This window comes from Felis catus, chromosome A2, assembly GCF_018350175.1.
Source record: "Felis catus isolate Fca126 chromosome A2, F.catus_Fca126_mat1.0, whole genome shotgun sequence".
NCBI classification, from domain to species: domain Eukaryota; kingdom Metazoa; phylum Chordata; class Mammalia; order Carnivora; family Felidae; genus Felis; species Felis catus.
The window spans coordinates 103,497,153-103,641,331 of NC_058369.1; positions in this window are offsets into that span (position 1 = coordinate 103,497,153).

Consider the following 144,179-nt stretch of genomic DNA (forward strand, 5'->3'; position numbering starts at 1 on the left):
ACCTTAATCCCTATAATCTGGTATATGAGTACATATACATAAAATAAGTGCTTAAACAGGTTACTATCCCATTTTAAATTTTTCCAAGTTTTAGGTGGAGGATATAGAGGAAGTTTCCACTTTAAAGTACACTCCAATTTTAAAATTAAAAATATATATATATACTCCATTTTGCTTTCATACAGTGCCAGCTTAACATATGACTATTTTCACCTCTCTATAAGCCTGATCTTTTCCATGTCTATATTCTGAACACTTTATCAAAAAATATTAACTGTCCTTTGTGACACATACTTTCCAGGAACTGTGCCCATTTTGCAGAAAAATTGTTTTCATCACCTCAAGAATGAGTACGTAGTCAGGATACAAAGGCAAGTTCGCAACAAATGATGCCTATCAAAGGGCTTTCCTGTTTAGGGTTGACCACAATTAATAATAGTTTTCCAGTTCCATAATGCTCAAGATAAATATGACTAAAGTGAAAAGGGTTCCCTGGAAAAGACAAGTAAAAGGTATATTGGTTGAGTGGAATGTTAATATATTAATGAAATTGATGACATTAGTGATTTATTTCATTGACAGAATTTAGAATGAGATTCATTTATCATTATCCCACAGTCATTCATCAGCAGAATATTGCCCCAAGCATTTAGCCTCCTGTTAGCAATTTAAGTTTTCTTTGTAGTAATTATACTGGAGAAGAATACGCTGTTTGTGGTCCACTTGATTATAAATAAAATATAAACAAAATTAATATTTTATGGAAAATAATATTTATATTCTTCAAGTGATAATTCTATTACTTTGTTTTACATATTTTATATTGCTCTATCTTCTCTCCTACCAAAATTACCTAGTTTGAAAAGACATTTAATTTTAATTTTACAGTAATACTCTCCTCTTCAAAAGGAAGCATGATAACAAAATCCCTAGTAAAAATGGATGAATTTTAGATAATGTCTACTTGATATGTAAGATATCAAAGACTTCATCGGATAACATCAATAAATCGCCAGCATATGCAGCATGCGAGCACTCACACACACGCACGCACAAGAGTAATTAGATACCGGGCAAGTACAACCACAGTTTAGCCTGGAAACTGCTCTGCCTCTCCAAAGTTAAAGCCCTAAAAGACCCATTTTGGAGCTGGAATGGTTCAGTGAGACTGTCTCACAACAGAGACAGATTAGAATTTAAGAATCATAGGAAAAGCAGCCTTTTGACAACTAGCCAGAATTCATGATGTTTAGATCAAGTCCGGAAAACATGGCACCTGAAGATTGTAGTTCGTAGGTTAAATCTAGTACTCGTATTTTCTTATTCTCTAATTTGTTCAAGCTAGGAATAAAGGTGACTATTCCCTCTTCATCATTGAAGGAAGATTTCCTCAGCAGATTCCTGAGCTGTCTCTCAGCGACTTAGCTTGTCTAAATCCCTTTTCCAACTGTTAGTAATTAACAAAGAATACATACAGGATAATTTATTGTAGTAGACGTTTTTAAGTGAGATCTTTCTCAAACTTAGACATAACAAAGTATTAAACTTTGTGGAAATGAATGCAATTCAATTATTTTAAAAATGGAAAGATGCTAACCTATGGATATGTGTAATATACTGTAGCATCCTACCGTAAAGAGTTAAAATGGGGAAGGGGGATAGCGGTATAAGGTTAGGGATAGATTGAAAATCCAGGATATGTCAAAAAACCTTCACAGAACACATGAATTTCAAGCCGGATTTTTTTAAATGAGTAGGAGCGCACAAGATAGTAAAGGTTGGGTTGATGATATCCTAGGAATATGGAATACAGGTTTTGAGATGACATGGGGAACAGTGAAAAGTTCAATGGAAAGACAATATGGGATGCATAATGGAGGGTACACGGATAGATGGGAGTGTAATATAGAGTGCCTAGAGGGTACATTAGTAAGGAATATAGGGTGCATGATGGAGGAGGTCACATGGGTGGACTGGAAGAGAAGGCAGTGTTCATACAGGCAAAACTGTGAAGAGAAGTTGTGGCACAAACACGAAGACCTTGTCGATGCTACTATGGAGCTTTTATTTTATCCTTTAGTGAATGGAAGAGTCTTATATGAGACAAGTAGTTACCAAATGTGCAAATTATGGAAAACTCATCCTAACAGCTACATGAAGAATAACTAGGAAATCAGTGGTGGTTAGGCCATCAAAACAGTTGAGGCAAAACTTTTAGACTTCTCACAAGCTTCAAGACTCAAAGAAAAAAATCCCTGATTACAGAATTTTAGGCATTAGGACTTGAAAAAGTATTATGTGACTCATATTTTATCAGGTCATTTTAGATCACAACTTATAAACTTATTGCTAGATAGTAAATTAACCAGAAAATAACAATGGTAAGGTCGAAATACACCTACTAACCAAAAACATGTTAACTTCTCACCTCATGAGTTTGGCACCAGAATAATGAACACATGCTTCAACAAAGCCAACATATTTTTAAAATATGTGGGTTTTTTTAATGATACTAGGTTTAAGGCATTATGTTAGATGCTAAGACTAAGTTAGATGCAGGGGCAGCGGTGGGAATGGAATAAGGATCATGAGGTAAAAATGGTTAAAAAAAAAAAGGGGGGGGCTGTTAGCAGACATAATAAGTTTCATGGCTTTTCTTACCATTTTAAAATACCTTAGTGTAGTTTGGATGAAGAAATAGTTTTAGAACCCAAGCATCCTTAATCTTAGTGACAAAAGGCCTCTGTGAGATGAGAATGAAAGGAACCCGAAAACATTTTTGTGCTGATCTACTTGACCTGAATGCTGTATGTCTTACTGAATGATTAGATCAGTTCCTGGTGCTACTGGAGTTTAAAATAATGGCTGAGAAAATTAGAATGGGTCTTAAATTTACTGATAATTTTGGCAAATGTTGAAATCTGGTCCATGTGCAGCTTAGCCCATTATGCTTCAGTGGTTTTTAATGTACTATGTACTTTTAAGATTTTTTTCCCCAGATAGAAATTGTCTGCCTTACCTTCAGTGAAATTGTATCCTCAATGAAAGATCAGATTAACTGGAATAAGCGCAATGCTTATAAATTTGGATTAAGAGAACACAGCTGAAAGGATGCTTAAAATGTATCTTTAAACCTAAGTGCAGAATTTCCATACATACCTTGAAATACTTATTGCAGTATTAAATGTGCTCAGTAAGCTAAGTAATGTGTTAGATAATTAATAAACATTTAACAGCACTGATTTTTATAGCCTGCTTTATTGAACTTCTTATCAGTATTGAGCAGATGGGTCATAACTATGAAAAATTATATTTTAAACATGATTACTATATGTGGATTATATTTGAAAAATACTGTTCAGTGAAGCATTTACAAATGTAATTTAATGCACAGAGCAAGACCCCAAAGTTAAGGTACTTTTCCAACATTATATACAAAAGTACTAAACTAATGTATAAAGAACATTATGCAATTGTTTGAAAATAATTTGAAATAAAAAAATGATCTCCTATGTGAAAGCATAAAGTTGTATGTACAATGTCAACAAGGAGTAAACAATTTGATCGATTTTTGTTTTTGCTTAGCATACAATATATCCATTCTCATTATCCTTTATAATCATACTTGATATATCAACAATGATGTTTGAAATTTTACATAACTACTGTAAAATTTGTATAACTAAGATAATAATCTTTCTGAATGATAGCCACTGTCGAATAAGTCTTAAATTGCAAGGAAACACACATAACACACACAAATATGCACACAGACATGCATGTATGCGCCCACATCAAACGTTCATTGAAACCTGTCACAGAACTGAGAAAATGAGAAAAATCTAAAAATTTTGTATGTCTCCCTAAATTATTTTATTTTAAATAATATTTGCATATTTCAGCCATTGGTTTATTATGACACAAATGTGTTTTTTTAATAAAGAAATAAAGTATAGGTAATGTTTTTTTAGAAAGTATACTAAGACCAAAACAAGTTGTAATTGAATCTGTCTCAATTTTCAAGAGAGGTAAGCAGCCTCTAGGATGATTTAAAACTTTGTGCTGTCCCTGCTTACAGTGCCCCAGGTTAGTTAATATAACCAATAGCACATGGCAGAAGTGATAGCATGTCACTTTTGAGATTTGATTATAAAAAGACTGTGGCTTGCAACTGAGAATCTCTCTCTCTTTCTCTCATCATTCACTCTGAGAGAAGCCAGACTGCATGCCAAGAAACTCTAAAAAAGACCACTGTAGCAAGGACTTTAAGTCTTTGGCTAATACCCGGCAAAAAACAAAAACAAAAACAAAAACAAAAACAAAAAAACAAAACCTGAGGCCTGGAAATAACCATGAGAGAGAATTGGGAAATGGATCAAGTCTTCAGATAAAATGGTAGCCACATCTTTGAAACTTTGAGTCAAAACCACTCTCCTAGATTTCTGATTCGTGGAAACTATGAGATAATAAATATTTATTATTTTAAGTTGCTGACTTTTGGGGTTATTTGTCAGCAATTGATAAATACACCAAATGACATATTTAGCCACTAATACCTAAGAGACATAATGCTTGATAAAAGAATAGATAGCATGTGAGTGTTTATTGCATGTACAATCCGGGTTTAAAAATTAAGATATATACAAATAACAGGAGCTAATATAGAAAAAAATGTACAAATGTGTATGAAGATAATGACACTAAGGAAATGACATTGAAACACAGGCAATAGAATCATTTGTTGAGGGCCTACATGAAGTCTTACAGAAAAGCTGCAAGTATATTGATGTGTAAATGATGACATGATTTGGACAGTTTGAAGCACTCCAGATTGAAGACAGAGTTGTACAAAGACATGAAAGTGAGAAAGGACAGAAAGTGCATAGGAAATAACAACAAACCTAGTTGAGCTAAATACTTAGTATTTACATGCATATAGACATAATTATATCATGTATGTAATAAACTAGAGAAATGACATTTATCTTTGAGACAGAATAGGCTAATATTCTATATCTAGTTTAAATTATGTATTTTTAAGGTCTCAAAATATTTTTAAGCTTTGATTTATGCTTTTGTAAAGTGAAAATCGTATTACCACAAATCTACCTGTTCTGACTTCTAGTGTAACTCTTTATACTAAAACAAATCTACCTTCTTGGTCTGACTTCAGACTTAGAATGGATTAGCAACAGAACAAATTCTTCCAATTCTCATCCGAATCTATTGTTCATTATGAGTTTGTTTTTACAAAAGATTTTGATGTGCTAACTTAATAGAGGAAAGAACTGTAACATTGCCAGTTGAATAAAACATTTCTATATAAAAAGGGGTTAGTCAAGGACCCAAGAAGGAATGCTTTTTGCAGGATTATTGAATTATAAAGTAACTTCATTCATAAATTCAGTCCTGTTTCCATGCTGTTAGTCACTGTGATACATACATGACTTTGCAAATGCATGTGTACTTTAATTAGGATGACCTTGCAATGCTGTATCACTGATCTATTAACAACAATTAATTGAATATATGCAAAAAGCCCTGTGTTTCAGAAAGTAAGATAAAACTGCTATAATCTATATCTCAGTGAGTTTATATTTTACCTCAGTCATGGATATCAAGTCATGTCTAGCATTCCAACTCTGATAAATTGGTGGTAACCACCTGGATATCTGTGTTGAAGAAAAGCTTAAGGTAATATCTGGGTTTAGAGGGAAATGGTGCCATGATCAGTTTGGAATGTCTTCCATGAGAAAAAGAGAGGAAAGAGATGGCACTTGAGCACTCTGTTGACTATATCTGTACCTATAGAAGAGGTTAAACACATAGACATAAAAGAAAACACAGGTGATAATGCTAGCCCCAATGTGATACACTTAATAACTGCTACTGGAAATTTTTTACGTTGAAAATATTACAATTTGATAATTAGGGAAAGCTAAGGAAGACAGCCCAAATCTAGCCTTACAGAATAAGTTATATATTATTAGATAAAGCTTTAAAAATGAGAAGCCCTACCCTTTCAATATAAATACAATGTTATATCATTCAACATTTTTTTCTCACTCAACTCGGTTCTTCTATATTATTTTCTTGAACTGTCTCAGGATTTTATGAGGATCAGAGATCAACCTATCTGTAAGTGCTATATATAGTCAATGCTATTTTGAGTTTAGTAATAACACATTCAGTATTATCTAAAGATGAGACAAACTAAGCATATCATCGGTTAGTAATGCATTCCTCTTCAAGAAAAGGATAACTGAAAAACAGTAAGTTGAACAAAGACGGTTACTTTTCTCACAAATGAAGAAATTCAGGAATAAATTCTGACATTTCTTTGGCTTCTCAGTGATGACATAGTTGTCCCATCTATTTCTACATCCATGATTCACAAAAATCATGTTAGCATCTCACCTCACACATATTGACTTATTATTGCAATACTTTTTTTTTTTACCTTGGAACACCAAGTCCAAGCTCAAGGTCAGAGAAGAATGAAAGAGGAAAGAAAAATCTATACATACCTGACTTATTTCAATAGGACATCAGGTGGAGTGCCTGGGTGGCTCAGTCAGTTAAGCATCTGACTCTTGAACTTGGCTCAGGTCATAATCTCCTGGTTTGTGAGTTCAAGCCCTGCATGGGGCTCTGCACTGATAGACAGAGTCTGCTTTGGATTCTCTGTCTCCCTCTCTCTCTGCCCCTCCCCTACCTGCTCTCCCTCCCTCTCAAAAATATATAAATAAACATTTTTTAAAAAATAAGACATCAGGTTACACCACAGGTGTCATTGTCCAGAAGTTCTTCCTTTATTACTGTAAGGAAGCCATCATCCAACACTTAAGTCTAGGCATCTAGCTACTTCAAACAAAGTCAGCACATAGTAAAGAAAAAGGGAGAAATGTGTAATGTATAAACACTTAACAACACCTGTTTCACTGATGTTACATAAAATGGTAGCCTTAAGCCTCCATGATTTATTTTCAAGAAGCACTTAATCAATGATGTTACACATAATCATTGTAAAGAGAATTATTGTTCATTCAACAATCATTTATAGATTACCCACAATGTGACAAGCACTTTCTCAAGTTCTCAGGATATGAAAATTCTGAGGCTTACTTTAGACAGTTTTTCAAAAACCAGATACATTAGACTTGACATTTTAAAAAACCTTTGCAAACAAAAGCACCGAGTCCCTCACATCTATAATAATAATTAAAATGTCAATATATAAAAACAACTGTATCCTGATACTCAAGGAAAAAAAAAAAAAGAAATAGCATTAACAATAGGATCTAACCACCAAATAAATCTAACAAAAGATAGCCAAGACCTTTGTAATGAAACAAAACAAAACATTCATGAAAGAAATTAAATAAGACAGAGTAACTCTATGTTCACAAATAAGAAAATTCAGAAACTTAGAGATTTTACTTATATTTGGTTTGATGTATAAGTGTAATTCAATTCCAATGAAAGCCCAACATACTCTTTTTGGGTATTTATCCACTACTATTAACATTTATATTAAAATGCAAAGTATCTAGAATAGTCAAGACAATGATGAGTAAGAAAAAGTTCAGGACTCACCCTATTTGATCTCAAGACTTATTATAAATGTAGAAAAAATAACAAAGTACGGGATTGGCACAAAAATATATAAATAGATGAAAGGAACATAATGGGAAGGTCAGAAATAGACACACAAATGGTGTTTGTAATATTTGACTACACTATTATGGAACAAAAGAAGCAGTCCCCCAAAATATACATTGTTTGGGGCACCTGAGTGGCTCAGTCAGTTAAGCATCCGACTTCGGCTCAGGTCATGATCTCAAGGTGCATGAGTTTCAGCACCACATTGGGGTCTGTGCTGACTGCTCAGAGCCTGGGGCCTACTTCAGATTCTGTGTCTCCTTCTCTCTCTTCCCCTTCCCCACTCGTGCTTTGTCTCTCAGAAATGAATAAACATTAATTTTTTTTTAAATACACCTTCTTTGATTCAATTTATATAACGTTCAAAATAAGGCAAAACTAATCTATAGGCTAGGAATTAACATAGTAGGTATTTTTGGAAGGGGTAAGGATAATAATTGGGAGAAGACAGAAGAGGACTTTGGAGGTCCCTGAATCTGGGTGCTGGGGTGTTCATTTTATGGAAATTCATTACACTTAAAATTTGGGCATTTTATTTATGTTTATTATAGTTTAATACAAGATTATATAAGGGACACCTGGATAGCTCAGTTGGTTAAGTGTTCTACTCAAGATTTAGGCTCAGGTCATGATCTCATGGTTTGTGGGACTGAGCCCTGCATCCAGCTTTGGATTCTCTCTCTGCCCATCCCGTTCCTGTCCTCCTTCCCTCTCTCTCTCTCTCAAAATAAATAAAATAAATTAAAAAATTAAAAATTACATAAAAATCAATAGTTATTATACTAGCAATAACCAATACAAATATTGCTTTATTCATTTGTAATTTGTAATTCAATAAAATTTGTATTTTATTGAACTGTAAACTGAACAGAACTGGTTCGATTTACAAAATTAAAAAAACTATAGAATACATAAAAATAAATGTAAGATAAGATGTGAAAAATCATTATAGGTTATCAAATATATGACAAAGAAGTTTGAATAAATGAAATATGTACCCTGCTCACAAATGAGAAGACACAGTATCATAAATGTTGAAACCTCAAGTTAATATACAAATTCAATGGAATAAAATTCCACTATCATTTATCATGTAATTTCTCAAATTGACTCCTAAAAACAATAAAGTTCAAAATAGCCAAGCTAAATCTGAAAAATAAAATAAAATAACATGTATTAATTAACTGTAAAAGTCTTAAATTAGCTCAAAGACAGACAAACAGATCAAAGAACAGCAGAGTGCATATAAATATACACATATGGAGGAGTTAAGATGGTGGAGCAGTAAGGAGACCCTGAACTTGTCTAGTCCCTGAAATGCAGCTAGATCAGCACCAACCCATTTTGAACACCTAAGAAATTGACCTGAGAATTAACACAATAATCTGCATAACCTGAGCCACAGAACTTGGCAGGTACGCAGTGTGGAGAGGTGAACTGGTGGAGAGAAAAGCCACAGAGGGTAGGGAACTGTTTTTGTGGAGAGAGGACAGAGAAAGAAAAGGGGGTGGGGGAGTGTGGCTCATCAGGATCATGCAAGAAAAGCAATCCCCCAAAAGTAGGTGGAAAGAGAGAGAGTGAAGACACTTGCAGGGGAATGAACAAGAAATCTTTTCCCCAAAACCATTGACAGGAAGAAAGACAAGGATTTCAATACCACCAGGATTCTATAAATAGTGGAGTGTAGAGTCTGAATTTCTCAAGCTCAGTGCCTGGCGGTGCTCTAGTGAGGAAGTAGGGCGAATCCCCAGGAAGAGGCAGCGGGGTCTGAGGGGTCCATGTGCCACACAGGGAAAAGCAGTTCCCCTACTTAGAGTACATTAAGTAGAGGCCATATACTATTGAAAGATAGGATAAAATAGGCAGAAAAGGAAAGGTTAGGACCTGAGGTCCCTGGGTGGGGAAAAACACATATTTTGGAATAGTGCTTGAAGTGTTTGACTACAGCAAAACCCCTCCAGGCATAAGGTCCCTTTTAAGAATCAACTGATGAATGGATAAAGAAATTGTGGTTTATATACACAATGGAATACTACGTGGCAATGAGAAAAAATGAAATATGGCCTTTTGTAGCAACGTGGATGGAACTGGAGAGTGTGATGCTAAGTGAAATAAGCCATACAGAGAAAGACAGATACCATACGGTTTCACTCTTATGTGGATCCTGAGAAACTTAACAGGAACCCATGGGGGAGGGGAAGGAAAAAAAAAAAAAAAGAGGTTAGAGTGGGAGAGAGCCAAAGCATAAGAGACTGTTAAAAACTGAGAACAAACTGAGGGTTGATGGGGGGTGGGAGGGAGGAGAGGGTGGGTGATGGGTATTGAGGAGGGCACCTTTTGGGATGAGCACTGGGTGTTGTATGGAAACCAATTTGACAATAAATTTCATATAAAAAAATAAATAAATAAATGTTACAAAAATTAAAAAAAAAAAAAAGAATGCAACAGACACCACTTACTTCCCCTTAGGTTCTTAGGAATTCTTAGGAATTCTTAGGAATTTTACAATAAAAATACCTAACTAAACCATCAAAGTTATGTTATATGTGGTATAGTATGACCAGTCAGAATCCTCACACAATGGAGTTGAGCCAGTCAGGAATGAACAACCCCAGCACCTAGAGTTGTTCAACCAGTAAGGGTGAAACCTGAGAAGGAATGAGGTGCTGACCAGAGCCTTATAAAACAAAGACCTTTGCCTATAGTCATGGTCATACACTTTCAAATGTCCCTTCTCTGTAAATAGAGCTTTCATACTCTTCTTAACTTTTGCCTATTGCTCATTTTGTGTCCACCCCCTTCATTCTTCAAAGTGGTGAGAAAAAGAGACCTGAGTATTGTGGTAAAAAAGGTCTTGCAACAGCCATACAGACTCACAAAAGGCAAAGGTCCCAGTGGAACCTGGAGAGCAGTCACATTTGCTGGTATTGGGACAGAGATGTAGAGTGAAGTAAAATCTGGCACCAGCTGTGTGTTGTGATTTGCCACAATCTCTGAACCTCTGCTTAATCACATGAACGTTTTCTGGGGCAAGCTGACACCTGGCCATTCCTCAGTTAGACCTTCCCCCAGAGAGTCAGTGCAGATGTAAGCTGCAGGGGTCTCTGAAGTGAGAGGTTTTGTAACACAATCCCACCAGAGATAAAACTCTGAAGGGAGGTGCCTCCTGGAAGGCGGGCAGCTTAGACATGGACAGGATAGAGGCAGGAAGTGGACAGAGGCCAGAGACAAAGGAGGGGCACTTGACTGTGAGTTGCTGAGAGTGTAAAGTTCCTGTGCCAGAGACTGGGGAGCTGAATGAAGCTATTTCCTTGCGCACACGCATGCCCACTACACTGATCCACTTCAGTAAGCTAAGTAGTGCCACCTAGTAGAGAATAGAGTTGTTACAGTAAGCCCCACCCAACTCTGCCCTCCAAACACATCCTCTAGAAGACCAGCACAATCATTTCACCTGCTTGTATATAGAATAGAGAGTGCTTCATAGTTTCAATTTTATGGGAAACTGGATATAACTTCATTTGGGTTTCATTTTGTGTACTGGTTCATTTATTCATTTTCTTTGCTTCTATTTTTCCTTAAACTGTTTTCTTTTTACTTTCTTTCTTTTCTTCCTCTTTCTTGGACATAGAAAGAGAAAAATTTATTTTTCTTTTCTTTTTTTTTCCAAATGTTTATTTCCTTTCCTTTTTAAATTTTGTTCTATTTTATTCTATATACTTTTTAATTTTTAAATTTTTTCTTACCTTTTTTTTTCCTTTTCTTACCCTTTTTTCTCTATTTTATCAAGATTCTTTCAACAGGCAGAACAAAACACACCTAGGATCTAGCTTCCTTTATTTTATTACTTTTGTTTTTAAGTTTAAAAATTTTTGTGTTTATTAATTTTTTTCTTCCTCCAAAATGACTAAACTAAGGAATTTACCCCAAAAGAAATAACAAGAAGAAATGACAGCCAGGGGCTTAATCAACACAGATAGAAGCAATGTCTGAACTAGAATTTAGAGCCATGATAATAAGAATACTACCTGGGGTCGAAAAAAGCATAGAATTCCTTTCTGTGAAGATACAGCAATAAAATCTAGTCAGGATGAAATTACTATATACTAAAAATACTGTAAGTGGTTCAATCTCAAATGGATGCCACAACAGCAAAGATGGACACAACAAAGCAGCAAATCAGTGATTTATAAGACAAAATTATGGAAATTAATGAGGCAGAGAAAAAGGGAAACAAAAGCAAAAGATCATGATACAAGACTTAGAGAACTCAGTGACTTATTAAAAAGAAATAACATCTGAATAATAGGAGAACTGGAAGATAAAGAAAGAGAAAAAGGGGCAGAAGGCTTGTGTGAGCAAATTATAGCAGAAAAATTTTCTAATCTGGGGAAAGAAACAGACATCAAAATCCAAGAAGCACAGAGAACTCCCATTAGATTCAACAAAACTGACCATCAACAATGCATATCATAGTCAAATCACAAAATACACAAACAAGGAAAGAATTATAAAAGCAGAAAGGGGAAAAAAGTCCTTAACCTATAAAGAAGACAGATCAGGTTCACCACAGACCTCTACACAGAAATTTGGCAGGCCATAAAGGAGTGGCAGGATATATTCAATATACTGAATCAGAAAAATATACACCCAAGAATTCTTTATCCAGCAAGACTGTCATTAAAATAGGAGAGAAAAGAGTTTCCCAGAAAAACAAAAACTAAAGGAGTTCATAACCACTAAACCAGTCATGCAAGAAATTTTAAGGGGAACTTTTTGACTGGAGAAAGATGAAACAAAACAAAAAAGACCAAAAGCAACAAAGACCAGAAATGACCTGAGAATATCACCAGAAACACCAACTCTACAGGCAACATAATGGTACTAAATTCATATCTTTCAGTACTCAATCTAAATGTCAACAGACTAAACACTCCAAACAAAAGACATAGGGTATCAGAATGGATAAGAAAAAAAGGCCCATCTATATGCTGTTTACAGGGGACTCATTTGAGACCTAAAGACACCTGAAGATTGAAAGTAAAGGCACGGAGAACCATCTACCATGCTAATGGTCATCAAAAGAAAGTGGGAGTAGCCATACTTCTACCAGACAAACTAGATTTTAAAATAAAGACTGTAACAAGAGATGAAGAAGGGCATTACATCATAATTAAGGGGTCTATCCACTAAGAAGATCTAACAATTGTATGTATCCATGCCCCAAATATGAGAACACCCTGATATATAAATCAATTAATTACAAACATAAAGAAACTCATTGATAATAATATCATAGTAGTAGGGGACTTCAACACCTCACAGCAATGGACAGATCATCTAAGCAGAAAATCAACATGGAAACAGTGGCTTTGAATGACACCAGACCAGATGGACTTAACAGATATATTCAGAACATTCCATCCTAAAGCAGCAGAATACACATTCTTATCAAGTGCACGTGGAACATTCTCTAGAATAGATCACATACTGGGTCACAAATAGGTACAGCCTTCAATAGGTACAAAAAGACAGAGATCATACCTTTTATATTTTCTGACCAAAAAGCTATGAAACTCGAAATTAACCACAAGAAAAAATTTGGAAAGACCATGAATACTTGGAGATCAAAGAACATCCTGCTAAAGAATGAATGGGGTGGGGGGGGGGGGCGCTTGGGTGGTTCAGTTAGTTGAGCGTCTGACTTCAGCTCAGGTCATAATCTCATAGTTCATGGGTTCAAGCCCCATGTCAGGTTCTGTGCTGACAGCTCAGAGCTTGGAGCCCACTTCAGATTCTGTGTCTCCCACTATCTCTGCTCCTCCCCCATTTGTGCTCTCTCTGTTTCTCAAAAATAAACATTAAAGAAAAAAAAAAGAATGAATGGGTTAACCAATAAATTAAAGAGGAAATTAAAAAGGACATGGAAGTCAAGTAAAAAGGACATGGAAGTCAATTAAAAAGTACATGGAAGTACAGCCCCAAATCTCTGGGATACAGCAAAGGCAGTCTTAAGACGGAAGTATGTAGCAATCCAGGCCTTCCTAAAGAAGGAAATAAGGTCCCAAATAGACAACCGAATCTTACACCTAAAAGAGCTGAAAATAGAACTGCAATGAAAGCCCAAAACCAGCAGAAAAAGGATAATTATTAGTAAGGACTAGAGCAGAAGTCAATGATATCGGTATAAAAAAACAAAACAAAACAAAACAGTAGAACAGATAAATGAAACCAGGAGCTAGTTCTTTGAAAGAATTAACAAAATTGATAAACCCCTACCCATACTGGTTAAAAGAAAAAGGAAAGGACCCAAATAAATAAAATCAAGAATGGAAGAGGAGAGGTCACAACCAATGCTGCAGAAATACAAACAATAATAAGAGAATACTATGAGCAAGTATATGCCAATACAATGGGCAATCTGGAAGAAATGGACAAATTCCTAGAAACATATAAACTACCAAAACTGAAACAGGAAGAAATAGAAAATTTGAACAGACCCATAATCAGTAAATAAATCAAATTAGTAATCAAAATCTCCCAAAAAACAAGAGTCCAGGGCCACACAGCTTTCCAGGATAATTCTACGAAACATTTAAAGAATAGTTAACACCTCTTATTTTGAAGCTGTTCCAAAATACAGAAATAGAAGGAAAACTTCCACACTCATTCTATGAGTCAGCATTAACTTGATTCCAAGACCAAAGACCCCACTAAAAAGGAGAACTACAGGGGCGCCTGGGTGGCGCAGTCGGTTAAGCGTCCGACTTCAGCCAGGTCACAATCTCGCGGTCCGTGAGTTCAAGCCCCGCATCGGGCTCTGGGCTGATGGCTCGGAGCCTGGAGCCTGTTTCCGATGCTGTGTCTCCCTCTCTCTCTGCCCCTCCCCCGTTCATGCTCTGTCTCTCTCTGTCCCAAAAATAAATAAAACGTTGGGAAAAAAAAAAGGAGAACTACAGACAAACTTCCTAGTAAATATGGATGCCAAAATTCTCAGCAATATACTAGCAAACCATATCCCACAATATGTTAAAAGAATTATTCACCATTATCAAGTGGGATTTATTCCCAGGATGCAGGGTTGGTTCAACATCCACAAATCAATCCATGTTTGGGTTTTGGGTTTTCATGATAAAAACCCTCAAGAAAGTAGCGATAGAGGGATCATTCCTCAAGATCATAAAGACCATATATGAAAGGCCCACTGTTAATATCATCCTCAATGGGGAAAAACTCAGAGCTTTCCCGCTAAGGTCAGAAACACAAAAGAATATCTACTCTCACCACTGTGATTCAACATAGTGTTGGAAGTCCTACCCTCAGCAGTCAGACCAAAAAAGAAACAGAAGGAATCCGAACAGGCAAGGAAGATGTCAATCTTTCACTCTTCACAAATGACATGATAGATACTCTATGTGGAAAACCTGAAAGATTCCACCAAAAAACTGCTAGAAGTGATCCATGAATTCAACAAAATCACAGGATATAAAATCAATGTACAGAAATTGGTTGCATTTCTATACACCAATAATGAAGCAGCAGAAAGAGAAATCAAGAAATCGATCCCATTTACAAATGCACCAAGAAATATAAAATACCTACGAATAAATTTAACCAAAGAAGTGAAAAATCTATACACTGAAAACTATAGAAAGCTTATGAAGAAATTGGAGAATACACAAAGAAATGGAAAACCATTCCATGCTATGGATTGGAAGGACAAGTATTGTTAAAATGTTGATACCACCCAAAGCAATCTACATATTCAATGCAATCCCTATCAAAATAACACCAGCATTCTTCAAAGAGCTAGAATAAACAATCCTAAAATTTGTATGGAACCAGAAAAGACCCCAAATAGCCAAAGCAATCCTGAAATAGAAAACCAAACCTGGAGGCATCACAATCCTGGACTTCAAACTGTATTACAAAGCTATAATCATCAAAACAGAATGGTGTTGGCACAAAAACAGACCTATAGAATAATAGAACAGAATAGAGAACCCAGAAATGGATCCACAAACGTATGGACAACTCATCTTCGACAAAGCAGGAAAGAATATCCAATGGAAAAAGACAGTCTCTTCAGCAAATGGTGCTGGGAAAACTGGACAGCAACATGCAAAAGAATGAAATTAGACCACTTTCTTACACCATACACAAAAGTATACTCAAAATGGATGAAAGACCTAAACATAAGACAGGAAGCCACCAAAATCCTTGAGAAGAAAACTGGCAAAAAACTCTTTGACCTCAGCCGCAGCAACTTCTTACTTGACATGTTTTCAGAGGTAAGGGAAACAAAAGCAAAAATGAAGTAATGGACCTCATCAAAATAAAAGCTTCTGCACAGTGAAGGAAACAATCAGCAAAACTAAAAGGCAACTGACGAAAAGGACAAGATATTTGTAAATGACATATCATTTAAAGGGTTAGTATCCAAAATCTATAAAGAACTTATCAAACTCAACACCCAAAAAACAAATAATCCAGTGAAGAAATAAGCAAATGATACAAATAGACATTTTTCCAAAGAAGACATCAAAATGGCTAACAGACACATGAAAAAAAAAATGCTCAACATCACTCATCATTGGGGGAATACAAATTAAAATCACAATGACATTTCACCTCACAACTCTCTGAATGGCTAAAATAAACAACTCAGGCAACAACAGATGTTGGTGACGATGCCAATGGATGTCAGCAGAGAAAGAACTCTTTGGCACTGCTGGTGGGAATGCAAACTGGTGCAGCCACCTGGAAAACAGTATGGAGGTTCCTCAAGAAATTAAAAGTAGAACTACCCCAATGACCCAGCAATTGTTCTACTAGGTATTTATCCAAAGGATACAGGAATCCTGATTTGAAGGGGCACATGCACCCCAATGTTTATAGCAGCACTATCAACAATAGCCAAAGTAGGGAAAAAACACAAATATCCATTGACTAATGAATGGATAAAGAAGAAGCAGTATGTATATATATATATATATATATATATATATATATATATATATACATATATATACACACACACACATACATACACAATGGAATGTTAATTGGAGGTCATAAAGAATGAAATCTTGCTGTTTTCAGCAACATGGATGGAACTAGAGTGTATTATGCTAGATGAAATTAGTCAGAGAAAGACAAGTATCATATGACTTCACTCATATATGGAATTTAAGGTACAAAACAGATGAACAAAGGGAAGGGAAGCAAGTACAGGGAGATAAAGAGTAAGAGACTCTTAAATACAGAGAACAAACTGAGGGTTGCTGGTGGGGTGTTGGGTGGGGAGATGGGCTAAATGGGAGATGGGCATTAAGGAGGACACTTGTTGGGATGAATGCTGGGTGTTATATGTATGTGATGAATCACTAAATTCTATTCCTGAAATCGTTATTAAACTGTTAACTAACTTGGATTTAAATTTTAAAAAATAAAAATAAATAAACATACATATATGAAAACTGTCTAGCAAAAATAAACCAGTTAGTATCTGATGTGGTAATAATTGACTTTTGATGTGATGTGATCCTAGTTAAAAAAAATTTCAAAAATATAACTGCCTATCTTGTTCTAATAAAAACTCCAATTAAAAATTAAACTTTATAACTATTAGAAGGAAAATATAAAATAATAAGTGACCTTTATGAAAGGGAAGTAATTCTTAGACAAATCTCTCAAAGCATAAGTCAATGAAAGTAATAAATTTAAACATAGCAAAATCTAAATATTCTATTTAATAAAAAAATCATAAAGAAAATAACTGGGAGAAAACAAGTGACTAAAAAAATAAGTAAATAACATATAAAGAACTTCTATAAATAAATAATAAACAAATTATAATAAAGCAATCAAAAAGGACCTATCAGCCTATGAAGACAGTTCACAGAACAGTAAATATATTTCTATTTTGACAAGATTATTTTGGTTTTGTTGATAATAAGTTATAGGCAAATCAGGCAGAAACTGGGAAAATAAATAGAAGTTTACTGCAATAATCCAGGCTAGAGACATTAGTGGTACAGGGTAGGACAGTAGTGGTGGAAATTCTGATTAATAATCATATTCTATATATATTTTGCTGATGGTGCCCATAGGATTTGCTGATGAATTACATACAGAATGTGAAAAAAGAAAGTGTCATGGATGAGTGCAAGGTTGCCAGCCTAAGTGGAAATATAAAGTTGTCATTCCCTGAGGTGGGAAGACTACATGAGAAAAAAGTTTTTGAAGAAACACCAAGAATTCCATTTTGAATCTATTAAATTTGAGATGCCTATGAAATATCTAAGTGGAAATGTCTAGTAGGCAGCTAATGTATGCGCCTGAATTTCAGGAGAGATTTTAGGATCAATAAATCTGCAAGTCTTCAGGGTCCATAGGTGGTTCAAGCCAAGAGAATAGCTAGAATTATGAAGAGTGAGGACAGAGAGGGGAGAGGTCCAAGGATTGAATCCTGAAGCACTGTAAAAATAAAAAGTTGAGGAGAAGTCAAGGAAAAGAGCCTTAAAGTAGGAAAAAGGAAGAGAAGTAAATAAAGCAATCTAAGAGGAAGAGTGGGATTGAATATATGTCAAAGGTTGCCATTGGTTCAAATAAGGCAAGAACTGAGAATTTGCTCTCTAGAGCTAGCAAATACGACTTGAAGATTTGTAGAGTGGTGAAGATTTGTGGAGTGGTGAAGATTTAAGACAGATTAAGAGTAAAGAAAAACACAATTGTAGAAAATTCTTACCAGGAATTTTGTTGGAAATATAACATTATCAGGAGGGAGAATTAGGATTAAAATGGTTTGCTGATTGTTTGTACTTTTTCTTTTAGGTGGTAGTAATAACAATACAGGCATATCCTGAAGGATGTTTTCACAGCAGAATAATGGATTACAGGGACAGTGAAGAGAGGACAGACTGGTATACAAAGAAAATATCTGTGAACTCAAATTGAGTAAGCGATGATATCTTTAAATTAAAACCTTTCATACATCAATAAAAAAAAGGTGAGTATCTAAATAGAAAAATGAGCAAAGGAAACAAATATTCAACTCATAAATCAGAAAGGCAAATATTTACTAAAAGATTTTCATACTTTGTAGTAGAAATTAAAATTAACATTTTATTTTAGAGATAACATAATAACTATAATACGTAAGCATCTTTCATCTTTCAAATTGAGAGGGGGAAAAATCAGAATAACCTATTTGTTAAGATCATTTGTCAGTATTTTCTAAACTGAAAATACACAATCCCACATCTATGAATTTACTCTAAAAGAAAACTTGGAAAATTTTTAAAAGATTAATTTCCAGAAATGTTCCAGCAATACTGAAAAACTGAGACCCCAAATATCCATCAATTAAAGGCGTGATCACATAAATTATGACACAATTCTAATATGGAATAAAAATCATTAAGAATTACTGTATTAATACCCATGTAGATAAAAAAATTATAACAATATATTAAGTAGTTGACAGTAGAATATTACCTTATTTTCTAAAACAATAAGTAAGCAGAGAAAAAAGTAAAGTGATACTCCAAAATACAACTTTTTATTACATAATTACAGATGTTTTTCACCATAAACATATTCTATATTTATATACCCTTAGTTTTGAAATAGAGAATAAAATATTTTAGTATTAAAATTATATAAGAAATGAAAAAATTCCCTAACAACTTTCTATTTTAAAAAAGTATCTTAAAAGCAAAATAGGATATATACTATCAGAGGCTTGACTTTTAAATTCATTATGATGGAAATCATCAAAAAGAACTGGTCCTTGGAATTTGCTTCAATTCTTTCACTGATAAGAACATATCAACCACCTCCATCACAGGGAATAACACCATTACTTTTCTTCAGAAGCCAGTCTATCTCATGAAAAATCCAATTTCTCTTCATTACTCGCATCTGAACAAGATGTCTATTTAGTCAATTTTCCAGACCAAGAAAAACAAGAGTTCCATAGTTCACTCTAAATCTCAAAAACCCCAAACAATTATATCAAATAGATGAGGCCCCAAATTGAGACTTTTCAGGGAGTAGTAAGAGCCATTTTGCCTCGAAGGTTCCTCTGCTTTTAGAACTAAATGATGCAAACTTCCATAAAACTCTTTGTCACTGGAGATTTGTGAGAATCAGTCAGTCTCCCTTGGGGCTGATGATTGCTCAGTGTTTTCTGTATCATGGTGCCAGACTTTATTGTTGCACTTTTTGTTATTTTTATCCTCTATGACTAAACTGAAGCTTTGAAAATTGAGCCATTCAGTTTCCATTGCCTAAGGATAAGAAACAGCTAATGATTACAGAAAGGGAAATGGCAGTAGTCATTTCCACCACCAAAGAAGCCCTTAAAAAGCCTGAGATGACAAGTGACCATTGATCTTCATTGGGATACTCGATTCTCGCTTTATATGACAGATATATTTGCCCTCCTTTTTGATATTTATGCAGAAATCTTAATTATTACAAGAGTTTAAGAGAGCCATGATTTCTCTTGAGGACATTTAGAGGATTGCTTTAAGGCAAAAATAACTATGTTGTTTAATGCTTAAAATGTCTTTGAGTGGTACTACTCTCAAAAAGTTTGAATTCGAATTCTGATTTTTAATTGCTTAAGGGGCACATTATTTCACTAATATCAATCTCCCTCACAGCTGAAAACAAAATATAAATTGGTTGTAACTGCTATGTTTAACAAATTTAAATAACAAACAACTCTGCTTTTCTTTACATATTTTTATTTTATTTTATTTTATGTTTATTTTATTTTTGAGAGAGACAGAGAGAGAGCAAGTGAAGGAGGGGCAGAGAGAGACAGACAGACACAGAATCTGAAGCACGCTCTAGGCTCTGAGCTGTCAGCACAGAGCCTGAGGACATGGGGCTCAAAATCACAAACCATGAGATCATGACCTGAGCTGAAGTCAGACTGACTGAGCCACCAAGGCACCCCTTTTAATTTTATTATTTTATTTTATTTTATTATTTTATTTTTATGTTTATTTTATTTTTGAGAGAGAGAAAGTGGGGGAGATGCAGAGAGGGAGACACAGAATCTGAAGCAATCTACATATTTTTGAAAAATCACTCATTTTTAAAGCAAAATTATAAAAGCAAAGGGAAATATAACTACTATTTATAGATACCTCAAAAACATTAGCCATTTTGTGTTTTACATGTATTTTGAGCACATTACACACACACACACACACACACACAAATAGATGATAGGTAGATGATTGATAGATTAGATAGATACATAGATAGATATAGATAGATATGTTGGTCACAAGAACAGTAGCATAATCTGGACTCTGATTCCCATTACCTAAATCTGTAAATATCCTTGCTTATTTTCATAAACCTGGTTTCTAAAACTTCTCTCAATTCTGGGAGAAAATTCCACAAATTTTTCTAACCAATTCTTTCTTTTTAACTTCATATAAACAGTTATTTTCTGTTGCTTACAACCCAAAATCTTACTGATATAATTCAACTGAAAACCTCAGTAAAACTGGCATATAGCAAACAGTTTAGTGATGGTAGTTATTTTATTATATTTATCACTATTTGGGGGGAGGATTTTTTTATCACAAAGAATTTGTAAATGCTGGAGTCATTTAAATGTATTCTTCACATATTCCTCAGGAAGAGCATTCCTATGTACAAACCACATCACTAAGCACATAGAATAAAACATGTCTGTCATGTTTAGCATTTTGTCCCAAGGGGTTAGCATTGTGATTTGTACATAGGGGTGCTCAATAAATATTTGTGTATGGATCAATTAATAAATGCCTGCCTGAATTAATGAATAAGTGAATGGATGTGTAAGGAAGCTCTTATTTTTCATGTACTCTGCTCTGGTCTTTCTAAGGATTATGTGCAGAGCATTGTACTAAATGCAAACAAAAACTGAATGAGGAAGATGTTATTTGAGCGCCATTTTCAATCAAGAAAATTGAGTCACAGACAGATTAAGAAAATTTCCCTAAATCACCCAGTTAACATATGACAGTTTTCATTAGAACTCAGGCAGCCTTATTCTAATACCTTCTCTGACAACATACTGTATGTACTTCTCATTGGAGTTTCTTAATTGGAGAAAGGAACACAAAGAAGAAAGAGAAAAAAGAAGCCAAGAATGTAGAGAAGAAGAAATGACTACATTACTAACAGACCACCTTTAAAAATCCCTATTATTTTCACTCATTTAAAAACATTCTTACTTGGCCCCCCCACACACAAAAAAATGTTATGGTGAAATAATTATACATTTAAACATAAATTCTGCAAACCAGCATTGTTCTGTCATGTATTGGTAATAAATCATATCAAAATCAGTGCTCATCTAAAACTAAAAGGAAACATCCACTTTATCACTATTATTTTTTGCTGTTTTTAAACCACATGTATTTTCAAACCACAGGCAATGTCATAGTTCCTCACATAAAACTTATGATTTAATAGGAGAAATGTGCCTGTTCATGTTTCACTCACCCTCAAAGGCAAGAAACATCATTTGCAATGCTTAAAAAATATTATATATGAAAGTATAATTTAAACATTTCAAGGTAGGATCCATAGTAATTCTAGCAAGCAAAAGGCTGCAAGTCAGAAGTGATTGATGATAAAGTCCATGGGGGCAGCTGATAAACAGTGAAACTAAGATCACCACGAAACATTTCACGAGCAGAGAACATTAGCAGTCCAACAAGACTATCTTTTGGTAGTGAGCTAAAGAGGCCCAAGCACAGTTGGAAGTGCTGGAAAAATTGCTTTAAGGCTCCATTTACTCATGCAGAACTAATGATGCATGAGAAAAAATGAGTCCCAAGTTTAAGTAATTTTGGGTAATGGAGCAAAACATATTCCCTCACTGAAGATCCACATGGCACATTAGCATTTTGAAGATACTGATAAGTCATATAGTAAAGGCAGTGATTCAATTTTGTTTATTCCATGACTTTACATTTTTACTTAACCACAAGCCTCACCATTTTTATATAAACATTTAAGCTTTCAATAGTACTAATGTTCCTTGGAAACACAACAAAAATAATTCTTTAAGAATTACTGAAGCACACTGATATTCTATGTGATGTAGGATACAAAGAAAAAGATGGTAGTAGTAGCAGTTAGTTCCTAAACTTTTCAAACTCCCCATAAAACTTGCAAAATAACAAAGCAAAACAAAACAAAATGCAACATTTACCGAAAAACAAACTGAAAAGGTATCCTCATGAACTATAATAGGTAAGTGGATATGTTCTTACTATAAATAGTTTTAATACAAATGGTGTCAGCATAAAAACAGAAAAAATGGAAAAATATCTTAGAAGTATCAGGTCATATTTTGATCACTTCACAAAAACAAAATAAAAAAAAAAGAGGGATTTCTAGAGCAACAAAGCTAAAAATGTGACACTGATTCACACCTACTCCTGAAACTAGAAAAGAATTACCATCAAATCTTACACAATATTATTATAAGAAAAAAGAGAAAACAGTAAGAAATTAGATCTCTACACAAAACTAATCAACAATTTAATAATGTATATTTCAAAACTGGCCAAAAGAAATTGAAAAATGAAAAAACCTAAGAAAGAATCACAGAAATCACTATAAGAAAATTGAAGCAAATGTGTAAAATATTTGAAAAGAGAGGTTATGAAACTGAGAAAAAAATATTTTAAAATTAAAGAAAGTTATTTCAGAAATGAAGTGTAAACAAAATTAAGTAGGAGAGCAAATAAGTTCAGTGGGGAAGTTCCTTAGGAAAAGTAAACAGGAAGGATAAAATTTTTCAAAATTTAAAAGCAATGAAGACTTTAAAAAAAAGAACCTTCAGCAAATGTGATAGAGAACATAGGCAAAGAAGATCAAATATACATATAATAGGAGTTTCTTAAGAAGTACAAGTTAATGGAACAAGTACAAAAAGTATGATTAAAGAAAGCTTACTAAAGAAAAAAGAAATTTTAACCTATATATTGAAAGAACAAACTGCATACCTGAAGAAATCAAATCTAGATGAAAAAATCAAATCTAGATGATCAAAACTAAGAAAATTTAGCAGAATTATTGAACTTTAATGTAAAAAAAAAGACAAAAAAGAAAAAACTAGACAAAAAGAACAACTTGTGGGTAATGAAAGAATAAACAGATTATTAGAATTTTTTTGTTTTTCTTTTTGTTTTAACAGCAACAGTATAATTGAAAGTTACTAGAATAATGTGTTTAAGTTACTCAAGGAAAGAAAGAGTAAGCAAAAGTATTTATATCCAATTAAGGAGACTAAAAAACTGAAGACATACTACTCTCAATATGGAAGAACCCTAGAAATGTTTTGTTAATCTATTTCAGAGGATTCTAGTAGAGAATGAGATTCATATATGAAGCTTCCCAATGTCAGAGAGACACTGGCTTAAGGACTGGTGATGATTCATTACACACACACACACACACACACACACCACACACACACACATATAATATTCATTATTATGTTATTTTGCATATATACAATTTACTGCAGAAGTAAAATAAGTGATGAATAAAAGGAAGCTACTATAGAATGTAATGGCTCTATGCTCTAATTAATTTGAAAAGTGAGACAAAAAGGTGAGAGCATATGAAAGTAGGATAAATTTATTGATTTAACTACAATTACAAGCATATTGCTTAAAATGAGATGATGAGGAAATATCAGTGGGGAAGACATGGTTACTATCTAATTTCAATATTCATAAAGCAAAACTCTTCTTGCTAAGGAAAAGGGTGGGACTCAGGCTATTATATAAACATTAGAACAGTAGTAAATAACATAAAAATAAGATGAATCTTTTTTTTAATATGCATAAAATTTGAAAAGATAAAGTCAAGTGGAAAGCACAGGAATATAAGTTAGACTTATTAGAAGATATTTTGATTTTCAAGTTTGACTTTGGGAACATGCATTTTACATAATTTAAAATTCAATGGCCTAAAATTATAAATGAAATAAAACTAAATTATGCATGTATCCAATTGGTGACATAGCTACACAAAAACCATTTATTTCAACTTACTTTATTATACTGTAATTTGATTATACAAATCTAATGAAATGGAAACCTGTGGACAAAAAAATAATCTTACTTTGCAAAACTACATTCAGTAGTAATAATATTTTTTGCTACCTTTTTATTTTGTTTTACCCTGAGTCTTTTTTTGTGTGAGTATATATGATATAGCAAATAAATACTTAAATTGAAAATCCCTTTACAACTGGGTTTTTCAGCTTGGAAGAAGGATGAGATCTGAGATGTGTGACATTAGAATAAAACTCCTTATTACTGAATTTGATTATAGAATGTCAATATGAACCATATTATGTTATACCTTTTAAAACTACTTATACACCCTCAATGTCTTTCTTTCTGGGGAAGCTGTTAAAACAATGTACCGATGTAGTTCAGATTTTTTTTTTGATAAGAGAAAACAAAGAAGGCATTAGAATTATTATGGTCATAACAAAAGCATTCAGGATCAGGAGACAAACAAAACAGGCTCTTACTATAGGCTATGCTAAATTGAAAGAAACCGGGGGCGGGAGGAGCCATGATGACTAAACAGCAGGGAAGTTTTTTGTGTGTCTTGTGTCCATGAAATACAGCCAGACCAACACTAAACCATCCTACACATCTAGAAAACTGATTGCAGGATTAATACAACAATCTGCACAACTTGAACCACAGAATTCAGTAGGTACTTGGCGTGGAGAGGTGAACTTGGGGAGAGAGAAGCCGGCGGCGGGCAGGGAGCCGCTTTTGCAGGTGGAGAGAGGATGGAAACGAGGGGGTGGGAATATGGGAAAAGCAGCCCTCCCCAAAAGCAGCTGCAGAGAAAGTGGAAAATTGGAAACAGCCGCAGGGACAAAACTAAAAAGGGAGAAAGGAGAAAGGATAGGTTTTAAATTCCATTAAGACTAAACAAGGGGAGCACAAAGGCTGCAATTCCACAGCTCGATACCTGGCAGTGCTCTGGTGGGAAGGCTGAATCCCCAGGAACAGAGTGGGGTCCTGGATGTTCTCTGGCCACACAGGGAAATGCAGTTCCACTGCTGGAAGGACATTTGGTAGAGACTGTTGAAGCCACCTGGTCCCAGTAGATCCCAGAAAACGACCTGGTCCTGGAACAAGGTCCTTAAGGGTGAAGCCTGGTGCCAGATGTGTGTTGTGATTTTCCATAATCCCTGAAAAGCTGCCACTACACTATCTCGCAGACTTTTTCTGGGACTGGCTGGCACCTGGCTGCAGTCTCGGGGCACCAGCAGCAGCAGCGTGCAGCAAGTTTTTCTGGGTGCAGCCGACATTCAGCCATTGCTCATTTGGCCATTGCTTGGTGAGACCCTTCTGCAAAGGGGCGTGACAGGTCAAAGCCTCAGTCCTCCAGGAGTAAGAGACCGGGGAAAACAGCCGCATCTGAGACAAAACTCAGTAGAGAGGTACTGCCTAGGGCCTGGTCACAGAGAGTGAAAAAGCGGGGAGTGGACGGAAGCTGAAGAGAGAGGCGGGGTGCGTGACTGCTGATCTGGGAGAAAAGGCTGGGTCGCTGGGTGGTGCCATTTTTATCAATCCTGCGCATGCGCATATGCACCTATGAGCTCGGCAACAATCCACCCTGGCTAGCACTGCAGATAGCAGCGCCATCTAGTGGAGAGCGGCGCTGTTACACTGAGCCCCGCCCAACTGGGCCAAATTCGCTCTTCAAAGACACAAGTCTCACCACCGGCTTAGTTGATGGACTGTAAAGAGCTATATAGACTGACTTCTAGGGGAAAACGAAACAATTTCAGTCCTACTTCAATCTCTTAGCAGGTTCATCTATTCAATTTTCTTTCTTTCTTTCTCTTTTTTATTTTTCTCTTTTACAATTCTTTTCTTTTTCTTGAATACAGAAAAAAATTCATTTTTATTTTCAATTTTTATTAAAAATATTTTCTTTAATTTTTATTCCTATATTTTTTACTTTTCTGTAATTTTTTTCAAATTCTATTTTACTTCGATCATTTTATTTTAGTCTAATTGAGTGTATTCACCTTTTCAAATTTTAAATTTCCTTTTTTCATTCTTTTTCTTTCTCTTTTTTGTTTCTTTTCTCTTTCTTGAATGCAGAAAGAGAAAAACTTCATTTTTACTTTTAATTTCTATTAAAAATATTTTTATTTGATTTTTTTCTACTATATTCTTTACTGTTATGTATAGTTTTCATATTCTACTTTACACCCATCATCTCATTTTAGTCTACTTCAGTGTATTAATTTTTTCAAATTTTCAAATGATTTCCTTTTATTCCACCCCCCCCCTTTTTTTCTCTAATCTGTCAAACCACTTTCAACACCCAGACCAAAACACACCTAGGATCTAGCATCATCTATTCGATTTGTGTGTGTGTGTGTATTTAATTTTTAATAATAATATCTTTAATTTTAATTTTTTTTAATTTCAATTTTTCTACCTCATTAATTCCTTTTCTCCCTTCAAAATGACAAAACGATAATAAAAATACTAGCTGGAGTTGAAAATAGATTAGAATCCCTTTCTGCGGATAAAAAGTAAAAAATAGCCAGAATGAAATTAAAAGTGCTATAACAGAACTGCAATCACGGATGGATGCAGTGGCGGAAAGGATGGATGAGGCAGAACAGAGAAGGGGACTATTATGCTAATTGTCTACCAAAGAAAGCCGGAGTAGCCATACTTATATCAGACAATCTAGACTGAAAAATAAAGAGTGTATCAAGAGATGCAGAGGGCATTATATCATAATCAAGGGGTCTGTCCACCAAGAAGACCTAACAATTATAAACATTTATGCTCCAAATGTGAGAGGACCCAAATATATAAATCAATTAATCACAAACAAAAAGAAATTCATTGATAGTAATACCATAATAGTAGGAGACTTCAACACCCCACTCACAGCAATGGACAATCATCTAATCCAAAAATCAACAAGGAAACAATGGCTTTGAATGACACACTGGACCAGATTCACTTAAAAGATACATTTAGAACATTTCATCCTAAAGCAGAATATACATTCTTCTCCAGTGCACATGGAACGTTCTCCAGAATAGACCATATACTGAGACACAAATCAGCCCTAAGTAAGTACAAAAAGATCGAGATCATACCGTGCATATTTTCAGACCACAACACTATGAAACTTGAAATTAACCACAAGAAAAAAATTGGAAAGATAACAAATACTTGGAAACTGAAGAACATCCTACTAAAGAATGAATGGGCTAAACAAGCAGTTAAAGAGGAAATTAAAAATTATATGGAAGTCAATGAAAATGATAACACCACAACCCAAAACCTCTGGGATGCAGCAAAAGCGGTCATAAGAAGCAAGTATATAGCAATCCAGGTCTTCTTAAAGAAGGAAGAAAGATCTCAGATACACAACCTAACCTTACGCCTTAAGGAGTTGGATAAAGAACAGCAAATAAAACCCAAAACCAGCAGAAGACAGGAAATAATAAAATTTGAACAGAAATTAATTTATCAAAACCTAAAAAACAGTAGAACAGATCAATGAAACCAGATGCTGATTCTTTGAAAGAATTAACAAAATTGATAAACCACTAGCCAGTTTGATCAATAAGAAAAAGGAAGGGACCTAAATAAATAAAAGCAAGAATGAAAGAGGAGAGATCACAACCAATACAACAGAAATAAAAACAATAAGATGAGAATATTATGAGAATAAAATGGGTAATCTGGAAGAAATGAAAAAATTCCTAGAAACATATACACTACCAAAACTGAAACAGGAAGAAATGGAAAATTTGAACAGACCCATAACCAGTAAGGAAATCGAATTAGTAATCAAAAATCTGACAAAAAACAAGAGTCCAGGGCCAGATGGATTTCCAGGGGAATTCTACCAAACATTTAAGGAAGAGTTAACACCTATTCTCTTGAAACTGTTCCAAAAAATAGAAATGGAAGGAAAACTTCGAAACTCTTTCTAGGAAACCAGCATTACCTTGATTCCAAAACCAGACAGAGACCCCACTAAAAACGAGAACTATAGACCAATTTCCATGATGAACAAGGATGCAAAAATGCTCAACAAGATATTAGCCAACCGGATCCAATAATACATTAAAAGAATTATTCACCACGCCCAAGTGGGATTTATACCTGGGATGCAGGACTGGTTCAATAGCTGCAAAACAATTATGGTGATTCATCATATCAATAAAAGAAAGGACAAGAACCATATGATCCTGTCAATAGATGCAGAGAAAACATTTGACAAAATACAGCATCCTTTCTTGATAAAAACCCTTAAGAAAGTAGGGATGAAAGGAGCATACCTCGAGATCATAAAAGCCATATATGAATGACCCAATGCTAATATCATCCTCAATGGGGAAAAACTGAGAGCTTTTCCCCTAAGGTCAGGAACAAGACAGGGATGTCTAATCTTGCCACTGTTATGCAACAGCATTGGAAGTCTTAGCCTCTGTAATCAGACAACACAAAGAAATAAAAGACATCCAAGTCGGCCAGGAGGAGGTCAAACTTTCACTCTTCGCAGAAGACATGATGCTCTATATGGAAAACCCTAAGATTCCACCAAAAAACTGCTAGAATTGACTTATGAATTCAGCAAAGTTGCAGGATATAAAATCAATGCACAGAAATCAGTTGCATTCCTATACACCAACAATGAAGCGACAGAAAGAGAAATCAAGGAATTGATCCCATTTACAGTTGCACAAAAAAACCATAAAATACCTAGGGATAAATCTAACCAAAGAGGTGACAAATCTATACACTGAAAACTATAGAAAGCTTATGAAAGAAATTGAAGGAGACAAAAAAAAATGGAAAAAGATTCCATGCTCCTGGATAGGAAGAACAAATATTGTTAAAATGTCGATACTACCCAAAGTATGGAAAGAGCCCAAATGTCCATCGATGGATGAATGTATAAAGAAGAAGTGGTATGTATATACAATGGAGTATTACTCGGCAATCAAAGAGAATGAAATCTTGCCATTTACCACTACATAGGTGGAACTGGAGGATATTATGCTAAGTGAAATTAGTCAGAGAAAGACAAATATCATATGACTTCACTCATATGAGGACTTTAAGATCAAAACAGATGAACATAAGGGAAGGGAAACAAAAAACTATAGAAACAGGGAGGGGGACAAAACAGAAGAGACTCATAAATATGGAGAACAAACTGAGGGTTACAGGAGGGGTTTTGGGAGAGGAGTGGGCTAAATGGTTAAGGGGCACTAAGGAATCTACTCCTGAAATCATTGTTGCACTATATGCTAACTAATTTGGAGGTAAATTTTAAAAAATTAAAAATAAAACAAGTTAAAATAAAAAAAAGTAAATTGAAAGAAACCAAGTATGTGTAATTCCATAGTTCATAATGATGCTAAAAAGTAAAACAAAACAAAACAAAACAAAACAAAACAAAACATCCATATAAGTAATTTGGATGATGCTGGGGAATCAACTTACTACTTTGGAAATCAGTAAACATATTTTATCTTTGCTGTGTGAATTGTCCTTCAGGCTTAACAAAGAGTAAATGATGAAAAAAATTTTATGGAAAAATTCAGCCAATAAATGAATAAGAATGAAAGAGTCTCACCATTATGGAACACTTAATGAATTATTGGACCTAAGAAATTATCATCAAGAGTTTTTAATGTCATGAAAAAAGATATAGATATTACATACCTCCTCATGACATAGTCTTATCTAAAATTGGCTTTTACCTAAATTTTATCAATCTTTAGATCTAACTGACAGTTTACAGGAAATTCATGGAACAAAGAAAAAAGTGTAAGAATAACACGTGAATGAAAATTATGAAACTTCATGGTGTAGGAAGCTGTACAGAAAAAAATATCCTGGTGTATTTTACAATAGCAACAAACAAGGATGTAGGGAAGAAAGTTGATAGAGGGGTAATTATGGATTGAAAGGGTCTTAGAAAATATAGCAACCTAATCACGTCTTAATTTTTCTTTTAAATCCTGAATCATATAATTAACTTTTCTTTTTAAGTAGGCTTCATGACCATCACAGAGCCTAATGGGGAGCTTGAATTCACAACTCTGAGATCAAGACCTGAGCTAAGATTAAGAGTTCAACACTTACCCAACTAAGCCACCCAGACACTCCTCATATAATCAAATTTTTAAAAAGAGGGGGAGTGAGAGGGAGGAAGATCGTAATACAATTAGAGATTTTTGAACATTTTGTAGACATTGCATATTTAAAAATTATAACTAGGTGCAAAAATGATAACACCATCATGGTAAAAACTTATCTTAAACATAAGTACAGATGATGAAGTTTTCTTTAAAATATTCTGAGTAGTGTAATTATAGATAAGGAATTATGAGTAGAGGATTATAGATGAAACAAATTTGGTTGATTAATGACAGATCATTTATAAAATTAGGTGAGAGGTACATGGAGATATGTCATATTATTAATGCTACTTTTGTATATGTTTGAATTTTTTCATGATAAAATATTTAAAAGAAAAATACATGTTTATATTTATATGTATAGTTTTAATGTTTAAGTTATGTATAATGTTTTTATACGTGCACATATATTTAAAAGAAAATTATATATGTCTATATATATAATGTTTTAAATAACAAATATAATTTTCTGTGAAATATTTTATTGTAGACATGTATGCAATTTAGTTGTATATGATTTATTTATAATTTGGCTTTCTCTTTAGATCATATGTATCATTTATTAATATATCTGGATGGAATCCACAGGCATGATTTCTTTTCTTCATATGAATAAATCACCTTTTTAAAGCAAACTTTCAAAGTCAAACATGATACTAGGAATTAGAAACACGGGTAGAATGAGCTAAGTGCACTTTTTTTAGAGTCACTAATTAAAAGGTGAACTTCCATGCCTTCCTGAACTGAAATGTGTACCCATCCCTGCACACTTAGGCTTATAATTTCTATAACAAAAGCATCACTGATAAACAGTTAATGCTGCACAGATGCACACATATTATTTGAAAAAAAAAACACATGAAGTATGATTTTTTTTAAATAAAGTGATTTTAAAAGAAGGTATTTTTAAAAATAGCCCCTATGTGCTTCGACTTGTTTCCTATGAATTAACACACTACATAGGTAGCATTTCAAATAGTTCTAGGGGTGATGAGCTGGATAGAAAAATGCATAGATTTTGGAGTCAGATAAACAGGTTAAATATTGTGTCTGCCACATACCAGCTGTGCAAACTTAGAAAGGTTATTTAATTTCTCTGAATCTCAATTTCCTCTTCATACAAAGTGAAAAGAATATTATATATAACACCTGGCACATAGTAAATACTCACTAAGTAGTTAGTAGTAGTGTATTTCTGAAATAACTCTTCAATTTCCTGTAGAAGGATCTCAAAATGAATTTTTTACTATTAAAAAAATGATTTCTATTTATAGTCATTTGAGTGCATGTTATCTTAAAACCATTTATAGAGAAAATGAATTAACTCACTCAATATATGAATAAAAATGGGCTTATACGTTCATTTTTCACCTCTGGAAACTTCCATTCACATCTTTCCTTTGGTCTTGAGTGAAAATGAATTTAATGGTCTGCCTCATCAATAGCCCCATTATCACAAAGCTGCCATGCAAGTCAGTATAATTTAGTACAATTGTCATTCTGTTAGTCTCTGCTCAAAATTAAGCCAGGATCAAAAATAGCAAATTGTCTTAATTTTTCCTAGCACACTGATAGAACTGTATCCATAAGTCCTGCTGCCTATATTATTTTAGCTCTAAGTAATGTCATGAAGATATTTTATTCATGACTTACATGTTCCAGAGCTATGGCTTTCAAGTTTGTCTAAAATCATGATCAACTTCAACTTTTTAAGAAATATTGATGCTCAGCAATCCTGATTTGTTGATTGTGGGTAGGAGTCAGGAGTTGGTATTAAAAAGTCAAGTAAATACCCAGGTGATTTTCTTTAGTAGGAAAGCTTAGTCTCTTGCTACTCAAAGTTGGTTCATGGACCAGAAGCTTTGGCATTATCTGGGAATTTGCTAGAAATGCAGAAACAGGTCCTGTACTGGTCCTGAACAGAGCTTGCATTTGACAAGATCCCCATGTGAATCACATGGACATTATAGTTTGCCAAGTACTATCCAAAGTTTACCTTGAATTCACTGAATTTTCAATTAAGCTACAATTTAGACCTCTACACATAGTTGCCTAATTAAACTTTTGAATTACATTAGTAGAAAATGTACAAAAAGTGAAGTAGAGATAGTATTCATCCACTTATAAATTATCTTAAACTTGAAAAAAGAATATTTGGGTGTCTTGAGATAAGGAAACTCACAGCATTTTTAAGCATCATCATCATCATCATCATCATCATCATCAATGGCTGTTGTAACTTTCCACTGGAGTACACTGAATCATATCTTAGATTATAATTGAGTATTTATATTAAGAGCAAGTAACATTTCAGAATTATTTTAGATTCAAGTAGTTAATATTCTGTTCCTAAAAGAATATGCATCTGTATCTATATACCCATACGTACATATAGTATTCATTTTATGTTCTTAAGAGGCTGTATAGAAATTAACATAAATCCATACACTTTTGAATCACTGATTATATTCCCTGAGAATAAACAACATAGGTTTTTAAAAATCCTGAGTGGAGTTATGCAATATGAGTATTTAGTCCAAAATTTCTTCTTTCATTCTTTTCATTCAAAGAGTAATGTTTTATTTTTTATGTATTTTTTAAATTTATTTTTTTTTTAAGATTGAGAGAGAGAGAGCACCTGTGCAAGCAAGGGAGGGGAAGAGGAAGAGAGAATCTTAAGGTGGCTCCACACTCAGCATGGAGCCCAATGTGGGGCTCAATCTCATGATGATGAGATCATGACCTAAGCCAAAATCAAGAGGTGGATTCTTGGAGCACCTGAGTGGTTCAGTTGATTAAGCTACCAGCCATTGATTTCAGTTCAGGTCATGATCTCACAGTTCTTGAGTGGAGCCTGCTTGGGATCCTCTCTCTCTCTCTCTCTCTCTCTCTCTCTGCTTATAATTTCTCTCTCTCTCTCTCTCTCTCTGCTTATAATTTCTCTCTCTCTCTCTCTCTCTCTCTGCTTATAATTTCTCTCTCTCTCTCTCTCTCTCTCAAAAAAAAAGGAAAAAAGAGTTGGACACTTAATCAACTGAGCCACCTAGGTGCCCCAACAGAGTAATCTTTTAAAACAAATCTGATCACAAAAGTCCCCTGCATAAAGTTCTCCAAAAGCATTCCATCCCATTAAAAATAAAACAACAGCAAAACCCCAGCTTCTTAGTCTGGCCTAGAAAGTCCATCTTTTTTCCTAGGTCACACCAGACTCACTTCCTACATGGAACCTTTGGACCAAATCTTCACTCTGCTGCTAGGCTCAGCCCTCTGGCTTTTGTAAGCTGGGCTCCTGCTTGTTATTAAATCTCAGAGAGGTCTGCTCTAAACGCCCAGCCCCAAATAGCTACCTAGCCACCTCCTATAGAGCACCCTCTATAACACTTTTCAATCTATTTTCTTGTGTATTAATTAATTTATTTTTATTATCCACTATACCACTTAAGGATATAAGACTCATGAAATAAGGGATACTGCCTGTTTTCACTATAACAAGAAATATTTTTTAATGGCATTATAAGATAATAAATCCCATGGAGCAGTGGAGTTGTCAGTCAGGAAATGCTGGGTGAGAGTGTGTGACATTTTAATATTTAATATGAAAATATCCTACTTATTAAGCATCTATGATACCAGGCTCTGCACTAGGATTATATACACCATCTCTAGTCCTTACAGTCGTACTCATAGATGGATTTGTCATCATTTTACAATAGATGAATTTGTGACTCCTGAAGATTATAAAATTTATTGACGTTCCCTCTACTAGTAACATTGGAACCAGGATTTGAACAAAGGATAATCTAGACTCAAAATATCCAACCCCATAATTCCTCCCATTAGAAAATTTGATGGTCCAGCGGTACCTGGGTGACTCAGTGGGTTGAGTGTCCACTTTTGATTTCTGCTCAGGTCATGATCTCATGATTGTGAGATCAAGCTCCATCTTAAGCTCTGTGCTGAGCGTGAAGCCTTGCTTGGAATTCTCTCTGCCCCTCCTCTGCTTGTGCTCTTTCTCTCTCTCAAAATAAAAACTAAACATAAAAAAAAGGTTGATGGTCCATGTAAAGTAATCAAACAATTTTAGGATACCTCCTAAGAATTAGGTACTTATAAATATAATATTTTGCCTTTAAAATTAGTTCTATGTTATCATAATTCTACACTTTACATCAGGGGATAATATGAGATGTACTTATATGTGTATGAAGCTTGAGATACAAAAAACATTTGCTTATGTAGATTAAAATATAGATATGATACATATCAGGAATTAATTAGAACTTTCCACCATTAATTCCCTCCCTGCAAATACCTTCATCACCAGACTGAGATAATCTTTGTCATAATTCTCTACTGGAAATTTAATCTTTTTTCATCCTTTCCATACTGTATTCTTTGAAAGAAAGTCACTATATAGATCTTACATTCTCCACTTAAGGAGTAGGGAATTATATCTCTGCCACTTTGAAGGAAGATTATTTACATAAACTATGTGGAATTCTTATAATAGGGAGATATTTTATTCTCTCTCATATATTTGTATAAATAATCATTTACATAAATATGGAGGCATACTAAAGTTATTTAAATTTTTGGTAAAATTGCTCCGACTTCAACCATTGGGAGCTTAATTCAGTTAGCCTTAAGACACTTTGACATATTTCCATAATTGTGTGTTGTTATTGTGTTATTGTTGCTTCTGTTTTTGAGCAGTTCTTTTCTTTCTGGTACTACAGGAAGTTCCAGGCTCATCTTGTACATTTCTTGCCACAGTCTTAAATTCAGCCATTTATCCAAGAATCTGTTTTCTTTTATTGGAGAACAGTATCAGAAATCAAGAACTGGGCTCTAGATGTGCTGATTGCTACTAAAGTGATTTTAGGCTCTCTCTGGGGCGCCTGGGTGGCGCAGTCGGTTAAGCGTCCGACTTCAGCCAGGTCACGATCTCGCGGTCCGTGAGTTCGAGCCCCGCATCGGGCTCTGTGCTGACGGCTGGAGCCTGGAGCCTGTTTCTGATTCTGTGTCTCCCTCTCTCTCTGCCCCTCCCCCGTTCATGCTCTGTCTCTCTCTGTCCCAAAAATAAATAAACGTTGAAAAAAAAATTTTTAAAAATAAAGTGATTTTAGGCTCTCTCAGCTAAAGAAGAAAGAAAATATATGTGTTTATACTTACCTATATTTAAACATATCTATAAATATTTCTGAATGTAACCATCTATATCTGTATGAAGCTAAACTTGAGTGTATACCTACATTTCCGGCTCTAATCCATGATCAGGTGGATCATTCTAGACTCCTGAAAACTCTCACTCCTATAGTAAAAACAAAAACAAAAAAACAAAACAAAACAACTGGCTTACAACTCTCATTTACTTGACTGTACAATTAACAGAGTTACTAACCTATACTCCCATGAGAAATGACTTCCTCAACTAATGTACCTTGGTTATCTACAGGGTATTTTTAACCTTTAGTCTTACATATTTCCTTATTTCCAAAGTCACTAAGGCCAGTACTTTCTCCCCACACACACTCTTAAATGAGGTTTTGTACACTTGCAATAGAGTAAAATTGCTTTGTCACACTCTGCACTCCATTCTGGGAACCCCCAGCCTCCCAAATCTACATACATTAAAGTTCACTTTCTGCACTGTAAAGTTCAATGGGTTTTGAAAACACCCATTGTTTCTATTTGAATATCGCATCGAACATCAGATATTATAATGAAGAGTTTCACCACTCTCTACTTAGGAAATAATGAATCCAAAACAAAATAAAAATTTTAAGTAAAACAAAAAGCAATTTGCATATCTGGAGAGATTGCAGAGATGAGTGCCACCATCAAGACTTGAACGATACAAGGGTGTTGCTTGGCTGGATCCAGCAGATCCAATAAGGCCCAAAGTGTCACTGGCAAAGAGAGGTGCTATTTGGAGGCTTTGGCAGGCTCCTCCAGGGAATCACATTACAGATTAAGTATTCTGAAGCAAAGCCCTACCATCTTCTGTGAATAACTGTCCTTCCTTTGACAAATACCTTTTGGCTTGTTATTAGGCCTTTCTTGAAACTTAATGCTTAACCATAGGCCATCAAGTTACCATGTGACCTGAACTGTCTATCATGAATTGAGTGTTATCTGTTCCCCTAAGCTATAAATAAATCTAGGCAGGCACACCAGCAATTTCCAGAAGTTATATATATGAGAGTAGGCTTGGGTAGGTCCTGAAGTCCCAAATAAGTTACTTGGTGAAGTGTCCAAATATCTATGGTCCCCACTCTTGCTATATTACCTTCTGTCTCACACAGCCTACACTTGGTCTCATGGGGAGTTCCCTATAATCAGTTGACAGAAGAAAAGAAAACTTGGTTTCCTGATGGTTTAGGTGTACAGGCACCACCTGGAAGTGAACAACTCCAGCACTATAATCCTTCTTTGGGACAGCCCTGAAGAACAGTGGTAAAGGGAAATACTCTAGTAGGCAGAACCTTGTGCAGTGCACCTGGTTTTTCAATTAATCATTTTTACTGTTTAAGGGGCATTACAGAGAACCCTAAATCCATAAAAAAATATATATTTCTTAAAAGAAAAAGATTAATCATTCTTCAAAAAGTCCTTAAATTTTACACACTCAGTTATTAGATGTGAGAATATTTTGTACTACATTATTAGATTGAGTTTGGAAAAGAAAAATCAAACTCAAAAGGTCAAAATATAATTGTTTAAAAAAATGTTCAACCAGAGATTTTCCGTGAACATAGTCAAGGTAACACCAACGTAGAATGTATTTTTGTATCTTTTTTCCTAATAGCCAGTTACATAAACCTTAGGGGGCAAGTAATCTTTCCTAATGATAGTAATCACAATAGAGCTTAAAGTGGCTGAAAGCCAAGACCATGTCAAAGAAATGGAAAGGTAAATAAGGGAGGAAGCAGAGGAGGAGAAACATAATTAAAAAAGAGAAAGTATGCATCCATCCCAATGCTACAGGCGTGGAATGAGAACAAGTATACCAAATTTAAGACTGTTACCATGAAATTTGCATTCTAGCTTTTACTTTCTTTCTTTTTTTTAAGAGTGAAGAGTGTTAGATGCCCTGGTGTGTTGTGAGAGAAAATAGAGATATTTCATTGCTAATTACCCCTTTTAACAGTCCAAGCACATTTGATAGCAGTATGATGAAGTAATTCAGTTGTCTATACCTATTTTTGCATTTTGCCAATGGTTGGCATAATGTTTTAATCAACTGTAAGGTAAACACTTGCACAGCCACAGGGAGAAAATCAATTGCATCCTTGCCATAGGCCTGAACAAAGTAACATCCTTTTCAGTATTGGAAAGTCAACCTGGTGCAATGTAATAACAATATTATTCTATAGTTTTTGAAGATCTTCCACATAAATCATCTCATTTACTACTTATAGTAATTATTCAAAGAGAAATCATTGATATAGTAAATAATTTGCTCAATTCACAATTTGTATGAAATGGGGCCTTATCAGTATCCTGAAAGAAAATTCTCTTACTGTTGCATCATCAAGAAATCCTAGAAGAAAAGCACACCTGAAAATTAGAGAGCCAATAGACCCTTCCTCCCCTTTTGTGTGACATAAAAGGTCATTGACTTAATCAGACTAGGAGTCTCCTAGGAAGAAGAGTGACTATTTTCCATATTTTCTGATGTTTATAAACCTCCTTCCTAGTCAAGGCTAGATACATTTTTTAAAATATTACATTCTAACAAAGAAGAGGGATATCTTGCATATACCTGGGAGTATTTTTTTTCTTTTCTTTGTTTTTAGAAAAAAAAATAACTTGCTAAATTTCAGGATACCCAAATGCTGTTTTGATAAAATTATATTTATGTTGAGTCCTAGAAAGAAACAATACCCATATGAAAGACCACAAGATTTTTTTTTTTGATGACTTGTAAAGTTTTGAGGGAGGGCAAATTAAAAACTCAAACTATATATAAGGATTACTATAAGATACATAGAGATATGAATTCTGCTTCATTTATATAGGTAGCTGATGTATAGGAAATTAACTTGACTCTGTGGTAGCTTCCAAGTTTAAGTACCACATAATTCACTGTGGAACATTACTGTCATGGAATGGAAAGGCTCATGGAACAGAAAGACTGAATGAAAGCACTCAGAAAACAGACTATTAAATCAACTTAAGAAGCAAGAGTAAAGCTTGAATAAGTTAACACACTTAGGATAAGGTATAGGTGGATGGAAAACCACACTGTCTGAATCCTGGGTACCCAATGTTCATTTATATCCCAGCTCTGGATCAGATGAGCCATTCCCACTAATAGCATAATATTTTAATTACATTTATTACATGCTACCCATATTATAGGTATTTATATTAATTATGTGTATTGTATATAACCATATATATTTTAGCTGGGAGGACCAGGGCTGTGATTGAACAAAGAAATTCACAGACAGAACGTCTCCTGGGCCAATGATATACACTTGCTACAGCAGAGAGACACGGGGACAAGGTTGCTGGGCCAAGAGCTGTAGCTTGCCAAACAGCCATGGGTTTTATTTGTATATAAATATAAAATACTATATTTATATTTATTACTTCATGAGCCTTGAACATATTTACTTCCTTCCATTCCTTTCTCCTATTTTAACATACCATATCATGTATTTATACCTAACAAATTTTATGAATCCATCCCATTTTTTTCTAAAGCAGAATTGAATATTCAGAAATAATAAAGAAATTCACATTGCAATAACCCCCGACTTATCACTTTGAACAACCCCTACAATGCATTTCTTTATGCAAACTTTGTCCACTTTTCATTTCCAAAGGTGCCTACCACAACAGCAATGAACTAGCCTATTCCACAAAAGAAGGATTTTCTTATATCTTATATAGTGATCATGGTATCATTTGGAGAATGTATACTAAAAAAATATGAGTAGAATGTGAAAGATATATTGTGTATTAGAAAATAAATTATAAGACTAGTTTTAAAGGAGTGTGTATTCTATCACAGTAGCCAATATTTTTTAGTTACCAAAATCATGTTAATTCATTAAAATAAAAAAGGTCACTAAATTTTGAATAACAACATAATGCTGTACAGAATTTCACAGTTTAGTGATGAACTTGCCGTCCAAGACAATCTTATATTCACATTGGTATCTGAGTACGTGCATACCAGAGATGCTCTATTTTACGTTATGGAGTTATCTGTTACTCTTTTTAACAAGGCATTCCTGGTAGAATTTTATATTTCTTCCATTCTGAGAGAATTTATGTAATCAGATACTAATAAAGTACATCTTAGTACATCTTAAGAAAGGGAAAAGTAAACTACAATCATAGTACTATATAGTTTATGATTTCCATCAGTCAGTGAGATATGTGAAAAAAATGATGTAAATTTTAATCAGTAGCAGTTATTCTTCAGACTTTAAATTACATTAAGTATTGAGTATTAATTTCTTAGGCTGGTTAGGATATATTAACAGTGTGCTGAAGTATTTAATAACCTGACTTCTTTAACTTAACTCGCCATCGGTAGTAAATCATTAGACAACAGGACCCGTTGGCACCACTATATACTAATGCGCTTGCAATGCTACGTGTGTGTGTGTGTGTGCGTGTATCTAAACATGTAGATAAGTGTTTATATTTAGTAACGAACATTCTTTCTCAGTGCTTCATAATAGTATTTTCCCATACAGCACAAGTCCTCTGATTTTTGTTGCCTCTCACTAGCAAGCCAACAACCTTGTAAAATCTGTGTTGTCATCAACCATGACCACTGTCAGCTGTACCATCTTGTCTACGTTAGAAGTTCTTGAGGCCTAAAAATACATGCTGCCAGAGCACTTGTCCAAAGCTTTATTTGGAATATGCATAATTAGTTTGGAGAAAGAGGAAAAATTATATTTGTTCCATCTAAGCTAGAATCACATATGTATTTTATGGCTTAGCTTCTGTTTGGGGAGTTTGACTTGTGTGTACGAACGTATGTCTCTCAAAGGGACCATACACCAATTTATTTTTATTTTCTTTAAGGTTTTTTTCAAGACATATATAAAATGGGATTTCTTCTGTGCACGCTCCCAGGATCACCATGTCAGACAGCCCTCATCACACCTAATTTTCATCCTTGAATTCCCTTATCCTCAATTTCAAAAGAAACTTTTCATCCTTTCCAAATTATAATGATTAAAGAATTACTGCGATAGAACTAGGCTTAAATATTTACTTATATGTAATCTGGTTTCTTAGAAACCATCATTTTATAAATAAATTTTATTCTCCACTCTCAGTAGTATTCAGTTTCCTTTCTTGACTATTTTCCCCCTCCTGCCCAAAATGCTCCATATCCCTTTCACTAAATATAGAGGGCAGATTCATCTTAACTGGAAGCTTTCAACCATAAACTTTAATAGCACTTTAAAGAGCCTCAAAATGAAATTTCTCCTTTAATTAAGAAGATGCTACTTTGTACATCATAATTGAAATACATCAAAAAGTTCCTTGTTAAAGCTGAAGATATATTATAAAGCTATTCTATATAGCACGGCTGCTGGGCTTTTCTAATTGGAAGAATGACAGATCAAATCCCGGAGAAAGTTATGTCATTTGGAATGCTAGAGATGAAGCAGTTTATTTAAATTACATACTCAAAACAATTAGGAAAAGATGTCAAACCACATTATTTTGCTTTGTTTTGTTAAAATGAAACCCAAACTACAATCGAACATCAACAATGCATCATTTGCCTTTATGAGTATGTGTATATGAGTACATGTACATAGAGAAATTTAATTTTTCAAACTTAATGTCACAAGTTTATGTGCCTTCAAACTCAGCAATCTGGAAATGTTCCTGGAAGAAAGAATGAACTTTTAGAAATGAATCAAATTTTATCCTTGCAGATTGACTTGAGGGACTTAGGTCAAATAAGTTTAGAAAACATTGTTTTTATTAGAGTTCCAAGTTATCAATAGTCTAATTTTCATAAATTTCTCAACTATGAGTTTCCTTATTTTATTGATTGAAAAGTGTTTTCTAAAACCAAAATATTTATTTCTGCTTGTATTTAGTACAAGTTATTTGTGCATATTCCGCAGCATCCAGAGCAAACCTATGTCTGTGTTCAATTCTCTTAACCACACTCTGAAGCTACTATTTTCAAACTTCTTCTTTTCAAATGTTTCATTTAAAACATATCATTAACCCCACTAATCCCTAGAGTGCCACCTCACAGAGATTTTACCTAACTTCTACCACTAAGTATATGAACTCATCTCCTAAACTTCCCACATCCTTGAGTCCTCCACCTCCTCCAAAGACCACTCCCTCCATGGACCTTCCTCAGAATCTGAGTCTATTAATGATCCCTTCTTTTCTGTCCTCAATTGTCTTTTCTGTTCATTACTGTCTTCTGTGTGTTCACCTGCCCCCTCTCAACTGCATCTGCCTAGTGGCATTTTAAACATGTCCAATCTTTTGTCCATTTTCCAAGAAAAGGAAAAAAAGGGGGCAAATGACGAGTTTCCTTCTATCTAATGTTCCCATCTCAATCAATGATTACCGTATTTATTTTTCTCATTCTTTGTAATCATACTTGTAAAAAGAATTGCCTTTTTAGACAGCTATTCACTAAGAAAGACAGATTTTCTTAATTTGCTTGCGTAGTACTTACTCTCCAAGTCACTTCAGTTTGGTTACTGCTACAACCCCATCAAGTCCAGTTAACACATGCCAATCCTTACTTTCTGCACGTGCTCTCTCAGTGTTATTTGTTACTGTTCATTTGTTCATTAGATCACTCATCATTACTTACTGATTTCTGAAGGGTACAGTCTATGTGCCAGACATTAAATTAGCTATAGGGGACACTGTAGTAAACAAAAGTTACAAACACCATAAGTCATTGGAGGGTGGGCAGGAGACAGACAATGAAAATGCTAAATAAGTAATAACATACCATATGGAAGTAAAATAAAGCAGAGAAGTTGCCTTGGGTGAGTTTGAGTGAGAAATTCAAATTTAAACAATGATTAAAAAGGTTTCAATGGAAATGTGATGAACTTAGCAATGGAGTGAGCATGTTGGTAAATGAAAGAAGGCTTTTCCATGAGGGAGAGCAGCACTTTTCATGCCTGACATCAGGAAGGATAGAACATTCTATCTTTTTGTACTGACACACATTCCTGGTTCTTCTAACTCCTGCCATTTCTCTTTTTGCTTATAGGCTTCTCTCCTCTACCTGGACTTTAAATGTTGGAACGCCTTTAAAATTACACTCGCATTTTTTTCTTCTCTTTTTCAACTTATTCTATCTGAAACTATGGTGTCAATGATCACCAACATGGATATCTAGTTAAAACCTATGCTTTGAGTTTATGACTTGCATGTCAAACTGCCAACTTAACATTGAGCTTTGAATGTCTCAGATATCTTATACTCACTATGTCCAAAAATGTACTAGTGATTTTTTACAAGAACTACGATCTTCCTTCTACAGTTCTTTACCTTAGTGAATGACACTATCTTTCTTTAAGTTTCTCCAGCCAAAAACTTGGCAGTCATCATCAATAACTCATTCTTTTATCATACTATAGTCCATCAATCATCAGATTCTTTCAGTTTAATATACTTAATACATCTCTATTCAATTTAATTCTCTCCATCTACATTTTCTCCTTTCAAGTGCAGGAACCATCATCTTTCACCTCGAATACTGACACATTCTTTAAACAGTTCCCACCTTTGAAAAGATCTTCATATTGCAGACGGGTTAATCACATACTTCATCCAACTGCTTAAAACACTCAGTAGCTCTTCGTGCTCTTATGACAAAACCGATGATGCTTAATATGGGACACAAAGCATCACAGTCTGATCCAAATAACCTTGCTGGTCCCATTAACCACCATTTCCTTTTCCTTGTTCTGTGTTCCTGACAAACTGACCCTTTAGTTCCTCAAATATGGTGTGCTCTTATTATAGGGATTTTGTGGGTGCTCTGTTATTCCTTAGATTGGAACTTTATCCTCATCCTCTTCAATAACTTAATCCATTTTTTTTCCAAGTTGTATTGAAATTCCAGTTAGGGGGCGCCTGGGTGGCACAGTCGGTTAAGCGTCCGACTTCAGCCAGGTCACGATCTCGCGGTCGGGGAGTTCGAGCCCCGCGTCGGGCTCTGGGCTGATGGCTCAGAGCCTGGAGCCTGTTTCCGATTCTGTGTCTCCCTCTCTCTCTGCCCCTCCCCCGTTCATGCTCTGTCTCTCTCTGTCCCAAAAATAAATAAACGTTGAAAAAAAAAATTAAAAAAAAAAAATTCCAGTTAGTAAACATATAGTGTAACATTAGTTTCATATGTTGAATTTAGTGATTCATCACTTACATAAAACGCCCAGTGCTCATCACAGTGCCCTCCTTAATACCCTTCACTCATTTAAACTGTCCCCCTGCCCACTTCCCCTCTAGTAACCATCATCTACTTAATCCATTTTTATCCTTCACACCCTATTTCAAAGCTTAATTCTCCACATTAGCCAATATCCACCAGAATACCTTGGATTCTATTTTAGATGCTTCTGCAGACCATATACTTTTCTTTTACACATTTCATCATAGTTGTTATTTTTCAGGTTGTGTGCTACAGTTTGATGCGGGTCTATCTTCTCAACTCAGCTTAGACTATTTTAATTTTGTTTTACTGCTATGCCCCTAAAACCTAAGCATTGCCTAGCACTGAGTACATGTTCATATATTTGTTGGATAACTAAAGGTATGAAAGAGTAAATGAGCAAATGCATGTAAAATGTCATTTGCCTTTGCCACAAGACAGTTTTTGGCAGTGGTAGATTGTATTTTTTGTTTTGTCACTTGTTAAACATATTCCTTTATGATGGTTACATAACCTCACTAAATCTTAGTTTGGTCTTCTATAATTTGAGGATAATTATAGTATGTGCCTCATGGGTTAAAATGAAAGTCATGCATCCTTATAAAGGACATAGCGTAGTACCTTGCAAATAGTAAGTGCTCAATAAATAATAGCTTCTGGTATTTTTTATATTGTCTAAATTGCTTACACCAAAAGCCCTAACTCCAAAAACTCCACTTTTTTTCCCCTCAATTAACTCAGCAGTTAATTTTTTTTATAAAAAGGATAATTCCCTGGATATTGGGGTAATGTTTGAACTGCAATCATTATATTGAGCTGTCATAGGTGTAAGTTTTCATTTTAAAGTTTTAATTACTTCTTATACATGTGGGGTGAAGAGGTCTCTCCAGTTCCTACAGTTTATCCTTTGCAGATTTTTTTTTTTGCTCTAGGGGAAGAAATCAATTAATTAATGACTCCAGAAATGCAATCAGCTTTTAGCAGAACCTTGACTGAGAAACACTCATCTGAAATAAATGAGAAAGAGAAAGAGGAAATATGGTGCCAGTAAAGATAATGCTGTCTTCTTCACCAAAGATCTCCCTAGAATATCAAAGGAAATAAAACAAAATGAAAACTCTTATCATTTACAGAAATAGAACACACATACAGTCTTAAATAACATTATAAAAGAAAGAGCTGCTAAATAAATAATAGTACTGTTGCATGCAGACAGCTGGTGAGAATGAAAACTGGTAAATAACCGTGTTATGCTCTGAGGCAAAAGTTAAATATTCATTTTGAATGATAAGAAGAGAATACATGGGATATAGGCAAGACCATTTCTTGATCAAGTCTGTCCCAAAGAAGAAGCAAAGATAAAGGCATAAAGATTCACAAGAAGTTACATACTTTTGTATGGCCTCCAGGAAGCCATTTCTCAGGAAAGAGAGAAAGACAAACATTCTGCACTATGAGTAACACTATAGCTGACAATTTCTATTGGTTGAGAGAATAAAACATTAGAGAAATGTATGCTATAAAGAAGTTTATTGTAAACCAGGAAGCTGCTAGCTTCCATGCTTCTGGCATGGAAATCATCTGTGTCTATAAAATCATGGTAGCATTCTTCAAAGAGCTTGTCCAATAAGAACTCAACTCATTTCACAGTAAGTGTTAAGCAAACGAGAATTAGTATGAGCTTTATATAAAAGTACTATAAGGAAAAATGGGGAGTGGAAGAAAAAATAGGCAAAAAGCAGTGGCAGATTAAAAATATTCTCTAGAAAATTTGCCATGGATCAGATAAAAATTGTGATCAATACTAATTCAAAATATATCATAGACCTAAATATCTCTGGGGCATAGTGAAGCATGTCTCTCTCAAGGTCCCTGGATAGACAGAACTGCCCCCAGACCATGGCTGAGTAGGGCTAGAGCTGAATCACAGGCCACTACAGAGTCCACAGACATGACAGAGGTCTGTGGGCCTGCTACTTAAGGCATGGACAGGTATAACTCTTCCCAGGTCCCAGTGCAGATTGTGCTAGAGGCAGAACCCAGGGCAAACAGACAATAGTTGACTCTATAAGGAGGCAGAACTCTACCCAATTCTGTGGTGGGACCATGTCACCTGTGCAGAGACCTACCTTCTCAAACAGCCCTCTTTGTTTTGGGCTCCAATGGAGTTTTAAAAGCTCGTGTCTAGATCCGAAGCTCCCACAAAGGCACTTTTGTCTGTGGATGGCTGCCAAATTACTGTTGCTTTGAGGGAATACAAGCAGGAGACCTTCTATCATGCCATCTTGTGGCATCACACTTCATTAAAATAAAACCATATGCTCTGCAAAGTCACTATTAAGAAAATAAAAAGAGAAGCCATAGTCTGTCAGAAAATATTTGCTATCTAAAATATAATATTTGATACACAGAGTATATAAAGAGCTTTTAAAACTTAACAAGAAAGTAACCCAATTAAAAAATGGATAAAAGACCTGACGCACCTGGGTGGCTCAGTCAGTTGAGCAACCGACTTTAGCTCAGCTCATGATCTCATGGTTCGTGAGTTCGAGCCCCACATTAGACTCACTGCTGTCAGCCTGTCAAAGCAGAGCCTGCTTCAGATCCTCTGTTCCCCTCTCTTTGCCCCTCTCCACTTACACTCTCCCAAAACATAAATATTTTTTTAAACATGAATAAACATTTTTTTAAATGAATAAAAAATCTGAACTGACAGCTCACCAGAGAAGATATATAGATGGCAAATGAGTCTACGAAGTGATGTTCAACATCATATGTCATTAGGGAATTACAAGTTAAAACAATAAGAAATCACTCCCCACTTATCAGAATGATTAAAATCCAAAACACTAACAACACTAAGTGTGGGAAAAGATGTATGTCAGTAGGCACTCTTGTTCATTGGTGGTGCAAATGCACAATAATTACAGCCATTTTGGAAGACAGCTTAGTAGTTTCTTTCAAAGCTAAACACAGTCCTATTATACAGTTCAACAAGTGTACAACTAGTTATTCATCCAAATTAACTGTAAACAGGTCTATACAAAAATGTGCACAAAAATTGTTACAGCCACATATTAATAAGTTGTCCCAAATTGGAAGTAACCAAGATGTCCTTCAATAGATAAATGGATAAACAAACTTTGATACATCCATAAAATGGAATACTATTTTGAAAAAATATATATATATAAGTTATCAAACCATAAAAAGATATGGAGGAACTTTAAATGTGTATTGATATGTGAAAGAAACCAGTGAGAAAGGCTACACGCTACATGATTTCATGCTATTTGGCACTCTAAAATTATAGAGAGTAAGAAGCGTGGTATTCATCAGTACATTGGAAGAAAGAGTAAAGGAGGGAAAATGGGTGGTGCACAGGAATATTTAAGTGCAATGAAACTGTGCTCTATAATTATGAATTGGTGTATACAAGACATTTTTCATTTTGCAAAACTGATAGACCTGTACAGTATAAAGAGTGAGGCCTAATTTCAACTGTAGACTTTAATTAATAATAATGAATCAATATTTTTCATCAGTTTTAACAATTACCACACCAATACAAAATGTTGATAATAGGGGAAACTATGTGTTAGGAGACATAGGTATATGAGAACTTTCTATACTTTCTACCCAATTTTTCTGAAAATATAAAACTTTTCTTTAAAAAACGAACTTAGGGGCCCATGGGTGGCTCAGTCGGTTAAGTGTTAGACTTCAGCTCAGGTCATGATCTCGTAGTTCATGGGTTCAGGCCTCACGTCGGGCTCTGCGCTGACAGGTCAGAGCCTGAAGCCTGCTTCGTGTTCTCTGTCTCCTTCTCTCTGTTCCTCCCCTGCTCACGCTCCGTCTCTCTCTCTCTCAAAAATAAAGATTATAAAGATAAATAAAATAAAATAAAATAAAGTTAAAAGCGGGTAATAATACATTATGACTAACTGGAATTTATCCCAGGTTTAAAGTAGGGGCTTTTTAAACAAAACAAAACAAAATCAATATAACACCATATTACACTAAAAAAAATACATAAAACAGAAAAACACATGATCATCTCAATGGAAGCATAAAAACTCATTACACAAAATTCAACATCAGTTACTCAATTAAAAAAAAATAGTAAACTAGGAACAATTCCTCAACCTGATAAAGAATATTAATGAAAAAAGAGCTAGTATTATAATAAATGTTAAAAGACTGAATAATTTCCTATTAAAATCAGAACTAAGACAACAGTATCTACTCTTACTACTTCTATTCAACATTGTAGGACAGGTTCCAGACAGAAAAAATAAGGCAAGAAAGAAAAAGAATATTATTCAAACTGAAAAGAAAGATGCCAACACTTTATTCCCAGAAGATATGATTGTATGCAGAAAATAAAATGGATTCTACAAAATAGTGAAATAAGTGGATTTAGCAAGTATCAAGATGCAAAAATCAATGCAAAGCACAATTTTTATTTTTATAGACTAGCAAGAAACACAGAAAATTGAAATAAAAGAATTATAAAATCACAAAGTATGAAAAGTTGGTAATAATTTGACAGAAGATGTGCAAGATCTTTACATTGAAAACTACAAAACAGTTCAAAGAAAAACTAAAGAAGACTCAAATAAGTGGAGAATATACCATATTTATGGGTCAGAATATTTAATGTTTATTAAGGTGCTAATGCTTCTCAAATAATCGAAAGAGTCAATGGAATCTCAAAAAAAAATCTTAGAAAACTGATGTATTGAAATTGATAAACTGGGCCTATAATTCATATGGAAATGTAAATAACCTACAACTAATGTAAAAAAAGAAGAACAAAGTTGGAGGATTAATTCTTTCAAGACTTGTTATAAAGCCACACAAATCAAAACATAGAGCGTAAATATAAAGATAGACAATTAGACCAATTGAATAGCATAAAGATATCAGAACTAAATCCTCACATAAATGAACTTATTTTCAACAAAGATTCCAAGGCATTTAGGTGGAGAAAAGATAGTCTTTTTACAAATGGTATTGGGAAAAAATGGGTATTTTATTTAAAGAAAAGAAATTTGGTTCATACCTTGCACCATACATAAAGATTAAGTCAAAATAGATAATAGAATTACGTGTAAAACCTAAAACTCTAAAATTTCTAGAAGGAAACACAGTATCAAAACTTTGTCAATTGGGGCACCTGGGTGGCTCAGTAGGTTGAGCATCCGACTTCAGCTCAGGTCATGATCTCACAGTCTGAGTTTGAGCCCCGCGTCGGGCTCTGTGCTGACAGCTCAGAGCCTGGAGCCTGCTTTGGATTCTGTGTCTCCCTCTCTCTCTGCTCCTCCCCCGCTTGCGATCTGTCTCTGTCTCAAAAATAAAAACATTAAAATTTTTTTTTTTAAAACTCTGTCAACTTATCCTAGAGAAAGATTACATTTAGATAAAACATTAAAAATATGATATGTCAAAGAAAAATTGGTAAGTTAGACTTTAGCACAACCAAGCACATGACCATACCAAGTGTTGGTAAGAATGCAGAGTATTGGGAACTCTCATACTCTGCTTGTGGAAATCTTAATTTGTGTAGTCCCTATGGAAAACAACTTGACAGCTTAAGGGTTAAGCATAGACCTACCACATAATCCAGTCATTCAAATCCCAGGTATTTACACAAGAGAAACATAACATATGTCTATACAAATAGTTTTATGCAAATTATCATAGAACTTTATTTGTAAGAACTACAAACTGGAAACAATGTAAATATCCATTAATAAATGAATGGATAAACACATTGTGGTATAACCATATAATGAATATGAAGTGTCTGTTTAAAGAATGAAATATTGAGAGTTGTAATAATATGGATAAATATCAAAGTACCGACACTGAGTCAAGGGCACAGACAAAACATAGATACACTTGGTAATTTGATATATATGCAATCCCATAAATTGCATACTAATCTATAGTAACAAAAAGCCGAAGACTGATTGCCTATGGTGAGGGGAGATTTTGAGGGATGTGAAGGGAGGGGATATTAAAGGAGCAAGAGAAAATTCCTTGCAGCGATAAATAATTTCATTATCTTGATTATGATAACAGGTTCACAAATATATGCATACATCAAAATCAAAATCAAATTATACACCTCAACTAAGTGTAGTTAATTGATGATTGTACCTTAATAAAGTCTTTTTTAACGATAGATAATTTAGATGGCAATCAGAATTTAACTGATTAAATTTAATCAGCTATCCCTTCTCCCAGTGTAAGGAGTAAAACTGACAATAAATATAAAGAGATAAATATGAGGTCCTTCCTTTAGATCTAAACTCAGTTTGCACAAGTGCCGAGTGTTGAAGACTGTTTGAAAACTAGTTCTAAAAAGGTAGTTACTTGGTTTCTATCAATTGCCCTTGATAGTTAATGAAATTCCCTTCAACTCTTCTCTTACTAACAACGTATTTTTAGGTAAAGAATATATATTGAATGTTAACAAATATCCTTTCATCATCTTTTAGGATAATCAACTACAATATATTTATTCAGCAAATCATATTAATGATTTCCAAATGTTTAAAAAGTATGATTTTTTTTTGAGAGAAAGAGACAGGAAAGAAAGAATAAATTGTTTATAGTGGACACTATAGAGAAGTAAAATTGGATGAATCTAGGCAAGATAGATTTACTTTCCTCTGTATTCTCCTCTGAATGTTTTGAATGTGCATAAATAACCAATAAAAACTAAATAATTAATAGGGAAAATTGACACAACCCAAATGTTTAGAGTAGTCAAAAGGCTAAGGAAAATGTCACTAAATTATCCTATTCCTCACCCTCTTTACCAACAAAATGAGGATTAATAATTATATCTACTTTACAGGTGATTATAGTATTAAATGATTTAATGCATGCAAAATATTTGGAATAGGGCCTGGCATATAGTAATCATCACTAACTCTTCATAGCTAATAGTTAAGTGGTGTACCCACTTATCAGGTTTTAAGAACATGGCATTTTTTATTCAGTGTTTCTCTGTTTATTTTCTCTCTCTCTCTCTCTCTCTCTCTCTCTCTCTCTCTCTCTCTCCTCTCCTCTCCCCTCCCCTCCCCTCCCCTTTTCTCCCTTACATACACGCATACATATACACACACACACACACATACACAAACACACACCACAAACCCAAGCAATAGAGATTTGACCATTACCATTTCTGAGCCTGGAGTCTGCTTCACATTCTGTGTCTCCCTATCTCTCTCTGCTCCTCCCCTGCTCATGCTCTTTCTCTGTCTCAAAAATAAATAAACATTTAAAAAAGTCACTATTTAAGCATATATATATATATATATATATATATATATATATATATATATATGTAATTTTAAAGCCTAACCAAAACTCTTAACATATTTTCCATCATAATTAAGTAAAAAAGAATCAAATCTGAGTATTTATAAATTAGTGAAAATGGACACCATACACATAAAATTTTATGTAATGGTGGAGCTAAAGAGAGACAAAGAGAGAGACAGAGGCAGAGGGACACACATAGAGAGAATTAAAAAAAATGAGCTCAAAATGTTAGCAACTGACGAAACTAGAAATCAGAACAAGCAAATAAACGACATGCAAAGCCAGATGATGAAATAATAAAGGTAAAGAGAATCCACATTTATATTTGTTAATATTAAAAAATTATTTTGGAAGTACAGGCTTCCAGTTATGGAATGAATAAGTCACAGGGATGCAAGATATAGCATTGGAAGGACAGCTGATGTTATTGTAACAGTCTTCTGTGGTGAGAAATGGTAGCTACACTTACGGTGAGCACAGCATAATGTATGGAATTGTTGAATCACTATGTTGTTCACCTAAATCTAATGTAAAACATTGTGTGTTTAACTATATTTATAAAATAAAATAATTTTTTTTTTACTTTTAGCAAAAAAATCTTAAAATACATTTATGGACAATAATATATAATTGATAAATGATTACAAAATCCAATAAAAAGGTTAAAATAAAATTAGAATGGATTTTAAAAATAAAGACTTTTTTTAATTATGAAAGAATATAGCCCAGGATGCCTGGGTGGCACAGTTGATTGAGTGTCTGACTCTTGATTTTGGCTCAGGTCATGATCCCAGGGTCATGGGATCAATCCCCACATTGGGCTTCATGCTGAGCATGGAGCCTGCTCAAGATTCTCTCTCCCTCTCCCTCTCCCTCTCCCTCTCCCTCTCCCTCTCCCTCTGCCCCTTTCCCCTGATCACCCTCTTTCTCTCTCTCTCTCTCCTCTCTGTATCTCAAATTTAACAAAAAAAATGTTTTTAAAGAATATAGCTCATTCTGCTAATAACTGTTTTAATGTTAATCAATCATACATAATAAAAAATTGTGTATCACAGAAAGAATGAAATAAATGACCTACTAGATAGTTACAAATCAATTTCTCCTGAAGGAATTTCAGTAATAAAAAATGTCTTATAGTTTTAAGTATGCAAGCCAAAATGATAAGCTGGCTCATGAAAAGTAGGAAAACAGAAATGGCATTGTCCTTCAATATAAAACAAATACCAAAAAATAGCATGAATCTGTAATTATGCTGATTATATTCTATATCCAAACTGAAATTATACTTAGGTCCATGAATAAAAAGTTAGTAAGAAATCTTTAGAATTGTTTTAAGTTGTAAAACAAGAGACAATATAATAGAAAATAAAACTATTTCAGTAATGAAACATAAACACTACAAATCCAGATTTGCCAAAGTAGCATTAAGAGGTAAATTTTTAGCCTTAAAATGTACTTACTAAGAAAAAGGAAACAAAAGACTGAAAAATAAATTTCTTATTCAAAGATTAGAAAAGAAAAGAAAAAAAGAACATACCTGAGAAAGATGGAATAAAGAGATATTCATTAATTAATGTTGCAGAAGGCAATGAAGAAAACAGAGCCAATACAAATAATCAATAAAGTAAAAGCTGAATTTTGAAAATAATGAAAATTGATGAAAAATTAAAGATCTGAAAATCAATTTCACCAAGGTGAACTAATTAACATTTATATAATACTTAACCCCAACAATAGCAGAACACAAATTGTCCAAGTGTATGTAGTTTTCACCAAATTAAACCATATGCTTGGCCATAAGTAAAACCTAAAAAATGCAAAAGAATTGCAATTATATAAAGTCTGCATTCAAATCATAATGTAATCAAGGTATAAATCAATAATAAAATTCCCATTTAGAAAAATTCCCAAATATTTTTAAGTTAAATATATATTTTTATGTTTATTTATTTATCTTAAGAAAGAGAGAGGGAGCATGATTGCACAAGCAGAGGAGAGGCAGAGAGAGGGAGAGAGAGAATCCTAAGCAGTCTCTGTGCTGTCAGTGCAGAGCCCCACGTGAAGCTCAATCCCATGAACCATGAGATTATGACCTGAGCTGAGATCAAGAGTTGGATGCTTAATTGACTGAGCCACACAGGCACCCCAAGTTAAATATACTTTTAAATACCCATTGATCAAAGAAGAAATATGAAGAAAAATTAAGAATAAGAAGACAACATATCAAAATTTGTATAATGTAACTAATACAGTATTTAGAGGGAAGTTTAGAGCATTAAGAGAAAATATTTAAAAAGAAGAAAGGTCCTAGATGAATTATTAAACTTCCCTTAATAAGTTAGATAAACTCAAAGAATAGGACATAAATACAATAGCATAAATCAATGAAATTAGCAACAGAGTGACTGGAAAAAAACCATTAAAAGTAAATCCTGGTTCTTTGAAAATATTCATAAAATGGAGAAAACCCTAGCCCGAGTTATCAAAACAAAATTACAAATATCAATAACGAAACAGAAGAGGTCAATAAAGACTACAGATTTTGAAAGGCTAATAAATGAAAAAAGAAGAAATCTATGACCATAAATATGTTAAGTTAGAGGAATGGACAATTCCCTTAAAGATACAATAAAAGTAACTGAAACATTTTGATAGTCCAGATATTCCTAAATCTGCTGAAATCATGGATTTAGAGGTTATAACCTCCTAAGAAAGAAAATTTCAGGTCCAGATGGCTTCCTAGTAATTTCTATCAAAACTTAAGAAAGAAATAATGCTAATACTATACACTATCATCCAGAATTTAGAAAAGAAGGAAGCTAGGGCACCTGTGTGGCTTAATTGGTTGACCATCCAACTTCAGCTCAGGTCATGATCTCACGGTTCGTGGGTTCAAGCCCCTCACTGGGCTCTGTGCTGACAGCTCAGAGCCTGCAGCGTGCTTTGGATTCTGTGTCTCTCTCTCTCCCTCTCTCTCTGCCCTTACCCCCACTTGCGCTCCATCTCTCTCTCTCAAAAATAAATAAACACTAAAAAAAATTTTAAAAAAAAGAGAAGGAAGCACTTCACATATTTTTAAAAATCACTTTTTAAATTAGTATACACTAAAATAGACTTTTTTGTTTACATATTATGAATGATAACACATTTTATCTCTGTAACTCCCACTACAATCAGGATACATAAGAGTTTCATTACCCCACCATGAAAAAACTCTATTGTGCTGTCTTTGTAATAACACTCTATCCCATGCCTAAATTCTCTGTAACAACTGCTCTGCCATTATTGTATTTTTGCCTTTTAGCAAATGTCATATAAATTGAATCATAATCTATATAAACGTTTGAGACTCAGTTATTTCACTCAACATAATGACTAATCCAAGTTGTTGGGTGCTTCAATAGTTTGTTCCTCTTTATTGATGAAAAGTATTCCATTGTATGGATTTAGTAGGATTCCTTTTTATGGATTCACCATTGTTTCGTTATCCATTCATCTGATGACAATTCTGTGTATTTTTAGTTCGGGATGATTATAAAGAGAGCTGATATAATAAACATTTTTGTACAGGTTTTTATATGAACATGAGTTGTTGATTCCCTAAGGCAGGATTTTTCAACATTGGTAGTATTGACATTTGAAGTTGTGCAATTCTTTGTTGAGGCTGTCCAGTGCATTGTGGGATGGTAAGACACCTTGGCCTTCACCCTCTAGATGGCAGTAGTGCTCTCCTCCCTGCCTGTTGTAGAAACCAAAAATGTCTCCAGACATTAAGAAATGTTTGCCTTCTCACGCTCTTCTGAGGACTACTGTTTTAAGTAGAATATCTACAAGTGAAATTGCTGAGTCATATGGTAAGTGTATGTTTAATTTCATGAGAAATTGACAATAGTTTTCCATAATAACTGCTCCATTTTATATTCTTACCAGCAATGTATAGGTAGGTGGTCTAGTTTCTTTGAATCCTTGCCAGATTTGGTGTTGTCACTATTTTTTATTTTATTCATTTATAATAAATATTTAGTGGTATCTCATTGTGGTGTAAATTTCATTTCCCTAAAGTCTAATGATGTTGACCATCTTATGTGTTTATATGCCATGCATATATCCTCTTTGATAAAATGGATATTCAAAATTTTTTCTCATTTTTAAGTTGGTTTCTTTACTTTCTTACTATTGAGTTTTGAGGATTCTTATATTCTGTACATAAGCCCTTGTTACATATGACATATGAGATTTTCATCTATTTTCTCTCATATTATAACTTGTCTTTCCATTTTTTTAACAGACTCTTACAGAGTACCTTTTTGACATATATATATATATATATATATATATATATATATATATATTCATTCTCCAAAACTGAGAAAGAAAAAAACCTAACTGGATAACAAGCAAGTATACAAGGAATTGTAACATAGTTATTTCACTAACATTAGACAAAAAAGAAAATTGAAGTTTTAAAAAAAAGTCAATATCTTAAAAAATTATGATAAAATATGAAATACAAATTGAGTTGTATGTTTATATTAAGTTAAACTGCTTCTGTCAAAAAACTGAACATTTTATAATAAAATATTAGTAATGGTTATCTATTTCAATTGGGTGATTGACACTTATTTTTATAATGTTTGTTTTTAAATTTTTATTTTGTCTAAAGTCAGACCAAACTTTTAAAAATTTTTCTTGTGAGTGAAAAGGTATGGCATTTATCTTTCTTACTCTGACTTATCTCACTTAGCATAATACCCCATAGGTCCATCCATGTTGTAGCAAATAGCATGATGTTTTAAAACAATTTTTGTGCATGAGAATTTCAGAAATTTACTGTAGAGGAACTTAAGTTCACTGAACACAGGAATTCAGTCAGACTCATTGTTTAAACATTGGTGCATAGAAAAATGCCCTGCACTTGGATGGAGCTTGATGAATGTTTATGGAATTAAATAAGATTTTTATCTCATATGTTTTCATCAGATTTTGTTTCCTATGCAACAACATTTAAGTTTTAATATCAATTAATTTTAATATGACTATCTTACTCATCAATCACTATAGCCTAAAATGCAAGGAGCATACTCTATATAGATACTTTGTACCTCCAATAAACAGAGGTATGTCATTTATTATAGGTGATCAAAACTACTTAGAATCAGTTTTAAAATATCTGTTTTAAAACCTAATTAAATAATAAAATGATTTTAAAGTTTCCATTGTACTAAAAAAAGTGATACTATTTTATTTGTTTTTAATTTATTTTCAGTCATTTTAAAGTGCCAAAGAAACATTTTTGCTGTTTGGTCATAGCTCAAATTCTACTACACAAAAAGAGTATTTTGTAACCTGTGAAACAGAATCAACCTTTGGAATCATCTATTCTTATGACCATGTGACTGTACAGTCTAATGGCTGCTTGCCTCCTTTGACAGAGAACTCTGTCTCACTGTCCTCTCTAAGTCAGCAATAAATTAAAAGAAAAGATAGGAAGGTTAGAGGGAGTAATTGGTGAATACGCAATGTTGCTATTGCCCTCTCTAACAACAGGAAAGCTACTTAACTCAAATTTGTCATAGTGCTATTAAACCATGGTGCATTCATTATTCTTCACAACAACAAAATCCCCTTGTAATCAGGTTAGAGTTGAGAGAATGTGGATGAGTTCTAAACGTGAGGCTTTTTTAATGTGGTAGACTTGGCAAGGCTTACTATGCATGCCATCACCAGATGTTGTCAGCATATAAAAATATTTTTCTTTTTTTTTTGTCTAATTTATCAGTTCACTCTTTTCTAATTAATTCACATTTACAGCATCTGACTGATCACAGGAGATATTTCTAATTTATTCATCCTACTCATAGAGACAAGTATTTTCAGTTGGGAAGGAAGGAAGGAAGGAAGGAAGGAAGGAAGGAAGGAAGGAAGGAAGGGAGGGAGGGAGGGAGGGAGGGAGGGAGGAAGGGAGGGAGGGAGGAATGGAGGAGGAAAACAAGGGAATTTTTTTTCGACAATCAAAATGGACCCAATTCCATCATTTTACAACTACATGAAATGGCCCTCTTCAAGATCATTAATGCCCCTAATGTTGCTAAATCCAATGTAAGTTCACTAGCCACAATCTTATTGACTTCTCAGTAGTGTTTTCTACACATCTTCTTTTTTAAACATTCTTTCTTCTTGGTTTCAATGAACACTATCTTGCCACTACTGGCCTTACTACATGTTCCTTCCCCAGATGTTTTGGAGTTTCTTTTTTTCTTCTCCTTGTCTATTCCTTAAATATTGTCTTTCAAATGGTTCTCCTATTCGCCATCTTCCCTTTGAACTCTGGTGAATAGTGGTGAGTAGTCTTATCCTCCTCTCTCATGGACTCTTAACTACTTATACACAAATGATTCTGGAATCTACATTTACACGTAAAGGGGTAAAAGGCATGCATGCACATCACTCAACCAGAAGACAAGCCCAACCAATCAGAATGGACACTCAGCATAAACAACAGGTAAGGATGAACAATTGAAAACTGACAAGTAGCTCTGCCTGAAGGCCAAAAGTTTCTTCCAAGCTCAGGTCTCATAATTCAATTGTGTACCTCTCAACAATAGAACTTTCAAAAAAAATATTAGTTACCTACTGCTGTGTAAAAAGCCACTCCATGATTTAGTGGCTTAAAACAACATTTATGAATCTATGGGTAATTATGTATATCCAGACCAGGCCCAGCTTATCACAAGTGGACTCCTTCATGGGTGAGTGATTAGCTGGTCAGCGATCTGGGATCTGGCTGGTCTTGGATGGCCTCAGATAAAATAAATCAAGTTGACTCTACTTGTCAACCTCTAGCAGGCTAACACAAGCTTATTGTGATGATGGTGGGGGGAATCCAAGCAAGGAAGTAGAATGTACAAACATATTTGAAGTCTCTGGTTTAGTCAGTTTGGCCACTATTCCAAAGTAAGTCACACCAAGCCCAAAGGCAATATGGGAGGATCCTCTAAAAGCCATAATTGGAAACACTAACACAATCTACTCACCCAACTCAACATGTCAAAATCATGAATTTTCTGCTTCTTCTCTCTTCCTCCAATGTAGGCCTTCTTTGTTATTGTCCAGCTGGCTTACTGTCACCTAGTTAGTCATGCCATTCTTTACTTTTCCATTTGTCCCAGCTACTTATATTTAACAAATCACAAATTCTATTGATTCTATCTGATAAATATCTATTGGATTCATCAAGTTTCTTCCATCTCCACTGCCACTATTGTGACATCTCTACCATATTTTACCTCAGTTACTAAAACAGTTTTCTACCTGGCCACATCATCCTCAGACTTAATCCCTGATATCCACAATCCATACAGAAACCACACAGATTTTTATGAAATACAAATATGATCAGGAGATGTAAGTGCTTTAAGTAAGCAGTTTCTTGTTGCTCTTAGCTTAAACTTCAACTTCTTAAATGACTTGTAAGAACTCTCATGATCTGGTGCTTACATTCTCAGTTTTGTTTCTAGCTATTCCTCTTCTCAAATTCTGTGATCCATCTATAATGAATTACTTTCTTTTTTTTAACGTTTATTTATTTTTGAGACAGAGAGAGACAGAGCATGAACAGGGGAGGGGCAGAGAGAGAGGCAGACACAGAATCTGAAAGAGGCTCCAGGCTCTGAGCTGTCAGCACAGAGCCCGACGCGGGGCTCGAACTCACGGACTGTGAGATCATGACGTGAGCCGGTGGGACGCTTAACCGACCAAGCCACCCAGGCGCCCCTATAATGAATTACTTTCAATTGCCTGGATATATCACACACTTATTTCCACAAATACTCTTTTTGGCTAGAACACACTCTTACATGACTGATGAGGAAAAGAGAACATTAGTTATATTTTGCATGTACAGCTAAGAAGTTAATCTAGGATTTGAAATTTCCTGAATGTAAATAAGAAGTACAATAATATTATAAATAGATAATTAATGGTGTTCCACAAAAGTTGCCACATAACAACTTAACTAAAAATAAGTTACATAAAACAATTACAATTTATTATGCTAACACATTCATTGGTTCAGGTATTTGGTCAGGGTACCATAGAGATGGCTTATTTCAACTCTGGTAACTCAGCTGGGAAGATTCAAATGAAAGGGGGTTAACTGAATGGTTGGAGCCTAGAATCACCTACAGGATTCTTTTCTCATGTAGTCTGGAACTTGGGACAGAATGAAATAAAGGCTGGATTTAGTTGTGACCGTTGATCAGAGTACATCTTTAAGATTCTCAATGTGGCTTAGTCTTCTCACACCACACCAGCTGGATTTTGAGAGGACACATCCTAAAGAGTTTCCAGAAAGTAATTATTCCCAAAAAGACAAATAGAAGATGCATGGCCTTTTCTGACCAAACCTCAAAAGTCATGAAGTGTGACTTTCACTGTATTTATTACATTGTTCTAAAAAGTCACAAGCCCATACAGATTCATAGGGAGAGACAAATACTTCAAGTACCACTGGGAGTGAAGCCAAAAAATTTGTTATAATTTTTAAAAACTGCAACAGTTAGTTTATTAGAATTCAAAAAATAAGAACTGTATTTCTTGCCAGATGCCACTAAAGACAGAGAGAAAAAAAGAGAATAAGAAGAAATTAAAATTTACAAAGTCCATTCAAATGTTTTTACTGAGTGCTTACAATAGGCCAGGGATTTTGTATGCCAATCACTACTACTCTGTCAAAGCTTCAGTTTTGTATCTTCATTTCTCTCAGAAAGCTATCTGTCATCATCACCCCCCAAATCTAGGTAAGTGGTCTTGCCTTTGTGTTTCCATTAGTATCCAATTCTAGACCCTACTTTCTGCAGTGATGAAGTCTATCTCTTCCACAATTCAATTCCCTTAGCTATAGAGATGAAGATCACGCTATTTCTAGAAGAACCAGGATTAAAACTCAGACCTTGGTGGTATTTCCACCTTTATTTATTGCTTTCTATAGCTAAATATCAATAAACATGTTGAATTTTGACTTCACAGTATTTTAAATCACTTATTAAAAAGTGCCAGGTATCATCAGAGGTACTGGAGAGCAAGATGTAAAGGAAGTATGGCCATGCCACTCACAGCTTATGGACAGCCTAAAATTATTGATTAAGTATAGGTGACCCAAGCCTTGGTCACATAATAAATACTCTCCCCATCCATAAGCAAAGAAAATATCATGAGGACCATAAAAATGTTTCCACCACTGGGATGCCTAAGGAAAGCTGTTATAAAAAAAAAAAAAAAAGCTAAAAATCCAGTGTCCAAAACACTATATTCTTAAAAAAAATTTTTCAATGTTTATTCATTTTTGAGGGAGAGAGAAACCGAGTGCAAGCAGAGGAGGGACATAGAGAAAGGGAGACACAGAATCCGAAGCAGGCTCCAGGCTCCCAGCTGTCAGCACCAGAGCCGTCGCGGAGCTCAAACCCCACAAGATCATGACCTGAGCTGAAGCTGGATGCTTTACTGACTGAACCACCCAGGAGCCCCTCAAAACACTATATTCTTGATGAAGAAGGATACTTACAATTCCATTTTCTAGTCTCCTGTGGATTAAGCCATACTTATTTCTCCAATTTGAAAATATTATTTTTTTCTTACTTTTATATATTGCAAAGCATCCTGTTTAAATCTGTACCTTTTTCCTAAAGCACCAAAATACTAAATCTCGAGAGGTGATTCAAAAAAGCCTGAAAATGATTATTTTAGCAAATAATCAGGGTATCTCTGTTCCTCTCAAGCATAAATGTTAAAATATAATTTATATTTTACTCCATCATTACAAGTGTTATCAACTTCTCTATGAATACCATGTGATTTACTCAATCTAATATGAATTTATATTATTTTCACACAAATGATATATAAATCAACATATGACAAGTCAATCAGCTAGTTTTCTCAAAGCAAAAAAATAAAATAAAATAAAAGGAATATGAGTGATCTCACATTTCCTTTTGATAAAGAAAATATTTAAAATATTCTGCGGCGTATTCAGGTGTCGAGTCGTCCATTATGTCATAGCACATTACATCCAATGATGATGACAACAACAACAACAAAAGTTAGCAGAGAAACATACATAGAAATATGGAACTCTGAGAAAAATGAATTTAAATCTGTTTGGGGGGAAGTCATACAGAAAGGAGAAAAAAACATGCTGCTTTCACCACTGATTTTAAGCAGCTGCTGCCTGAGTGATTACAGCATAGCCATTTCTTGAACTGCTGATGAAAATTTCCATATGCAAATTGGGTGGTTGCAAATTCTTTCATTACTTTTACTGTTATTTTGTCACTTCAAGCTCACGTTTTCTGATTATCTGCCCTATGAGTTTAGCCAAAGGATTAAGTTTTATGGGAGGTAAAGTTCAGAAACAAAGAGGTCAAGGATTTACTGAGTGATAATGAAAGGCAAGAAGAGCTCCCTCCTCAACTGGGCTCAAGACAACTTCAAAGAAACAGAAAGGAGGGAGGAAGGTCTGCACCCAGAAGCCTGTTAGGTTTCACTAAAATAACTATGCCTATTAATATCTTGAAAATGTACCAAGTTGTGATGTTAATAAACCCCTAATTTGGTTCTATATTTTCTTCAGAAATGCAAAAATGCTTTATTTGAAAGACAGAGACCATTAAACTTTATGAAAGAATGAAAAACAACTCAAGAGAACTTAAGGAAAACTGAGCCTTTTTCTACTCTCATTTTCATCCATTATTTCTTGGATTCATTCATTCATTCATTCATTCATTCAGACATGATTTATTTTAGGAAAAAGAAGCATGATAGGCACTCATTAATTAGTTATTAAACTAATAAATTAGTGAGAGATAAATGCTTCAATGATACAGCTCTAGGGGGTCATTTCTTAAGCCTCTTTGAAGCCATAAAATATCTTTAATAAAATGATTCTGTTAAATCCAATATATGAAAATCCAAATCTTAATAAGGATAAATTAATGATGACTATTTGCATTAGAAAAGAATTAATTGTACAAAATGATTCACTATAGAAATCATTTAACAGTGGACTGCTGTTCTATGCTGAAATAATAAGAATTTATACAAAAATGAAAAAAATATAATCTTTCTTTGTGGTGAAGTTCCCCTAGCCTTTCTCTCAGAAGACCTATCTTGTTAAATTAATACTTAACTGGAGTGGGCAATGAATATTATCCACTCATGCCAGCCTATTTGAGTAACTGTTTCAAAGGGTTCATCTTCTGAGGCCTTTGCTTTGTGGCATGAGATATGTATGACTGAAGGCAGAGCTGGATTACTTAAAACAATAGAAGAGATTAGAGAGGCTTTGGGAGATAATATAGAAGATGAAAGAGAGTGAAGACTGGAGAGGAAATGGTGAAAAGAGAACCAAATGTCCACAATGGTATTTAATGAAATGAAGTGGGTGGCCTATCATGACTTCTAGGTCTTGTTTGTGGGGAGGTTAAAATTCTGAGATATGCAACTAAGATCTGAGTCTGCACTCAAAGTGGATATAGGTGAGAACAGAGTACTCCCAAGAGAACTCAATGTAAAATGCAAAAATAAAGCATAATTTAGACTCTAATCAATTCATGAAATATTATTAAATACCTACTAATGGCAGACAGAGGAAGTTTCCACATAGGTAAATAGAATAACATCCTTGCCTTGTAGGAATGACAGGCATAAACATAATCATAAACTGACCTAGTTTTGATGATGCACAATGATACACAAAGTTCTGGGAAAGCTGCTTTGTTAGAACCAACTCAAAGTTACTAAGAAAATTAGGAAAACATCATTGAAGAGGTAACACCACAGGCAGTTAGTTAGGTTTTAACAGAATGTCTGGAGGCCAACAAAGAGGACATCATGGCCAGCTACCAAGAAAGTCAGAGGCCTATCTTGGCAAAGTTCTAGAACAAAGCCATGAGAAGCCAGATAAAACCAGACAGGCTCAAGATGGCTGACAAAGTAGAAACCACTGACCAAAGAAGGAAGAAACAATGAGAAATCCTGCTTCCAAAAACCCCACCTCTTTAGCTCACCTGCTCTCACATCTTGATAGAGTACTTTCACTTTAATAAAATCTCCTGCCCTGTCGCTCATCTGCTGTTTTGTGTCTGTCCTTGAATTCTTTCCCCTGAAGGGACCAAGGGCCTTCAGCTACATCTTTGGTCTGGGCTGGGTTGAGACCTCAGGGACCAGGGTCTCCCCAGTTCAGCCAGCAACAGTAACGTTAAGTTCAGCCTTAGTAAGAGAGGTGTAAAGCAAACACATTTAAGAAACAGAGAACAGGAAAAGATTTCAAGAAGTGAGAAAGACATACAGTAAAGAATGAGGGCATGGGAGACTTCATAGAGTTAGAGAATGACAAGTGGTTTACAAGCTTGAAGCACAGGATACAAGCATCAAAATGTGAGGAGATGAGATCAAGTCACATAGGAAAAGAGTAAGGCAAGTCTTATGCAATGTGCTAGGAAATCTGAATTTCAGTTCTTGGTGAAAAGGCACAGTATTAGAATAACATGGGTTCTGGGTCATGGGCTACACCCAGGACTGCATGCAGGGGAGAGAGTCTTAACAAATGCCCCACACAATAAAAAAATGGAGAAGAAAGAAGGGTCTGTTTCTTCCCACATTTAAAACTCAGTGGTTTCAACTGAATTTAAGTTTCTTTCTTGGATTTGGAAGAGTTGTTTGTTATTCACCAAACAGAATCCACATAAATCATATCCACATAATCAGAACTCCACATATAGATTCTTTTGGGGAGCAATAATTACTGTCCCCTTCAAGGTCCTTTGAGAAGGACTGAGAATCAAACTGACATGAGACAGATTAACAGAAGAAAATCCAATTTAATAGCATAAATATGGGGATCCATATAAACATGGCAATTCCAGAGGCAGTCAGGCAAAATGAGGTATTTATTTCATTCTGAACTAAGAAGGGAGTAGGGACCTGGCACTTCAGAATAAAGGAATGCAATTTACAGGAAGATGAAAAAATAATAATAAATGTGTGACAAATGTTTGCTGGTCTATTCAGAAACAATGGGACAGAGAAGACTTCAATCAAAGTGGCCTTGCTAGGTCCCTCCCCATCTGCCATACTTGGTTCATATCATGCTATAGTTATTTATGGTGATAGCTCTTTTCCCAAAGCAGGTCCTCTATCTATCTTTTAGGCAGTTGTGGGGGAAGTAGAGATCTTTTCCTGAGTCTGCTGGGTTTTTATTGCTTTTTACCTCAAAATAATCTTCATGTCAATGTGGTCCATCTTGAGATGACCTGCCTTTGGCCTTCAACAGTATCTCCATACATTTCCACAGCACGATGGGTGTGTTAGTAAAGGAAAAGAGTATGGCAGTTCAGAGTATAGGGTATTGTGTTCTGCTGAACAGAAAGTGACTCTGAGGTACCTGAATGCAGCTTTTTCATTACTTCTTTGCAAAATCATTTAGTTTGCTTATTTTTATCTTCAGAGACCTAGTTTAGAATATTTATTTTTAGATTTTTTTTTCTTAATGATCAGGCACAGTTAAATTATTCTGACACTTGTTAAAACAGTAATGACGGCTTTATTCAAGATTACTGCAATAGAAATATTGTGTTAGGAAAGAGAGATCAGGCTCAACTCCAACTACAACAAAGACAAGTGGGAATTGATAGCCAAGGAGCAGAGTAAGGGGTCAGTCAACAGAAAATGACTAAAAGGAGACATGAAGGATAGGGATATTCATGCTAATGTAACCTATCAGGACTCTTGCTAAACACAGGCCAAAAACTTTTCTCTAAACTAACTTAACAAAATTCTAGCTAAACAAAGACCTGGCAAAGATAGGGTGGACATTGAAGGCCAAGGTCAAGGCCCAGTTGGGAAGAGGACTCAGAAGAACCTGACCATAGTTTGGTCAAGGAGAGAGTCTTTGTCAGTATACTCTTAAAATAAGATTGATTGGGGTGAGCTAGAGCAAACTTTGCTCTTCCTATCTACAGAGATAGATAAGACACTCCAAATAAAGTGAGATGGAATTCATAACTCTACTAACGTGCATGTTGCCACTAGAGATTGAAAAGCTTCTATACATAACACATCTTTGCTCTCCTTTGTGTACTATTTGTGATCAAGCAAAGAAAGCATAGGACACTTCAACATTTATGCTAAAATTATATAAACATTTTTCCTTTTCTTCTATAAAGGTTTTTTTCCCTGCTTTTTGTTATTTCTAAATGTCATTTTCCAGTTAACGTGAAGAAATACTTTATGCAAAAAAATATAAAGACAGTTCTTTTTAAGTACTTATTTAGTTTCTTTGCATCTTTGGTGATCCACTCAAGTTCAACTTATTAATACTTGCATCCTACAGGGAATACACTTTTTTTTTCTTCTGGAGTTGATAGACCACTTTGAAGAAAAAATATATATATGATAAATTCTAAAGGCAGAAATTTATCAGGCTAATACTCTCTGCTTATAACACAAATTTAAACAAAACCCACAAAACAGGCAAACAGCAGTGACAGAGTCCATATTTATGTTGTTAGATATGATTTGTATATTTCTTCACCTCTGAAAAATTTTGATCTTTATCCTTAAATTTATCTGAACATCTTTTTCCAGATTAACTCTTAAATGACTTTAAATCAATCCCAGAGAGCTGTACTGAACAAATAATTAATAGAAAGCACAATCAGGGGCACAGAGACTTCTGAGCTACTCTTAATATAAAAACAGTCTTTTATGTAAATATGAAGTTGCAAAAATTTTCATTTAATTTATTTAATTTACTTTATTTTATTTTATTTTACTATTTTATTTTATTTTATTTTATTTTATTTTATTTTATTTTATTTTATTTTATTTTATTTTATTAATTTTGAGAGAGAGATAGAGCACAATGAAGGGGCAGAAAGAGAGGGAGAATCCCAAGCCGGCTCCGTGCTGTCAGTGCAGAGCTGATGTGGGGCTCAAAGTCATGAAACATGAGATCATGATCAAGCCAAAATCAAGAGTTGGACACTTTCACAACTGAGCCACCCATGTATCCCCCATTCCCCAAAAACATTTCACATGTAATGAAAGATTATTTTAATATATTGGAACAAAAATATTAAGTTATCAATAAATATCAAACATGGTCAAAATGTTTTATATTTTGCATGTTGCAATTGAGAGAAAATGAATAATAAACTAGGCATCCAGCTTAATAATTTAAAGAGTTATAATAATCTAAAGAAAGGAAGTTTATAATAAGGAATAATTAAGCCTCCCTGTGACGTCTTCATATTACATCAAATAGAAGATCTTGCCTTATGGTATTATTTATCAAAGTAATACAATTCTGGACAAAATTCTGACACAATGATTACAGCTTTCATTGAAAAGACCAAAATCCTATTATTTTAAATATACTCTCTCTCTTTAGTTTCCATGATGTAATATTCTCCTCATTTTTCTCCTCCATCTAGAGGCTTATTTTTATTCTCCTTTACCAAATTATCTTCTTTGATCTTAAATATTGGAATTCCTCAAGTACATATTCTAGGCTCTTTCAAGACTCAATATTCAGTTAATAGAAAATATCCTCTAAGTCATGTTTCAATATTTTTCTAAAAACCCATGAATTGCTATTGCATTCTTCAGGGAGACCACTTCCATGTGCCCCACTATATTCCACAATATCTCCACAAGGATATCACATAGTCCTCATAATTCAATGGCTCTGAAATTGAATTTATCTCTTCTCCAACAGGTGTTTGAATATGGTTCCTTATCTCTACAGAGTTTACCAAAAGCTCTGCAGTTTCACAAAAGATTCCATGTCACTCTGGTTGCCTCCTTCTCATTTAACTCTGTTAGAAAATTCATCATCAAATCACTCGGTTTTAACTTCTGAATATATTTTTATTTTATCCAATTCTTTTCCTTTCCTCCACCAATTTAGAACTTTCACCTGGACTCTGCCATTGCTTTTGATTGACTTATCCCTGTCAGTTTTTATAATTCTTCATGCTACAGCCCAGAGTGAGACCAGACTCCTCTAATACTGTCACAGTGCTTTTAGGAGAAATACTAAAGTTCTTAACTTAGTCAGTATGGTTCTTGTGGTCCACTTCCAGCCACTCTCTACTATTTTGTCTCAAACTCTATCTAGCCCATGCTTTCTGTTGTAGTCACTCAAGCCTGCAGTCAGTGCTTTGAGCAACCCAAATCCTGTTGAATTGCATGGCCCCCTCCTCAGTTAGGTTTCCTTCTGAGTAAGTTTTTATAGGTTTGGGTTTCACATTTAGGTCTATAATCCATTTTGAAGTTATTTTTAAAAGTGCTAATTTTACCAAAAGGATAGAGAAAAAGATCTTCCCAATAGATAACTAGTAAAAACATGAACTGAGTGTTAGTAAAGAGGAAACAGACTTAATAAACATATTAAAAGATATTCAGTCTAGGGGCACTGGGTGGCTTAGTTGGTTAAGCATCTGACTCTTGATTTCAACTCATGTCATGATCCCAGGATCATGGATTTGAGCCCCGCATTGGGCTCCACAGTGGGCATGGAGCCTGCTTAAGATTCTCTCTCTTCCTATGCCCCTCTCCCCAACTTGCACTCTTTCTCTGAAATTAAAAAAAAAAATTAAGATATTCATCTAATAAAACAACTTATATGAATACATAAATACATACATACAAGGATATAATACTTTTTACCTATGAGATTATTATTGTCAGGAAAATCAGAAAATCTAATGTTGATGGACAATATGATGAACGTGCCACTCTAATACTACTATTATTTGGAAAATCATTTTTTACTATCAAAATTCATAAAATACACATTCCCTTTCATTCAGCAATTCCAATTCTGGAAATCCTTCTTGAATGATCTATATATTGAAATAGGTATAGGCCTGGGTTTATTTTTCAAACTGGCATTTAAAATAACAAATTTTGAAATAATTTAGATACTCAATAATGGGCAAGTAACTTATTAAATTATCACATAACCTAAAAAAGAAGTAATTTATTATGACATATTCATACAATATATATATATATATATCAAAAATAAATAAAAATTTAGTCTTTATATTTAAGAAATAGTTTGAAGGAATTCCTACATTTAATCTAAATGCAAAAGCAGAATGGAAAAGGGCTTAAATCATATGATTTAAGCCATCCTCAGTAAAATCACACTACCACCCCTCTAATTATCTTTATCACACATATTCCTTAAGTAGCCAAAATTGTTAGTGTTTGCATTTGGTTAGAAATTAGACGTAGTTTTTTTTTTATTTCTTTAACTTTTTATTTATATTTGAGAGACAGGGAGAGACAGAGTGTGCATGGGGTAGGGGCAGAGAGAGAGGGAGACACAGAATCCAAAGCAGGCTCCAAGCTCTGAGCTGTCAGCACAGAGCCCGACATGGGGCTCGAATGCACGAACCGCATCACGAGATCATGACCTGAGTTGCAGTCAGCTGTTTAACCGACTGAGCCATCCAGGTGCCCCAGATGTGGTTTTATTTTTATTTATACAAATTCCAAAGAGAATGAGAGGCAGTCGCTCTACTTCTCATAGAAAACAATATATTCTGGATCATCATATACTTAATTTAGTATGTGGCAAGTTTTTCTTAGATTCCATCCATGTGGTCTTTCAGTTACCAAAAACATAAGAGGGCTTTGTTTAGTTGATATCAATTAGAAAGTGGTCCCACATGATAAAATAATGTTTAATTTCAATTTAATAGTGAAAGATGTAGACACATGTACCATTATTTATAGATAATAATATAAATAACTAAAATGCACAGAGGCTATTGTGCTAAGTTCTTTACATACAATTCTTCATTGATTATCTTCCCACAGCCGTAGAGATAGATATTATTATAATTCCCTGAGAATCCAATGAGAATAGTAAGCCATAGAGAAATAAAGTAACTTATACAAGGTCACTAAACTGTTGACTAAAATAAATATCCATGATAAACTGAAGCTATTCAGCTTTCAGAACTCAAACTTCTATAAACTTTCTAGTTTATATTTCTTCATAAATGATGTCCTAACAGTCATCAACATCTCCTTTAAACAGATGAATATTCTCAGATTTATTCCTGCATTGAGTGCCAAAACTGGAACTGCCAACAGATTTCCTGACTCTTGGTCCCGTACTTTACTCACTATGCTCTGACGAGCTATATAAACTCTCTTGCAGACTAAGATGAATCCTGTTATGTTGCACAGCTGGTACTCAAAAATGTCACTGTTGATTAGATATTTTTAGTCATTTAATTTTGCTCTATAAGCTAGAATTCAGTTCTCCTTCATGACTGACACATATTGTTTCTGTCTTTTTCTTCTGTCCACATTTTTCTTTAGGGTATTCATTATAAGAACATGACATGTTATTTTTAATAATACATAACCTGTGGGAGGAAAGCAATGAGAATAAAGGTAGAGTCCTATCCATGAAAAATACTGCTTTAGTTAACTTATCCTAAATTAATTTTGTAAAATGTTTGTCATAGGATTAAAATAAAACAAAACCTTAAATCTGAAGACTAAGTGGTACTGTAGAATAAAAGTATTATGACTTAATAGATCCATATAAGAGAATGTGAAGAAATTCTAAAATCTTACAAGAGAATATTCTGTTTTTTACAGAAACACCTGGGCACTTACTATGTGTCAAAGTCATAGGTGAGAATTCCACCTGTGGGAATATATGATGCTTTGGGTAAAAAGAGGAAACAATTTGGATTTTTTTCTCTTCAGAAAACAGAATTATGTAATCCTTTACTCACAAATTAGAACCTGTTTTATCTTCAAACCATAGTTTTATATGTGTGTATGAAACAATTTGGAGTTTTGTATAAATTACTAAAAAGAAAATACCTGTAATTTCTATTTCATAATCCTAAATTCAATATGCATCATATTGTAAAATAGGATACTTTTATGTAGACATGACTAAAGATGTTGAAATAAACTAAACAACATTGTCATTATCTTGTTCTAAATCTCAATTTTTTATATAACATATGTTTCAAATGAATTGTTTGGTAGAAAATAATTAATAATAACCTGCAAATTTTCATAAGATATTTATAACTGCCAGATGCTACTCTTGGCTAATCATTTTCATATAAAACCTTAAATTATTTTGAAGATTATAAAAAATAGTTAACAAATCAAAAAAAAACCCCACAAATCTTGAGGGGTGCCTGGATGGCTCAGTCAGTTAAGTGTCCAACTGCAGCTCAGGTCATGATCTCACAGTTTGTGAGCTCGAGCTCCATGTTGGACTCTGTCCTGACAGCTCAGAACCTGGAATCTGCTCTGGATTATGTGTGTCTCTCTTTGCCCCTCCTTCACTCATGCTCTGTTTCTCTCTCTCTCTCTCTCTCTCTCTCTCTCTCACTTTTTCTCTCTCTCTCTCTCTCTCAAGAATAAATGAATATTAAAAAAAAATACAAACCCTGAATATGAAAAACATAACTTCGTATCAGAATAAAATGACTTTATATACTATCATAGACATATATATATATATATATATATATATATATATATATCTGTTTATTTTTTTAAGATTTTATTTTCAAGTAATCTCTACACCCAATGTGGGGTTCAAACTGACAACCCCAAAATCAAGAGTCTCACAGTCCTCTGACTGAGCCAGCCAGGCACCCCTATTTCTGTAAATAACATACATATACATAATTATCCATTTTATGATACATGGCAGACACAGAACTAGGGTTTACATTTATTTTCTATTTTAATTTTCACAATATCACAAAAACCCTGTGAGCTAAGAAATATTAATTCCCATATTTTACAAATGTGTATATGGAATTATTGATTTTTAAAAGGGAAGATAAGAGGTCCTCCCCATTAAAATGGGTCTGCAGAGCCACACAGCCTGAATTCAAATGATGGTTCTGGTCATTACTAGCTGGAGGACTTTAGGCAAATTCCTTCATTACTTTAACCATCACTTTCTTCATCTAAAATTGAAATAGTTATGTGACAGTTAAATACTTCAATGAATTAAAAATGTTTACATGTAGCACAGTAAAGTTTCCATAACTATCAATAAATATCATGCTATCTATTTTGTTCTGTAATATTACCTCTTTATATGTGAATATATATAAAATGATCGCTTTTTCCTTTTTACAAGAGATTTGTAGCATTTTGCTTTTATTTTGCCAATCCCCTTTTGCTGTTGTTGTTGTTGTGATATTTTAAGAACATTTTGATAACTGAAATCTTAACTTAGAAAGGCCTGGGTATCTATAGATTGGACCCATCTATCACCTTTCTTTAGTTCAGATCACAAATTACTTGAAACACTTTATACTGATATACTGAGCTGGCAAAATGGAAAAAAATTCTTATTATGCTTTATGAAATAAAAGGAAGCTTCGTTGCATCTTTCTACTTTTTAAAAAATACAGTCTGTAATTCTTGATTTTCGTCTGATACTTCTATCTTCAGGATAATCGTGAGCAAAAAGTAAGTGACCATGTTCATTTCGGCTGGTGCACTTACAGTGCAGAGCGGGTGAACGGCCTGGGGTTCTATGTTCTAACTTTTCTCAGTGAAGTGTTTCAATTTTGTTTTCATGTATATCTAGTAGGTACCTTTTCACAGAGAGCAATGGCTCTTCTACTTCTCACCCCTACCAAAAATCACCTACATCCAATTAAGTATGTGCGCAGCCCATCCTTTTAAATCATACTGAAACCAGGCTAGATCCCATGGCCATTTCTCTTTAACACAAGTAATTATATACTTCCATTGTCCTCTGAGTAGTGTGGGACCTGGGGCAGTTCAGTGTAGAAATGAGCCTCATTAATCCCATTTTTGCAGTTGGGTCCAAAAACTGTGAGATGGCAACATTTTTCCCCCCACTGTTAACTAAAGCAAATGCTACAGAGACTGATCTATTTTGCCATTTAAGAGATCTACTATTGCCAAAATAAATGAATTAGAGACACATTCATCAATTGTATTCAGCACCACCACCTAATCCTGCTCCAGACCACAGTCAAATGAATTCATTTTCCTTCTGGCTGGGTAGCAGAACAATCTTCAAAAATTAGGAGTATTGCTACTCCTTGTATTAGTCTTATTCCACACTCCACTAAAAATTAAGTGCTTAAGAATAAGGCCCTCTGAACTACTCTTGCCAGAGAAATGTTTAATGATGTTACATAGCCAGTGTTAAATTTGATTCAATTTATCTCACTGCATTTTATATATTAGTATTGGCCAGTACAAATATATAAGCCACATATGATATCTTACATTTCCTAGAGACCACATTAAAAAAAAAGTAAAAGGAAAGTGGTGAAATTAATTTTAATGATCATTGTTATTTAACCTAATATATCCAAAGTATTAATATTTCAACGTGTAATCAGTAAAAAGAACGTTAAGAACATATTTTACATTCCTTTTTCATTATTAGGTCTTTGAAATCTGATGTTTATTTTTCACTTATAGCACCTCTCAATTCAGACCATATTTCAAATATTAAAAAGCCACATGTAGCCAGTGGTTGTTATGTTAGACAATACATATTTCTATATTTATATCTGTATCTATATCTATGTATCTCAACTTAAATCCTCTCTGGAACAGGATAAGACAAATATTTACAGTAAAAAGAAAAAAAATAGCTAACATTTTTTGGGCAGGTAATAGTTTGCTAAAAACTTTAATATGCATACTTATATTTGACTTGCAAATTAGCACCATTGTTTTTCTGCTGCAACATAGCAATTCCTAAGGTAGAATGTGTGATATATGTGTAAGAGAAAATTAAAGTTTACTTAGAGCTAAACCTGACAGTAGCTATTTCTACAACTGAAGGTGAGTTACATAATACATAATTTATAGAAATGGAAAGTAAATAAATCTTTACACCAGCCTCATCCCTTAGAAAGACTTGTGAGAGAGACCTAAAAATGAAATTTGAGTAGATGTTTGGCCTTGTCCAGCAGAGCATAGAAAGGGATTCTGGGTTGTGTGTACCGACCCAAGCTAACTCTGGAGACCTAAGTTGGAGAGGAAAGGCGTAGTCTACATCAGAACAAGTGTTGTTAGTATGCTTGCTTAGGGGTGAGTATGAGGACACTGTCATTGCTCAGTAGAAGGGGCAAGGGCTATAGTCATGGCCAGAGGCAAAGCTGACTTTGGCAAAAATATTTGAGGGGAATCTCAGAACTACGCCTCTTAGCCTTCTGTTCCTTGCCTTGTTAATAAAAATAACTTCTCTCACAATTTTTCTTAAGAAATAAGTCCTTATTTGTTTCATTTTTCATTTAATCCTCACTTCATATTAAAATGTCTCTGGGGGCGCCCGGGTGGCGCAGTCGGTTAAGTGTCCGACTTCAGACAGATCACGATCTCGCGGTCCGGGAGTTCGAGCCCCGCATCGGGCTCTGGGCTGATGGCTCAGAGCCTGGAGCCTGTTTCCGATTCTGTGTCTCCCCCTCTCTCTCTGCCCCTCCCCCGTTCATGCTCTGTCTCTCTCTGTCTCAAAAATAAATAAATGTTGAAAAAAAATTAAAAAAAATAAAATGTCTCTGTTTACTACTTGCTACATGTCTTTCCCTCACCCATTTCTGGTCTTGTTTTTGAAGCTTTTTCTTTAGTCAAAGAGCACTGTGGTATTAATAGGCTTCATCAAAATGCCCACCAAATGAGTGCATTATTAAAAGTATAATCTATTGTATGAATTGCTCTAAGTTTTATTTGAAGTTCTTTTAAGGACCCAACCTCAGAGCAATTCTCTATCTAGACACAAATAAAATATTTTCATAAAAAAAGCAATAAGAGTATTGTTGCTATCACCTTGTAACTTTTTACTAAGGATGAGGCTGGAGGGAGAAACTCAACTCTGGGACTATTGTCTCATAAAAGCCTCACTGATACCTCTTACTTTGTTCGTTCCCTTTATTTATTTGTAATTCTGGCCCTTAGTTACAGAGAAGCAATGGTAAAAAGGAAGAAAAAAAAGAAAAGAAAGAAAATGAAGGAGAAAGTGAGAGATTAAGAAAGGAGGGAAAGGAGGAAGGAAGGAAGGAAGGAAGGAAGGAAGGAAGGAAGGAAGGAAGGAAGGAAAGAAGAGGGAGGGAGGGAGGGAAAGAAAACTGCTATTTGCTATTTTTTCCACGCTGGGTTCCCTGTTTCCACTTTCCCTATAATGACCTAGCAACCATAAGACAGGTCTTTAAAAGCAGGCAACAGTGGCAAATCTATAAAGAAACAGGTAGACTTCAGAGTGATCTTGCTGGGTCTTACAGCACATTAGAGCTGATTGGAATTTGAGATTTCTTCCTAGTATCTTATTTTGGAAGGTATTAGGCATGCAGGATTCTCTTTGGTTATTGATCCACCTCTAGAGAAACCATGCTAATTATAGCAAAAACACAGCTGTTGGTAAAGAAACACAAACTGGCTCTGTGGGATTAGGAGATAATTTAGGTTAAAACCTAAAGCAGAGACTTGCACTTTCCAGGATGACACAAGGCAATCTCTTGGGGGAAATAAAAGAATATTACTAAATCATCCAACGAGGAGAGATTCTCACTAGGTATTGAATAGTGTGAAACTTAATTTATTAATAAACTTTACTTTAGAGTGAACAGGAATGGCATTCTCTGTCAGGCTGCAAACCCCAGGCTGTGTGTGTGTGTGTGTGTGTGTGTGTGTGTGTGTGCGTGTGTGTGTGTATCATGGTAGGCAGAGGTGGGAACAGGGCAATACTAACTTCTGAAGTTGTCATATATAGACCCACTTCTTATTCTAAGCCTTCACTAAATCAATGGTTCTAAGACCAGGGCCTCTTTGAAATTCTAGGCAAACATTTCTCTGACTTTTCTACTAGCCTCCTTGGTAGATGCCACTGCCTCTCTACCTAGATCATCTTCAAGCCATACCTAACACTTTCTATCTCCCAGAAAATTGCAGATGTGTTTTAGTCTTTTGTCATTGTCCTGTCTTCCTCTGCCATGGGTTTATTTACTTACTTATTACACCTTTTATATTTATTTTAGTTTTAACTCAAGGGAGACACAGAACAAATACATGAGCTAAACCTGGTCTTCCATCATGAACTAGATGACAGACAAATCATGTGGTTTTCCCTTTTCTTTACCAGTCAGTCACTAATCAGTACACAGTTGTGTTAGCTGAAAATGTGAGAAGGCATGAGAAGTAATCTCATGGGAGATTCATTTATTCATTCAGCAAGTACTGAGCATCTTACAGAAACTTGGTGATAAAGAGCAGCCTGAGAAGAAAGAGAACCAGAAGAAAGCCAGATCAGATTTGTCAAGGAAATGAGACTTTCCAGAGCTGCTAATGGTCAAAGCTATTCATTGCTATAAAGTACACAAGTAAGACAAGGACTCTAAAGTGACACCTTTTTGATCTCATCAGGCTATGTAGCTCCATGCTTGTCTACATTTACATCTTCTACCTCTTCTCTGTCAACTTAAATACAACCTTTCTCAATATGACAGATGCCATAGTTCTAGTTCTGGTTGAAAACATTAAAAATTTTTTTAAATGTTTATTTATTTTTGAAAGAGAGAGAGAGAGAGAAGGAGAGAGAGAGAGAGAGAGAGAGAGAGAGAGCCAGCATGAGCCGGGGAGGGGCAGAGAGAGAGGGAGACACAGAATCCAGAGCAGGCTCCAGGCTCTGAGCCATCAGCACAGAGCCCAGTGTGGGGCTCAAACTCATGAACCACAAGATCATGACCTGAGCCAAAGCTGGATGCCCAACTGACTGAGCCACCCAGGTGCCCCAGGTTGAAAACAATTTAAAAGAGAGGTATTAAATGTATTCAAATTGAAAGTATTTCCCAACAACTATATCCAAACACTCCAAATCCTCTGTATTTGTTTCACCTCCTTTAAAGTGCTGGAACCATAAAATATCTCTGTGACTCTTAAGTTCAATGAGTCAATAATAAAATACAGTTTAAACACTGATTTCACTGCATTATAGCGCATAAACATATGAATGAATAAAATCTACATAAGATTTTATTATGATACAGTGAAAATATCTGTGATCCTTTAATCATTTTTATACTATTTTGGGGCCAGTTGCATGCCTTTTGCTGATCTCTGAACTTCAGTCCTTTCCAGGTGCAAAATAATGAACTAAAAAAAAATTACACTAATGCTATTTAAGCTTCCACTGAACTTGACATAATAGAATATAATTTTCTTCCAAGTCTCAATTATAACCCCCAAGAATATCCCAAATAATCAGCTCAAGCTAAGATAAGGAAATGCTGAGAACATTTATCTCATAAATTTGAGCTTCAAAGGGTTATCCTGAACCCGTTCACTGTCACCGAAGTATCTAAGCAAAGGTCAGGCTCTCATTAAAGCTTATCTGAAGCCAAAGTTATATGTTATGGTTTATTGCCTCAAGTACCAATTAATACAGAATTAAAGAAATGAAAAACCAGTGATTCATACCTTTGCAAGCGAACCGTCATACTTCAGCATAAAGCTAAAATATTAATTGTCATTTTAGTCATGTAGTATTTTATTAGGCACTTAACTCTGTAGGTTTTATCAAAAGATATATAACATTCATTTTTAACAAAATGCAGAGGAGATTTGGGGAACATTTACTCAAAAGCTAATAAAGTAAAATCTTAGAGGTATTTTCTAACCAGCGACTTAAACGTGGACATCAATTATTAATGAGGTTGAAATGCTTAATAATAGGAGACTGGAAGGAAGCTATAAAGAATTGCTGAAATATCACCATGATATCAAGGGCGATTGTCTTCTTAGGAGGCATACAAAAAAACAATAAAAAGCATAATTGCACACTGTAGCATTAACAAATTTTGTCTGCAAGGCTGTTGTTGATGGTGAGGCAACATGAAAGGAAGGAGGGTTACACACCAGGGGAGAGTATACAGAGGTGTTCTTTCATTGCTATGATTTTATGTAACCTGGTCTCACCTTTCCTACAGATAAATGCTAACCCAGTATTATTAAAAATCTCCAAATACTTGCAGGCACATTTTACATGCATGCATATCAGCTTCATGATCAGCATATGCTCCATACTACCAGGGGCCCTGAGCCAGAACCTGCCTGCAGGCTGAACTTACACCTTTGCTCCTGGAGATCCCTAAATTCTGCCTCCTATCCGCACGTTTGTATGTCATATTTACAACTAAAGCATACACTGTGTCTGCTTCCACATAATGGAAGCTGTCTCTCCAAATATTTAACATCATACAGCAACCGAGTCTACAGATGAACTCAGGGTAAAAGAATAGAGAAATTCCCCATAAGCAGAAAGCAAACAAGATTTTAGGAAGAAAATTATCGTTGATAAATTGAGTCTCCTTGGGATATGCATAGATAAAGACGGATTCTTATGTTATTACTGTCATTTAAGAGACAGCTGAAGTCTGTCGTAAGCCTCTTAGGACTTCCTGTGACTGAGACACTAGTGCCCGTTTTTGGAAATAGAGCTTTTTAAAGACCTTCACACTGGCACTAGCTTAAAGTCTAGCATACTTTGTCTGTTTTAATAAGGGATATGCAGTTAAAAGCTGATGTCTTCTGTCTATTGCCTTATATAAAAGAAACATTTCGCCACAATAATTTGCTCTTGTGTGACTGTACTACTCAGCGGCTTCCTACTCTAAGTCTTTCCTTTCCATCATCCTTGTCGCAGGCCAGCACAATGAATGCACCCTGGGCTAACATGAGATAAATACGTTTACCTAAAAAGTATCTAATATCTTTTCTTTAGGGATTAACAGACTCATTTCCTCAGCGTTCAGAGCACATATTTTGTCTGAACACACAGAGGCACACCCTGTGATAAATTTCATGTAGTCTATAAAAAGCAAATATTTTACATATATTTTATATATATTATCAATCTATCTCTACATTCTATGAGAATATTAAGTCTCTCTACTCTGATACAGAAAGGTTTGTGCCACCTGACTTCTTCAAATTGCAGATTGAAAGAGCACTGTAGCTTAAACAGAAAACCATGGTGTAGATGTAAATAATGCAAAGAACACCATACTTTTATCTGAAATTTATCTGGGATTCAAGTTCTGCCTTCGACACTTATCAGTTTTAGTTTCAATAGTCTTACTTTTTTTTCCCTCACGTCTAGAGTAGGAATAATTGTGCCTGCAAACATAACAAATATCATTAGAATTAAGTGGAGGCTTTTAAAAACTAAAGAATGATGATGATGACGATGATGATGGTGATGGTGAGTTGTTCCATTGAATCATTGTCTGGACAGAGTACTGTCTAAAAATGTTTTGTTGCTGTTATTGTAGCCATTGCTTTAGTTTCCCACCCCCCTGCCTAACTTCCATGGCAGAAACAAATTTTTTTTCAAGGCAGAGACTAATAAATTTGATTGGATTGATCTATAAACTAAAAATACTGCCACCAATGCCTCCTTCCACATTGGGACTATGCTCATTTCCAGGATTCTATCCACATCTCATCTCTGATTTCCAATTTAAAAACTCTTGTTCTCTAACCTGACTTTCCATACTTCATCCTCATTCTCACTTTCACTCCTAAAATATTTACTGTTGGGCATTATAAAAATCTCCCAATCCTTCGGTTTTTAAATATTCCATCCCATGGTACCATTCTTTGGATTCACTTGCAAACACTATTGAAAATGCTATCTCACTCCCTTGACCTGCCACTATCCCTTCAGCTAGTCTCTCTTCCTAAGATAGATCCATTTTCCATTTTGTCCTATTCGTGTTACCAAGCACCTCAACAAATTGCTTAAAGGTGCTGACTGATTCTGTTACAAATTTAGGTTCTCTAAATTTAAAGACCCTCATTTATGTCTTTAAAATGTTTTGACAATGATCTTTTGGCTCATACAACATACATTCAGTATGGAGGTCATTGCAAACTTGTACTGTTCTCTTATTCTCTCTTTGATCCACACTAACCCACTGCCTTGAGCGAATGATCTAGCTTTTATTATATCATGAAAATGGAGGAACAAAACAGAAACAGTATCCAATATCCTTCCTTCTCACCTCAATTAAGGGTCTCAGATTCTTTTCTCCTGCCTTAGAAGCAAAGAAACCACACTCTTTGAGGTATAGGCCTCCCTTCCGTGCTCATTATGACAGCCCCTTCTTCACTCTCTAGCTTCTTGGTCTGTCAAGTTTTCCTGTTCTTGTGTCTTTTTCTTTTCATTGGCTCCCTCATCTCGACCAAAAAATATGTTTAAATAAATGTTAGCTCAATTTCACCTCCTATCAACCTACTGACTCCTCACTTTTTTTCTTCACTAGCATCCTGAAGAGATTGTGTTGTAACTGGAAATTTTGGGGTGTCTGTAGAGATTGTATCACTTTTAATGTTGCTCCATAACCCACTCTAGTCTCTTACTTCTCTTAGGGCTCCCTCATCCTTTTCCATAATTTCAATTGCAAAAGATATATGTATATACATATATATGTATACACACACATAGATTTAATTTCTTGATGGTGTTAATATCAATTACAACGTTCCACCTAGTATCCTTACCAGGATATCTGCAATCATCTCAAATTCAGAATGTTACAGAGTAGAATTTCAGATGCTCTCTCTTGAGTCTACCTCTTTAATGCCATTTTGTTTGTCATTGTTCTAAATTAGGCCTCCTTCGTTTTCATCTGAATCCTCAAATTGCTGAACTTATAAGATACTTTAAGATCCAACTCTAATGTCACTCCTTCATTAATCAATTCATTCATCCATTATTACACTCAATTACTCAACTTTTAAACTGAATTCCTAACATGGAACATGAGCTGTTACTAAACACTGGAAACACATTAATGAATCACATAGACACATTTTCCTGGCATTATGGCAGTTTGTTGACCTTCCTTTTACAAATAAATCCTTCTTCCTCTAGGGTTTTCATGAACTGTCGTGCAGTCCAATATTATAACAATTGTAACATTTTAATTAATTTTTTTTCAACGTTTTTTATTTATTTTTGGGACAGAGAGAGACAGAGCATGAATGGGGGAGGGGCAGAGAGAGAGGGAGACACAGAATCAGAAACAGGCTCCAGGCTCCGAGCCATCAGCCCAGAGCCTGACGCGGGGCTCGAACTCACAGACCACGAGATCGTGACCTGGCTGAAGTCGGACACTTAACCGAATGTGCCACCCAGGCGCCCCAACAATTGTAACATTTTAAAAAAAAATTAGAAGGTTATCTTTATGCTTTCCATAGATCAGCTGAATTCCTTGAGGACAAAACCTGGTTTTGTATAGGTGTATTTGAATAAATGTGTGTATGTATTGTTGCTTTTGTTTTTTCCCCACTATATGAATCTTATAGTTATCTCTTTAATGTTCATTTTTGTTGAGTAAAGTAAATGTGGAGTCCAGGGAAGCCAACATATAATCATGGACCTGAATGTTTAAGAGTACTTTCTCTGAAGAATTCTGTTTCCATAGATTGTTTTCCTTGTAAAGAATTATCTTTTTCAGAATTTGACAAACCTGTCTCATCATTCTGATTAATATATAAGGGCTGGTAAAGAGGAAATTATACATTGTTTGATTAACATAGCATCTTGAAAGTTTCTTAACACTTTTACTTTCTTTTGGGCACAATATGAGAAAAAAATGGAAGTACATTTGGTTTAACTCTAGAGTACAATTAAAAGAATTAGCTTTGGGCTGTGGAGACACAACAATAACCAAGAAATTATCTCAGAACTCAATATTAAAAGGAAAGTTCTTATTGAGGGCATATGGAACATTGTGATTTGGAATGAAGAGACAGAGACAAAGACAATAAGAGATCTTATCTGTGATAAATATTGTAAAAATGTCAATAAAACATCCCTATTGAATTAAAAGATGCTGAGCCCATCTGTAACTTAAATATCCCATCTTTGATATAATAGATGCAGCTCACCCAATTACCAACAGCATTTAACATACTACTTCATGACAGTTAATAAAATATTGATTAAATATTTTAATGATTTTGATCATTCTTCTCTGCTTTCTACTTTTTTTGTGGGATGTAAATAAAAGTGTGACTGCATTGCAACAGCTTTATGGAAACTTTCTTCAAATTGCTGATACCCAAATCATATTTTTCAGGTCAAAATACAGTAAAAAAATTGAGATTAAAATATTAAATGTTTGAATTATATCTGCCACCTCTCATTTGAATAAATTCTCATGTTTTAGGATCAAATGATTGTATGAAATAGAGAATAGACATAGATGTAACTATATAATCTGTATGACCATGAAGACATATATTTAAAAGTCTATATAAGAGAAATATGGAAAACTGCCTTGAAAATAGTATGATTAGTCTCATTAAAAAATCTTGCATTAGATATGTGCCCTTTACTTTGTAATACTTAATCCCCCAAATCACAGCAAGACAGAACTTGAATGGGAGTAAGTGTGTAACCCTGAGGCAGAACCTACTTGTAACTTAAATAGACTGTGTTATGATTAGTGGATCTGTCTTAGCTTTCTTTGTTGAATACTAAGTTAGAACTATGTTTTTCTGTCCACATAAAAAGGAGGAAGAGAAAGATAAGAGAGGAAGGAGAATGAATGAGAGAGGGAGGAAAAGACAGCAAAGTATTTCTTTCATGTAGTGGTCCTCCAAGAATTTATAGCATCAGAGTCTTTATTTCCCTAATTTTCTTTCCCTTCTCTTCACATTCTAAGTCTCCTCATATTCTCTTAAAGTTATTCTGACAGCTCATATTCCTCTTAAAGTATAGTGTTTATAACTAAACAAAAGATTCGAGGGATAAAGCTATCTCTTTAAACCTTTAAATCTTCCTTACCGTCTTCTCCTTTTTTTAAGTGTTGGGATTCCTCAAATGTCTACACTGAGTCTCTTCTCATAATACTTTCTCTTCCTGGGAAATTACACCCATTTGCAAGATTATGTGTGTGCTGATAACTTCAAAATTTACATCAATTGCATTGGTATCTCTCTTCTGCTCAAGACTTTGATTTCGGGTCATCTGGTCCTTCAAACACTGAAAGTAAACTGAACACATCACATGTCTTTCCAAATATTTTCCCTTCCTTTGCTCCGGTTTCTCATGATGAAAATGGCATCAATATTTTATACTCTTCTTACTTTGGATCATCAAGTGGAATGGGTCAGTAGTTTCCATCTGCTGCTATCTGTTGTTCTTCTTTATCTTTAGTGTGTTGTTGGACCCTCCTAATTGGTTTCCATACCTCCACCACAAATTTCATGCTGTTTCAATCAATATTCTAAAACTGTTTTGATAAGATTACAGCCTTCTTCAAAGTAGATTTTCCAATTTACAGTATGCTTAGCATAACTTTAATTTCTTTCCATAACATTTGGCCACAAACTATGGTTGTAACTTTGTCTTACACAATAAGAACACAGCTAATAACAGTAATAATAATAGGAGCTCCCATTTATTGGATATGAGGCACAGTATATTTCATATATAGTATCTCAGTTCAATCTTCATGACAAACCCGTAATATAGGTTTTACAGTTGATGTATTTTGCATTTGGGGCCTGGAGAAGCTAACAAATGTTCCTGTGGTTGAATGCAAGTGACAGGATATGAACCTGAAAGGTTTTTCTGAAATCCATAATCACTCTCTTTGCCTTATGTTGTCTCTCAGAATGCATTTCAACCGCTAAGCATACTGCGCTTTAATTCAGATTTTACTGATATTTACTAAACAACTCCTGCTCAGTGTATTCACAGCTATCCTGTCATCCTCACCATGCATTCTATAATTCAGTTTTACCAGACTATAGTGTGAACTTTAATAACTCAGTCCCTATGCTCATGATTTCCCTTACTTAATGGAAATTCTGACCACCTTTTCAGGCTTAACTCAAATGCCAATTCCTCACAAAGCCATCTAAAATTAAACTAGTTGAAATTAATGGTCTTTGCTGTGGTTATCCATTGCCCAGTATTTGTACTCCTAGTACTAAACTAAATATATTTTACCTTTCAATACACTACCTGTTCCAAGCCTAGCAAAGGATCTATCTTCTTTATCTTTATCTTTCTAGCCTCTGGCAGATATACTTTGATTTAGTACATGTTCGATAAATGCATATAGAGCAAATGTTTAAAAATTGTATTTAGAATGAGATAAACTCTAGGAAAATATGTTTAAGATAGAAACATTAGGTGTGTTTTTATTATTTAACACAGAGTACAGATGTATGAACCCCAAATATGTAAGAACATGTTAGCAATCTGAGATTTCTCTTAAAAGCAACCATAATCTTACATTCTGTGGTCCAAGAACTTGTCATCTCTGTTAACTAATTCACTTCTTTGGGGTCAAAGGAAAGGAATCTGAAGCATTTGGGTCTTTCTTCTTCCTTCTCCTTTTTGAGGCCTCGATCATTCTAAAGTTGGCTAACCACAATGGCAATTTCACTCATTCAGTCATTGAGAAACATGTTGCCAATGCCTTGTAGCTCACAGTCCTATGGAATCCATATATTTTTAATTCTTTAACATTTATTTATATATGAGACAGAAACAGAGTGTGAAGAGCAGGGAGGGGCAGAGAGAGAAGAGAGAGATACACAGAATCTGAAGCAGGCTCCAGGCTCTGAGCTGTCAGCACAGAGCCTGACACAGGGCTAGAACCCATGAACCGTGAGACCATGACATGAGCTGAAATCAGACGCTTAACCGACTGAGCCATCCATATGTTTAAATAGTCATAAGAGATGAGCATAACTTGGCCATCCAGACCTAATCTGGGTTCACTATGTGTAATATAGACATATTTCAAAACCTAATGCACCAACTTCCAGAAAAAGTAAGTGTGATGGTTAAAAACGTCAAAATTTATCAATAAATCAAAACTTATACCATGTTTCTTAAATGTCTTCCAATGTTTTTTGCTTCTAAGACTAAGGTTGCAACAAAGTATACATTTATACAATTTTCCTAAATGTAAAATGTTTGGAAGTTGAAAGTCACACCATAGCTATAAATGAAAGGCACCTTTGTACCTAAATGACACAATTGTGCTAACAAATATTATCATATAAGGAAGCATTCTTTTTTTCCACAAAGTTTGACTAATTGTTGTTCGTTATTTTATTATCCTTTGAAATAGCCTAAAATCTTTTTCTTTCAATGGGAAGTAAGAGAACAATTTTAACATGTAATAATGGAGTTCCTGCCATTTCTTTTTCTCCACAGGAAGAAACCCAAGCCAAATCCTGCTCTCCTGAAAATACTTCTATGAAGGGCTGGCAAAGCAGAGCTCTCTCAGTAACAGAAATGCAGCTGTAAGTATTATGCTTGACCAAACCCTTCTTTCTGTTGGCTGTTTCCCACTTTCAGTTTCCTTCTTTTGAGTAGTGCTGGTAAATTAGCAAGGAGAGACCTTGTGCTGGATTTTGGGCATGTGCCTTCAGGGCTTGAAGCCATAGCCTTCAGGAGTCATGCTGAGTGGGCCATTAAACAAATGACAAAGAAAGAAGAAAACAGTCCTCCTTAGCATAAATATTCAATGATTGATGATAGCTTCTTTATTTATTCCTGCCCAGAATGTTTGCAAGTCTACTCAAAGAGGCAAATACTAGCTTTAATATAAATCCCCAGGAAAATATTTCATATTTCACATAGTAGAGTCATTTCTCTGAGGTATATGTTCTTCTCTCTTGTGCACAAAGTGGTAGCATCCTGCCCACCCACCGCCACCCCCAGCACTGCCCTTTGCTTATTTTGATGCTTGTGTTGATGTAGATACTAAGCCACAACCCCTAACATTAGATTGAATAAGTGACATGATTTAGCAATATAATAAGTAAGAGATATATCTGTTCAGAATTCAGTAACAGAATCTTAGAGGTTTGTTTTGTTTTTTTCCTTTTTTGGTAAAGCATAGGGATGGCAGCTCAATATGCACGGGGCATCTTACTTCCTCCAAATAGCAAGAGCCTCCCTAGGAAGCAGCAGTATACGGGGCATAGAGGTCTTCCCACCCCCCAGTATAGTATCAGCAGAATTGTGTTCCTGTTCCCCTTCTTCTGTAATTCCCAGCACATTCGGTGGATTACATACTGTTTATGCATCATGCAGCCTCCCTGAGCCCTGTTTCTTTACAGTACTTACTCCTGCTGCTAAAAGGAAAATAGGCTCTGACAATCCTCTTTGGCTGCCAAAGCTGCTGCCTCTGAATGAACACATCCTGCTTCCAGGAGTCAAGCTGATCCCTGTGATCCTTGAATCCAACAGGAGTTCAAAAGAATTCTGTGCGCCTCAAAGAGCAAAAATTGCTATTCGTTTAGGATTTAAGGAGGAACCAGAGCTTCCTCACTAAGAGCTGATGCTATCCTGCCTCCTGATTCTGCCACTGCTGCTGAACCAGCTCAAACTGCAGATGAACCGGAAGGCCCCAATCTGCCTGCGACTCTGGATCTCCTCCTGCCTGACACAGTTCAGCTCAGACACAATAATGAGACCATTGAATTTCCCTCTGCAGCTGGGAGCTGGCTGTAAATGCTAAAGTTAAGTTGTTGAAATGACTGTGTCAGGGGACTTGCAAATGAATATACTGTCATTCCAACGTAACCCAATTTACCCTGTGTTCATAGTGAATAGTTTTAGACACTTAGTGTAAAGCCCTACTATGATGTTCGGCAAAAACATCTTTAGAACACACGCTCCCAGAGGAAAATTGACAAGTAAGATGACAGCTTAGAAAGGGATAAAAGAATCACAGTGGTAGAGTATATTTTATGACACTTTGCATAAAAGGATTTAAAGATGTTAAAAATGAATGATTTCACAATATCCACAAAAGATCAGTAGTAAATATTATTCAAGTTAAAAAATAAAAATGAAATAAGTACTGCAATGTTTTATTATTCTGCAATTCTCTTATCAAATGAAATGAATAAAATGTCCCTCTCTGAGCAGATGATAAATGAAAATCAGTTCTTATAAATCTGTATGAACACACAGGCACCATTCTAGGACCTTACCAAAATGAATGCAGAATATTTGCTGTATTCCACTTAGAAATGTCTTAAATAGATTTTGAAGACCCCTTTAAAATTATTTAATATATATTCTGACACATTAAAAATTGTCAGGAATAGGGGCGCCTGGGTGGCGCAGTCGGTTGAGCGTCCGACTTCAGCCAGGTCACGATCTCGCGGTCCGTGAGTTCGAGCCCCGCGTCAGGCTATGGGCTGATGGCTCGGAGCCTGGAGCCTGTTTCCCATTCTGTGTCTCCCTCTCTCTCTGCCCCTCCCCCGTTCATGCTCTGTCTCTCTCTGTCCCAAAAATAAATAAACGTTGACAAAAAAAATTAAAAAAAATTGTCAGGAATATATATCTTGAGTTTAGTATTCATAAAATGGCTTTTATAAAAATTTTATAAAATTTTTCTAGAAACAGATCCTCAGGGCCTTTATATGCTTTAGTTATAGTAAGAGTATATTTGTATAAGGGTTTCTTGAGAGATGATACAAGTATTTGTAGTTGATTGTGTGCTCTTCTAGGTTGTGTATGAGATCTAGCTTGTTCGATGGTATAAATGTAGTTAGGGAATTATTAACTAGGATTTTATCAAATAGGTAAAAAATTTTAAATTAGGGACTTTTTCCCCTAAAAATATGTAGTCTTGGAGACTACTAAATGCTTATATATTGGGAGGGGCAATATGAAAAAAGGTTAATCACCTGCTTCCGTTCCAACAGTCTCCTTTTTTCCCCCTCAAGCCCTGTATAATTTGAGCAGGATTCCGTGGATGTACACAGCATATCTCTTCTCCATTCTGTGTCAAATGGAGCAGCTTGGAAGCTGGGGGATAGAATCATCTGAAAGCTTGTTCACTCACATTTATGGTGATTGATACTGGCTTTTCACTTAGATCTTTTCGTGGGTTTTGGCTGCTTCCTCATGGTGTGGTGGCCAAGTTCCAAGGATGAGAATCCTGAGAATGCAAGAACAAGGCAGAAGACATGTCACATTTTTGATGAACTTTGAAAGGCATGTAGCATCAATTCCAGCCATTTTAGTTGTCAAAGCCATCACAAAGGCTCAAGTACCAAATGATGGTAGATTCTATCTCCTAATGGAGAGTTTCAAACTTCTAGAACAGCATGTGATAACAAAAATGTGGTGGTCATTTTTGAAAAATGCCAATATTCAATATTATACAAGACTATCTTTAATGAAGTGGTATTAAATATCAAAAAAATATACTAAGCATTTATATTGGTCATTTCTATTTAATAATGAATGTACTATTGCATTCTTGCACGCTATTCTGATTCCTCTCGGTTGTAACAAACAAAAAAGCTCTGGAGAGTCTATAGCTCAGGCTGATTTCTAGCACTTAAAGTTTTTTATATAATTTCTAGACTACTCAATGACTTTGTTTCTCCTTTGTGTCCTATGGCTTACTTTAGATTATTGCTTTGCACTAAAAATTAGGTAGAGGATGAGATAAAGATCATAACAGATGTTAAAATGTATTTGATTACTTGAGACATTGCCGACTCTGGTTTTAAATAGTAATCTAGAATTGGGTTCGTAAGAAAAACTGTGAATAACAGATTTTTAATTCCTGGACAGAGTTGGTTGGTGATGGTGGTAGTGGACAAGGAGTGAGAAGGAATGACGATCAATTTTTTTTTAATTAAGAAATTTGATTTTTTTTTTACCTTTGAAACAGAACTAATTACAAATTCAGAATCTATTTAATGCATATCAAGAGAACATAGCTGGCATTTCTGGAAATCAGATAAGTCTGCAATGACCTGTGCCCTCACATGGTTTCGCACACAGATGAAACTGAGTAATAATAGATGTCACAGGCATTTTCACTGTGACATCTATCTAAACATCTGTTTAAATGTTTTACATCTTTTTTCTTGGTCAAAGACTATTTAACCTATGTCACAGTAAACTATTGTTTGCAACATAAAGAACACTGCTTTTCGAAAACAAGTTATTGTGATTTAAAATTTTTTTTAAATGTTTATTTTTGAGAGAGAGAGAGAGACAGAGCATGAGCGGGGGAGGGACAGAGAGGACAGAATCTGAAGCAGGCTCCAGGCTCTGATCTGTCAGCACAGAGTCCGATGACGTGGGGCTTGAACTCAGGAACTGCAAGATCATGACCTGAGCTGATGTCAGACACTTAACCAACTGAGCCACCCAGTGCCCCGCTGTTAGAAAACAAGTTAAAGAGAAACAGAAAAAGGATAATATTTCAGCAGATTCGTCTCAGGATAATCTTAATCAGATCTCAAATTGTGTTTTATAGCCAAAATTCTTCTATAGAAAAAATTGTAATATTTCATAAAGAGGGATAAATAGTAATGATTATATCCAATTTGGTTTGTTTTTATTTATAAAATTATAAAATTCAACCCTGTACAATGTGTTATCTGAAGAGTGCTTACAAAGAATTAAAGCTTTCTCACTTCTCATATAGAAGTAAAACATAAAAAATACAAGAAATATAAAAATCATTTCAGAACAAAGCATTAGAATTCTAAAAATAAGACCTTAGTATTGGTATATATTTTATTTTGTGCAAGGAGTTAAATTGCAATCCATATTTAATCCTCAAATTAAGCCTGAGACAAAATGTAATTTTTAGCATCTATGTTTACAAATCAGACGTTTGTTAAATATATAAAGCAGCATGCATAAGATGCCAAGTGGGAGAAAAGTTAAAATTATCTTTACATATATTTATTATGAAAAATGGAATTAAAGTTTATTTAAGTTTACTTAAAACTAAACATTTTGCTTGCAACTATTTCTTAACTTCACTATGTATCATATATTAATATTGTACTTTTGTAAAAAAGTAGTTCATGGAATTAACTAGTTAAAGGACTTCCCCCCAAAATATCGGGGAATTACTTGAGAACAAATATTAGAAATCATTTAAAGAAAGGACTGTTTCTGTAAATGCACTGATATGTGAATTTAGTAAACTTTTGCAAATTATGTAAAAAACAATTTTCCCTTCTCTGTCAATTCAAATTTAAAAGGTCACTGTTTACCTTTTAGGTAATTTTTGCTCAGGAATTCTGGAAACTCAGTTACATTACACAATCGTTTTTCATCAGGGGCAGGGCTATTCCTTAGTAGACATTTGGAGATGTCTATTGTTTTATGTTGTTTGGGTTGGCACAGCACTTGAAAGGCACTATTGGCATTTAGTTGGGGCAGGGTTTACATATGTCCAGGGATGTTAGCTAGCTATCTTCTAACAAGTCTTTCAGAATGAAGCATTTTTCAGATGTCATCTGACTTTCTAAGTGCCCCCCTAAAACCAGATACACATAACAGAGAAATGCCTGTTTATACTTGGCAGATCCTAAGACCTTGCCAACAGGTTGTCATATCTGCAAAAAGTAGCTTTGCATAGTTTTATTACATTTGCCATATATAGATATATAAAAAAAAATTGATTGGGTAGTTTGCTTTGTTTGAAACTTTACCAGGAATTCTTTACCATGTCACCCATGTCAGAAAATCATGTTGTTGAGCATGATACTCTTTTTGCCATTAGAGTCATCAGAGATATGCACCTGGATCAATCTAAATTCACAGCTTTCAGGTTCACAATAAATCTCATTAGAAGTGTACGTATGACTACTTTACTATGTCTTTTAATGTAATGCTGACTAAGTATTTGTCTTATACTTCTTTATTCTTCATTAGTACTAAGGGCAGTATATATTTTAATTGTGTATAGGTAGATTACATTACCTTTTTTTTTTAATGTTTATTTATTTTGAGAGAAAGAGAGAGAGAGCAGGGAGGGGCAGAGATAGAGAGGGAGAGAGAATTCCCAAACTGCCTCCATGCTTAGTGTGGACCTGGAAGTGGGGCTCAATTTCATGACCATGAGAGCTGAGCTGAAATCAAGAGTCAGATGCTTAACCAACTGAGCCACTCAGGTGCCCCTAGATTACATTACCTTTAAATTTCATGTCACTTTTGGAAAATGGGTATGTTATAACATTTGTGATAGAAGAAGGCATTGGGTGTAATCAAAATTCAAAACCATTGCTCTTAATACACCATCCCAAACCTATCTAGGAATAAATTCTATTCCCATACAGGCCTCAGAATCGCCCAACATTCCCAGTAGACTTCAAGATGAAGGACTTTGGTAAAGCCAGATCTTTTATTCAAGGTATTGCAAATTCAATGCCTAGAGGGCCAGGTAGTTAAAACAAATGAATGAAGTTGGTCAGCTACAAAACAGTAAGGAGTGGAAAATAGAAAATTTAATAAAGAAGGCAAAGGGGGAGGCTGGGTGGTTCATTCAGTTAAGGCTCTGACCCTTGATTCACCTCAAGTCATGATCTCAAGGTTCGTGGGTTTGAGCCCTACAATGGGCTCTGTGGTAACAGCACAGAGTCTGCTTGGGATTCTCTCTCTGCCCCTTCCCCTCCCCCCCCCCTCAAAATAAATAAACTTTAAAAAAAAAAAAGAAGGCAAAGAATTTTTGTAAGGAAGGCAAGAACTGCTTAGCTCCAGACAACAATGCCTTGGAGGAATGAGAATCCAATGTGGCCATCTGTTACTTTTTAAGTAATGCAGAACATCCAGATAAATAATTAAAAATTACTAAATTTTAGTAACATTACAAACAAACAACCACAAACTTGTTAATAACTGTACTTGGAGATGCCAGTTTGCAACCTTTGTTGTAAGGTTCTTAGTGGAAAGAAATAACATCTGGATACGAAACCCTGAAGCATGAAATCTGCGCACTCAATTTCTTTTTGGTCAACCAGGTTTTTCACTCAGTTAAAGCAAAATGTTCATTGCACAGTTATCAAAAGATAAGAATAATGCTGCAGTATCTCTTACCTTATAATGCATTACAGATTATTTGACTTACACCATTGAAAAACCATGCTAAAACAAGGTGTTGTGTAGATTCTAATATAGTGTGATTTTAATATTCTTTTCAATTCACGTCCATTAATTTTACATCTTATCACCATAGTTTTGAGAATCCATTCACTTGCATATAGTCTGTACATAATAAACGATGCCAAACGGTTTTGTCTTATCACTCAAAAAAGTTACTTTATATGGTTTCCTTTTTATAATTTGAATATGTACACTTTGTATATTTGAAATATCATTACAATAGAAATGAACTTATAACAATGTACAGGAGCCCTAATGTAACATAAGAGGATATATATTCTCAACTCCTTTGTTCATTTTTTCCACTTTCCTTCTAGAAATTGTTTCTGTCAATTTTAATTTTCATTGAATTGAGTGGAAAAGGGATGTAAGGAGACAGTTACCTCCAACTGCAAATAGCAATAGAAGATTAGTAATGTTTTCAGCAGTTCCAAGTTTCATTGAACCTGTCTTGAATGGTATGGGGCCAAATAAAATACGCATTTCTGGAAATGTTTCAGTAAGAAACATCATGGTGTCTTAAGTTTAGGAAGTGAAAATTAACTCAGAAAAGATCTCAAAATTGCAGTGTAATGGAGGTACAAAGGAATTTCCAAAAATAAGAACATAAGACTCTACCTAGCACAAAGATGTGAGGCAAGAGTAGCTTTCATAAAAACAGAAAAGTTAATGCAATACAAGTCAAATATCACAAACTCATTTTAACAGTTGTCTTAGTAATGACACACATTAACAAGGACACAGCAACTATTTCTCCAATGTTCCTATATCAGTTTTGAGCAAATCATTCATAACTTCAAAGCTTCTGTTTTTGCTTTAGCGGTCATTCCTTTTATGTAATTAAAAGCAGAGCAAAACAGAACAATGAAGTTACTAAAGAACCAAAGGGTTTTAACATGTAATTTCTTAAAACAGATACAGAAATCATATAGGATAAGGTAAAAAGAAACTCTTTGAATAAAGTAATGATTATGTACCCTAAATCTAATGGGAAATATACATTTTAAAGAAAAGTCAAAAGTAGTCTGTCAACTTCTCTTAACTTCCTCAGTCCTTAGCACATCTTGACTTCAAATCTGTTAAAGAAACTCTGTGGTAATGGCACACATATTTTCTCTAAAAGAATTGTCAGAACCCTGTAGAAAATACCATAGCCATTCATAACAGAACTGAGGGTTTGTTATGGTCAAATGGAATAACCAGTTTGAGGAAAAACTTAGCTAAGTATTTATATGAAATACCTTTACCTCAACACTAGGGATGCCCCCTGGCAGGGTTGAGTGTATAATGGTAAACAAAGAATTTTTTTGCCTCAGAAATAAATTAACCAACCACAGTTTAGTTGATTCTCTGTATCTAGTTTTCCCAAATATGAAAATGCACTTTTAGACAAAACATAATATCTCCCTTCCATAAAAATGTCAGACTAGATAAAGTACTTCTGGGTACACTGGTGGGAAAATTAGTAAATACGATATTTCTGCTCTACAAATGAAAATGAACACTTGACGCTGTTTTTGATGGCCTGTTACAAATATCTCCTATAGAAATTCACAAAATGGTGTTTGCAGAGGAAAGCCACAAAAATAGGAAATATGATTTGGGTTACTATATTCACAGGTGGGATAGCTCTTTTTAGATAAAATCATTATTGATACCAACAGAATAAGACTATTTTGATCACTGACTGTATGGTGGGTACTGTAATAGGATTGCAAATAAACCCTAAATGTAAAAAAAAAAAAAGAATGACAAAAGTGGGTCGGTTGAACAGAAATAATTCTTGTAATAGGCCTAAGTATAGGATAACAAGCAGCCTCTTCAATCATACTGTAAGCTATTCTCGCTGATGTTTTTAGAATATGTATGCATGTATAAATGCAAATGTGTGTTTGTGTGTGTGTGTGTGTGTAGTACTAGATATACATATATATGCTCACTATAGTAAAAATGGAAAATAATATAAATTATGCTTATAATTTACTTAACAAAATTGCTACTGTATTACATTTGAACTAGACATAAATTGATATAAAATACTTAAAAAATTATTCTTGTTTATACTTTAAAAAGTACATAAAAGCAATAAAAATGATGCTTCCCAACATATTGACTAAAAGTGAAATTAATTTAGTTAGACTTTTATTTAAAAGGCTTATTTCATAAATCCTGGTACACTCAAGATATTTACAAAAGGCTGTACTGCACTCTTACTCAAACCAATAGAATATATCTAAAACAATATCAATACAGCTACACACAATGTGTGCTCTTTCAAAATTTCCTTCTCCAACTTTGATACTAAATGTAATATTCATATACAAAGGCTGTATCTATTTCCTACAAATAAATGTGTTTTTTTTTGTTACACATAGAGCTTCTAGAAGATTTAGACCTCAGTCGAAAGCTAAACTTCAAACATTAATAGGAAAAAGCATAAAGCCAAATGTTTTCTTAGTTGCAAACCAAATTAAAATATTTTCATTTGGATTTACCATAAATTACACAAGATCTGTAAAACAAAGGTAGCTGAGGAAGCTTTTTTTTAAAACTGCAGACATCTGCGAAAACATTTGAGATACTCAATAAACCCAAAATATGGCCAAGTTCATCCATCCCTAAAAGTAATTAAGAGATAGTTTTAATCCCTTTGAATTAATATCTTCTTGAGCTTGAGTTATATTTCCCCTTTCCCCCCCAAAATTATAAAGGTCCTCATGACTGCAAATGAAACATATATAATTGTAGTTTTTCTTCCTTATTTACCTCTCATCATTAGCAGGGACAACTTTGGATTCCAATTCTGAGGGCATCCAGTTGTCGGTCTAGCAAGCTCCATACTACTGTCAGTGCGCTCAGTCTAGCAGAACATTGATTTTTGAACAGGGAGCCTTGAAGAAAATAATCCAATATTCTATTAGACAATGAATGCTGGCAGTCAAATGTGTAGAAAGGGATCCTTTACTCCATTTTAATGTATATTTATGGAAAAATAGCTTTTTTTGTTCCTCTTAGAATATTTGCCTGTAGGTGTATTTAAGGGGTGAATCATAGAGAATCTTGTATTTATGGGGGAAAAGGGAGTGAAGTAGAAAAGGGAAATCAAAGGCATAAAAGAAAAACTGGTTAAGTGCATTGAAGTTTTGTTGTCGTTTTTAATTTAAAAGTTCTCTCAGTTGACTCAGTAACTCTGTCCTTAACAGTTCAGCTAGCTTATGTTTGAAGCTTATCACAACTCCATGAACACTCTGACTCCTCAAATCAGGCAAGTTAGTTTAAAAGAACGTGTTTTCCTAACATATCCTTAGACGTGCCTTAAAAAAATGAATCATAAAGGAATAATATTCACCTATTCGTCAGAATCTTCACATTATTTTGACTCAGCCTTAGGAAACGCAGAAGGAAAGTAATCAAGTGAAAATTTATCAAAGAATAACATAATTTTGATTTAGAAAAGGAATGGACTGACTTTTTAAATCCAAAACACGTAGGCTATTCATGTTGTTACGAAACAAAATTTGGGGTGCCTGGGTGGCTCAGTCAGTTAGGTGTCCTGCTCTTGATCTCTGCTTGGATCTTGATCTTGGCATTGTGAGTTCAGGCCTGGCATTGGGTTCCATGCTGGGCATGAAGTCTACTTAAAAAAAATAATAATAAAATTCAACTCTGTAAATCTTAAAGCTCTAATTAGCACTATTCACTGATGCATGAATAGGGCAGCCTCCAATGTAGCAGACAGAAGGAAACTTCAAGAAGCTGTACAACATTAGAGTTATATTTTAATTTATTTTAAATTTTATTTATTTGAAAGAGACAGAGTGAGTGGGAGAGAGGGGCAGAGGGAGAGAATCTCAAGTGGGCTCTAGGCTAAGCAACCCTGGGATTATGACCTGAGCTGAAATCAATCATATGCTCATTTGACTGATCCACACAAGCACCCCTAAAATCTGAGTTTTATAGATAGAAGACAGCAGAAACTGTTTTGGCCTGTTACCTTGTTTTTTAACAATGTAAATGTAGTTGGCAAACAAGGAATGAGCTAACCCTATACTATATAAGACATCTAGAAAGTCTAATATAAAAGTTAAGATACTTAGTGACAAAAAATTAACTTAAGTATGCAACATTTCCCTGGAACTTGCATCTTCTCTTCTTTTAGCTCTTGAAAAACTCAGAGAGTGGGGAAAGATGTGTAAGAGGCCACTCTGGCTGCCTATTGGTCAGACTTCTAGACTTATTAGTAATCTTTCCATTTTTTGCTGGAAAACTGAAAAATGTAAGCTCAGCCACCTCACAGCTCTCTGATATTTTCTCTTTTACTAATAGGTATAAGTCTACCAAGAATGAGATATTTCAATTATGCTTATAAATTGGTTTACTTTTAATTATGTTTGAAATGGTGAATACCTGCGATCAGTCATCTCCAGATACACGTTCATCACCCAGTGTTTCTAGCAGTAAGTTCAGCATTAATAAGTACAAGTGTTTTTAATATCTAACACTTAAAATTATTTCAAATAATAGGAATGAAACATAACATAGGAAAAAGCATTACTTAATTTCTTTAGACTTTGGTTTCCTATTTTGTAAAATTATAGTGTTGGATTACAAACCCTAAAGTCACGTCTGGATCTACTAAGGTACTGTATATTTTGTCAAGTCCACTTGTCCAATTCACATCGTTTAATACTTACCAAAGCCCTAGACAGAGATACCCAATATCTACATACTGGTTAGAGTGAAAATTTGAGAATTAGCTCAATTAGGTTCAACAGACAGGGTTCCAATCTTATATTGGTTATGAACTTTGGAGAAATTATTTAATCATTTTAAGTTTCAGTTCCTCACCTACAAAATTAGGAAAATGATGGTTCCTACTGCCAGGGCTGATATTCAGGGGGCACCCACCTTTTCAACCCTCTGAGTTGTTAATGGACATATTATTTTTAGTTGGTTAGTACCTATACTATGCCTCTTGTTAAGTATTCTGAATATTAGTTCTTAGAATAATCTTGGCATTTCTTGATAAATATTTCTTCCTAATAACCTGTAGGAGCAGTGGCAATATGGACATACTGATTTCTTCACTATTTTATATGTCAGAAGGAGTCAGTAAAGTATTATTTCTGTGCTTTCTTCAACATCTTCAATTCTGAATATAATTCTAGTAACCTTTACATTGGATGATTATTAAAGTATGGCAAATAACAATTTTAGAAAATGACTTAACATATTATTTAAAATAGATTCAAGACTTTTTTGATCATTGCTGAAGGAGTGGGGTTTATTATAGGAATCCTAATTCAGGATTTGGCTTAAAATAGTATTCATTGTTTCTTACTCTGATAAAACTTCCTGAAGTATGGATGCATTTTCCCTTTCCAGAGGAAAATTAGGAGACACTAAAGAAAGGTGTTAAAAACAATTAGCACACAAGTAAAGGCTCTTTACATATGCATAATAAATTAAATTAAAAGTGACTTAATATTTTGTTTCAACCTAAGCCTTAAACACTTGTTGAATTGTAAGCCACTCAAAACCATTACCAATAAAAAGATAAAAATAATTGTTTATCTGTAGAAATTCTTGGAATATAGTCTCAGGCCATATTGAGAGTTTCCTTTTCAGAACAAGGGTGTGACCAGGCAGACATGGAATATCCATAACAAAGAATTCTGACAGTGCAGATTTGAACTGGCATGGCAAAAATGGAGAAGTGACATTATTAAACTAAAATAGTAGGAACTCAGGTTGTACAGACTTTAACCCATGATTACAGATATGTATCAATGGGTAGATATCACTTCGGATCTCCCTTTGCAATTTAATATGTTCTTCCTATTCCAGCTATCTTAGAATTTGCTAACAGGCTACTTCCAAATGCTGCTCTCCAACAGGTGCAGGTTCTTATCACAAAGTGAACTCATTTGCACCTGCTTACGGTTCTGCACGGAATATAGTAACTGTGTCAGTAGTGCTTCTGCTTATCCAATTTACATTTCAAAGTGGCTAAATTGTTTTGAAAGTGTATCCCAGTGTGGAGTCTTTTGCAATCTTGGCTTGTTGTTTAAAATGCCTGATATCTGTCGAAAAACACCTACATGTTCTCGACATTGGATAAAGCACAAAGGAAAAATAAAATTGCTCCCCCAAAGGGCAAATTTACAAGTATTTCTTTCTACAGATACATACGGCTTATATCACTATTAATATTTAGCATAAAACGGAGTTAAATGTTAGATGTTGAAGGGTTTTTAGATGACATCTATGTCATTGCATCCTCATTTCATAAATGAAAACACTACATTTCAGAGAGCTTATGACATTACTAAATTAATACGGTTTGGAGTTGGATATGTCTTGGCTGATCCCTGACTGTCACTTAAGTTGTGGGAGTGCTAAGCCTCAGTTTCATGATCTGCTAAAGATTAAATAAAATAACTTAAATGATCAGTTATGGATAAACTAAGAAAGGAAATCCGGTTGAAAGGAGCTGAGTAATAGCAGTGGCAGACCACTGAGAAGATATGAGAGGATGGTTATAGGCCTCACAGCAGGAGGTGGGGGTACATAACACAAAATATGTTTAATATCTATTTCCGGTCTGTCAGCCTGACCTTTGACAGACCATGCCAATGGTGCTGGATGTTTTTGTTTGACACTCCAGTTTATTCCTCTTCCTTCCAGCCTATGTCCTAGAGTGCTGGCTAGCCACCATGGACCACGCCAACATCTTTCCGTATCTTCTAGCAGCCTGCTGTTTCCTGGTAAGGACTCCATCCCTTTATCATCTCAAGCTAAGGCTGGAAACAGGCTATACTATCTGTTGTAGTCCTCCCTTACACATACCTCTGTAAATAGTCTGAGTAAATAAATCTTCCTTGAATTATCCATTTTCAAAGGTCTGTGTACTTCTGGCTGCATTGCTGACTGGTACAGTCCCTGATGACAGAGTCCCACTACAGCTCCCTGGAGGTATGAAAAAGCTCAAATGACATAAGTCCAAATTGTTCCTCTGTTTTTCTATTCAGGCAAACTGCTATGGGATACAGTTATTCTGCTTATACTTTTGAGCCCAGTTCTTGGCACAGCTTTCTGACTTGGACTAGTCAAGGAGTGATAGGGCTATACACATTAGGTTTCTGGGGTGCAAAGGCAGTCAGAGTCTGATCTGGAACGCATAGGGACAGTTTTGAGAGTACCTGAGGGTTTTTAAAAAAAATTATTTGTAAGCATGAATGAGATAAATGGAATATTTATTTAGTGCTAACATGACATTCTTAAGAGTTTCTCTTAAAAGACCTAATTTCCTTTATTACGATCTATTATATTAGAGAATATACACTGTGTTGAGTTCAATAAAACACATGTAAGTTTCTAATTATATCCATAAAGACAAGGTCAAAAAATGTGGATTGGATTCAATCGATGATTCAGTATCTATGTCCCTAAAATGTCAATCAATAGATTGATCTTAACATGGAGAAATGTCTCTAGGGAACTTTCCAGTTCCCCATGCTATTCAGAGACATAAAAAATTATACGGAATGTTTGATATATAAAGTGTTAGGCAACAATATTGAGAGGGATAGCTAGTATATGTGGATTAAGACTCAGTTTATCTACAATGTGAAAAGGACTACAATTAAGAAGATATAATTTAGTAAAAGTAAAGGCAAACTCCTTAATTTCAGGTTTAGAAAAAAATGTAATTTTGCAAATACAACATCATTTTAGACTTAGTTTAGCATCAGTTTATATGAAATATATTAGAGTAGTTTTAGTTAGCCACAAGTTCAAGTAAGCTACACAATGATTTGACTAAAAAAATACAATGCCTGCCCTACTTAGATCCTAACTGGAATCACATATTCATTTCTCAGTGGCATATTTTTAGAGGAAGAATTGAAGACCAGAGACATCAAGGTGGTAAAGGAAATACACTGAGAATGGTTTGAAAGTGCTTTTATTGTTAAAACAAAGTCAAACTACAAAAGCTTACTAATGAAATCTTTATTTGAAGACTGTCTATTGGGAGACAAAGGAAAACTATTTTGTGCTGCACCAGTGAACCAAAACCAATGTGAGGAAGTATAGTCTGATTTCAGCTTAGTGTACCAAACACAATAATTACAGCTGCTGGACAACATAGAAGTTCAACCCCCAGAATAGTGACTGCATGATCACAGAGCACAGAAGAAGGAATCCATGATCTGGAAGAGAAGAGATTAAGTTGGGAGTTCTGAGCCTCTTGAGGGCTAGACGTATTAAAGAAGAACATCAAGGGTGTGCTCAATTATGATCTATATGCCTGTGCTCCAAAGTTAGACTCGAGATATGTATGTATGTGCATATTATTTTTTTTCACACCAGTCTAGGTAATATTTTGTATTTAACTTCACCACATGTCTAATATTTTTCCAGGTCTATTATATTCATGTCTCCTCTCTGTCTTGTAAAGTTTATTCATTTTCATCTTAAATCTGTGGAGGTTTCATCTTTGCTTTTGATTGTTAAGTTTATCTATTTCACAATTGTCAGCGATAAATACATTGCACTTTTGACAAAAAATTCATGTCTATGCATGCATGGTTGTACCTAAGCCTCTAAACTGGAATTATACCTTCTAGTACTCTTGTAAAACATGATCTTCCCCCCTCTCCCAGGAAACAATTGATAACATTTGTCAAGTTTTACAATTTTTCCAAGGATGCATTTATATGAGCTTATTATAAAAATCATATACAATTAAGATTAACATGACCCTATTTACCCATTTTTGTGGGAAAAATTGTTATAAAATAATTTCATAACATGCTTGCTGAAAAGAGGCTGTCTTTCACTCAACAGAATCATACAGTGAGTCTGATCCTAAAGTCCCTCTGCTCCTAACATATCCAACTTTAAAACCCCTCTACCTTTACCTGTTTTCAATTATGTTAGCATTTTCTCCTGGATCCTATGAATTGGTAGGTTCCAGGCTAGTAAAAGATCTCTATCTATTCACTTATTCGAACAGACAGATGAGACAAACAGAAAATTCAGACAGTATTATACTACGAATATAATTTAAACCAATATTTAAATTATACCATGGACCAAATCATTAATATAACTTTACTAATCTTTTTCTTTGAAGAGAAAAACAAGGCTACCGAATTAACTGGAAACAAATATCTGGAAAAACAATATCCTTTGTCTGATTATGTATACATCTCTTTAATTTTTTTTTTTAATTTTAACGTTTATTTATTTTTGAGACAGAGAGAGACAGAGCATGAACGATGGAGGGTCGGAGAGAGAGGGAGACACAGAATCAGAAGCAGGCTCCAGACTCTGAGCTGTCAGCAGCCCAGAGCCCGACGCGGGGCTCGAACTCACAGACTGTGAGATCATGACCCGAGCTGAAGTCAGACGCTCAACCGACTGAGCCACCCAGGCGCCCCCCAAAATTTTTTAATGTTAATTTATTTTGGAGAGAAAGAGTGATAGATTGTGAGGTGGGGGGAGGGGGGCAGAGAGAGAGGGAGACACAGAATCCAAAGCAGGCTCCAAGATATCAGCACAGAGCCCGATGCAGGGCTGGAACTAACAAGCTGTGTGATCATGACCTGAGCAGTGAGATCACGACTTGAGCTGAAGTCAGATGCTTAACTGACTGAGCCATCCAAGCGCCCCTATACATCTCCTTTTAAAAATAATAGTATTTTTAGCTCTACCCTGCCCAAGCTAGATTCTAACTTAGGGAAATATCATTAAATATTTGACTAAAGTTTAATGTGGAGTAGGTCCTATCATGGTACATTAGGATTTGTTTCAAGTTCATTTTGATAGGATAAAGAGGTGGCTTATAACTTTATTAGGGTTTTTAACACTTGAAAATCTCAAGATCTTTGTATTCTTTTGAAAATGCATGTACTCGGATATAGACAAAATGAACAGCATGGCCTGCTTGCTGTTCAACTGCTCACACCATTTTCCTCTGGAGCTAGAAAACTAAATCTAATCAAACTTAAAAAAAGAAAAACACTGGAATAAGTATTTTAAGCCACTGGGAGAAGTATGTTTCATCAGAAACTTGAGCAGTACTTAAATCTACTAAATTAGTATAGTTAAAAGCACTGATATTTTCCAAAATAATTCTACACATGCCATACAGTTTAATTCTGGTGCACATGAAAGATGAAAGAGCAATACTCCTTGTAGGAAAGGTATAAGTAAGCCTATACATAGATATGCAGACTCTCCTAGCATCCTTCTTGTAGCACAGCTCATGTGGGCAGGGTTTGGCCTTAAGTCCTAAACAAAGTACGTTCTCCCCCAGAAACAATCATGAGTGCTGCAGACTGTCAAGAATTACGCTTGGACTCTGTCTCCCCTGTTCCCTTCACCCTCCCAAGGACAATGCCACTTTTGCACCTTTAAGGGAAATAAATATTTGGAGAAAGGAGAAAACTATTAGTTTAAGTACAGAACCAATGATACCAGCTGGTAGCTAATGCACCTTGAACATCAAGCAGAGTAAGGGAGAATGTAAAGAGATTACTAAAGATGGGAACGATGACCTAAATGTTCCCCAGTCCCCTTTCTCTGCTAGATTATAAACCTCTGTCTCAGACAGTTTTAATTTCTCAAGGTCTAAGGCTGAATCTATGGTTAATGGCCAGATCAGCTGATTTCAGCCTTAAATACAATGAAATTGGTGATATGCTTTACTGCTATAATATGTTTAGTCTCTCTTATGGAGAGTTTCCTTTTTGTAGGTTCTCAGTAGAAAGTATATTTTGGATGGTTTTCAGGTAAAAGCAATGCCTTTATGTTGACACATCCAGATGATTACCCAGAATCCATGGTTACTAAAAACACCCATTCACAGAATGACTGACTTAGAAAATGAGTCAACTCATTAACAGAACACAGATGACTAAAATTTTAACCTTTAAGCATAGCTTTTAGGCATTGTCTTCCAGGCAACTGAGCTAATGGGTCACAAATTTTATAAATTTACATGTGGTCTTTCCAAACCCAGGGAATAAGCATTCAAGTTCATTCTAGGACATTTTATAACCAAGGACCCATTTTGGTGGTAGCAAGAATCTTTTTACGTATTTTCAAATTGAGTAGTTAAAAAATTGACATCTTTTATGTAGATAATGGGAATTCATAAAGAGGCAAGCACAGATACTGAGAATGTTTTGGTGAACAGAGATAAGCAAGCAATGTGCTACATTAATTTTTAAGATTCTGCATATTAATATCTTCAAACAATTGCATCTCTCATGCTTGCCTAAGTTTTGAGCACATTTTGATAAATCATCTTTATTTAATAATACTTGATCATGCAAAATTAAACACATTTAGCATTTCCTTTTCCTTATAATAGAATAATGCCCACTTAAGATTTCTTTTTGCCTCAGGACAGTTTCAAAGGCCTATGGGGCCTAGATTCCTGAACAAACATGAGAGAAATCTTCTAAAAACTACAAACATGACAGAAATCTTCTAAATATTGCTGAATCAAGTTATTTTCTCAATTTGAAACTCTACTGATCCATTCTGAGATGTTGTTTTGCAACTTCAAAGATCTGAGCAAAAATAAGAGTCCCCAAATCATACTCTTGGTCACGCAGAACCATTCAAAAACTGAAAAATGGGGTTTATTTTGGGTGTTTATAGACAGAGGGCAATTTTTAAAATAAAATAAATAAAATAAAATAGAGAAACAAAAGTATAAGCATATGTGTTAATATTTATTTTCTTCTAATTTGCATAAATTATCTAAATTATTTATGGTTGCTCATTATTTTCTAGTTCTCTATCTTCTTTGCCTTTCCTTTCCATAGTCAACCTTGAGACTAATGAAACTGCTTGCTGTTTCTCAAAATGCTGTACTATTTTGTTCCTGGATGTCTTTGTATATGCTTTTGCTTCTAAATGCAACAAGTTTCCACCAGAATTCTTCTGTATAAATCATCTTCAGGACCAAAATTGAGAATTTCTCATGGACATATTTTTTGTGACTCCCCAAAATCATAAATGTCTTCAGGTTGCTTTTTGTATAGCTCTAAGAGTATTTACTGCACTGTGTTGAGATCATGGATTTTATTATTTGTATCTTCTAGTAGATGTGAGCTCCTTTCACAAAAAGATCCTACGTGGTTCATCTAATATTGACAATCACAGATCTGGAATAGAGGTTATAGAACTGAGTAAATGAGTGAAAGAACAAATTAAGAAATAGAGCCACAAACTTTGGTGATTCTGTATGCATTGTCGTATGATTTAGCCAAACACCAAAAACACACACACATGAGAAACCAAAGAGGGAATCTCTAAGTAAGAAATCAAGTCAATCAACTCAATTAGTTATCAGTATTGCCACCAAAAAATACACACATGGGAAACCAAAGAGGAAATCTCTAAGCAAGAAATCAAGTCAATCAAATCAGTTAGTTATCAGTATTGCCATTACATTACAGACCAATCATTTCAGTTATTCTAATGGCCAAATCAATTTAATCACTGACTAAGTTACTATGTATTCCATCCCCTATTTGGGAGTCAAAACTGGCCAGGAAATTTAGACTTTCCTCTTGAAAGCTGAAATTACCACTGGATAAGGCAGAGATTAACCAAATGATTTTAAAAAATCACTAGAAAGTTGGCACAGCAGTTATGTCTTCTCAGCAGTAAGATGTGGTATAAAGATGTAAGTTTCAGAGCCAGATAGATATGGCTTCAGTTCCTAAAAACTTTACCTTCTAAATGTGGGACCTTGAATAAGACCTTTTTTAATGTTCTGTTTATTCATTTATTTGTATTTGAAAAAAAGTTGAATATGAATACCCATCATAAGTGGGGGTGGAGAAAGGGCATGAGACAGATGAGGTAACATATGAAAAATGCCTAGTTCCATGTCAGACACAGACCAATTAATAAATACTAGTTTTATCTTTATACCACCACATTTTCTCTATTAACACTTCTTACTGATCTCTGTTTGCCTTTGGAAACCAACTGAATGCTGGAGCTCTTTGGTGGAGATTCACAGATGTCACCCAGACTTCCTTTGTACTTTGAATGTAGCAGAAGTTGAACTGGTGTAAGTGCACTGAGAAGAACAATTGCAGTTGACCCTTGAATGACATGGAGTTTAAAAGCAATGGATCCCTCCTCCCATGAAGTTGAAAATCCACATATAAGTTTTGACTCCCCCAAAACATAAATACTAATAGCCTACTGTTGACCAGAAGCCTTCTGATAACATAAACGATTGATTAACACATGTTTAATATGTCATATACATTACATACTATATTTTTAGAGCCAGAAAAAAGAATAAGTTATTAGAAATCATAAGGAAGAGAAAAAAAAATTTACAGGATTAGATTGTGTTTGTCAGCAGAAATCTGACCCTTGTAGTTCAAACTCATGTTGTTAAAAGGTAAACTGTATTTTCTTTCCTCCCTCTATCTCCCTTTTTTCCACTTTTCCTTCTCTCTTTATCCTCTCCTTCCTCCTCCTTTTCCTGCTCATTTTCCTTTTTTCTATGAATCTATGCAAATCTAAGAAATGTAAAGACATTTTAAAATTCAAAGTTCATCTTTATGAAAATATTAGAGTATCTTCTCTCACTCCATCTAAAGTAGTCAACAATCTCCAATCTTTACTTCTATATAAATTATTTTCCAGATTCATAGTAAAGTGCTTAAAACTCATCAGAAGCTGATTAAAATATTTGTATTCTTCTCCCATCAAAAATGTACTTAATGTACTTAAATGTACTCTACAAATCTGCAGTTTGCTATTCACCTTAGTAAAAAATTTAGTATTAGCTAATTTGTTTAATTTTGTGTAAACAAAACAACCAATTGATTGATGAATATTTCACTTTTCAGTTCATTGTTTTAACATTAGGTAGGTAGATACAAATTAAATTATGCCACTGAAGCAGGCATGATAGGGAAGCATTTTCTAGTACTGGTAGCGATTATAGCTGCTGAGAAAGACTTTTAAGGTATTAGACAACTATTTGGTGGAAAATGGGTAATAAGCACTAATTAAGTCAGCTACAAAGAAAACTCTTGGGGGAAGATCAATATTATTAAGTGTTTAAACTGGCTTTTCACATTTACCGAATCTGTGTGCAACTGGGCAAGCTGCAATTCCTTCTTTGCTTTCCTACTTTCTTCTCTTTCATTTAAACTGAAAATTGGCTTGCAGCTTACCTTTCTAATCATCTCTTACCCTCTAAAGGAACTTATTTAAGTTGCCACATATATGTTGTATATTTCATAATCTTGTCCAACTTTGAGTCACTAGTATGGTCAATATGTAAAGCTGATAAATCTGGTAGGACTAAGAATGAATATTAACAAAATAAAACAAAAGTTTCCTACTTCCTTCCCCCAAGGTAGAGCTCCAGGGTAAAACTGCAAGGTAAAATTATGTGGGATTGACAGGGAAAGTGAGAATAGTTCTGATATCAGCACTAACTGCCATGATGTAAAGCAAAGTAATAGTTAACTGGCCCTGAGCAGGATCACTAGCTATACAGGATCTGAAGTACAATGTGAGTACAAGCTGCCCTCAACTAATTATTGGTTACTTAAGGTGCCCTCTAGAATAACGACAATAACAACAACAACAACAACAATAATAATAATAATAATAATAATAAATAAAAGTATGACTAGGACACATTATGTGGCAGGTACTAAGTTTTTTACTTTTCATTTTTGTGACCACTATTTGAGGTAGGCACTATTAGAATCCCCATTTTACAATAGGGATTCCCATTTTATATGAGTCATCCAAATCTCAAACAAGGTAGGTAATTACAAAAAATTACATTGCTACTAGATGATAAAGTTGGGATCTGAACTCAGACAACATGGTTCTAGTGTCCAAGCTCTATCTAAGACAATTTTTCTTTTCGCTCAAGGAAACAAGTTCTAATTTCACTGAGGCTGGTGTCAAGGCTATCAACAGCACCTTAGGGAATCACTGATGACAGGTAATGGAGTTAGTTATATAGGCAAAATTCAGCAAATATCTATTTTGTCAGAACAAAAGCTGGAAACACTGGACCAAAAAAAAAAAAAAAAAAAAAGAAAGAAAGAAAGAAAGAAAGAAAGAAAAAGAAAAAGAAAAGAAACGAAAAGGGCAAAATGACCAGAGAAAACACACTTAGAGGCTAAGATCTCAGAAATCTCTGCAAGAACATTTACCATTTTCTAAGATACTAATATTCTAGTTTTACTCTTCTCTCACCAGGCCACCTGTAGCATCATCTGCAAAGGCCCTTACAGTTTTCGATAACACCCTAGTACTACAAATAAAGCCTAATTTTTTAAAACTTACTGTGTGCCTGGTAGTGAAAAAGGGCATTATGTACATTACTTCACTTATCCTTTGCAGTCTTGTAAAAGAAATATTTTTTGACTTATGTTAAAGCTGAATTCACTGAAACTTAGAGGATTAGCTACATTTTTGAAAGTACAAAATTAAGCAAGGAAATCATAAAAACACAAATTTCAACAAAGTTATTTTATAAGCATCTGACTGTTAACAGTAGAAAGATGTATAATTTCAAGCGTTGATGTGGATAGGAAACACATGATACAGGGCCTCATACACTGCTTGTGAGTATAGACTGGGGCGCTTCTCCTGGCAATCATTCTGGAAGGTAATCAAATTACCCAATAAATTACCAATTTTAATTTCAGATACATATCATAAAATTCTATAAGGATGTCCATTACATCATTGTTTGTGATAGAAGGGAGTTACAGGTGTCCACCACAAAAGTGTCAAAAACATAAATTGTAGTAGAAGACCAAAATGGGCTGTCATGCAGCAGTTAGAAGCAAAGGTATGTGTGCACATGTGTCAGCATGGATAGATCTAAAAACATTATATAGGATGGGATGAAGTATTTATAAATCTTATGTCTGATAAGGAACTTGTATCCAGAATATACAAGAAAACTTACAAATCAATAATAGTAAGACAAATTAGCTAGTTAAAAATGAGCTAAGGTTATGAATAGATATTTCTCCAAAGAGGAGATACAAATGTCAATGAGTACATGAAAAGATGCTCAATATCATTATTCATTCAGGAAATGCAACTCAAAACCATAATGAAATATCACTACACACCCACTAGAATGTGTATAATAAAAGACACAAAAAAAGTACTAGTAAGGATGTGAAGAAATTGAAACTCAAATATTGTTGGTGGTATTGTACAATGGTGCAGCAATTTTGGAAAATGGTTTGGCATTTCCTTAAAATGTTAAACAAAGTTGTCATGTGATCCAGAAATTCTACTCTCACATATATACCCAACACAATTGAAAATGTATGTCTATACAAAATCCAAATATTTACAGAAGCATTACTTACAACAGCCAACAGTAGAAACAACCCAAATGTCCATCAACTGATAAACAGGTAAACAAAGTATAAAATATCCATACAATGAAATATCACTCATCTTTCAAAAAAATGGAGTATTGATACATACTACTATCCATAATAGGAGTATGTATCCATATTGTATGAATCCATATAGCATGTATCCCTGTACTCACTGATACATACTACTATCCACAGTATCCATAATGAACTTTGAAAACATTATGCTATGCGAAGGAGGCCAGTTAAAAAGACCACATACTGTTAATCCTATTCATACGACATGTTCAGATTAGGAAAACCTACAGAAACAGAAACTAGATTAATGTTTTTGTGGGACTGGAAAGATGAGTGGGGAGACTGGAGAATAACAGTAAATCAGTATGAAGTTTCTTTTAGGGACATGAAAATGTTCTAAAATTGGTCCTGGAAATAGTTGCACAACCCAATGCAAATATTAAAAACCATTGGATTGCACATTTTAGATGAATGAATTGTATGGTATGCCAATTGAAAATAAATATTTCTTTAACATACTGTTAAAACATAGTACTGAATAATGTAAGCGAAACGGCAGAGTGAGCACCTCCAAGCTCCCATCACCTAGCAAAACATTCAAAAGTAAGCAGAAATTGTCAGAACTAATTTTGTCAGAGTCCTGGAAAAGGTTTACAGCAACCAATTGAATGCTGAATCAAGAAAAAGGCAACTTTAAATAGTCAGAAAATTTCATGGAATTTTTATCTGTCCTTGTTCTACCCACTTCCTGACTCAGTGGCAGTCTTGATGAGGACAGCTAGTATTCCCATAATCATCCCTGATCCCTAACTCTGAATTCAGAAGAGATCTTATCTGCAAATAATTGTGTAGATCTATTCTAATCTGTCTGGGGCTCCCTGAAGGAGCTGTCTCTGTTTTGCCTAATTTTGAACTTTCCCTGGCCAGAAAAGCAGCAGATGATTGGGGCAAAAGATTAGGATTTACTCATAAAACAGACCATCTAAGTCCTGGTATAAACAAAGAAACAAACACAAAGAAACAAGAGTGTATGGCCCATCCACATGACAGAAACTGTGTCTGCAGGAGTCTACACATTACATTAACAAGATAACAACAGTCTTAAATATGAGCTAAAGAAAAACATGGACAAAGAATTAAAGGAAAGCAGGAAAACAATGTATAACCGAAATGATAATATAAACAGAGAGACAGAAATCATAAAAGGAAGCAAACAAGTTCTGGAGCTGAAAAATACAACTAAAATGAAGATTTCACTATAGAAAATCAACAGCAGATTTGAGCAGGCAGAAAACAGAATCAGGAAATACGAGGATAAGGCAACTGATACTTTCCAGTCTGTGGAGTATAAAAAAAGAATGAGAAGGGGCACCTGGGAGGCTCAGTCAGTTAAGTGTCCTACTTTGGCTCAGGTCATGATCTCACAGTTTGTGAGTTCGAGCCCTGCATTGGGCTCAAAGTGTAAATCAGGGAGGAGCAAAGAGAGAGAGAATCTCAAGCAGGATCTGCACCATCAGCACAGAACCTGAAATGGGGCTTGAACTCAAGATCCATGAGATCACGACCTCAGCCATTATCAAGAGTCTTGGATACTTGATTGAGCCACCCAGAAGTCCCTCCATGACCTTTACACTTAATCCACCTCAGCTACCCACCCCCCAAGGGCCTCACCACAGCCTTTCACTTCATTCAGAATTGCTCTTTCTCTAAAACAAGAAATCCAATTGCCCACGTGTTCTACACAACCTCAATTCTTTATGACTATGTTACTTAGTTACTCTCATTACAATTATTCCTCGGTATCAAGACCCTCAGCCTTGTGATCTTCCATATTTTTGATCCCTCAATCCTATTTTGTCTTTCTCTTTTTCTTAATCCAGTTTTGATTTTATACTCTCCCTTTTCAAATGTGTTGAGTCTTGCCATTAACATCATATTTTGCCAAATTCCAACCTTTTCTAATGTCTGTATATTGGCTACTGTTGGTTATACACACACACACACACACACACACACACATCACACACACACACACACTGTTGGTTACACACATGCATATGCATGTGTGTGTGTGTGTAACCAACAGTGTGTGTGTGTGTGTGTGTGTGTGTGTGTGTATAGTAGTATATGCATTTACTACATTGAGATCTAGAAATGTGTGACCTTCCTCTTCAATCAGAGGATCAATTCTTCTATATTTCCTTAGTTTATTTTTTTAATTCTTCCTAGAACCATATCTTCCACAGAATTTCTTCCTTCTTTACAAAACTTTAACAACGTCACCTCTCTCCTCACTTTTGATAGACAATCTCAGATAAACTATAAATTATCCCTTCCATGTTTTTAACCTGTCATTTATTATGGCTCTTTCTTATCAACATTTTAAACAAAAAAATATTCTCCAACCTTAACATATCTCCCTAAAGCTCATATCCAAGTGTCCCTGCCTCAGATATCAACCTATCCCCCATTTTACAAGTGCAAGCTTCTTCATTGGATTATCCTTTAGGATATCCAGTTTATTGTCTTTACATCCTAACTTACCTCTTCTTAATGTATAAATATAGTTTTCCCTTCTCAACACCCAAAAGCTGACCAATGTGATTGTTGAGTTACAAGTGGCTGAATTCAACAGATAGTCCACACATATTAATGCTACTCAGTCATCTTTAATACTTGCACTATTTACTAGTCCCACTTTGAAATACTCTTTCTTTGGCTTGCATGATATCCAATGCCCTTGGCATTCTCAAAAACATCTCTTGGTTTTTCTTTCCAGCTCTTAAATATTGAGTTTAAGGGATGATTTTCTATATCTTTCTTTTCTTTCACTCAGTGATTCTCAATATTTTGGAGGTTTTGAGTAAAAGTCACATCATAGTAGTAGACTCATGAGAGCAACAGATTTCCATCTTCTTCATCAATAACAATTTCACAAGACACTTAGTTCCACCATTGGTAAGAGTGACAAAACTTAAGAACAACAAGAGATTTACCTCAACAGAGCTGTTGCTGGTAGGAGGAATGAAGAGGAAAGGATAGTGGTTTTGAAATCTAGGCTCAACAGGTATAAAAGATGTCTTCATTCACTATCAGGTAACAGTTTGTGGACATAAGGAAGAACCCATGGAAACTAATAGCACTATTTGCAGAAGGAGACATCTACTTGAAAAGAAGGTGGGAAATAAAACCTTTCAAATTTGGATTTTTCTTACAATACTAGGTGAAATGTAGCACATATTGACAGAACACAGAATTGAATAAGTACAAATATCTAATATAAAGAAAAGTAGTTTCACACAGTTGTCATTAAGAGAAATAAATGTGAAAGCAAACCTCACTCATTCTCCACTATAATTCCCATCAAAAGAATTAGTTCTGTTTTTATTATTCATTTACTTTATTTTATTATTTTTTAACTTTTTATTTTAATTGCAATTAGTTAACATAGGGTGTTATATTCGTTTCAGGTGTACAATACGGTGATTCAACAATTCCATACATTATCCAGGGCTCATCATGACAAGTGCACTCCTTAATTCTCATTACCTATTTTACCCATCCTCTCCACTCCCCTCCCCTCTGTTAACCATCAGTTTGTTGTCTGTAATTAAGGGTCAATGTCTTGGTTTATCTTTCTTTCTCTTTTTTTTTTCACCTTTGCTTGTTTATTTTCTTAAATTCCACATAAGAATGAAATCGTATGGTATTTGTCTTTCTTGGACTGACTTATTTCACTTACCATTATACTCTCTAGCTCCATCCAAGTTATTGCAAATAGCAAGATTTCATTCTTTTTTTTATGGCTGAATAATATTCTATTGTATATGTATACCACGTCTTCTTTTTACACTCAACAGTTGATGGGCACTTGGGCTGATTCCATATCTTGGCTATTGTAAATAATGTTGTAATAAACACAGGGGTTCATGTAACCCTTTAAATTACTGTTTTTGCATTCTTTAGATAAATACCCAATAGTGTGATTGTTGGGTCATAGAGTAGTTATATTTTTAACTCTTGGAGCAAGTTCCAAACTCTTTTTCACAGTGGCTGCACCAGTTTGCATTCCCATCAAGAATGCACAGGTGTTCTTTTTCCTCCAAATCTTCACCAACACCTGTTATTTTCTGTATTTGATTTTAGTCATTCTCACAGATGTGAAGTGATATTTCAATGTAGTTTTGATTTGCATTTCCCTAATGATCAGTGATGATGAACATCTCTTCATGTGTCTGTTGGCCATTGTATGTCTTCTTTGGAGAAATGTCTGTTCAAGTCTTCTGCCCATTTTTTAGTTGGATTCTTTGGGGGTTTTGGGGGGGGTATTGAGTTTTAGAAGTTCTTTATATATTTTGGATACTAACCCTTTATCAGATATGCCATTTACAATATCTTCTCTTATTCTGTAGGTTGCCTTTTAGTTTTGTTGATTGTTTACTTTGCAGAAGCTTTTTATTTTGATGTAGTCCCAAAAGTTTACTTTTGCTTTTGTTTCCCTTGCTTCAGGAGACGTTTCTAGAAAAAAGTTGCTACAGTTGCTACTGATGTCAAAGAAGCTACTGCTTGTATCCTCTACTAGGATTTTTATGGTTACACATCTCACATTTAGGCCTTTAATTCATGTTGAATTTTTTGTGTATGGTGTAATAAAGTGTTCCATTTTCTTCCCTTTGCATTTTGCTGTCCAGTTTTCCCAATATAACATGTTGAAGAAACTGTCCTTTTCCCATTGGATATTATTTCCTGCTTTGTCAAAGATTAGTTGACCACATTGAATTAGCTCTGTTTTTAAAGGAGATATTGTACATTTACCCTTTTTCAGCTCTATCCTGTAAAGAATTATTCTCTTTGCCTGTCGAAGCCTCTCCTACTACTCTCAGGACACAAACTGAGGTTACAGAGTTTTCTCACATAAATTTCAATTATTTTTTAAGATAGTAATTTTCCTCTATTTTTTTAATTTGATGAAATTTTCCTCTAACAATTATATCAATAAGGCATCTTTTTGAAGTGAAATCTTCATAGATTTAATATTGATGCATTAAGAAGCAAAATGATTTAATTTTAAAACAAAGAAGAGTTTCTTGAAAAAATAATCATATTAACATGTAGTTGGAGAATTTATTAGAGAACGGTTAATCTTTCCATAACATGTCTACTGTCATAATAAATATTTGCTCACGTCAATTAACTGCATCTGTGATAGTTTAAAAATTTTACAGGTAGATACCAAGTCTCTCCAAAGGAGTTACCCCAACTTTTATCCCTGGCTTTTTTCTCTCATAAGACTTGCTGAAGAAGCAAACAAACAAAAACAGCCTTGCTTTCCAATCAGGCAAATACATTCTTTATCACCTAAACATGTATTCTCATTTCCAAATCTGTAATTTTATTTATTGTACCGTGATCTTTCTTGGAAGGCCTATCTTACTCTTCTTTACCTCCTTAAATACTACTTATACCTCAAAACCTTGACTATGTATATTCTTTTTAAAAGTGTTTAGCACTCAGCCCATTGTGATCTATTTCTTCTTAGACTTTCTTGCATAAAATAGAATTATGTTTTAAGTAAGATAATATATAAAACGTGCTAAACCTAAGCATACATGTTTTCCAAGTGTTTATATTTGGAGGGTATGGCCATTGCAATTACTGTCATTTTGACTATCCCATAACAGTATATGCTGTCTTTACTGTTATTTAACCTTTCATGGTTTTCAATGTCCCCCCAACTAGGCTATTACCTAGGGACCAGCTTTACCTCTCCACATTGAATACAGCTACTAACACAAAAGGTTCAATGAATAATTTAATAAATAAGAACTGAATAAAAGAAAAGAAAGAAGGGAGAAAAAGAAAGAAGAAAAAGCAGAAGGAAAAAATTATGAAACATGGAACAAGTTAAGTGGTCCTCATCAATCACTAACTTCCAAGTCACTTTATAAACAAATTTTCAAAACAGCCTAAAGACTTAGGTTGCTGAATTAATGTTTGTAAAATTGCTTAAATATTATATACAATGCTATACAGATATGGGCATTAAAAACTGGTATCTAAATCTGATACCAGAATAGCTTCTGCTCTCAATACTGTTGAATGTAATTGTCTTTTGAATTAGTCCCACACTACTCTGTCCCTTAGTAAATTTAGTGAAAATTGTGCAATACTTATGGGATTTAGAATGGTTCAGAGTGAATTCTAATGAAATTCTGTGAAGAGTCAGTCATCCTATTACTAAGAGATACTTGTCTTTCTTTCCAAAGAGACAACTTAAAAGTCCTTAACTACAGACAAAAGATTTGCTATAGAGCCAGGATGTTAAAAACTCACTTTAAATTTTGCCACTTTAAATATACATTTGAGAAAGCAAGCTATGACTGCTAAAGGGGTTGTTTTATTTTTAGGTCATTCAAAAGTCCCCACATTCCACAAAAGTTATTTTACAAATACATAAATATGTATTTACACAGAATATAAGATCCTTTACAAAAATGCTTTTAAAATATGGTGTAAATATCTATATATTTAAGCAGGTTTTCTAATGCCAATTGTATTTGCTATAAAAATAAACAAACCACAGAGTTGCTATTAGATCCTTACAATCATTTTAAATAATGTATGGAACAAGAGGAAGAAAATAAAAAAAAAATTGATTGCTAGAGAGATTCAATTAGTTAAAAGGGGACACTTTTTAAAATATTTTTTTAATTTTTTTAACATTTATTGATTTCTGAGAGAGAGAGACAGACAGACAGAGCACAAGTAGTGGAGGGGAGAGAGAGAGGGAGACACAGAATCCAAAGCAAGTTCCATGCTCTGAGCTGTCAGCACAGAGCCTGATGTGGGGCTTGAACTCACAGACTGCGAGATCATGACCTGAGCTGAAGTCCAACACTTAATGGACTGAGCCACCCAGGTGCCCCAAAACGGGACACTTTTAAAAAAAAGAAAGTTTATATGTTTTCAAAATATGAACATAATTTTATATACATATGTAAAATTTTAAATTCCCTTCTATTACCTTCTGAGTGTTCTTAAAAAGCTGTCCAGCTGAAATTCCTTGTTTGCATTTTTTAGCTGATGGTTTTCTATTTAAAATGGTTTAAATTTATTCTTAGAGGGCATTTAAATTTAAATATTGTAGCAAAGGTACTAGTTTGGAAGTAGTCTTTGCAATAATGGTTCTAAAATACAGTAGCTTAAAAAATACACAGTCAACAGAATACTACTTTCAAGCAGTGTTTTTGGCAAGATATTCTGAAAAGTCTCCCTGCTACAAAACAAGTCGATTCTCATGAAATGAGATTTCCAGTGCCTCTCTGTATTCAAATTTCCCCTCTTTAAAAAGACACAGTCATATAGGTTTAGGGCTCACCCTAATGATCTAGTCTCAACTTGATCACCTGAAAAGACCCTATTTCCAATTAAGGTCATACTCACAGGTACTAGAGGTTAGAATATTAGTATGTTTGCAGAGGTGGGAGGACACAATTCAACCAACACCATGATATAAAAATATTAATTAAATTAATACATAATCTTATGGAACAAATCTGCCAGAGACTAATTTGAGTATCTCACAGATATACACAAGTAACTATTAAAACTCTATTAAGATATTTATAGTTTATATTTATTAATGTGATAACAGATTATATGCTTCAAGATAGAATTCTAAATGGAAACACATGATTTAAAACGTAAAAAAATGAATCATATTTTCACTTTGCAGAGCTGTGATATATATTTTCCTTTTTATCCTTTCTACTTTGTCATTAAAGTCACATAGATTCGCAACAGATGTCACACTAATTGAGATATCGATGAACTTGATGTAAAAAAGGTCACACTTAATCAAAGCACATCAGATATTCACCAAGCCTTGGTCTTGGCCATAATACAGCATCGTACGTTTCATACTGAATTTATATTGTGTATTCATCTGTTAAAAGTTAATTAAATTCTGTTTATTTAAAGGTAACATAATTTGCAAACATAACATTCATAAGCCTAAAAGAGGAAAATCTTCACACATATCCACATATATGCTGAAAATCTGAATCAATAAACAGTTTTTATACTCTTTAGATAGATATCTAATATTAAAATTTCAAAAAATGCTATCTTTATTATGATTAATTAGAATGGCTAAATAAAAATAGAAAATGTAAAAATAAAGTTGGTGAATATAGTGAAATATATTTGCCAATATATTTATATAAAAGAAAGACTCAAATCAATTGGCACAGAATTTCCTCAAATATTTCAGTCTAGATAAAAGTATTCAAAATAGCAGCTACAAAACAAGTAGGCTGTCCCTCTATTAACTCCATGAAAATATGATCCCTTATTTAAAGTGCCAGAAATTCTTTGGGAATGTCTTCCATGCTTTTTCTAAAGGGATTATGTAAGTAATTACCTCCTCATTTTCCTCCAATCTTGTTTTCTGTTTGATTTTGGGTAACAACTTTATTTATTATAAAGAAATTGAATCAGTTGGATCCATTCCAAGAATATAAAAACTATTCTAGGTGTTCAAAGTAGAATATAATACAAGGAATTACTTATAGGATTGATGGATGTGATAAGAAGCCAAACAGAAAATGGTGAGATAAGAGAAAGATTTTCCATAATAGGAAGCTGCTAAGAACCCTAGGCTGGATGGACAAAGAACAGAGGTGGTGTTAGCAGAGCCCACGGGCCATGAATGCCCAACTAGAATGACTGTGGACGTCTGGAGCTAGTGCCACTGAGACGATGCGCTTGTTGCCAGAGACCGTATATGTTTCCTCTTTCTTCATTATCTTGAATATTCTGCTTCCTATTGACTGAAAAGCTAGTGGACATGGAGTCAGAGTATATCAACTAAGGTCAGGCCAGGAAAGAAGAAATATTCTGTTTAAACAAACAGAAAGATTTTGATACAGAGAATTGGTTACACTGCTGAAAAGAGAACTAAAAGCCATCATTCAGGTGATAAAACAAAATCAGAAAGTCTCTACCATTACTAGACTGAAGAACCTTGGGAAGGAATCAGTGCTACCAGAACCCAGGGCCATCTGGCAGGAGTCAGAATTGCAGGAATGGATACTGGGGCAATGGAGACAACTTAGTCTGTTGGAAACTCGGGAGAGGGGGACATCTTTGCTTTCCCTCCATTTCCTCTGGAACAGATGCTGATGTTATGTAGATTCTGAGGCTGCCTTGGTTTTATCCTATCTGCTAATATTTGTAGATTCATGAGAATAACCTGTGACTCACTTTTGTTGTATAGATCATCCATGAATCTCTGGTTTTGATATCTTAAGAACTCTATTTTTATGAGGAGATTCATAGAAGTTTAACAGCTATAAAAGCAAAAAACTATTCTATTGTCTTCATCTTTCCAGAATCCTTTCCTATATATTTTCATTCCCCTTTTTATTTCATAAATCACTTTAAACATATTTATTTATAGTCTCTAAATAAGTTTCACTAAATGACATATCCCTATTCCTGTTATCTAATTGTTGTATTAGTAGCATCTGCTGACTCCTTTTAATTGTGGAATTTTCCTTGTGGTTTTATTCATTTTTGTCTGTGTGCTCACATACTAACGTCTACAAACTGTAGAACTACTGGTAAGCCCTGCAAATTAGTCTCTCTAGGGCAAGTTAGTGTTTATTCAGATTTATCAAAAGTTTAGAACAACCTTAATGATTAACTTTTGACTTGTGGTCCTTAGATCATATAGCTACTACAAATTCAACCCTGCACCACTCCCCACCCCCACACACATCCTGTTGAAAGACAAACCTTTTCATAAATTCTGAGAAAGTTGTTTTTTCAACTTGTGCTGGGTCCAAAGACAAAAACACTTCCTTGTTGATTACTTGCGCTTATTCACTTATAAACTCAGATTTATGAGGAGATACCACTACTAACTCCTTCCTCACTCATGATCTTGGCCTTATTTTCTCCCCTTCTGATGATACTAAGTCTCAACCATTGCTTCAGGGCCTGCCTTTGATTTTTTTTTAAATAATTCTTTATTTGTGACCTGTAGGAATTTTCTTTCCAGCCTTGTGAGCTCAGCTTTACATTTCTAAGGATTTTGGCTACATTGTTTAAGTATTTTTTAAACAACAAAATTTGCAGGTTGACAGAAACAAGAGTCTATGGCACTTGCACAACTGGGGATAAACAAAGACTTTCCAAAAACAGCTTTTCCATTTCCAGATCCTTATTCTTTTTTTTTTTAATTTTTTTAATGTTTATTTTTTTAAGAAATGGAGAGACAGAGTGTAAGAGGGGAAGGGGCAGAGGGACAGAGGAAGATACAGAATCCCAAGCAGGCTCCAGGTTCTGAGCTGTCAGCACAGAGCCTGATGTGGGGCTTTAGCCCACCAGCCTTGAGATCATGACCTGAGCCAAAGTCAGACGCTTAACCAACTGAGCCACACAGGCTCCCCTCCAGATCCTTATTCTTTATCACTCTCCTAAAACTCACCTACCTGATAGCGCCTTTACTGTTCTCAGTTTACACCACCATGTTTTGAAATTGCCCTTCTCCTACTTTAATATTCAAAGGTCTAAGTCCCATTCGTCCCTTATTTTGTAAGGTCCATTTCCATGGCTACAGAAAACCCTGGCCTGCCCAATAAAGGGCCAATTCGGGTCTTTGCTGAGAAAATCAATGACTCCAAAGACAGGGTAACAAATAGTTCAGTAAGTTAAATGCTTTCCAATTTTTGCTTAGTTCAACAAAATTGGAGTGGAATCTGATTGACTGGTTAGTTCATGAAAAATAATGTTTGATGGCAAGTCACAATGTGACTTTTGGCATGAAATACACAGCGTTCAAAGAATGAAGCAAAAGTGCTATAAAAATTCGATTTCTTTTTGTACACTAATTTTTGTGACTATGATTCTTCAATGATTCCTTTTACAAACAACCATCTACACAAACAAACAAAAAAGCAGAGAAAGAATTACTGCTAAAACTAATTTCATTCTTAAATGTCCATCAAAATATGTATGAACTAATTGTGAAAAGTGCACTTAATCATGCCAATAAAAAATGTATTTTACTATAAAATTTTACTTTTTAGGATTATTTTCAAAATTGTAACATATTTAACTTTTTGATAAGTTGTATACTAATAATAATTGCAATTGCAATAATAATTTAATCCAAAAGAAAAACCTTAATGATTTGAGTATTACAGTTCCCAGAAAATTAAAATAAATTATGCACCTGTTTTGTAATTTTATAAAAGAAAATGTAAATTCATGTGTGTGTGTGTGTGTGTGTGTGTGTGTACACACACTTGTTGCAGTGCAGTTTAGTATAGAAATTACAAAGCACTTTCAAACATAAAATAAGTTAGGATAACTTTCTATGGGGAAGTGAAAAAAATATACATAAGTTTTAAGTGAAAAAGTAATCACTTAAAATTTCTAATTATAAAAAAAGAAAATTAATGCCTTGACAGTCTTTTTAAAAAAGGATTATGGTGGATATTAAATTAACATAATATTTATATTCCATGGAATACATTTTTAAAATAATATAATTTCATCTGGCAATACCTGTACTCAAAGCAAAATATAAATTACATTCTTTGCAGAAATTTAAATTTCAGCACAGTATGCTAAAACTTAGATAACAACAATGTGTGAATGTACAGTTGTCCAGAATTATTTTGTGGAAGTGTGAGGAAAATGTTAGAAAGTCACTAATAATCTGCCACAGTGATGGTTATAGAGATTTTCTTATGCCAATTGGATGCATCTTTACAGAGATAAAATATTTTCCAAAACTGCACATCACATAAGTGATTCAGCTGGACAGGCTGGTATATTCTGCTTTCCTTTTCAGAAGTATCCTATATGAGACCTAATTATAAGACTATAAAATTATTCCCCTCCCTCCATACCTCACCACCACATTCCTAAAGGCTTATTTATAGACATTTCATTCACCCAGTACATTATGTCCGGAAAAATTACAAGGCATACCAAAAAGCAAAAACCTCAATTTGAAGAGACAGAGAAACCACTGGAAATAGACATGGAAGGGATGTTGGAACTATCAGACTGGGAATTTAATAAACTATGATTAATATGCTAAGGGCTGCAAGAACAGATGGGCAGTGTAGGCACAGTGATGGACATCCTAAGAAAGAATCAAAAAGAAATGCTAAAGATAAAAAAATGTTGTAACATAAATGAAGAATGCCTTTTATGGGCTTATTGGTAGACTGGATATGGCTGAGGAAAAAGTCACTGAGATAAAAGCAATAACAAGAGAATCCTTAAGAACAGAAAAGCAAAGAGAACAAATATGGAAGATAATAGGAAGATAATATCCAAGGATTGTGGAAAAATTACAAAAGGTAAAACATATATGTAATGGGATACCAGAAATAGAAAAAAGAAACAGAAAAAAAAATTGAAACAGTAATGGCTGAGAATTTCCCCCAAATTAACATCAGAAACCACGTCACAGATCCAAGAAATTCAGAGAACACCAAGCGGGATAAAATCTAAACAAATAGGCAAAAACTCCCAAAAATCTACACCTACACATATAATTTCAAACTGCTGAAAATCAAAGATAAAAAAATCCTGAAAGAAGCTGGGCTGGGTGAAGGATGGGGAATCCACCAACCTAGAATTCTTTACCTTAAGAAATTATCCTTCAAAAATGAAGAAGAAATAAAAACTTTCTCAGACCAAAGAAATAAAAAAAGAAGGAATTTTTTGCAAACAGACATACTTTTCAAGAAATATTAAAAGAAGTTCTATAGAGGAAAGGGAAATAGAAGTCAGAAACTTGGATCTACACATACACACATAAAAAATATTGAATAAGGAGTAAGTGAAGAAAACTACGTAACTCAGAACCTAGAAGATCCAAACAGAAGAAAGTGAATTTGGAGGATGAAGATAAATGAAATGTCCCAGAATCATACTCACAGAACAAATTCTCTAGTAAACAGTCCATACTGGGAGGAATGACTTCAGGAAGGGTATCTCTAAACAGAGAAATGGAAATAATAGCTTATTTGAGGTGTTTGACTTTAGAAACAAATTTTATAATTGATGGTGTGGAAATAGTGATAAATGCATGGAAAATGTCATAGGCTATTTAAAGTTTCCTGTATTTCACTGTATTTCACTGAATTGTATCATACCACTGAGTTCAACTTATATAAAGTTGTAAAAAAAACTTAACAAGCAGAAAACTGTGCATTATTTGAATGAAATATGTGGACAGGTTTTTGATAATACTTATAACATTAAATGAAAACTGTACACGTAAGTATAATGAGAAAAACAAAGACACTTATGTGCATGTTTTATAGGCATACTTAGTGTTTAATAATGATGAAATCTGGAAAACAGAAAGAGATTTAAAATTTTAAAATAGTCGATTCTTTGAATAATGTTTTTAAATATATTTGTAAATTATTTATAAAGTAAGTGAAGTTATTACTTTGGGAAGCAGTCTTCTGTGGTCCCTGTACCAATATAGCCTGATTAAGTGTCCAGAATCAAAAGGCCATGATTTTCCTTTCACCAGTGCTACCTGATGAATTTCTCAGAATTGTTTAATCAGTTTAATTAGTTTTTTCTGAAAAGTGAAATGATGTACCACACAAATGCATTAAGTAATCATGAACTGTGCCTGTTACCCTATGGAAAAGAACAGTCTTGCTTATTGTTTATTAGAAAAATGGCAGATTTCCTAAATTCAGGAATCCTCTCCTGTTGTTTTGCCCACTGTGTTAGCAGGATCCACTTCATGCTACTCTGTAAGATTTGGCAAACCAGCGCAATGATGTTACTCTGTCTACTGCTATTACTATGAATAATAATTTGCCTTTTATCTATGACCCAGGAAACATGTCTTATGTCAGCATGCATGAAACAATATCAACTCGTAACTTATTAACTCATATGGTTATTTTAGTGGGCAGTCTCCTGCTTCTAGTTTTCCTCCATATTGTCAACTTATTTAAATAGGATTAGATTCCTACAGTAGCATGCAGAAACCCATGGGGTTTGTTAAAAATATGTTGGATTCTATCACATCATTTGCCATTATTTGTGTTTCAAAATTGTTGGAGATCACTGAAACAATAGAAGTTGGGTCAAAGATTATGCAGATAGGCAACTGACAACTGAATTGATTGTATTGACTTATTTTTTAATTTAAAATCTATTTACTGAATAATTAGGGTTAAAGAAATTCTTCCAAAGAGACTCAAAGCAAATTCAAATATTATTTTGCTTTATCTTCAGAAGCAGATGCAATTAATCATTGTATACCACGTAGAACAAACTTTCAATTTAGAATGGATGAGAGAAATTTGTTTTCAAAGATAATATAGCCAAAGAGTTCGTGGCCAAAAATTCTCAAGAAAATAAAAAGTCCAGAAAAATAAAAAATAGACAATTTTTGACAGAGAGTCAAACCTATTTCCCCTACCTTATGAAAAGAAGCAAATAAAATTAATATTTATTACCAGCCAACATTTGCTATTTTACTGATTTACCATAATTAAAACACAGTGAAAAACATTTAAAAATGTTGAGTTAAAAGTGAAAGGGACAACAATTTAGAGGTTTGGATGAAGTGAAGAACAGGTGTGGAAGGAATATTCTCTATCACAAATTTCAGAGATGAGCACCGTATGGTTAAGGGTGAAAAAGAGAAAATTTCAAAATTCCATGAGAAATAAAGAATTTAAAGCACTAGAAGGCTGGATTTTGGACAGGTCATAACATGGACACTTTTGTCATCTGGAACTATTGTGAGATTACAGGCCAAATGCCAAAGCCTTAGTGAGTGAAAAAAACTGGGAAGAATGGGAGGAGATGAGGATGGCAAAGCATAAATCAATCATATGGCATGAATCTCAAATAAGCAGAGATCTTTACTCAAGGAAAGGATCTAGAAAGTAGTAGCTTCAGGGAAATCTACGTTTTGATCAAAATGAGATTGTAGAGTTTTATCAATAGGATAAAGCTATGTGGGTGTTTGTCTGCCATGAAATAAGAGTTCCAGAAAGAACAATGAGAGGGAAGAACCGTAGGCAAAGTCAGACTCAAAATTCAAGGGCACAGGGGAACCTGTGTAGCTCAGTCATTGAGTGCCTGACTTTGGATTTTGGCTCAGGTCATAATTCCATGGTCGTGGGATTAAGTCTGGTGTGGAGCTCCGTGCTGAGCGTGAGGCTTGCTTAAGATTCTCTCTGTCCCTTTGCCCCTTTCCCCACTCAGGCTATTTCTCAAAAAAAAAAAAAAAAAAAAAAAAAAAATCAAGGGGCATATAAAGATGAGAATTAATAAGCTGATTTTAACCTGACAAACCTATATTTTAAATTGTAAGGTAAAATAAGATAGGATTAGAAGGCTAAAATTAATGAAATTGGGGAGAGGGTTGTCTCAGGTCTCTTTTAGGACTATATTTTATATTTTCCTTTAAAAGTGTAGACTTCTCACATTAATATGAACATTTGAGTCTAACTACATTTTCTTCATTCACACTGAATTTTAAAAAGTACATTGATTATAACTGAAAATAATAAAGTTGTTTTCAAACATTTTTTTAAAAGCAGAAATATGGACAGGCTGAGAAAGAAGAGACTTTTTTCTTCATGCTATTTTAATGCTTCTCATTTCTCAAAGAGAACCCTCAGGCAGTCTTGTATCTGTTATAGAGACATTAAAAAAACACAACACTTGAGTTCCTATAATACATTTGCACATTTTAGAAAAGAGTCTTTTCTGCATTTCATTAGTATCATCAATGAAAAGGATGGCAGAAAAGATATAATGATTAATGCATATTAAATGCATCATATTTTACTTTATTCTATACTTAAAGACAGGAAAATTAAGCTAAAATTTTCTGCTTTTATATCTCTTGCTTCATGTATGATATGATAAGTGAAACTTATGGTTCTAATGTTTTGGTTAAAAGAGACTTTTTTCAAGCCACTAAGCCCATAGGAAATAACACTAATGAAGTTTAAAATATAATTCCAATTCAATTTTAATAAGTACCTTATTTTACATGATTCTTACCTATACACTTAATTAGTTGAACAAAAAATAATTCATGGGTTTTATTTTTGCCTGGGTTTTTCAAAAAAAAGATGTGACTTCTTTGGAAATGAATCTCACATGTGCTTACCTATCCTAATTTCTACCCCAATACTTGCAGACAGAACAATGAGAACTCTAAGCAAACCAGAGCTGGAAAAACCATATGGTGGGACCATCATGTATCAATCAGGGCTGCCTATTTTCACAAAGGTTGTAGGCACTTTGATTAGAAAGGAATGATTATTTCAACCTCTAAATTAGAGCACAAGCTCAAAATAGAAAGTGAACAGAAATGATTATTAGATTTTCTCTCTTATAATAATATATATGGATCATCAGCCCATACCTGAACTAAACATTTAAGTATTTACCAATTACTCTGCTTAACTGAAAGCTGCTTACTCTGCTAGAGACAACAAGTTGCTGCCCACTTTATTCCTTCTTCTCTCTTCCTTCTTTCCCTCCTTTCTCCCTTTTTACATTCCTTTATATATTTTTCTTTTTCTTTAAAGCAATTGTACATTTGTGTTCCCCAAAGCATGAAGGACTACATTTAGGAGGAGGGTAGAGACTGCCCTAGGTATGATGGAGAGGCTAAAAGGTCAAGGGTTTGGGCCCTCTACCCCTGTTTCATTCAGAGAAGGTTATCTTCTATATATTTCAAATATTATGAAAAATATTAAAAATGTGATGAAGCATGGTCTTAAGATTATCTAAGTTAAACTTGATTCTTATTGTCTTATTAGCAGAAATTAATTTCGTAGTGAAAAAAAGACTTTAAATAAATAAATAAAGTTAGGAGCTTTTGTTAGACTGAGTGAGGAAAGAGTACAGTACAAAAGTCATTAGGACGGGAAGTCCCAGTAAACCATTAAAAATACTGATTGACAATTATAAGTATAGCATCTCTGAGAGGCTGCAGTGAAAAAGCTAAAATGATCTTGACCTTCTTTGCAAACAATATGAAGATTTTCACTTAAACACTGAAATTTAATTCAATAAAAAGCTGTCTATTATACACCATTTTCTATTCAAAAATGCTATATCTCAGTGATAAATAAGATGCAATCCCTATTGTCAAGAATCTTTTCTTAGTTTGAGGTTGGTGATCTACTCATTTTATTTTCCCCAGTGGATCGTCCAGTGGTGACAATGTCAAGAGTGACTTTTGAAATGCTGAAGGAAAAAATATAAGAGAAACTCTATTTTGACTATGATGGATTAACCGGTATCAGACAAATATCTTGCTGAGAAAATTTAGTAAAACTTGATAATATGAAAAATGAATTGCTTTGAAGTCATTGAAGAGTTACTAAGACACCAAAATTTGACATATCAGGATCTCTTGGAATTGGAAATGCACTCAAGTTAACCTCTCAGTTTTTGCCTTATGGCACTTGAAGATTCAAAGGGGAAGAGAGGCTGAACACTTGAATGGAAATTTACAGGTAAGTAGAAGAAAAGATAAACCAAGCATACATCCTTCCACAATTCAGGAGAGATAAAAATTAGAGCTCAGGGCACACCAAAATTGAGATTCTCTAAAACTCTACAACTTAGTTTAAATAGATAAGGCTTTAAAAGTTTTGAAACTCAGCTTGTATAATGCTCACTGTTTAAATAAATTAAGAAAATACATGCTTTCTCTACCTGTCTGAAATATGTGTTAACTTTCAATGAACACCTTATCTAGAGATTACTGTTTTTTCCTAAATCATAACTATGTTCAGTCAAAAATTGCTAGTCATAAGGGTAGAGTAGATAGGATCAAAACAACAATATGATAAAACAGATCTATAGTTTCTCCAAATATTGGAGATATAAGAAATCAGTTTAAAAATAATTGTTACTGCTAATTTTAAAAAAGAGATGAGGAAATGGAAACAAATATCAGAAAGCTGAACTTTAGAAAAATAGAATCAAATGAAAATCAAGACCTAAATTACATAGCAACTAAAATTAAGAACAGTAATAGATTTAACATAAAATTAGACAAAGCAAAAGAGAAAATAAATAGATAAAGAACAGTAGAAATCATATTTTCATATGAGGGCTGAAGCAAAAAGAAAAAAACAGAATTGGAAATACAGAAAAGTATGATAACACAGATAAGATAGTAAAATATATATATATATATATTATTACAGTTATATATATTATTATAGTTATATGTATATTACAGTGTGTACATTTTATTATACTTCTAAAAAGCAGATTAGGTGGCAGTGGCAGAAATAATTTTTAAAGAGATAATAGCTAAGAATTTCTAAATTAGATATCTAGCCATAGTTTGAGGAGCCACTATTAACCAAAAGCAATTTCAAAACAAACTATGCCAGGCATATAATAGCAAAATTTGTGAAAATTAAAAACAAAGTCTTAAATTCTGTCAGACAATAAAGACACACTACCTTCAAAGAAGCAAAAATAGGATTTAACCTGATTTTTCAACAGAAATGATGGAAAGTAAAAGACAATGGAATGGTATCTCCAAATTGCTAAAAGATAAAAACAGCCAACCGGGAATTTCATTCCTATTGAAGAATTTCTTTAAAGAGTAAGGTGAAAAGAAACATTTGGAATAACAAAAACAGAAATCTTCTCCAGCAGACATTCAGTAACAAGGCATTTAAAAATGCTAAGGGGAGGGGCACCTGAGTGGTACAGTCACTTGCAGGGTTTTGAGATCGAGCCCACATCGGGCTCTGTGCTGAGTGTGGAGCCTGCTTGGGATTCTCTCTCTCCTTTTCTCTCTTTCTCTCGCCCTCTGCCGCCCCCCCCCCTCCACTCACACTCTATTTCTCAAAATAAATAATCTGAATAAAAACATTAAGGAAAGTTCTTAAAATGATTATTAATCACAATGCAAGAGTGAATAAAAAGTAAAAGAAAAGATAAATATACGGACAATCTAAGTAATATTTTTAGTGTAAACTAATAATGATAAATATATCATTATTATTAGGAGGAGGAATACAATGTATGTTATTAGGAGCATATGTTATATGAGGAATATAGTATATGTTTAAATAAAGTAGATTACAATAATAACACAAAACATTGGAGGGAGTAAATAAAATTAAAGTAGTTTAATAAAATTAAAATATAGGTACTAGCATTGTCAAAAATATGTTTATTTATTTGTGATTTACTGTAAGCACTAAGAATGTATATTATAATCTCTCAAGTAAAAGTTTAAAGAATAATCAAGTGCTGTATAAATTATAGAAACCTGACAATTCCAGCATCCCTGCTATTTCACTTTCTAATGCTTACTGTCTCTTTAAGTTGTATTTTTTGCCTTTTGGTATGCCTTGTAATTTTTCCTTTATACTCAGACATGATGCAATGGGCACAAGTAACTGTTGTAAATAGCCCCTTACTAATGTGGTACTAAGTTGTCAGGGGAGGGGAAGTGTTTTATAACTCGAAAATTAGATCTCAGTCTTTTAAGGAGCCTATGCCTCTGGAATGTGAACCTTACAAACATTGTCAGTTTTTTCTCCCCCTTCAGTAGACAGGAAGCCTAGAGTGGGCTGTAGTTTGGCATTTCCGTTCTCTCACTGAAGGTTAGAGCTGACTGGAGTTGGAGATTTTCCTTTCTCCAGGTCAGTTAGGTTCCTATCATTCCCCAGCAGATTATGCTTTTGTGAACTTCTTTCTTCTGAGGTCCTGTTAGGAAGAAGAGAGTGCTCTGGCAGATTTCAAAATGGTTCTTTTCCCTCTCTCTCTCTCTGCTGGAAGCATGAGGGGATTTTTCTCTGATATTTACTGTGAAAACCCGGTTAAGCTATTCAACGTAAATCTCATAAAACTGTAGGAGCTCCTCTATGACGGAGTCCCTCTGGAGTTTCTAACTCTTAGAGTTGTCCACACTCAGCCACTAGCAATTCACAAATTACAGTTCAGGTTTTCCCATCAATTACCAGCTTCCCTGCACCCTCCACTCCCAAGTCTCTGTTCCAGGTAGCTGTAACTCCCTATATATGCCTCACTGTTAATCTGATCTTGGGGGCAGTGGAACCGGGAAGAGTTGCCGGTCTTCAGTCTATTAAACTTTTTACTTGTTAAGATGACATAGTGACTTCTGAGCTTGGATGAGGTACTGGAAATAGGAAATCTGTTGAAAACTTTTAATTTCTCTTAAGGTACACATGAATATGTGGATTAGTGTATTATATTTTTCTTTTGTATGCCTCAAATATTCCATATAAAATATTAAAAAAAGAAGAATGTCTGCAATAACAATATAAACTTGAGAATTATAGAAGAAAATAAAATATTATCTTGTTTTAAGGTTATTTTATCAAAATTGTTTCTGTGGAAAGGAAGTCAATCTCAAGGGTAACGTACGTTCTTCAGCTTCTGAAAACATTCTAACGGGCATTTAAAAGCCCTGTAAGTAAGTGTATTGAGTGGCTATAATTTTTATTTCTAGAATTTATTTGAAATTATCAAAAGGTAACATATATGAGAACACCTATAACTTAGGTTAACAACTGAGCAACTGTTCTGCTCTACAAAACTTTGACTTGTTGTATTTGTAGCATCACTGCTGCATTTCTTTCAAATGTACTTGCTTTAGTATTAAAAACCTGTGGTGTTCAATTTGTCTTCCCCAGGAATCCATGACTCTGTTGACTACAAGATACTGACATATCCAATATACCTCTTAAGCTGTAGTCTAATGCCCCTTCAACAGAGCTGCAAAATGTGACTACAATTTTAATCAGTTTAAGAACTAGTAGAAAAATAAAATTAATTTAATAATAATTAAATTTCCTCATTAGAAAAGATCTACATGTTCATTATAAAATAATTGGAAAATAAATTAAAATAGAAAAAAAGAAAGGAAGCACTGAAATTGCTTCTACTTAGAACTAGCCAGTGCTAACATTTCAGTGTCACCCCCCGCCCCGCTTTTTTTCCCAGTAAATAAGCTTCTATATAATTATGATCTTTTGGCCTTTAAAAATATATTTACGGGACATCTGGGTAGCTCAGTTGGTTGAGTGTCCAACTTCAGCTCAGGTCATGATCTCACGGTCTATGAGTTTGAGTCCCACATATGGCTCTGTGCTGACAGCTCAGAGCCTGGAGACTGCTTTGGATTCTGTGACTCGCTCTCTCTCTCTGCCCTTCTCCCACTCATGATCTGTCTCTGTCTCTGTCTCTCTCTCTCTCTCAAAAATAAATAAATACTAAAAATTTTAAATGTATTTATCAACTTAATTCTTTTAGTAATGATAAAAATGGCATACATATTATAGAACAGCAGTAAAATATAAAATCTGTGAAGAACAAAATGTAAATCACCTTTGAGCAGATACTGCTGGCTGCCACCTCAGTATCCATTCTCCCCTTCTTTACTACGATTCTGCTCAAGTAGTGTGGCTCTTTCTCCCAACTACCTGCCTTTGATATTCTTAATTGGGGAGGATGTGAAACCTACAACCATCCAACCATCCATCCATTTTTATTTGTTGCCAAAATGCTGAAGTGACTTCTACTAATTGTTATTACAATTAAACGGAAGTAAACACATAATTGGTTGGCTATTAATGATTTCCTCCATAAAAATAGAGTAAACCTGTCAGTATCAGAATGTTTACAAAGTATTTCATTTATCCAATACACTGAATCCACAAATGTAAAAATGACATAAACCAGAAAAAAATATATATAGGAACGTGTTTATTGTGCTGAAGCTAAACTTTCAAACACATAGAAAGAGAAGGCTGATAGAGGAGAACTCCATTTCCAGGGAGAAAAATTTATATTCTCTGACCCTTCCACTAGCCACATGCAATTTTAAACAAGAAGCTCTTGTTTTTAACTATCTTTCCAATTTTCCTTTGTTATGTAAGGAATAAAGCCAGATGGAAGGCAGTGCAGGCATTTTCTGATTGCTTTTTGGTTTTCCATTAAGCTTCTTAGCACAGATTAGATACATAAAAGGATATGGAGTAATTTTTTTTCTTGTTGCCCCAGAATTATTAGTGTGGCTCAGAGCTAAAAACAATGTTCTTCACAAACTACTGATTACTGCTAAGTGTTGAGACCGGGAACATTTTATCATAGTTTATTAAGAGTTAAGAGAACCCCTTACCTCTACTACAACTTTCTTGACTTTATAAGAGAGGACACTGAAAGGGAGAGTCAGCAGGTTTACAGAAAGAACCATGCAGGGTTCTCCCTAAACCACATATTGGTAAACTCACGACCTTGTTGATGACAGAGAGGGAGAGGAGAGTGCTTCTTTTCAATCTCAAGACAACAGAGTATAGAGGGAAGAAAATAACTTGTACAACAAAGGTCTTAGAAGTGCCTGAAATTAGACGGATATATTTTCCACTCCTTACCTGGATGTCTGTTTAAGTATCCAAACTCTTCACCTGTCTGAGCAGCAGAGGTAAGTGAAGAGAGGTAGTAGGGAGAGAGAAAGGATGGTGAAAGAGCTGCACATGCCCTGCAAGGTGGTATGGAAAGGAATGCATGTTTCCTTTCAAAAGTCAAATGGACATCACAAACCATGGACTATCTTTCCAGTATTCCATCTCAAAGTGGGAGGATCTCAGCAAGAGCATATGTGCTAAGGGAAGGAGATGAGTAGACTCTTGGCAGGAGTTCAGCCAGAGCCAGACATTCTACAGCAGAGAAGGGTTTTGTGGACAGATTCCACAGGATCTCCAATGCAGTGATCTGAAAACCATCCTGTGGACACCTTCCAGAAAGAGGGCATCAGTGTTTCATCAGAGTAAGTCTAAGAAACAGGAGGGAGCAGTGTGAGTGTAACAAGTCCTCCTTCTTCTTCCCAGTTCATCTACATTGGAGAACCAAGGCTTTAGTGGAAAGGGCGAAGGACCCATGCCTTTGCTACAGAGAGAAGTAGATGATTTTGAAACTTAGATTACAATTTAAATTATAAAGTATCCAGTATTTTAATGATCAAAGTTTCTGGACTCCTTGTAAAATCTGCCTAGATTCCATTACAGGACAGGAAAGGAAAATATATCAAAGCTATGGTGAAGGTGATGATTGTAGAAAAAAGTAACGATTTCAGGTTCATATTTCACTGATTTGAGACTCCTTAAAAAGCTGTTGCAGATAAGAAATAGGGACAAGACCAACGAAAATGTCTCTTAGCACATTTTTTTTTCTAATAAAACCCCTAGAGGAAAGGATTAAAATAATGTACTACTTTTTGCTCTAGCTTAACTAGTCTGAATACAGTCTACTTCTAACAACTTCCAATTAAAGAAGCTTTGACAGTTATTTGAAAAGTTGGCAGAGAGGGAAGAAACTAAGTGAAGGAGAAAAAAAAAAAAACCCAAAACACAGGTGCTGTTAAACACACGCGCGCGCGCACACACACACACACACACACACACACACACACAACCTGCTTTCCCATCCTTTGCACTGTTACCTTTCTACAAACTCTCATTTCATTAGCAATTTCGTGTTTAGCATGTTGGTTACAGTAGCTAAGTGTTAATTGGCTATTTGGCATGTTATGCCAAGATGAACCTGATTAATTAAAAGAGGAAGCACTATCCTTTGAGCAACATGACTAGGGCACTGATGTTGATGCCTCAGGTTGAGTGTATAATGAGACTTGTAGCTTCAGGCAAAGGGATGTTGCATGCTTTCAGTCTCTGGCATAGCACCGAATTAAGTATTAGCTGTGTAGTGGACCCCTGCTTATCAGCAACCTTGCTATTACTCTCCCGACCCTGATGTGCATAAGCAATATTTTCATCCTCTTCCCAAGAGATTTATCTGGCTGTTGAAGTAGAAAATGAATATTTTACAGTTCACTTGTCTGATCAATTACCTACAAGCTGCTGCAGTATTTTATAGCCAGTGGGAGAGCTGTGTAGGTGATGATAGAGAAATCTGGAGGGAATCTCTTAGCCAACTACACAAAAGGGAGTAAAACCGTGAATGAGCCATCAGTAACAGTTCTTTGTTCATCCCAGCCTGGCCAGAAATTACAGTGTAACCAATTAATGTACTTAAATGATAATCAGCAGAATGTGAATTCTAGAGGTGAGGAAACTTGACTACTTGATTAGAGGATAATGAAGTGCCGAATGGTTCAAAGCCAACCCTTCTCTAGGCAACAACTCCCTTAGTCCTGCCATTTTTGTCTTCAGTAATTGGATGAAAACCTTTTTTCAGGGACACTTTGGAAATTAAAAAAAAAAAAAGGTAAGTAAAATGTGCACATTTGAAAATGTTATGGTCCCTGTCTTATAGGAAAATATATTATCACTGTCAACTTTAGAGGAAACTTGAAATTTTTTAAATGACCATCTTGAATCATTTTTCTAATTTAATATTATTTTGCATGATTTTTATTGAATAGTTTAAAATGACTTTTTCAAAAGAACTTCTTTCAGTTCCCAAAGAAATATTCTAAAAGACTCCTAGATGCATTAAAGTTAGTTTAATTCTTAATGTTTGGGTTTTTTTATTCTTTTTTAAATATTTATAAATTATATTACTAGAATGATATTTACTTTTCAACATAAATTTGTCTCAAGCTTTATAAACATGTAGTCGAAATATGATGCAAAATATGAAATGATAGAATACCTGGGATCTACCATCTGTTGAACAAACTCCACTATTCTCTTCAAAATATAAGAGTGGCTTTGACTGACAGAATGAAAAGTATGGACGGTCCAGTAACTTTCAAAAAAACCCAAAACACAACAATATGATATTTCACTTTGTTTCACAGAGATAAATTTGAGTAGATTTTATATAGTTACAGAGATGATACAAGGTATTTTTAGTGACTATAAAGATGATCTTAAAAGGAAGAGACAAGTATTTAAATATATGTTACTTTGAAAGAGATTTATCTGTATTTGAAAAAAATTATACTTTAACATTTTCATAATTAAATTTTTCCTTACCCACCCAACAAAATGTTTCATTAGGCAATAACTTTAAATTGAATTAAAAAAATAAGGTTTATATCCAAAAGATTACTGTATGTGGAGCTATGATGTGAATATATAACATATTTAAGGACTGGCATTTTTTTCCTCAATGTATCATTTTCTTTTTTATTTTGTTTTGTTTTTTTTCTCCATCATAGCTATGAGTGAAAAACAAATCTATACTAAGAAGTAGATATTTTAACCTCTTTGATACATTAAAAGTAATCTTGGATTAAGTATTTAAAATTTGAAATTAAATTTAAAATGCTCTGTATTTGCAATTGTACTAAATCTTCATGCATTATCTAAGGCTCAGAAAATATTTTATTAGGATAAGAAAATTCCCTTACAAAGAACTTTTATTCCTGAACCAATATTGCACTGTATGTTAATTAAAATTTAAATTAAAACAAGTAACTTTTAAGTAGTAAGATTAACCTATAACACAGATTGTGAAGTGTTTCCAAATAATATAAATTGACAAAATATATGTGAAAAATAAATGTCAACATATCTAAAGCCCTTGATATAACAAAGCTAACTCAAAAGTATTTGAGCAACTATAAAAATTATGGAGCTTTTTATTTCACTGTATAATTTTGAAACAATTCTATCAGTTAGCTGATGTCTTTTGGTCTTATTTCTAATCTACCTACTCACTTAGTGCTTGTGGCAAAAAACAAAAGGAGAGTCCATCAATCTTTGCTTTACTGATTTTATAACTAGGTCATTTTACCTCATTAGTTTCGGTGCCTTTGAGGTTTTTTTTTTCCTGAATATTTTAAGTCCCTTCATTTCCTCTTTATTTTATTTTTCTTTCTGGTTTTTCTCTTCTCAATAATAGAATGATGATGAGTTTATTGTAGACTAGCTTATTGCTGCGACTATAGGAGTATATAAGGACAACATGAAACCCTCAAACTTGGACTTTCTTAAGGCTGCTCCAGCATTTAGTTAATAATAAAATACATCCTAAAATTAATATCTGGTAGGTTTTTTATGTTCCTCAGATTTCAAGTCATATGTTATGAGGTATGTATATTTTCTTATATTAAAATTAAATTAAATTTCTCTCATTAAATGATATTTGAGAGGCAAATTCATGGCTGTTAATTCAAGGATAAAAGAGTCAATGGATGAAAAACACTGAGAAAACTGTCTGTCACATAGTAAGCATACATAAAGGTTAGCAATTAAAGAGTAGTTTGAACACATTTTCAGCTTCAAAAGAATGATTTATGGTGTACAAGCTTTATTTGAAAGTCTCTAATTAATGTTTCTTTGGGAAGATAGACTCTTTTTGTGATTGGCCACTATAGAGTATTTGGAGCCCATTTTTACCTGTGGATCCTGCTGTCAAAATGGCCTTTGCTGCTGATTCTCCCTCCCATTGATGGCCTCTTTGCATGAAGTCCATTGACAGCCCAAGAATTTGCTTTTTAAATACACAGACTTTTAAAACCCAGGCCAGCATAATAAAACTATCAGTTTTCTCTTCCATCAAAACTTAGTGATATATCGAGGCAATTTTTAATTTCTGTAGAAAAAAATTGCTTTTATGTGCATTACTTTAATAGTGAAACAAATGTTTCTAATTTCCTATAAAAGAATTTTAGACGTAGGCAAATATGACTGTTTAAACCATCTCATTACAGCCAATTTTCTAATTTGTTAAACAAGTCCAACCCTGGGGTCCAGAGGCCCAGCCGATACAATGATCCTAAATAATACCTATGTTTATAACTTCATGGAATTGAATTGGTTCTCCAAAATGGAAAGTTGTAGTCTAGACTGTAACACAGCAGAACTGAAAGATCAGGTTCACAATTTTAGCTCTGCTTCTAACATAGGATAGTTCTGAATAAAGCTTTTGCATACATCCCCTGAAATATATAATAAAAAAAAATCTCTAATCCATGGAAAACATGTTTCTGTAGATTTCATGAAAGATTTATTGAAAGTAATAATTTCTAGCACATTCGCATCACACATGTTTCTGTATTACAGCTTTATTTTTACCTTGATGAACTAGTATAATTCTTTATGAAACTCATAGCATTTTCGTTTTTGCCTTGGTTGCTAGGATGCATGGAATGTTTCTATTAACAATCTTATTTCTTAAACATATATTTTTGGGCAAAGTTAATTTATCTGATTTTTACTTTTTTCCAACTCCAACTGAAAAGTACAATGCTTTTAATATACTACCTTTTAGTAAATAAGAAATATAGGAAAACAATAAGTGGTTAGATAATCAAAAGGAAACATTATTTTTTTCTTCAAAATAGTGATGAAAAAGGTAATTAATTATCTTTAAAACAACTTCAGAAAAGAAAGCATTTTATAAATACAAAATTATTTAGATATGAGAAAGATGATATAATTTTCCAATAATTTTTGCTTATTGCCAGTAAAAATTCACCCACACAAAAAGGAGACTATATACTATTACAAATTAAGACAACATTAAGAAATCATAAGTACACTATTACTATGTCTATGACTATGGTTTCCCATAGAACAATTTTTAGAAACTACACCAGCAGAAAAATAGATTATAGTGACACTATGTAGATAAAACTTTGAGATGAGGGAAGCATTTAAGGGAAAAACAATCTTGTCTCTCTTTAACCAAGCAAACAAAAGCACTTCTTTTTCACTTTTCTGTTTGTTGTTGTAAATAAGAAAAAAAAATGTTTTTTAAAGGTAGGCAAAGAACAACATGCCTAAGAGAAGCAAGAGAGCTTTCACTAAGATGTTATGATTATTGTTTTCACATATTTTCATTGGAAGTCAGATCCCACTTTTAGTGCTCTGATGGATTTGGCTATAAAGAAAGCCTGCAAAGCTACGTAGGATTTGAAGATTATAGCTTTATTGTTCAAGGATTTTCTTATTTTATAGTAAAGCCTATTGTGTTATGAGGCAAACAGCATACCTATGAAACAAAGTGCCCCTAGGCCTTCTACTTCACCTTTATAGCCACAGCAGCTCAACTGAGGTTTGGAAAAGCACAGAGAAATTTCTACAAGTGAAAATTAAATATATATGAAGAGACAGAGAGAGAAGATACAAGATGTACACGAACACCTACACAGAGAAGATATAAGATGTGTGTACAAATACCTACAGACATTATTTTCTCTGTAAGTCAGCTCCATTGCTGTATTTCTCCAGATTTATGCATTTTGCATAGAAAGAACATTTTGGTGACTGAGAAGGTGACAATAGCCTGCGTTGTTCATTATTGGAACCACTGATTTTTTTTTCCTGTAATTTGGAAAGTGAGGAACAAGGATATAGTTAAGTGACTTTGTAAGTCTCCTCTGACCCCACAGACCTGTGATTAGTTCACATATAATTTGGCTTTATTTATTCATAGAAAATATTTAAGATAAAACTAAATATGGATGATAGCTTTCATTAGGAAAAAAGCTATTGCCTTTTTTAAGTTCTGCACAAACCAAGTGCTGACATTTAAATTTCTAAGGTTAAAATCTTATTTTAGCCAATCAAATACTACATAAACAAATAAATAGTTTTTACTGATAGACAAATTTTTGCAAAAATAATTTGCTAAAATTAGAAACTCAGCAATTGAATTCTGGCAACTAAAACTTAGAGAAATAAACATTGTAATCTATCTCATTGTAATTTTCCTGAACAATGAAAAAAATCACCTCTTGATGATATTTTATTCTTTGTGTGTGGCTGTCAGGTGACATCAAAGTCATTTTAATGAAATTTAAGTTTAAAACTATGTAAGACTAGTCATTTTATAAACACCTTTATTTCACCTTAATTTTTGAAGTAAATGTTCTATTTGAGATTATTATAATTCATATTGCAGCTGTAAGAAATAATACAGAGTATTACAATAATACATTGTACTCTTTACTTAATTTGCCCTCGTGGTAATATCTTACAAAACTATAATCCAATATCATGTCAAGGATGTTGACATTAATGGAGTCAGTACAGAATGTTTCTATCAAAACAAAGATCCCTCCTGGTGGCCTTTTGTTTATTTATTTATTCATTGATTTATTTATTATCTTTTCAAGTTTTTACTTAAATTCCAGTTAGTTAACATACAGTAAAATAATATTCAATTCAGTTATAGGATTTAGTGATCAATCACTTATCGTGGTGCTCTCTTAAAGACATACACATTTCCTTTTAACCCACACCCTTTCTTTAATTATAGGCAACAATTAATCTGTCCTCAATTTCTAGAATTTTGTCATTTCAAGAATATTACATAAATGGAATCACACTGGTATGTCACATTTTGAAGATTGGCCTTTTTCATTTGGCTTAATTTCCTGAAGATGTATCCAGGTTGTTGCTTGTATCAATAGTTTGCTCCTTTGTATTGAACGTAAGTATTCCATAATGTGAATGTACCACAGTTTGTTTCACTACTAACCTGCTGAAAGACGCCTGTATTGTGTCTAGTTTGGGGCTATTATGAATACAGATGGTATAAACATTTACATAACGGTTGTATGAACATAACAGGTTGTTGTGTTAAATATTTCCTTTACATATATTTATCACATCAGTGTTATAATTTTGGTTTTCACCATGAAACATCATTTATAAAACTTAAAAGAAGAAAAGTCTATTTACCCATATTTTTTTCTTACATTGTTCTTTCTTCCCTCGTGATGTTTCAAGATAACTTTATCATTTCATTTCTGTTTACAGAATTTTTTAGCTGTTCTTTTAGAGTAGTTCTACTGCTGAAAAGTTCCTTTAGTATTCCTTCATCTGATAACGTCTTGAATTCTCCTTTGTCCCTAAAGGTGCTTTTCTGGACATAGGATTCTGGGTTGACAGTTCTTAGATTTTAGCTCTTGAAAAATATAACACTACCTTCCAGCATCCATTGATGCTGATGAGAAATCTGTTGCCATTGACACTGTTTTGCCCTGGTAGGTAAGATACTATGTGGTTCATTATAGCTTCTATTTCTTTGCTTAGATTTTCAATTTCTCTACTGACATTTTTTTTTTCATTTTTTCAATTGCTTATTGAATCATTTTTAGGATCATTGTCGGCTGATTCCAAAATCACTGTCATTTTGGTGTTGGCATCTATCGATTGTCCTTTTTCATTCAGTTTAAGATTTTCCTGGTTCCTGATATGATAAGTAACTTTTTTATTTAAAAACTGGCCTTTTGGAATATCATGCTATAAAACTCTAGACCTTAGTTAGACCTTTTGATTTTGTTGATTTCTTTTGTAGTTGCTCCAGCAGAGTAAGGGAAGGGAAGCTACATCTCATTGCTGCCAGATGGAGGTAGAAGTCAACATTCGTCACTCAGTTTCTATTGATACCCAGGAGTGGCTCCTTGTTACTGCTGGATGGAGTGGGCGTTTCAGATCCTCACTAGAAACCTACTAGTATCTCCCTGGCTGGGAGGTACGAGTAAAAGGGTGCCTTTTCACTGTTTCTCATAAGGCCTGTTCCAAGCTCATTATCTCTGGACACTGTTTAAAGTCCTTACTCTCCCCTAGGCATCTTCTGGCAACACACAAGCAGGGAGGAGGAAGGCTGCCATGTCACTGTGGGTGGAGGTGGATGTCCAGTTTCCCCCCATCATCAATGACACTACAGGGGGAGCTAGGTGTTGGCACTCAAAGGGGATGAATGTTTCAGCTCCTTACTTGTCTTTCTCTGGCACCACTCTGGTCAGGGGTAGAGGAAGAGAGGATGTCTCATTTCAACCTCGTGATAAAGAAAGCCCAGGCATTCCACTGGACATTTGGTGGTGTGGGTTGGGGTCAGGCCACAGTGTTATATGTGAGGTGTAACTCACATAGAAAGGTTATTGCCTAAAATTTTACTGTTTTGTTAGGCTTCACTTTACTTATCCTTTGGCTTAAGGAAACAGGATGGAAGGAGTGGCAGAGGTCCATGCCAGTTGGCTTTTCCAGGTTGCTAGCTTTTTCAGCTCTACGTCTAAGGATGTATAAAGTAAAAAGAAACCCACTGTGCCAATCTTTTGATTCTGAAGTTCTTAATCAGTCTTCCTTCCTCTGCATATGTCAGAATTTTCTTATGTTTGTTTTATATATCGTGTCCAGAGTTGTAAACTTCTCAGCATCGCTACTCCATCTTCACTGAAGCAGAAGCCCAAAACTCCTGATTTTTAAAGTAATTTGAGATTATTGGCACAAAACTTTGTTGCAAAATTACTTTCTGTCTTATATCTGTGACAGATTTTCTTTTGAGAGTCCTTCAGCATCATGATTTTCTTCTCATGGACTTTTTCATTAGTAGAAGAACACATGTTGGGTTAAGTAAAAGTTACATCCTCCTCCGTATTCTAGGGTTTATAATGGCTCAAAGGGTACTTGAAGGTTGGCCTTCCTATGATATTACAAAAGTCAAATATACTCCCCTGTAGCTATAATTCTGCTATCAATCATCTATTAGTCAATGATCCATACATTTATCAAAACTTTTACCCATCTACTTCTGATTGGACACATTGTCTTTTTAATGGAATTAAGTTAATAATAGTAGCAATTATATTACCTACCATTGCTAATAAATGACCACTTACTTTGTGCTAGATATTATACTATGTGCAAACAAAGAGGAATATATTTTTTTCTTAATTTATACTTCAATGGAGGAGACTAAAGGCAAACAGGTAACTATAATGCTGGAGTACACAGACCATAACTGAACAATGTCTTACAATTTTAGAGGAATAATCTTTCACATGTAACATGAAATCTGGAAGTATAGCATCTCAAGGACCCAGATTCCTTATTTTTTTTTATCCCATTGTTCTTAGTAGATGGTCATGTTTCACAATCACAGAGGGAAAGTAAAGGATAAATGAAAGTCCTCGAAATCCTCAAATGATTTCCACTTGTATCTTATTATCTATTTTGGGCCACCCCTAATTGTAAGGGATTCTTGGAAATGTCTTTTTTTCTTCTTAAGAAATACATATGGCTATTATAGAAAAAGTGGGGCCCTATGAGTAATGAAAAAAAAAGAAAATAAATATTGTTATAGGAGGGGGTAAGGTTGTTAATGGAGATAGAGATGAGGGGAACTTTAATTTCCTTCTATTCTTTTTCCTTACAATATAATTTCAATGAGGCGGTAAAGTCTAATTGAGAGTAAAGTTGTTTCTGCTAGAGTGAATGGCATATTCAAAGTTTCAAGCAGTTCTTGGGAAATGATGAGTATTCCTACACAAACTAAACAACATGTGAGGAAAGAGAAAATGACCGCAAATATAATTGAAACCTACAGTGTGATGGACTCTCCATGCCATATAGGGAAAGTAGATTTTATCACACAGCGAGTAGTAAGTCTCTAAAAAGTTTTTAATAGGTGAGTGATATCAGATTTGTGTTTTGGAAATAGAATTCCAGTGATAGATCAGAAGATGAATTAGAAAAAAAAGACAATGAGTTAGACAAATGAAAGCGAATCAGTCCATCTTAATCTATTTTGGAGACTGAAGAAGCCAATCTTTTATTTTGTAGAAACTGATTTGCTGCTGGATTATTTAAAAGTAGTCTTCCTTAGGCTTCTGCAACTCTGTCATACCCTTCGTAAAGACAGGTCACAGTTATATATGATATCCAAATCAGGTTTACTGTGGTTTCATAAAAGGTAGACTAATGCTTTCTGATTTGGTTCCTATGGTCTTGCTTGTGCTATTAAGCATTTTCTATGATGCCCTTGGCTCTGACTCTACATTGAGCCTGTTGAAACTTGTTGGATCTCTGAAAAATGTAGAGTTGCTAACTGTTTTTTTTATACTCAGTTCATATTATGTTATTTTCTGTTTACAAGGTTGATCAGATTGTACAGACCAGCAATCCGTGTATCATTTTGTTTTTTATTATATTCAGATGAGTGTGTATAATAAAAGTTTCCAGCTTTTGGTTGAGCTTCAAATATTCTACAAATGTAGGATTTCATTTTCATTTTGAAAACATATTTAAATATTTTAAATGTTATGAGTAAGCTACACACACATATGTGACTTTAGCATCTGTAACACATCAACTATTATTAACTTTTGTTGGCAGTTTAATTCAGTTTTGTATAACCCAGATAAAATTGTATTGCCATCCTTAGCATATATTTATTTTTTTCTGTTATCATTGAGTAAGAAGTTTCTAACTTTGCACATATCATTCTTTGAACTTGGGTCTGCATGACTCCTTTCTGCAAGCCAGTGTTCTTTCATGGCAGACATGAAATGGACTTAATTAAATGCCAGGCAAAGCTCCATGCATACTCTTGAGAATTATATAGTAACAATGAAAATATCATTTACCATGTCCTAATACTGCTGATTATGTATTAAAATTGGTTTGGGACCTTACTGTACCTTTAGAATATATAAATTTTTTGTTTTTGATAAACCTGACTAAATTTATGTTTACAATGTTATCTGTTTTCAAGTGTGGTACACAATTACTCTTAAAAATAGACTCTATCATGTTTTAAAAGCAAAACATTTAAAAATAAGGTTTCATGGTGACCAATGACTCTGACATGATTAAGCAGACTTGAGATCAAAGGACAATTTTTATTCAACTCCCAATGAGTATTTCTTATCCTAATATCAACCACATCAACAATAGTGATAAACTAAAGGGGCAGCCTCAAAATTTTCATGTGAGTTCACTCAAAGACAGAACACTGTCTTTTGTGTTTTCATAAATGAAGACACTGTCCAAATTCTAACGAATTTCAAGTTGTCCACTGTTACACAATAGTGTTGTAGTCCCTGCAAAGTTACATATAATTTTGAAAGATAAAATAAAGAATGTAAACAATTAGAGCTTCTGCTTCCTTTATGCTTATTGTGAAAAGCTTACTATTACTAAAAAAAGGTTTAAGTAACAGATAAGGTGAGTTACACTCATCACATTTGAAAGAGAGACAGATAAAAATAGGGAAAAAAATAGTTAAATCCTAGATTATTAACATTGCAACAAACATGTGCTATGGATTGGTTGGGAGGGAAATAGAATTAGTGCCACTGTCAGATAACCCAGAGCAGAAAGGATTCCAAGAATGATCATGCAATAGGACTGATGCATTTTTCCAAAGTCTGAAATATGGATCTTTGTGAAACTAGATAACATTTGGGATATTAAGTTTATATTCCTTTTCCTTTCTGTTTCCACTTCATATTTTTGTCTTTTCCCATTTTCACCCCTGTGCTGACTATAGAAATGGAAAATGATAGAAAAAGTTTAAAAGGCTATTATTTCCACATTGGTTTTTATCTTATGACAATTCCTCATCTGCCATTCCCAGCCCCAACTACATTGGCCTTCTTGCTATTCCTAAAACTACCCAAGTCCAGCCTACACCAAGGCCATTTTGCACACTGATTTTTGCTTTCTAAATTATTTATTTCATTCACACATTCTGCTCAAATATCACTTTTTCAAAGAACTTGTCTCCATCTACCCTCATTTATCGCATTATCTTCATGGAGATTCACATTATCAGAGAACATGCTTAAAATATATGTTACATTGCTTATTATTTTTTTTCAAGAATATTAGTTCCATGAAGGCAGAGACTTTGTCATTTTTCTTACTGCTAAACAGCCAGAGAAGCATGGTTGGCATTTAGTAGGTATTTAAGTGCTTGCTAACTAAATGAATAAATATTCCAGAAATCGTAGCCTTATAAAACTTGGAAGATTTGAGTTTTGTGGGATTTTTTTTTCTTTCATAAGAAGCAGAGAGAAAAGAATAATACATTCTGTTCTTAGAGTTAAAAAAAAAAAAAAAGGTGACCCCAGGCAGGAAGGAAAAACAAAGAAGAAATCATGAGAGTGGGGAGTTAGTGGAGAGAGGAGACCTGGGCCTTAAACGCATGGAGAGTGCCAGAGAGGCACAAAGATTCCTGAAAGGGAATGACTCTTGAGAGCTGTGTCATGGTGTGGAAGGATATAGATTCCCATGTGCAGATTCCTATGCCCTAGCCCTCTATACCCTAGCAAGCATGGAGGTAACAGAAGTACTCACAGGATCTGAAAAGGGAAGCGAAGGTTTCAGCAGTCACTAACGGAGCTCACGGATCAAGTACAGGAGGTGGCAGACCTAAACTCGCTGAAACCTTAAGACACTTCTGAGCATAAGAAGCCACACTCAAGAGAACTGGTTAAGCTACTTCCACTCCGGTAAATGGGGGCTTGGAGTACAAAGTTTCAGATTAAATATTTATATTCCTCTGCACTTGAATTTATGGGCTGAGATTCATAACTGCCACATTTACAGTTCAATTGAATGAGAATGCACATATTTCTGATTTCCATTTGCTTGTTTTTTACTGTACATGCAGGTGCATGTGAGGAGGTTGCATTAATATAAACACTTGACACTTGGACAACAGGGGAATTTTTTTGCTAGTGTTTGGATCAGGTTTTAACACACCATAAAGGATGTTGGCAAAAATGTAGTGACATCTGTACTGACAGTGTGAAAGCACTGAGGTCAACAACTGCCGAGATGGCAAGTATGAATCTACTGCCCAAATGTGTTCAAGTCAGCACCACATGTTGCAAAGAAATTATAGAAGCCAGCATCTTTCAAAAACAGTTTTGGGAAATGTCACAGAATTGTCAAATGTATTAACAATCTTATTAAATAGAAGACTTTTTCAGAAATAGTTCTAACAGTCTAGGTGGAGGTTTAAATATGTCATAGAAGACAAACTCATTATTTTTGCTGATGAAAACAACCCATTTGATTAATATCTCAAACATACAATCTCTCCCAAACATGTTTGTACGATACATTTAGAATAGGTTAGATACATTTATTTTTTCCTAAGCTCATTTTGGCAGTGGGGGATTGGATTCCTAAAGTACAATGTTGTAGGTAAAGTGTTAGTGAATGGATTCTGGATTCAACTTGACAAACAGAATAAATATTGAGTGCCCTAATGTAAGAGAATATCTGAGACAAATGTCACTCACCT